Below are 142,434 nucleotides of genomic sequence, written 5' to 3'. Positions count from 1 at the left end.
GAAAAAAGGGCTCTTTAAGTATGTTCTTACATTTCAAGATTTTTCATTAGCTGCAAAGAGTGCTTGTGTGGGATCATCATTTAAAGAGGAGGCAACTGCAAGCAATTTCCATTAGATACCAAGAAACAGTAAACCTGAGTGAGGTGTTGGACATGTTCATTACATTTCCTATCTAATTGTATGATACTATCGAGCCCTTATCACTGGAAACCCAGACACTCTCATTATGTCCAGAATCATGGTGCTAAATAACAATGTGCTAAGATGAGAAGAGTCAATGCTTTAACTGTTTTGCAGCCCTTCACGTATGTTTGCACAGAAATAAGATGAAAGTTTCCAGGTCCTGCTTTGATAGATCACAGCTTATAATTATAGTCACGTTGCATGGGAACGTGGGCACGCTGCTGGCTAGATTAGAGACAGACAAAAGCAAAGCATCCCTCTTCTATTTTCTCAAGTGTTGCTATCTTGAGCCTATTTTAGAAATTTGGATGAAAATGTGTTCATACTTTTTCTCATTTCCTCATTTTTATAGCTCTGAAAGATCCAGTGGTTCTGCTTTGTTTCAGTTCTAGTAAATTCTTCTTTTGCTTGTCCTTTATTTATTTCCACTGTGATCATTTTACTGGACTGTATTCATTGTCCTCCTTTGCCTCAATCTGAGCTCTCCACCCCCTTCAATGCTGTCGCCACCTCCCTCCCTGGAGGCAGCCCCTGTCATTATCACCTCTCCTTCACTCCTCTCTTCCCTGACATAAGCGAGAAGCTCGATGACACACAGTTTCCTGCTTAAAAGCAGGCTGTTCATCACCAGCTTTTATTTACTTAATAGCCCTCTTTCACAACAGTGCTCCACAGCTTGTTGTTGAAGGTACGGGGAAGGAAATCAAAGAGGGGTTTGCAGAGCAGAGGGGCAGAGCTGTGGGTCTGCGCGGGCTCCTGCCCTGCGCTAGCAGACGCGGTGCTGCTTGCCCCTGCAAGGGCTCTGGGTCGCAGCCTAAAAAAGCACAGGGCCAGGCTTTTGAATGCCTTGCTCCCCACAAAATACTGCAGCTGCATACTGCACGACACTGATAGGCTGTACAGTCACTCCAGAAGCTGAGGGGTTCCCAAAAGGGGTGAAGTGCCTGTTGATGTGTCTCGTGAGACCAGCCTAGCTGCCCATTCTTTTCCAGTTTTCAGTGATCATTTATATTTAAGTGATACCAGAAAATAGGTGACTGTTTTGGGGCGGAAACTATGCATACTGAGGCACGTTTGTGGCCAAGATGTTTTCTTGTGAATTACTTCTTTCGGTTATGTGCTTAATTTGACCCAGAACATTGTTTAGTTACCTAATAGATTTACTTATTTAGGCATGATTATTAACGCGAAAGTAAGAACTGCATGGTTTACTTCTTACAGAGCTCTCTTACAGTACCTCCTTAGAGAGGTACCAGTTAATTTTAATTTCACAGTAGAACGCATTTTCTTTCCCAAATGTTGAACTCAGTTTTGAATCTGCCAGGCCTTTTCCAGATGAGAGGCAAATGCACCTAACAATGCAGATAACAATAATTACCCACAAAAAGACCAGCTAATATGCTGCCTCCCAGGTCATGTTTCTTTTATCCCAAACCTCCTCGGAGAGTGTGAGAAAGATTAAAACATACTGCAATTTCACCCAGGTGTCATAGTCCATACCTGATATTACCCAAGACAACAAGAAATGAGAGGTGGAAATGCTGAATATGCACTTCTGAGTGATGAATGCCCTGGAGCAACAGAAATGCAAGGCAGGTCCCCCAGGAGAAAGGTAGGATTAATGATCTTGATTGTTTTATAATGATCTCTGGTATGTTTTTCATGTCATAAGGGGGGAAAAAAGCTATTTGCTACACAAAAAAATATCTTGTAGAGCCTACCTAGTGCTAAAAGGCAAGGGCATGAATTATAAATAACTTAGGGAGAGAATGAGTATGGAAAGAGTCCTCCATAGTTTCATTCAGGAATGTGTTTGCGGTAGTTTAAGGAAAAAAAACCAAAAAAACCTCAAACAAATTCACATTTAATTTGACGGAACTCTCACATGTATTTCATTTCTGAAGTGCATAGACACTGTCTCCAGCTGAGAAATGAAAAGCAAACTAAAGAACTGAAAAAGTGTAGGAAGTAGCTTATGTTACCTTATAATAATGTATTTTCTTTCAGTAGAGAAACTGTGGTTGACACATTCTTCTCCAGAGTGGTTCATACTGCAGATGTATGAATCTTGTACAACTGTGGGCTCCCACCAAAGATGGCAGCCTTTCTGTCTTCATGTCCCCACTCCCATGTGTGTACCTGTCCTTTTCCTTGCATCACACCAGGGGATTATGCAACTTCAGGGTGAATCGGCTTCCCTGAGCCAACAGAAAATCAACAGGTTTTTGGTGGGGTGGTTTGCTTTGGGGTTGCCCAAGAGATCTGAGCTGGAGATAGGTGGGGAGGATGGGGAAGAAACTGGTGGGTGTGTGGGGGTGACCTCATTGCTTCCATCAGCTTTAGCTGGAGCAGCATTTCTGACTGCACTCTAAGGCAGCTTCAAAACTGGAAAAGCACACAGGGAGAGTTGTTCGCTATCAATATGCTGCTCTCTATCAATATACTGCTGGACCAGCAGTAAAGATTCGGGGGAGGAGGAGGTGACAATAAATGTGATGAAAGAGGCAGAATTCTGAGAGGTTTGAATGCTAAAGCATATGGGATATTTGGAGAATGGGAAACCACCGGCTCAGCTCTTTTTGAAGAACAGAGGGAACCAGGCTCATGCATCTTCCATTATCTAGTGACTGATGAGAGTTTTTACTGAAGAAATTAGAAACTCACTCAGCTTCAACCAAAAAATATTGTTTTCTCATTTGCTCCTGTTCAGATATTTGCTACTGATCACAATCTGGTGGGTGATGTGCTATGAAAGGTGGAGGCAGCATAAAATACCATGCTGAATAATTGATCACCACCCCTCCAGGCTACGTCTGTGGATGAATGCATATGCCAGTTAGGATGACTGTGTCCCTAGTTAATGCTCTTAATTGACAAACACTTGATCTGAATTAAAATAGTATTTTTACAGACAGAAGATCTTTCATACTTTAGTGTTTCTCTTTTGTGTGTGTTTTTCTGATTAAATGCAGGCACCTTTTGGCCCTTTAATTGTATGGACATTTAGAAATTATGTATTTTTTTTTAGAACAGTGGTGTAAATCTTGATCGCACGAAATCAGTGCAAACCTCCTGTTCACCTTCCCACTGTACTTCTTTGTCCACTGTTTGTTGCTACCAAGTAGTTATAACTCCCTCGTCTTCTTAATAGGAATTAGGTGACAAAATAAAAGCCAATATATTAAGCCCCTGTATCTCATTCACAAAGGCAACACAAAACAGTAAAGAGACAGAAGGGTAGACAACAGCATTGCAGAACTCAGTATGTGGCAGAGATTTCCCACCTTTAAGTCCATTCTAGAGATTTCTTGGCCTTTCACAAGAATCACAGGAGGATAAGAAATTTTATCTGAAAATAGCTCCAAGTCCTAAACAATTAAAAATTTTAATGCAGCTGATATTATGCATATGGTGCCTTCTGGAATTTACTTCAGACTCTGGAAGAAGGAAAAAAAGAAAACAAAGAAAAATCTAAACAGCAAACAAAGAAAACAACACCAACAACAAAACCCTGGAGGAGTTAAGAGAGTTGGAAAAAGGGCTGGATTAGTACCAAAAGATGCCATTGTATGTGAGCTCTTCCCTCAGCTTTTTGCATCATCTCAGCTTTCTCAGTGTTGCATCTTCTGAAATGCAGAGGGTCTGGCTCTTAGTGGCCTTAGGCCATTCTCTTATCTGTTCACCTTTGGACAATAATGGTTATTTGAAGGCAGCTGCCTAGGTTTTCTCCCCATGTGACTTTTCACACAGTCACATCCAAGCTTGGTTATGTTTGTTTTACATTTGCTATGATAAGTTGATTTACTATTTCCTATAGAAATTGTTTAAAATGACCTTGTAAGTGCAGAGTTAACATGAATTATAGAAAGAGATAAAGTCAAATTTCATCATTACTAATTTTTTTTCTGTCCTTTTCAAGACATTTTACTTTTCTTTCAGGTAAGGACTTTCTCCAAAGTATACATGTGTGTCCACACATGATGCATACTGCATGTTACCCTCTGCATTACAGGAATATTAATAAGGATATAAGGGCCAAGGTGAAGCTTTTGAATGTTACAAAGTAGGAAGTTTAAGATCCCCCTGTTAGTCTTTTTTCATCTGTATTCTCCACTGAACTACATGGAGATCCCATGGAGGAACAATACATGCTGATACTGCATAATGCACTTCCCACAGGGGATTGAGTCAAGGTCCTGTGGTCACCTGGCATCTTAATGCTTTTTGGGTGGCTGCCTTAGCTACCCACATAACAGTTTTTAGTCTATTTTTAGTAGGTTTCTTGATTCTTTTTTCTTTTTAAGAAATCAGTTTAAGGATGATACAACCATGTATGTGTGTCCCACATCATGGACAGGTGTCCTTTTGCAGATCCAGCTGTGCTGGGGTGAAGAGTTGTTCTCCCTGCAGTTCACAGTCACCCACCCCTTCTCCGGGAAATGTTTCTGTTCCCTGGTACCCACTGGCTGAGCCTGCCGTCCACCTCCAACGTGTGAATGAAGTCATTCCAGGTTAGACAGGATGAGCAGGAGGGTTCGTTCACCTGCTTCATTCAGATTGAAATGGTATGGGGAAAGTAAAGCTTCCCAGGGGGTTCATATCTCTCTCAGCAGACCCTAAGAGACGATACCCATGAACTGATTCCTCCTGACAGAGGAGGATAAAAGTGTGCCGGTGCACTGTTTGCAAAGAGGCATTTCCAGAGTGCTCTTCTGCTGACACCTGACCAGCCCAAACAGAAGGACAGTGAACATTTTGTTCTCTCCCTAAAGCTGTGTTAGAGCTCTTGTGACAGAGGAAAGGCCTTTCCCTGGAAAATACAACAAACTTTTATATAAATCGTGCATCTTTTCAAATGAAGAGAATGATTTTTGAGGGCAAAAAAAGAACAAAAACCTAAGCAAACCAGTCTGACTTCTCTGTTTTGATCAGGAGATTGGACCAGAGACCTCTTGAGATCCTTCTAACCTGAGTTAACCTGATCCTTCTATCCTGTGATTTATTTTCTTTTTTTTTTTTTTTAAGTAAAAAAAATAACCAGGTGTAGCTGGTTATAATTGTCACTAATGCTATTGCAAATAATTAGTGCTTTGGGGAGGGTTCCCATTACAGCTGAGACAATAGGATGCCTAGTTGGTCACAGAGTGATGGTTTCCCCTCTGCCAGTCTCTCTGGTTCTTGTAACTGTTCACATGGTCTCACAATTTTTGGGATCTGCTGGCTGAGCTGGTAGAAAACTACCTAGTGAGCTGACCTGGCTCACCCATGGATCAGACAGTGACAGAGGCAAAAAAAAAATGGGAAAAGATGGGGCCACACAGCCAGGAAAAACTCTGTGAAAGCAGGGCGTTAGCTTCTAGCATTAGCAAGCTGTGAGATAGTACAGTTTTGTTCTTGTAAGTTAATGTAGATGCGTCTAGTCACTGTCTGGGTCAGTTCTCCTATTATCATGTTTAATTATTTAATACGGCATCTGATCCTTTAGGACTGCAACTCTGTGATATAAGCTGGTCTCTGTGCCTCTGTCTTGCAATGTAAAGGCTGAGAGCTTAGGTTGTGAGTGCCAGGAATCAAGTCATGTCTCTGTGAAGTACCACTTATGTCTCTGCTATTAAATAAGTGATAAACTACAAAGAGCTTTTCATTTTTCAGTAAGTTGCCTGTTCAGAGGCTTTTCTGTCTTTTGATCATAGGTCAGATTCATCCTTTTCGTTGTTAGAACAATTTGGGGGTTTTTTGAGCGATTTTCAGTGCAACCTCCAGTGCTATCCTTTTGCTGAGGTTACCTATATTTATGTTGCTGACTTGTGTGCAATGAAGCCTGAGTCACCACAGCCCAGAAAGAACAGGCCAGCTTTCTCCTCCTTGCTTCTGGTTGCAAGCTCCTGCTGTTTCCTGTCAAATAGCTGCAGGCTGAGCTGGACTAGCTCACAGATCAGAGCAGAGAAAATGAACCCTGCAGAAAACCCAGCCAGAGTGGTTACAGTCAGCTTGGCAAGGTGCTCCAGCTCCCCATGCCCTGCCCTGTCCCTAAGGCAGCCAATGCACAAGGGAGACAGGAACAGACCACTGGGCAGGGAAAGGGAATGCTTCCTTGGGCGACAGCCTACAATTAGCTTGCATAAAGTGATTGTGAAATGGCATGATCAGTTACTGTCTGGTCTTCAGAAGTACTTGCATTAAAATTTTTCTTCAGGTGATTTTACACATAAAAAAATTCTATGAGAAATTCCCTGTGAAGCTGCAGAGCCAGTAAGAGACCTTATCATAACTTTTTCCTCAAACAAATGTAACAGGAAAGAATGATTCTTTAAAAATTTTATTTCATTTGCCAGAGAACAAGAGCAAGCCAGAGAATATTTTATACTTCATCAGTTAAATATTTACAATAGTAAAGTGAAGTGGTGGTTTTCTTTTCAGCTTTCAGCAACAAATGCAAAACCATGCAATGATTAGCTACACATGAAGTCAGTGTGAATGAATAACAGTATTTTTAAGAAGCTGTCAGAGGCTTATCTCACAGCTGGCATCTATTAATACAGTGAGTGATTTCTAACACAGATAGACTCCAAAATTAACGCTATCCATTTAGAAAGACTGCGGAGTGCTATAATTATGTTGGAATACTTTGGCTGTCAATAAAGTCACACTTAATGTGTGTATTCATATCCATTAACACCGGTTTCTAAACAGAGAAGCTGTAAATTTGGAGGGTTTTTATACAACTTAATCCATACATAATTTAACATAATCTAGAAAAATAACAATTTGTCTATTATTTCTACATCAGCAATTTTTGTGGAAACTGACCAGTTTGACGTGGTTAGTTTTTCTAGCAAAGTTTCCATGTTAATGTGTGCTTTCACCTAGCCTCCTCAGGCTTCTCAGAAGTGGCACAATTACTCCAGACTCAGCAGCAATAAATTCCAAATTATCCTCTAGCTTGTTTCTGCACACCCACAGAAAACAACTTCCCTGCGGTTATTCTCAGAAGACTTGAGATTCCATCTGCTTACTTTATTTCAGGTGGAAAAGGAAACCCAAACAAGATAAAACTGACAAGTCTGTATCTATTTAAACCTCTTCAAAATCCAGAGTGAATGCTTGGATTTAAGCACAGTCACTGAAGGTTTACAGTGGCAGGCAGACAAGAACCCAGAGAACCCCAGGGCTGAGTTAGAAATACATGTAAACAAGCTCAAAGCAAGTTTAAAGAAGAGTGAACTTGTGCCCGCTGTTTATTTCAGTGTAAACACATAATGCTATCTTGAAATAATGTCTGTGAACCAATTCAGGCAGTAAATTTGACCCTGTCAACTACCAAAAGAAGGATTCTCAGCTGGCTCACTGAAGGAGTATAGCAGACCATGGTCCAGTGATCAGCTCCTAGTTGAGTGTCAAACCAGGGTGGAGTAAAGGAGAATGTTGCTATGATTCGGTGAATTTATGGGTTGCAAGGACAGCCTACAAAAATTCAAACAACCTAGTGTATTACTACTTTTACAGCTGCTCTGATTCTTCCACCTCTATTTGATTTCAAACACAAAGAATGACTCTGAAATCACATTTGTCTGCTTAAAATATTTCATATGCAGCAGGAAAAAAGAGTTGCTACCCTCTGTATAATATTCTTTGTTTTGGTTATTTTTTTAAGTATCTACTAAAGGAACTTAGAAGCTGGTAATTTTTTCCAAGAAAATAAAAAACTAAACTGATATACTTCGTACATAAAGTATCTTGGATTATGGAAGACTCATGTAATCCCTAAATACGTAGGATGTCTGAAACTGAGGTCTCCAGTACTATAGGAGGCCAAGATTACAAACACAGGTGAAGTAAGCAGTGTTGGCACAGTGCTGGGCTCTCCTTGATATGCCTTTTCCACTCCCACTGGCCCAGGAGGTGACATGAACCCATAATTCTAAACCTAATGGAGACTTGGGGTTGAAACTGAGCCCCCCTGCACCATGGGTGGCCAACATAACAAAGATGTGGAGGGACAAATGTTGGTGCATTGCTGTGCTCCCCTTGCCACGCCTTTTCCAGCCCCAGTGTCCATGGAGCTGTAAACATTGTGGATCTCCGGAATGAAACCCTACCCCTTGACCTAATGGTGGTTTTTGGTATAGGCTGAGACCCCAAGTACTATCCATCACATGGATGACTGAGATAAGAAACATGTGGAAGCGCCAATGTTTGTGCAGTCTGGTGCTCTCCTTGGCATGCCTTTTCAAGCCTCAGTGTCCCTGTAGTGGTAGGCTTTGTGATTCCCTGAACCCTTATCCTAACTCTAATTGTGGCTTTTGGTTGAGACTGAGGTCTCGGATACTGTGAGTGGACTGGACCAGAAAGATACAGAGAGAGCATGTTCTTGCCGTGCCTTTTTCAGACCCAGGGTCCCTGTCGGGACTGTTTTCTTTGTGGTTCTCTGAACCCTACCCCTACCCCTTGACCCTAATGGCAGCTTGGGGTTGAGGCCAATGTCCCAGGTACTGTAAGTGGCCCAGATTAGAAAATGTGGAAGGAGCAGTATAGGTGCAGTGTCCTGCTTGCCACGGTATCCTTTTTCAAGCCCCAGTGTCTGTGGAGCTCTGTGCCTATTAGTTGTCTGAACCCCAATCCTAAACCTAATGGTTTAGATTGAATTTTGGATTAGGATGAAGGTTCCAGGTTCCATGGGTGGCCCAGATAAGAATGATGTGGAAAAAGGAATATTGCTGTAATTCTGTGTTCTCCTTGGCATGCCTTTTCCAGGCCCAATGTCCCTGGAGCTGGAGGCTTTAGGACTCTCTGAATCCTCTTCCTTGGTAATGAAAAATGAGACACCACACAGTAAAAGAAAAGTTTCACCCAGACCATCTTATGGAATTTACTGTCTCTTGCTATTAATTCCCTGGCTTTCCCACTGGCCAGGTACAGCTGTAACATGCTCGTATGATTACTGATGTTCCTGCTGTTCACCTTTATATGGGTAACATTAGCTTTACAATACTTCCCATCTTTGATAACACTGGAAACAGACATTTTAAGGTTGCTTCTGAACTCAGAGGTTTTGTATAGCAACACCATTCATCAGCACATCTAAGATGTGATTCAACTGGCCAGAAATAATTCTTCCAAGCTCTCTACTGAGGACTTCATACTGAAATGGCAGCATGCTGTTAGAGATCATCCTAACTATGCCTACTGTGGCAACCCTTTCTTACAACTTCTGAACATCAGAGAAAGCTTATATAATCTGTAAAATCATCACCGCAGGTGAATTACATTTTTTCCTCCTAGTTCCAGACTTACAATGTACTGTAAGGAACATAGAGTACTGGTGTGATTCTAGTATGTCTTCATATAGAGATCTGAGAGAATGATTCAAAACTTCTTTGCTTTGTACACATCAAAGTTCAAGATCCTTTTGTATGGATTGTAGGGCGCATCACCAAGGATGTGTCATAGGATGCACCACCTATGCTTCAAGTACAGCACTTTTTCTGACAATTTACTGATGAAATGTTTTAACTAATTTTTAACTTAGAAAACATAAAAACCAAAACCTGTTACCTCAGAAATTTGTCATTTGCCAGTCTTATATCCCACATCTCTGCTAGAATCATACAATCGTTAAGGTTGGACAAGACATCTAAGATCAAGTCCAACCATCAGCTAGCACCACAACAAATTCACCACCAACCCATATCCTCAAGAGCTGTATTCACATGGGCTTTTTGAAAATTCTCAGGGATGGTGATGCTACCACTTTCCTGGGCAGCCTGTACTAATGCTAAACAACCATTTCTATGAAGAAATTTTTCCTAATATCTAATCTAAACCTTCCCTGTTGCAACTTGAGGCCATTTCTTCTTGTTGTATTGCTTGTTATATGGGAGAAGAGGCTGAGCCCCACATTACTACAGTCTCCTTTCAGGCAGCTGTAGAGAGCCATAAGGTTTCCCCATAGCCTCCTTTTCTCCAGGCTAAACACCCCCAGCTCCCTCAGCAGCTCCTCATTTGAGTTGAGTTCCAGACTTTTCACCAGCACCATTGCCCTTCTCTGGACATGATCCAACACCTCAATGCCCTTCTTGTAGTGAGGGGCCCAGAACTGGACACAGGATTTAAGGTGTGTCTTCAGCAGTGCTGAGTACAGAAGGACAATCACTGCCCTGGTCCTGCTGGCCACACCATTGCTGATACAGGCCAGGTGCCATTGGCCTTCTTTGCCACCTGGGCATACACTGGCTCATGTTCAGCTGCTGTCAACCAGCACCCTCAGGTCCTTTTCCTGTGAGCAGCTTTCCATCCATTCTTCCCTCAGTTTGTAGCACTGCCTGGGGTTGTTGTGACCCAAGTGCCGGACCAAACCCTTTGCCTTGTTGAGTCTGATATGACTGGCCTTGGCCCATCGATCCAGCCTGTTCAGATCCTTCTGCAGGGCCTTCTTACCCTCCAGCAGATCAACACTCCCACCCATCTTTGTATCATCTGCAAACTGACTGAAAGTGCACTTGATCCCCTCGTTCAGATCATCAATGAAGACATTAAACAGGACTGGCCCCAACACTGAGTCCTGGGGAGCCCCACTGGTGACCAGCTGCCAACTGGATGTAACTCCGTTCACCACTCTCTGGGCCTGGCCATCCAGCCAGTTTTTTACCCAGCACTTATCCACACCATGGGAATCCAGTTTCTCCAGGAGAATGCTGTGGGAACTGGTGTCAAAGGCTTTACTAAAAGTTTAGGTAGACGACATCTGCAGCCTAAGACCTGGCTGCATGTTTTCGTGGAGCTCTGTCTGGGTTGCCACATCCTTTCTGGTGCATGCAGAGGATGCAACTTTTCTGTTCATTATTTTGTTCGATAATGTGAAAACAAAGGATTATTCAAACTTTCCTTAGTGTTAAATCTCCTGAAACGTCACATATAGGCTTCATATGGAGGACATACATTGATAGCATGGTATTAACGACTGCTATAAGCAATAAGCAGGTGCAGATCTATACCTTAGCTGTTACAGAGGGGATTACTGTAACAAGCATATATCAAACCAGGAGTCCCGGGGAAAAGAAGTATATATGGACAGATTCATGGTAGATGTTTCAGGGATGTTTATTTCTCTCGCTGCATGGCCGGGGCTCTGCTCAGGAACTCCTCAGTCACGGGACCCCAGGGTCCTTGGCCGCCCCGGGGAACACAAACCAACCAATGGGAACGAGGCCGAGCAGGGGCAGGGAAACCCCGTGTCTGTGCCCTCAGGGCCCCTCTCCCAGGGCTCCATGGCAGGGGGGAGGGACCCCAACACTTAGCATATATATCTATCTCTATATAGATGTATCTATACACCTACACCTGGAGATAACAGTCAAATGTCATGCTTCCTCACTCACTGATTTGCGTGATCAGCTCAGTTGGGCAAAAGCAACCGGGGACACTGGCCTCATCTGTCAATAGCTCCCCCTGGCAACACACACAATTACCACCTGGTCCCCAATGCCACTCTTGTAAAGCATGTCTGTGCCTGCCTGCTGGTCAATTGATGATCAGTCTCTGACTGGTATTAGTTCACCCAGTAATGCAAAGCAGCTGATCAGTAGACCTGGCCTAACTTGTATCTCCCTTTGCCTTGGTATGTAGCGGCACAAAGCAACCAGTGTCCACTGATGAGCCTGGCTCAAAACTTCAGGTGTTTTTCAGCTGAGCCAAGATTCCAAATTTATGTCATCAGGTTTTGTGAGGTATTATGGAACCTTTATTGTGTCTTCTTACTGGATTTCCTCACAGGCTTTCTGGTTAAATATTCACATGTAAAAACTTTTTGAAGTAATTCTCAGACAAAAATCAATGTTAAATTGGAGTAAATATTAAGAATTATATCATTAATTTAACTGAAAGTAATCCTGGAAAAGATACCAACTGCAGCTACAGATGGCTACTCTTATCAAAATCAGGCTCCACTTTTTCACAGGTTTGGTGGTATCTGCAACCAATGAACTGAATATCATCCTTAATGGACACCACCAGTGAGACTAAAAGTAAATGCATATTCTTGCACTGAAGTCTGTTAGATATTTTATTTTTGTTAGTAGATATCTCAAATGTAAGAATGCTTTGAATTATAAATGGAATAGTCTGTTTTGTTTCTATACTGTCCTTTGATCAATGGATTACAAAAATTGTTGAGAGATACAAATCTAGGCACAGAGACAAAACCTCTTAGATTGCGTTAGTCTTTTTTATTAGTCTTAATAAAGCAGGCAGTTTGTTGGCAATTACAAACTGTTTATTTTAACTAAGCCTATATTCAGTCATGCATGTCAAGGTAATCTGATGATTGAAGACTTCTGTATGTCCATCCCTTGTCCCAGTCAAGCCAACTGAAAAATCCCAGTGCTTTGTCCGTTACCAGCATGCTAAATTGAACTTCAGCCTATGCCATATTACTCTCTGAAGCTGTTATCACCCTTTGATTGCTACAGTGTCTAAAATGAAAATCGTAATGATGATACTTACTGTGGAACCCAACTAATTCTATAGCTGCAAAGATTATACATTATGTAGATTTGTTTTGGAAAATTGGCCTATCAGTAATGCTAGCATTAATGAAAATAGTACCCTTCTGCCTTATAATGGGCTTTCTTCAATGTCTAGTCTCTGCCCTTCTTCCTCATATCCAAGAAAAAGGCTCCAAACATCAAGAATTCCATATTCCAAATTCCATTTAAATAATTTATTATCAATGCTATTTTGAATGCTTATTTTTGAAGCATTCCACATTTTCTCTGCCTGGAGTGTTACAGTGTCCTTTATTCTTTTAGACTAGTCCAAAGAGCTCACTCAATATACTTGAGTGCTCTGCTTTGTCAGAATGATATCTCATCCTGGCAAATATCCAGCTGGTATTTCATTTAAATTTACACAACAGAAGCCATTACAATTTTGAACTCCCTTCACTCAATTCTCATCATGCAAACCCATGTTTGTACCCCAGTGCCAGTACACAACCTTCTCACAACACCGTTTGAAATTAAGGGATAGTTAGCTTCAGGACATGCCATCAAACTGTAATCTATCTTAAAGCTACAACTTGAATAAAGTTCAGTTTGGCAGGCCAGAGAGATTATGATTCATGCTTTAATTTTGCCTGTCAGGTGCTGTTGCAGTGCTATTCTGGCTAGTGTCCCAGGCAGACTCCTAAGAAGACAGAACAAATAGCTCTAGAATATGCACAATTTTTAGACTTTGAAGCTTCATGACTTCTCTTGTATTTGACCTCCAGAAGTTGCCAAATGAAGACAAAGTCAATCCATTTTTTCCTGACACTTTCTTGTGGAGCTGCTTCTTTCCTATGTCTGCTGTACAGTTAGTTATCTTCTAGTTATACAGAGACAGATTCTTACCTGGAGTTAAGAGCACAGTTCAAAAAACTCGCAGAAAGGTGTTATGGTTAACCCAGGCACAGTATCCAGTGCATTCTACTGCATGTTAATGAGAGACATGGCTAAAGAGTTTCAGATGCATGTCTCTCTTCTTAACTGCGCAGTAGCTTTTTTCCAACAAATAATTCAAATTCTACGATTTTTTTCTTTCAAACAATTCAACTACATCTGAAACTCCTGAATTTGTTTAAAATCTTCTTACATGTGCGGCTAACAAATATTCTGTTGTTAATATATGAGCTAGTATCTCACATTATTAATTACTTTATCTACTTAAGTACTTCCTCAAGGATAAGGGAAATGCCTTTACTATATCATAAAAAGCATATTCAACACTTCATTCTTAGCAATACTTATCAAGGTTTATATGAAAATGGTAGTAGCTATATAGATTTGGTAAGAACAAATTTGGACATTAGAGTTCTCTGGAATGCTACAGAATCTGCAATTAATTAAAAATAGAAGATTCCAGATAGTCTTTTCAAACATCCAGTCTTCAGGAAAGAGCAGTTCTTCTCTGAAATACATAATTTAATAACCTATGTATAAAGACTTTATTCTGGAAGAGATACATTAAGGCACTCCATGTCCGTATTTATTTTGCAAGTGGTAATGAACAAACTGAGACAGAGATCTGGTTGGTATGTTTGAAAGCATAAATCAGAAACTGTTACTCAAAGCTGACTTAAAGCTTGTGCTTACACTGCCTTGATCTCAGGGTTTCTTTGAAGATTTCTTTGTAGGGCTGTAAGAGAGCATTCTGAGGGTTAGTCAAGCATGTGTAACAGCTATAGATGATAACTCTGATGCAGAATTAATCATAGAATCATAGAATATGAGGAATTGTAAGGGACTCATCAGGGTGATTGAGTCCAACTCCTGGCCCTGCACAGGACCATCCCCAAGAGTCACACCATGTGCCTGAGAGCATTGTCCAAACACTTCTTGAACTCTGTCAGGCTGGTGCTATGACCACTTCCCTGGGGAGCCTGTGCCAGTGCCCAACCACCCTCTGGGTGAAGAACCATTTTCTAATATCCAACCTAAACCTCCCCTGACACAACTTCAGGCCATTCCCTCAGGTCCTGTCACTGCTCATGAGAGTGAAGAGATCAGTGCCTGCCCCTCCTCTTCCCTTCATGAAGAAGTTGCAGACTGCAAAGAGGTGTCCCCGCAGTCTCCTCTTCTCCAGGCTGAACAGGCCAAGTGACCACAGTCACTCTTCTCATGGCTTCCCCTCAAGGCCCATCACCATCTTTGCTGCTCTCCTTTGGACACTCTCAGATAGCTTTATATTTTCCTTACATTTTGGCTCCCAAAACTGCCCCCAGGACTCAACCCAGTGCAGAGCAGAGTGGGACAATCCCCTCCTTTGCAACTGGTGATGCTGTATCTGAGAACATGGTTGGCCCTCCTGGCTGCCAGGGCACTCTGTGTACTCATGTCCAACTTGTAACAAAAATTGTCATTTTTCAAACTCCCTTTTGTGTAATTACATGTCCTTTTCTTTTTTTTTCAATAGCCAGAGGGCAGCAGTTTAACTTGGGAGCGGAGCTTTAGCATCAATGGTGTGCCTTTGCAACATTAGCCATGCAGCCTCACAGTCATTTGCAGGCTTGACAGCCCCAGTCAAATCCCATGGAGTAGCTGCTTTGTGAGGAAGTCATCTGAGCTCAGTGTTCAACTACCAGTGATGGTGATCTGTGACGATCATCTTGATAATTGCAGTATTTTTTTCCATGGCACTTTTTTAAAGGTTTGAGTCATCTTAAAAGTAGCAGCACTGCAAGGTTCGATAGTCTTTTATTTTGATATGTTTTACTTGAATTCTGAACAATCTGAAGAATCTTCTACTTGGACAATTACCTAACAGGAGGAATCAACACTGATCCGGGTCAACTGGCAGGTTCCTCTGGGAGATTTCTGCTTCTTCCAGCCCTAGACCACCTGTCAGTGCAATAGGCTCACTGTATACAGTGCTCTAAACCTACAGGAAAAGCCTGAGGGTACACTCCACAGTAATTAAAGAACTTAGTTTTTTTTCTTTCTCTCATTTACATACTTATTTTGAAATTAATATGTCAAATTTATTTTGAAAAAGAAGCTCTGTAAAACACTTTTATGCAATATTGAGTCTACACAGTCCAGCCCTGCACACGGCAACGGTACAAGTCCAAGCAAAAGGATGGGAATAGAGACAAAAGGGTGTAAGATGCAGTGCATGGTTATTTAGGGATATTGGCATCACAATAACCTTAGCACTGTGGTAAGGAAATTGTCTTCTCCTCAGGGAAGAGGCTTCTTCACCTGGCCTTGATTCTGGATCCACACAGACATGTTCTATTGGCTGGATCTGATCCCTGTTCTTATTTTTCTTCCTTTCTGTTTTTTGGATCCTATATTTTGTATTAAAATTAATTAAAAGCAGGAGGAAAAAAACAAACAACAAAAAATGGAAATGTAACACTGGAGCTGGAGGCAGAAGATGCTGACACGGATTATGTCATGAAGAGTATAATCTTTGGCAAACTGAGACCAAGCAAATAATTCCAAGCCAAAATAGAAAAGTGAGATCTCTTACCAGCACTCCTGCATGCTGCACTTCTATTAAATTCATCATTATCTTCCTTACCTAGAATAATGTGGAAATTGACATAAAAGGTACTCATGAGATTTTTCTTGCCTCAGAATATTTCATAATGAAAATGTAGTGAGCTGATATGGAATACCTTTCAAGAAAAATTGGCAGTTCTTTCGAATGTTTAAGTACCCATGTCTCTGTGCTTGTATGTGTGTATATATAATAAGCAGTGAAATATGCTTTTTACTACACACAGAAAAGGTATTCTTCTCAAGGACTAATCATCCTTTTGTGGTTTTTTTCTGACAGAAGGTTGGTTTGTTCATTCATTACTTCTATTACATCTGAAAAAATCAGTACATCTGCAATATCCTTTTTTCCTACTGATCCAACAATGCAGATACATTCACCCTTTTCCCATCATTAGTCAAAGATAATGCCTGTAAGTCAAAGTCTGATCTCAGAGTAAATCTGAAGGAATTCATAAAAGAGATTTACAGTGAGAAAAATTGAACAGCACTTTTGATCCAAAGGCAGCTTATGGCACTTGTGAATCCGGCGATCGCAGCAGGTGTTTGTGTGCTGTCTTGAAAAGATGTTGGAGCACAGAACTAAGCATGGAACTTGCTTAGAGGCTTTAGTTCCAGTATTTCATTCTTTTCTCTGACAGCCTTTAAAAAATGCTACGTAGGACCAAGAAGCTATGTGACTTTCAGCCATGTTCCCTAATCAGATTCAGAATGCTTTAAATATTGCTGTAAACTGTGAAATCTCCTTTGGGCTGCTGTTCTTCCTTTGGCACTAGTTCTGTGGGAAGCCTGCCACCTGCATGACACAAAAATAGGAAACTCCACCTCTTGTCAAATTTTAACACTTTAAAACAACATCTAAAAGGGTGGGCTTCAGTGAAAGTGAAAATTAAGGAAGAGAAGAGTGAGACATGACAGAAAAGGAACTTGAAGGACAGAGCAGGCAGAATTAGTAATACAGAAGACCAGGAAGAAAGACAAATCTCAGACATAAAGACAAGGAGGAAAAGAAATCAGGAAGGAGAATGCAGGAATGCATAAAGAGGAGAAGAAAAAACACAACCAGCAAGATGACAAATAGCAAAAAAGGAATGAGGGAGCAGATTAGGAGGGATAAAGGCACATGATGAAATCAGGTAGCAGACACAAACCGGTTGCATTGAGAGTGGGGTTTTTCTTCCCTCCTATAGCCCCAAGGGAGCTTGGCTTGCTAATTGAGGTATTTATGTGTTCACCCCTGTAACCAGCCAGATCTTATACTGATGTCAGCAAGAAGTGGCAGCAGAGATTGTTTCTGTTTAAAGGAGCCTCAGAAATACCTATTCCTCCTCAGGAAGCTGTCTTTGCCCAGATAAATCCCCCCTTGGCAGAGGATGTACTGCACACTATCTTAATTCACCTTGATGGCAGCAGATAGGGAAAGATTTAGCCCCAAATTTAAATAGTTGATAAGGGCAGATTCACTTGAGTTTCTTTAACCCTGGAGATCCAAATTCACAGATGCTAGAGAGCCTTGTCTCTCTCTGCTTCCTTTATAAGTGAAATCCGGCTTAACCACTTTGAACTATTTGCCCTGGAGGAGCCAATCTTTCACCATTTGTTGAGTTGAAAACTTCCACCGGTTCCTCAAGTCCAGACAAAGAGTGTGAACGCCTTCCCAGTGTCTAAAGCAATCACCTGGCATACCTTTCACAGGCAGTTTTTTGTTGCTGTTGTACCGAGAAATGGCAAGAATCGTGACACAGATCCAAGGAGAATACTGAATGGAATGGGATTATTTTATTAATTACAAGCTAGGTTATATACCTTTGTACGTAAGGATGGCAGGAGGTCATTGGTCCTTTGTCCAGCCACCCCTAGAAGGATTGCCTGAGGTTCTCTAACACCCGTTCAAAATATTTTTTTCCGATATACCAAAACAAGACTAGTAAACAAATTGCAGGTAGAGATAGAGAATTAGTTTACAAAACCGTCTTCACTGTTTGTCAGAGCTGTATGAGAAAGGAAAAACTTCACAGAATTGTAGAGCAGCTGGAAAATTCCTCTGCTAGCTTTTTAGCATCCACAGTTTTTAGCAAACTTCTTCTGTAAGAGGTATGATAGAATTAAGTATTGGTATTATTTATTAATAATCTGACCAAAATTAATTATCTTCTTCAGTCTAAAAGACTGTGTGCCACCAAATCTCAGCAAGAGGACCAGAAATATTTAGTGAATGTTGAGAATGTTCTTTCATTCCTACCAGTGATCCTTCACATCTTAGATTACCTCAGGGAGAGGCCAAATGGCAAAGGTAGGGAAACTTCAAGAGTTTTCTTTGATGAAGCAGAGGATTTAAAGAAACTATAGATCTGAACAACTTTTAAATTCACTAGAAAATCTGAAAGGATAATGGCTGGCCCCAAACTGGGAGAGTGAATGACAAGTAAGCAGTCACTGAAATAATTACTTGATAATTACCGAGCATCAGAAGGTAAGTGATTTGATAATTTCGTTCCAGTTCACAGAGGACAAATATAAAAAAAACCAATTTTGATCAGATTTTTCTTGATCTTGCGCACTTAGCTACTGCTGCTGTGCTGTAACCTGCAAGAGTTCTGTGTACAATCCTCTGTATTATGAATTTGGAGCCAAATTTGCATAAAGATACAATCAAATTATGGCCCTAGAAAGACTCCTGGACTTATTTACCACCATGTTACTCAAGGTTCATGACTGCATATCCCTGCAGATGTCAAGGCCACTCTAACTGTGAAACCTGAAAGATATAGTGATGAAACAATTCTCATAAGTAGTATAGTTCCCTAAAAATTATACAATATGTTTAGGTCAGGCTTGTACATGCAAGGAAGTGAAAACTGTTTTAAAACGGCTTTTAGGCTCTCTGATGTTATGAAGTATTCTAGGTGTGGTCCCTCTCTCTTCTAGCCCTTTCTAAAGCAGAATTTCACTCTCCTGCCTCCACGCACTAGTAAGAGAAGCGTGAGCTGTCAGGAACCACTGGTATGTCTTTTGATAGCTTGGGCTGCCCCTGAGGCTGAGCAAACATAGGCTGGAAGGGCAGTGTTCACTGTCACCAGTCTTATTGTCTTTATTATAGAGTCTGCAAGCAGCTTTCCCTTTTCACTGTCTCTGATTTTAAATTTTTTTCCCCCACAGTATCACATAGAAGCTCAGGCAGGATTCAGGCCTTATTATACCTAACATGCTAAAAAACCCCTCACCAGTAAAATTCCCATTAATTGTATTAATTTTATCAGTGCAACCCAAGCAAAACAGATACACCGTGATGGAATAACATGCATTTGTTTTAGTACAATTTTGTACTTACACAGTATTCCTTTTCATGAATAGGGATTAAAATGTGGTTTATCTACAACATAATGATAATCATCTTTATGGAGAGTTTGTTAAGCTCGAGCAGTGACTAAGTGATTACTTAATTGCTCAAGATGCTGATAGTGCAGCAACTGGCATAGGTTTGATGTGCACAGCAATGGTTCAAGTATTGACTAAATGGCAAATCTTGGTATGTATTTACATGGCACCGGCCTGTTCTTAATAATCTCGTACGTGAGCACCTTTTTTCAGGAACAACTGTAATTTTCTCTGCAGCATGAGTTTTCACACAATAGGTACTTAAAAATTGCTACCATCCCTTTTCACATCCTCTTTATTATGAATAAACTTTTAACTGACAAGTCATGAATGCCAGAACATTTATACCATATATTGAAATACATAACTTCCACAAAGCTATCAGCATATATCATTTTCAATATCATAATCATACTGTGAGCATTTCCCTTGTACAACGCTACAAAAAAGGTCAATTTTAAGATAATAAGAGACTAAACACTAGCTAGAGAGTGAATACTTGATGTAAAAAGATACAATTATATTGCCCATCCCTTCTGTCTCACTTGAATTAAAACAGGGTGCAAATAATTGCTGTGGAACAACTGTTCTTCTAGACGAAGTGAAACTGCAATAAAGGGTATTCAAAATGATGGTTCATTCATCCCTTTTCTTTCCCAGAAACATTTTTTAAAAGACTGATAATACTGATGCCATCAATTTTGTCATTGAAACTTTCTAGATCTTGTGTCATTCAAATATTTAGCAAAGACAAATGAGTTTTCTGGGTTCACATGAATACCACTGGGTGACAAAATACCTGACTATAGAATTCTCAGCTTTTTCAGTTTGTATCAAAGTCCCCCTGAATCTCTTCAGCATCTGACTACTACACACACCTCTTTCATGTGCTTTCCAGCATTGGTGTTAAATAATGCCTTCCGTAACCATTTCAGTTGCAGAAATGACATGGGATGGCTCGATGCTTTCAGTGGTCTTCTCTTGTACTCCTGTTTGAGGACAGAACAAGGCTGCAAGGAAAATAGTCTTTTTTTCCTTTTCAACATTATTCAAGAATAAGACCCACCCTTGCAAAAACCCAGAAAGATTACTATTCTGTTAGGGATAACATCTATGGCTGCCAGTTGCATTTCCTCTTGATTAGAAATGGTCCTCTCCAAGAATGGTTCCTGAGGGATTACAACATATCTCAGCATTTTGTAACCATCAGTGGAAGTTCTGTTTCTCACAATCAGTATGGAGAAAGTAGGCCGTGACAGAGGAAAGGTCAAGAGCAAGCAGTTATTTCAAAATAATTGCTTTCCAAAAGTGGGGAAATAATGTTTATTTACACAGTAGAAAGAGTGTGCTGTGGAAAAGGGCACAAGGAGACAGGTTTCTCCACTGCTTCCCATCAAGAGATTTCTACATAAGGTCAGGTTCAAGCGCAGGTGAGACATCTCATATAATTCTGTAATTTTAAACATCCAATTATGGACTACTGGTGCAAAGCACTCTTTATAGTCAATGGAAAGAGATAGCCCCCATAAGTGAGAAAATTGTATTCCTGTCCTAGCATGAGATCAATCACCTTCAGCATGAGCTTGTTTCTCCTGCTGAGACCTGGGTCTGGGCTCCTAGTTCATGTAGATGTCTAACTAAATGCAAATGAACCCAGGCCAGCTGTCTGTGTGTGGCATGCCTCACCCTCAGATGTGCAATCCATACATGTTATTCATAATTTACAGAAGACTGCATGAGAAGCATAAAGAGAAAAGAAAGAACTGCAATAGAGAAAGAAAGGAAAATGTCAGGGAAATACACAAGGAGAACCATAAGGTGAGGGAAATTGCAATACTGGAAGCAGGATGTGAATGCAGAAGGAATTTAGGATAAATGGCAGCCACAAGTAAATCCCACACAGGTTTCCAATTGCTGACACACAGCATTCCTAGAGAGACACAGAAAACTGCGAGTCTTATAAAAATGTTAGTTCTTTTGCATAAATGTTACATTCCAGTTAAGGGGTCTTTAATTGCTTCCCTAAGATGTCAAGTACTTTACCTACATTTTCCCTCTCTTCATCATATCCCAGCATTTCTAGCTGAAATTTGTCTTGACAACTTTGCCTTCAGAATCAGAAAGTTTCTCCGTTGTCCACTTGCTTAATTTTTAAACACCTCTATGTCCTCACACACTTCAGTGAAACTCCCCTTGGGCATATTTTGGTCCCAAAATTCCATCATTTCTTGATAAAGACAATGCATCAGCAATAGCTTTGGCCACTGAGATGCTGACCAGTATAATTTCATTGTCTGCTTGCATTCTCCTGTCTACCTGTGTCTAACTGCTGTCTTTGTTATGTACTTAGGACATGTGCTCTTTGTTCTGTTTGCACAGCATCCTGCAAAATGGCATCCTAGTCTGTGACTGGGTTCGGGGGCACTCTGATAGTAGACGTGATAAACACCCCTGTCCTGTGTGAGGTTGCTATGATGCATGTGAACCACACTGTACTTGCAAGGTTTTAAGTGCAAAAGTACCACCCTGCGCACAGGTACAAGGTAACACCATTCTCTCCTGGTTTTGCGTTGGTACCCACGGTGTTCTCCCTTGGCCTCAGGCCAACGGGATGCTTTAGACCAAGACTTCTAAGCAGAACTTCATATTCAGCTTATTCCCGTTTGTTTCTTACTGTAAACCACGGCATGGAGCAATTTCCGTGGGAAGAAGCACAAAACAATCTGGATGCTAGAGCGAGCAACCCTGGGCGATAACAGAGGGGCGGCTCTAAGGCAAGAGCCGCGCAGGCCGGCTGCAGTCACTCGTACTCCCGGTCTGCCCGTTCTGCCCAGCACCGCCTCCCGCCTCCCCGCTGGGGCCGCCCCCGGCGCCGGCGCCGCCCCCGCTCCGCCCGCCGCCCCCAGCAGCCCCCGCGTTGCCCCGGCCCCGCCGCCGCCGCCGCTCGCAGCGCCCGAGCTGCCGGCGGAGGGAAGGTGCCGCCGTGCGCGGCCCGCCGGGCGCCGCGGCCTGCGGGCGCCGCTGGTTGGCGGCGGGGGGACACGTGAGCGGGAGGCGGCGGCAGCGGCGGCGGCGGCAGCAGCGGGAGTTTCCCCGACAGCTGGAGGTTGCGGCGGCGGCTCCTCCTCCCCGGGTCCCCGCTAGAGCACAGAGACCCCCCGCGCTCCTCCTTATTGACAAACGCACAAAGGGCCGCGCCGGGGCCGGGCCGGGGACGCGTCTGGAGCCGGCATGGGAGACAAGAAGAGCCCGACCAGGTAGGGGCAGCGGCGGCGCTTTCTCGTTCCCCCGGGCCCTCCGGGAGCGCGGGGCCGGCGGCGATGGCGGCGGGGGCGCCCCGGGGGCGGCGGGGGCGTCGCGGCCGGTGCTGCCCCTGGCGCGCGTGTGTCTCCGCAGGCCGAAGCGGCAGCCGAAACCCTCCTCGGACGAGGGGTACTGGGACTGCAGCGTCTGCACCTTCCGCAACAGCGCCGAGGCCTTCAAGTGCTTGATGTGCGACGTGAGGAAGGGCACCTCCACACGGTGGGTCGCTGGCGGAGGGGGAGCGGGGGCGGCGGGGGAGCGGCTGTGCGGCCGTGACAGGAATTGGGGCCGGGGGAGCCGCGGTGCATCCCCAGCGTGTGAGGAAGGGCGGCCGTGACAGGAATCGGGTCTCGTTTATCAGGGGTGGGGGCGGGAACATACAGCCTCCCTCAGCCCGGGGCTCCTCGGTGAACCTGACCCAGCGGTGCGCTGGCGTGTGTAGAAACAGAAATAAATACCAGGAAGGGCATAATTGCCTGCACAGCCTAACCCTGGAGAGACCGTGCCCCTCTCACGAAGAAGAGCTATCCCCTGGGGTGTGCCTGCTAAGACGCTCACCCTTTTAATATTTTTTTTAAATTTAAAATTATTTTTATATGAATTTAACTTTGCCTCATACATAACCCCTTTATCTGATTATTATTAGTGGTATTAGTATTATTTTAATTCGTTTTTCATCACAGAGCATCACCGTGCAGGTTTGCGGGGGCTACAGAGGGTGGATTATAACCCTTCAGTGTTTAGGGAGGAATTGTTAGCTGAATTGCGCTGTATGGAATTGCCTCCCGGTGTAACCGTGACTGCCCAGGAGAACCTTTTCTCTGTACACCAGTCACAAAGCTTGCGGTGGATTAACTGGTTCCTGTGGCTGCCGGTGGCCTGAACATGTGTGCTTGGGGAATGGAGGCTTTTTACAAACGAACTTGAGCGCACTTGTAGCCATGCATGCTAACGGAAGAGAACGGTGCTCAAGAATCCTTTCTTACGTTACCGTACCTATGAGTTAATCCCATCTGCAAGAGAAGTTTAAATGGCAATCAAATTGCAATCCTATCAAAACCCGCAATTACATTGTAGACATTGGTCAAAGCAGTGCTGAGTATGACTTGCAACAAATGTTACATGTTTGAAATTGTAAGTGGAAGGTTGGGTCTAATTGCTTGACAAAAATGATTACTCTCTATTTCTGGAGTTGGTTTCTCTGACTTCTGAAAAACAGAATGAATATTGTAAGGACTTCTCATAACTTCAGTTGTGAATATTAGTTGAATGTTTTGGGGTTTTTTTTTAACAAAGGAAATCAGTAAGGTAAATGTGCCAAGAGGGAATTGCATCTGTCACACATATTGTGGTTTCCAGTTATAACAATGACATTATGTTTATATCACAGAGAGATGTGTACAGATTGGCAATGTTCAGCAAAATAAGACTGCTGAATTAATGCAAAGTCTTTAAAAACAGCATGAAAAAAAGCCTCTTTAACATCCAGTCAGTTTGATAAGAAAAGTCCGTTTAAAATTACGTTTTGTTGCATTGGAAACTCAGCTGGATAAAAGCACTGAAACTGAACAAACAAACAAAAAATAGACCTCCTGAGAAACAAACATTTTCATTGCCTTCTGTTTTCCCTACTTGAATAGTTCATCTTTTAAATAATTTTGCAACAAAGTGTCTTTTTTTCCCCTTTGATTTCCACTTTCTCCCCAACAGTGACCTGACATGTGAACTGTGGTTGATTTTTGTTTTTCTACTTAAACTCTGTGACAATGTGTACCTGAGTACGTTTATGGGACTCTTTTTCCCATAAGGTTTAGATGGGTTGCATCTTCATATGTTTGCTAAGTCCAGGTTTTACACATGGCATGAGGTAGATAAAAGTTGAGGTTTTAGGCCAGGCAGCTTTTGTCTCCAATTCTGATATATGATTTGAGCTAGTAAGTAGACCTTTGTGTCCATGGAGAGAATCATTAGGGTGCCAAAGAAACACAAAAGGCCAGCTGGGTGGATTTTTTGATTTTTTTTTTTTTTTTTTAATCTTTCCCAAGGATCTGGAGTCCAAGTGACCAAATTATTACCTTGTTAAAGCATTTGTTGGTGTTGCCTATAGGACAAAATGGTTTTCATCAACATGGGGCAGGATAACAATACTACCATGTTTTGATGGCACTGAGAATGCATTATTTATTTATTTTAGTCTTCCATTTTGAAGTTTGATGTTAGATTAAGTTGATGCATCCGCATGGTTGTTGCTGTGCAATGGTTCTTACTTAAAAATTTCAACTGTGTTTTTTTTACTGATTGGCACTTTCTATAAGACACTGTAAAATGCAACTTATTTTTTTTTAATTCAGAGAAATCTCTTTCTTTGTGTTGAAATGTGTAATACCTGATTCTGAATGTTAAACTTCACTAAATGTGATCAGATTTGCACCTGGAAAAACAGGCAATCTTATTGAAGTTAAGTGGGTTTGAAGGCCACTGGAAATTAGGTACGAAGTTGATTAAAACATTTGATTATGCACATTTACCTTTATAGAAATATTTTCAGGAATGGGCAGGGTTTGTGGGAGTTTTGACTGTTGAATAATTTCTTCTCTCTGAAAGAGTTACCTTTTGTACCAGAGGCTAGATGTGGATTATGTTCTCTAGTAATTGATAGAATTTTTAAGATTATTTTTAAGTGCAAATAATTTTTACAATTTCTTTATTACATTTTATTTCTAGACTGAATTTTCAAAGCAGATTCGATCATGGAGTTAAATTAACTTTTTGTCTATGGCAGTATTGCATTGAATGGTTAAACTGGGCTGTGCTTGGAGGGGGATGTCCCAAGGGAAGTCCTGGATGCAGCAGGAAGTGGTGTAACTGATTCCCAAGCTGGCACTCTTTGGTTTAGTGCTAAAGCAGTGCCCCAGCATGGTGCCAGTTAAATGTGCCACAGGTCAGCTGTAAAACTAAGATCCTATCTGCCAGATGGAGATCCCTCTACCTTTTGCTCTACAATTGTTGCCAGACATTAATTTGGTAATGTCACTGAGGATCTAAACTCTCCCTGTAGACATGGCTTTAGTATTTACTTTCTAACATAAAAAAACATGTTCTGTTTTGTTGCTTGGGTACTGAGAAATTACTATGTTCCTCTTAAAAGGAGACTGCACTGAGTATAGTAATTTTCTACATGTGACCTTTAAAGCATTTTGAAATCTTTCTAGATGAAAGATGTTATATAAGGAACATAGGACTGTAATAATTATTCCTTTCTTGAACAAATCTCCTGCTGAAGTTCATTAGAAGCACAACTAAGGAATACTGAATAGAACCCTCATGTACTGTGTTATGGAAGGAACTGGTAGCAACCTCTATATTTAGGTTGCCTAGTAGTTGCCATTATAAAGAAATTGTATGACCTTTTTGAGAAACTTTGTTGTTTGCAAAAGCCATTGCAGATTGGCAAAAGGAAAAGTCCTTAGGCTAAATAAGTGGTCTGATTTCCCTGCCCCATGAAGTTGTTTAACTTTTGCTGAGACTATATCACTTGAAAATCATCATTCCCCTTCTGTCACTCATGTTGTACAGAAAAGTCTCTGCTAGAACACTGAAAAAGCCCAGACTGGAATTGTGTAAAAGCAACAGAGGCAATGACGGTATGCTGGAAACACGGAAGGGAATTATATGGCTCCTGGAGAAGTTATAATGGGGTTGCTGAATTTGGTTTGACTTTCACAATTACTGCTTTGTCAAAAGAAAGTTGCCTCCATTGGCAAGCTACCATTTCTTTTCTTTCTTTCCTTCTGTTCTTCATGGCACTCTCTGAATCAGGAGTGTACTAATACTGGTTGACCTTCAAGAATTGGGCTGGATCCTTGAACAGACCTTATTGCAGCATGTATTTGCTCCCAGTTTGTCTGTCCTTCAATAGATGTTTGGATTTTGCTTTCCTTGCCAGCTCACACCATTAGTCACTGTAATTCAGATGTGTTGTGAAGCTGAAGAGTTTGTGTTGCTGGGAAGAAGTACACAAAAGGATTGGCATTCCCTCTGAAGGAATGCACGTTTCCTACTCACTGCTGCCTTCTAGGGGGCTGCATTACTGCCCTGTTGTCATCTCTCTGCTTCAACGTCCTCAGAAGTGTTATTAATGCTCTTGTTATTCAGTTAGCAGTAGCATCCAGATTTATAATTACCTGTCCCTTTGCTTTCCTTCGTGTGGTTTTTACGCATGTGGTCTGATCTCTAGTTGCAAGATCCTATTCTTTTTTCCGTGCTATGACAAACCACTTCTCCTTTCAGTGTGAATGATGAGCATGCAGGCAGTATAGCGAGAGCTACAGAAGGAACTGCAAATACTGGCTTTTTAAGCTTTGAAGTACTTGGAATGATATTCTACTGTGTAAACAAAGGAAGAAAAGGTGCGGGGACATGCAATCAATTTCCCCTTTTCAGACTTGATAACATTCTGTGATTTTTAGATTAGGAAAAAGGGACGAATTCCAAAGGATATTTTCACTAATAGTGTTCCTTTAGCTAGTAATAGGGGAAGATTTGTTGTACAGAAGTGTATTTTATGATTGTTAGGGTTTTACTTTATTTTTTAGAACTACTTTCATTACTTGCTTTTGAATTCAGCAAAAACATAATCTTGCCTGTGAATCTGAGTTTTATGGGTTTTTTTGGTTGTTTGATTGTTTTTTGTTTTGTTTTGGTTTTTTGGTTGGTTTTTTTTTTTTTTGCTTAGGTTTAGGGTGGTTTTTGTTAAGGGATTCCTATTTGATACACATGTTGAGTAAGCTCTTATATCCAATATCATTTGTAAAATAGCCCCTGAAATTTGTAGCCAGAACAAGAAAGTCATGTTAAGTAAGGATGAATTTTTGTGGATTTGTGATCTATACCTCTTAACGTCCTTTGCTGCTGAAGTAGAGATAATATATAACCAGCCAAATGGGGGCATGGTGTCCATGTTCTATGATCATCGATCTTCATCACTGAATTGTTCCTTTTCTCACAGGCTAAGGTATGAAAAGCCAAATTTAAATCCCACCAGACAGAAGAGTATGAGATATAAGGAACTGGGATAGAATCTTTGTACATTTCCTTGGTGTTTGGTCTGTGCTCCTTGATTGTGCCTGAGAGTTTGGCCATCTAATATATGCATGTATTTTATAGTCGTATCTGGTGATCTCCTAAATATGAGGTCTCTACTTGGAGCTGTCATGAGTTTGTTTTGTGCTTCGAGACGCATAAATAAAATGTTTAATTTTTTAACTTGGATATCAAGGTCATTTTTCTTCAGAAAACATGTGCAATGTGTTTAGTCATGTACCATCTGGATGTTTATAAGCACAAATCAGTTACATTTAATCAAATCTGGTATTTGTATTTCTGTTGAAATGCAGTACTGCTGAGGACAGAGAGTTGGTACTTCTCTTGTATATCTGGTTTAACATGTCTGTTTCACAACAGCTTGTTAAGGACTCTTCTGCCTTCCAGAATGCAGCCTCTGTGTGTGCACATGCGCATGTGTGTCAGGGGAAAGGTTGGGAAGGAGAAAAAGAGGAAGAACTGCCTGTCATGCTGATTTTACAGATACATGACTGAATCAAACTCAACAGACTCAAGAGCTGTTCATTACGTGTGATAGTTTAGAGAAGGAAATATTTGCAAGAATGAAGTGAGTAGAAGAGTCATATAGAGCTTGGTGAAATATGGGTTATATATTACAAGTTTTATGGCTTAGTGTTAATATTAAATTATGAAGAGGAGCAAGAATAAATAGTTCTCTTTTGCTCTGTAGATAGCCATTGAGTAATCCAGTCATTCTAGACTTCCAGTCTTATTTTTAAAAAGAGTTTTTAAAAGTAACCTTTGAAATTGTTTAGGAATTTATTTAGGAATTGTTTTCCCTGAAAAATATAGTGAAACTTAAGAATTCTGCACACATCAATTTCAATGAAGTTATATAACAATGAATGAATTTTTATTGATTGGGTGGCTCTGTTAGATGCTCCTCCTGGGTGTAGCTTCTATGGGCAATAGGGAATGCAATGGGGAGCCAATCAAAAGAAAATCAAGTCTGTATTTTAGAAAGGAGTAGGGGGAGGGTTGTTGACTTTTTTTTTTAAGGTTAAGTCTCATGTTAAATCTTTGTCGTTTTGAACCTGACAGGTATTTTGTTACTCTAAGAAGCTCCTAAAAAAATATAATCTACTACTAATATAATCTACACTGCTACAGTCTGGTGTCCTTTTGTATCTTGCTGTTACTTAAACAGGGCTTTTGTTCATGCAGTTGTGGGGCCTGCTGTGCTTTGTGCTGTCTTTTTTGGAATGGATAATTTTCATTTTGAGTCACCTTCACTCAAGATTGTCTTGTCAGATAGTTCTCACCACCTCTCAGCTTGATTCTTGTTCTATTCCTTATACCTTTGTCCAAAGTATAATTAAAAATATCAAATAGTATGCATGTAAAACCCCACTATAAATGCTACCCTATAGATACATGTAAATATATCTACAGCTGGTTGTTGAGAACTATTAAACAAGCAAACCGAAATTTTGAACTTGGTTCTGTGCAACTTTGTCCTCATCATAGTTTAACTTAAGTGGGAGAATATATTTTTGACAGTGTTGCAAGTCAAGACTGGCAACATGTATTTCTTTTCTCCTAGTTAGTAGGACTACTAGTCCATTAAAGAAAGAGACTAGGCTGTCAAGCCAATTGGCTTTAGCCTTTAATGCTCCCTTTAATTCTTAAATAATTTTATTCTAGTATCTTTCTGAAATTTGGGTTAGGTTGAGTTTTCATTTGCCCATCTTGTGATTTCTCTTTTTTTCCCTTTTTTTTCTTCTGCAGTACTTGATGACTTCTTTCACCTTTCCTGTAGTTCTCTAAAGATTTTTTTTCTGAGGGTGAATTTCATTAGAGGCTGTTGACTGCCATAAAAAACATTCAGTGGACTGTTTCTTATTCTGACTTGAACTCATACTCCCTTGTTTAATTTGGTTCTATGGAATTAAACTTCTGTGTGGGTACTGAAGCAAAGAAGACTATGCCATCCAGTATTTGCTTTCTTTCCATGATTAAGTACTTTCCTTTGGGGCATAAGTAGTGTGTGTTTTGATATCTGTAGCTTTGCTTGCTGCTTTTTTTTTTTTTTTTTGGTGGAAATGTCATCTTTGTGTTTAGTGCCACCAGTGGTATTCTTATTCTATGCGTCTTTTCTAGGGAAAATTGTCTGTCCTAAACTAAAAGCTACTGGGATTTGAATAAACACCTCAAATAAGATGAAGTATGTTAAAAGAGAAGATTAGCTGGTAAAAAGGAAGCTCTTGTATCACCTGTAAAGTGATGAGAAGTTGCATTTTCTGCCCCTAACTTTTTATACCAACTTTTTCTTGATTGTTGTGACAGCCCACTATGCCTATTACTGTTTAAAACTTGATAGAAATGCCTGTACTTTTCATCTTGAAAGTCAGGTTAGGACAGTATGCTTTGGAAAACATTTCCTCGGAGGATCAAATGATGTCTTCTTGGCTCATACAGTCAGCTACGAGATACTTTTGAAGTAGGCTAGTTAGAACAAAATACTAAGTGTTCAGTTTTTATACTTTTATGCAGTGGCTTATCCTGGTTTAAGTAGGACAGAGAGATCCTGGGGATTGTCTGTTCTCTGAAGTGCATTCCACTGGTATGTGGTACACTGATGTAGAGCAGGCTTGAACTTGGAGAGTTCAGCTGCAGAATGCTGTTGGGAGGCTTTTGGCTGGCAAACTTTCCATCAGAAGTCAGATTGAAGACTAGAAGATATGACCTTGACATCTGCTACAAGTTTTTTCTTGTTTTCTTTGGAGTTGAGGGGTGGGGAGGAAACAAGCAATTGAAAGTTTTCCCATTCTAACTTACTGAAGATTTGGAACCTATCTTTAAACTTTTCCATGATGCTTGAATATACTTTCTCTGTACCATACAGCTCATATGACAGTGCCTAGTAGAAAAAAGGTGTGAAAGAGTAGGGGTTTGAAAATTCACTATGGAAATAGAGTTCCCAGCTTTAAAAGCTGAAAAAAGTTGGTTTGGCAGATGCTGTGAAAGGAAAGTTGTTTGTTATGGCTATCATTGAAATCTGTGATTAGGGTCATGCACTAGTAGTTCTGTGATTGAATAAGAAGGATAAAAGAGAAGGTGAGGACTCATTCTGTGGTATCTTTTTAGATTAATATACATCTTAATGAAAAATATTAGAGAGACTTGATTTTTTAGGGAAAGTGTGTAGCCTTTTCCCCTACTCAAGGTGGACATCTTTATGGTGGGGCTGGCTCTGAATGGAAGAAGTTTCTAGATTGCTGCAACCTTCTGGGAAGATGATACCTGCAATGCAGAACAAATAACATAGGTCAGAAGCAAGCTCCTTCTGGTTTGATCACAAAAATAGATGTACCAAGTACCGACCCTGCTCAGTGCAACAATGACTGTGCTGCTGCATTGGTGTGAACCTCATATTTTGCATGTTTTTCTGCATAGGTGCAAGAGGTTTCACAGTTTCTGCAGGAAAGGGGCAGAGGAGCAGCATGGTGGATCCAATCTTTTGTGAGATTGGCAGTTGGAAGAGGTCACTTCCCCATGAATCCCAAGGATCTAGGGGTCTAGGAGACTGTAACCACTCCTTTTTCTGTAAACTCCCCAATACTGCCTCCTCAGAGGATGCTGTTAGAGGAAATTGAGCTTCCTGACCCCTGCTTGTATATAGCAAGGTGTCATCTAGGAAACATAAATTAGTTCATACCTATATGTTTCTCAAGCACAGTATTTTCAGTATAGCTGTCACACTGAGCATTGGTGCACCACGGCCTGTGGCACATGGGGAAGAATTCTAACAACAGTATGCAAGAGGTTGGAGCCTTTAAACTGGTCGTTGAAGTAACGTCTGATGGCTGCTTTAAAAACTATCCATGAAGATGAACTTTGTCTTTCTAAAGGTTCTGATACAGATATTTCTTAGAGCAGGCTGTTGTGCACTGTACCAGTTGTCTTCAGGAGACTTGCTGGCCTCATCTGCTAAATGTCATCTGGAAAATAGGGCATTCCCTTTAAGGGAATGATTAAATAGGGACACTGCCTCAAGGGGTAGTTTTCTGCACATTTTCACAGTGACTGATAAAACCATATGGGTCTTGTGAGTCTATTCTAATTGAATCAGCTTTTATTGAAAGACAGAATTGCTAGAAATGCATTGAATGGATGAATTCCAAGTAAATTATTCACACTGTAAAACAGCTAGGGATATGAAAGCACAAATCAGAGCTGTCTGAAAGTTAGAATTCAAATATACATAGGATGTATAGAAATTGCATTGCTACTCTGCTATATGCACATGGATCTGTATCATGTTTTCTCATACAGACCACTAGCTCCATTGTTTGCACTGTCATAATTATTCAGTTGCATTATTTGCAGAGGTGGTGAAATGGACTGTTAATACTCTAGGATATGACAGAAGTAATGGTAATGAGAAAAAATAATTTTGAATAGCAAATTGTTGAAGATGTATTTAATCATGAACTGCTTCAATGTAGAAATAAAGACTAGTTTCTCACAAGATGGCTTTGTGTAGTGATTAGTGAGGGCATATTCATGTGACACAGCAAGCTAAATGTAGTTTAATCTGATAGTTTTTATTCTATGAATAGCTTAATAGAGTACTGATGACTGAGGGAGAGTAGCTCATTTGTGTCAGAACCAAAGACTGCTTCTCCTGGTAGTGATTCGATTTAATTTAATTGATAGCAACTTGTACTTGCGTTACAAGAACTGGTAGTAGGAAATATTTTTTACTTTTCATAGTAGGACTTAAGCTGCTAAAAATCAGGAGTGGCATCATTACATGAGCTACTTGCGTTACAAGAACTGGTAGTAGGAAATATTTTTTACTTTTCATAGTAGGACTTAAGCTGCTAAAAATCAGGAGTGGCATCATTACATGAGCTGCTTGCTTCTGTGTAGAACAGTTTACAAGATCTAGCCGGCCACAGCATTTGCAATACTGCTTACTATACACACTGTCCCTGATGATTTCCTGTTCACTTTAAATAATACCACTGATGTGCTTATACAGAATTTTTTTTTTTTTTTTTTTTTTTTATTAGGAGGTAAGTTGTGGCCTACTGGCACTTGATCTCAAAAACCAGCAATAGTAATGGAACATGTTTGTGCTAGGTTTATAGAGAAGTTGCAAAAGCAACTTCCATTGTTCTGGAATGTTGTTTGGCAGAACCTAAAAGGTCGTCTTGTACAAGATGCTGCAGAAAGAGATTGTGGAGTAGATATGATAGTCAATAAAAAGATAAATATAATTTTAGAAAGCAAATTTTGCTTATGTATCAAATCTGGAAGAAAATATTATTAGTTGAAAAATTGCCTGATAGAAGAAAATAAAATCTGAAAACGTTGTAGCTACTAGTCTGCAAATATATGGAAGGATATATTAAAAGCTGTTGCGCATTTTGTGTGTACAAATGCTTAACAATTCTCTAATTATTTGGGAATTAGTGTTTTACATTTGACAAAAACAGTCTTCCACTATTGAAGTTTAAAAAATATTTCATGCTTTTAAGTGTTTACTGTCAGGCTAACACTTGAAAATTTTGTTGTCTTGAAGCACAAAGAAAGATCAGTAAAAAAGATAGGGAATTTTCTGCTTGGTTTCTGTGCAGCCAGATTGCATATGCTTACACCTTAATGGTACAGTTTTAAGCATAAACTGGAATGAATGGCCCAATATGTAACAGTTAAACTTTTATCTTCTCACTTGGGAGTTTAATAAGAATCTGCCACTCTGTATGTGTCAAATTGGTTGTTGATTGTCAGCATTATTACATTAGGACAGCTACTGCAGTGATTTAATGCGTGTGTGTACGTCTTGGTTCTAGTTATTTCATTCTGTAATATAAAGAACTCAAGTAAAAATTTCATGACTTCTAGGAAATTCTTTTGCATTTTAAGGCATGATACGATTATGATGTGAAATTAAATTTGGTCCTGGTTTTTTTGTTTAACACTGTCAATACCATTTCAGTGTCTATACAAATGTAGGCCTCAATTGAAATTTTCCATGATTTCCTAGTCTTGAAAAGAAGACCAGTCTTTCTGAAGTTAAGCTCTTTGGAGGCAGAGGTTAGCTCAAAGCAAGGAAGACTCAGGTAGCTGTGTATGTGCTTAATTTTTAGGGGAATGCTTAAGTGAAGTTGCTTACATTTTTTGTTGTTAAAACCAGTTACATTGGGAGGGAAAAGAGACTCTGGAAGTGGCATTGATACAAAAATCACTAGTGTCTTTGATACCTGTTTTGCAGGAAGACTTCTGAAAAAGAAAACATGCCTGAGGAAATTACTTGCTATTTATACAGTAACTTGTTATCAGTATATGGGGGTGGGAGAAGGGAAGTAACCTTCAAAAAAACCTGGCCAATGGGTGGGAGGAAAGTTTATTCACTTCTTAGTAGTGTCTACTTCAAGGTAATGTGTTACTTGTTGCAGAAACTGAATTTGAACTATCTTTTTTTTTCCCCCCATTCTGACATTTAGAGCCATTTAGATGTTCTGCCATCTAGATCTACATCATCGATCCATCATGGAAAGTCACATTCCAAAGTTGCTGGTTGCAACCTGTTCTGTGATCTGCTGAGTGAAAAGCTGTCTAAGCTCTACTACAAAGTTAGAGTTAGATCATTGCATAATTAATGTCTTTTTGAAAATGCACAGGAAGCTTGTCATACTCTAATATTGCTACAATACTTAACTATAGCTGTGCCTTGTAGAAGTTACTGAAGTAAATGCTGTAAGAATTGCTCCAAACATTCATATCTATGTGAAGGTGTTCTCCTAATATGTGTTACAGGAGTATTCATTCCTTAAAAAATCTTCTACTTAAAACCACTTCTTCACATCTTTCAATTTGTTTGAAAAGCTGCTTACTGTAAAATCATGCCTCTTTCTGTTTGTGTCCCTGTATATACCTGCCTGCTTTCAAGATTAGGAACAACTTTTTATTTTTTAATTAATTGCTCTAGTTACTGCATCAAGATATATTTCAGAATGTGGACCTTAGTAGTTAGAGAAATGAGAACATGTAGTGGAGGAGATTTGACTAGAGACTAGCTAGAATATGATGACAAAGTAGAAAGTATGTGAAGATAAGCTTTTCTTGAGGTTCCAGTAATGACTGTGAACTAGAAAAATGGAGATTAGAGTATTACTGTGGGTATCAGATTTCTATTAGCTTCTTGAGACATTAATATTTAGGACAGATTTGAGTGGAAAATGATCTTCAGATAAATTATAAGATATTTAAAGCCTGTACATCTGTATTGCAAAATGACCCAGTGTAGTAATGAAAGGACAGAGTAGAATTTAAATGATTCAACTTCATTCTCAACAAGATTTTAATGCCCTTAACTGTATTCTGTTTAGACTTTAAAAAAGACGTGAATGAAAGAAACATCAGCAAATCAGGATTTTTATTAGGGTTTGGAATGTTAACAAGGCATGTCTGAAGTCACTGCTAGATGAGGGAGTAGCAAAAGCTGGTGTAGGAGGAATAGTAGTATATGAATGATGTTAGAATTCCATTTGAAAAAAGTATTGATTATCTTAGCTGAGTCAGCTCAGTTAAAAACACAGAAGCTGCACAGGAGCAGATAGAAAGGAGATCGACAAGTCTGCATGGCACGAATGAGAGAGGGATACAATCATCTGTTTACAGAAGGTTGCTTTTTAAGCAGTTGTCTTTCAAAAGTCTAAGTGAAGGGGAAGGTGGGTTTTAGGAAAACTTGAGTGGTTAGGTGGAGGACCTGACTGACTTTCTCTGAAGCCCAGTGAGTAGTTCTAGGTATTTTTTCCTACAAGCTGGTTGGCCTTGTTCTTTTATGCTTTGCACAAAGATACTTAATTGGGAATGCCCAACTTTGATTTTAGAGATTCTCCTATGTGAGTCAGAACTGTGACAAGTGTTCTGCGTTCAGTCCATAATGCATCAGCATACCCTGTGTTTACAGTGCAGCTTTTGGAACGATCTCCAAGACTTTCCCAAGGAGACACCTTAAAAAAACTCACATGTGGAAACTGTAAAGGCAAAAGCATTTCTTTTTTTGTACAGGTTCTATTCTTTAGCAGTCAGCTACATGAGTTTGACCAAAGATGACATATATAGATAGATTATTTACTACATGTGAGACCTTTTGACAATAGCAAGTCCTGTAAAAACCTGGAGAGTAAAATTCAGGGTGCTAATTGACTAGACTACAGGTTTCTGAGGAATGAGTCCTATCATGCCGTGCTGGTAGGACAGAAAGAAGCTGATGTTCAGAAACATGCTGAACTCATTACCTGAGCTGTGTGCAGTGAAGGCCTAAAAGTAGCAAGAAGTTGAGTAGAAGATGTGGGAACTTCCATTATCTTGGAAGCATTTATTCTGTCCTCCTGAATCACCTGAAAGGGAAGAATATTTTCTATTTAAAGAATAATGTGGATTTTTCATTTTTGAGGAAAGTATTCTGTGACCAAGGGTAAGATGAAACCAGTCATGTTTCTGTTCTAGATATTTCTAACTTGTCTTTCTTGAGGAATAAATCTGCTGTCTTGAGCAAAAAGTCAATGTCTCCCTGCAGGGAAGAGAAGTGTAGATAAATGGTACTGCTTAAGGATTAGGGGTGCCTTTGAATAAAACCTCTTTAAGTCTCTGAAGCCTGATTTGGTTTGGTGGTGGGGCTTTTTTTCTGAGAAGTGGAGAAAAGGATGCAATTCATTTGCAAAGTTGAAATTTTGAAATGTATGTGATACCATGTAGAGATTCTACATTTTAAAAGGTGAAAAATTATGAAGAAATACCACAGGCTTTGTTTTTCTCAGGAACTGTTTTTTTTTCTCGGAAGGAAAACATGGTAGGAGATAAGATATTGCTGATCAGTCTTGACCTGTTCTGGTGAACAGACAATTCCAGATATATAATAGTTGCCTCTTCTGTTTGATAGTATCATCGTGATCACAGAGATCTTTTCTAACCCAAATGATCCTTTGATTCCTTAATATTACCTGTTTCATTGAATCCTGCTGTCATTCACAAGGTAACTGCTTAGTATTTGGAAGAGAAACTTGAATCCATGAACCCAGAATCAATCAATACCACCTTGGGCAGCTAGGACTTAACATTCTTCTGTAGGAACAGGGTTTCACAGACAATTTCCTCCTGATTTTTAAGATGGGACAAGATCTAGTCCAGTAAAACCGGACTAGGTTTTTCTCTAGCTATTGGAGGAAACGTTTGGTAAGTATGCTGACCAGAGCTCAACAGCAGACTTAAGTATCAGGCCTAATGTGCTACTTCAAAAGTTTTTAGATAAGTCATGTGTGTCCATAGCTTTAGAAAAAAGATAATTTGCCACTTGAGACAGGATAAGCCTCTGGAAAGAGCTATTGGCCTGAATTGAAGCCAGGAGGTGGTTGGGCTTGAGAAGAGGAAAGGGAAGTAAAGGATCATGTTAAAATGGAAGCTCTGCTTGGCTGATATTCTGGATCCAGGTTTTCAGCTTGATTGAATGCTGAGGTGACAGCATTTCCTTAATCTAGACCCATTGTGTTTCAATTGGGAAATTGTAATTTTAATATTTCTGCTGTAGTAAAATATACAAAACAGAGGAGATGGAGCTTCAGGAAAGAGTGTGCCTTTGACTAACTTTCCCATTCTTCAGGATGTCTGAACCTTCTAAACTGCACATTACAGATGACAATACACTTCCCATAACAGGTTGAAAAAAGCACTGGGATTTAATTAGAGCATCAAGATTTCTGTATAGAAAAGCATAGGTTGTGTTCTGAGATCTGTGGATAATGGGAGGATATGGGTACTGCTTCTGTGTGGACCATTTTAAATCCAGGATGGCTTCCACTAAATCAAAGCTAATATGTTGGCTGCTCTGTTGGACTGTTAATGTCTCTGCACTGTGCTTCTCGGCAGTCTCGCTTGGCGCGCCATGTACTACTTGGCAGTCTTTTTTGGCTGGCTCTGGGCATCCAGGATATGTGGCACCAAATGGACAAATCTAATCCCAACTTTACATGCAGGGGTGCCTCATGCTAATGGACTCTCTTGAGATGTAGGTAGATTTGGAGTTGGTTCATGGAAAAACTGTCACAGTTGGCCCCATCATGCTCCTTGTTTCCAGACTGTAGCAGATGAACCCTAAAGCTGATTGACAGATAAGTAATTCAGGCCTGTCAGAATTGGAGCTTCTACTCTGGGTAGTGCAGGAGACATTAGATGCTTTATGGACTTGTGATGGCTACAGAAGCAGCATTGTGCAAATGTAGTTGTGCTCGATATAAATTAAATTCAGCTAAACCCCAAGATGCTTCAGCGTTAAGCCAGTTTGGTTGTCTGCATGTTTGATGCACAACTCAGGCAACTGAGAGTTTACTGTACTTCTGGTGCATGTGTTGGTCATTAGTACTGTACATAGATCTTTTGTTTTTGTTTTTTTTTGGTTCTCAAAATGGACCTGCTTTGCTGTAATGAGATCAAATTACTCACTGTATCAAATTAGTCAAAATACTATTAACATAGCTTATTGGTGAATACTAGGTGAGGGAAATCAAGGAAGCAGGTACTGCTGTGAGATGTCTAAAATTATTTACGTGCAGGAAGGTACTGTGTGTTGCAATAGGGATGTTGCAACACGTGTATTAGTCAACGAGGCCCGTGGAAAAGAAATACAAGGACAGATTCTTGGTAGATGTTTCAGAGGTGTTTATTTCTCCAGCCGCATGGCCGGGGCTCTGCCGAGGAACTGTTACAGTCATGGGACCCGAGGGTCCTTCCCCACGCAGGGGAACACAAACCAACCAGGCTGGCCAGGGAAACCCCGTGCCTCCCACCCAGGACCCCATGGCTGGGGGGAGGGACCCCAACAGCTGTGTTGAGCTCTGGGTCATGGAAATGACTCAAGGCAACTGTTCCAGATAACGTGTGGTCTTCTTGAGTATTTTTCATCTCTAGGCATGAAAATTGCTGTGCTGTGAAGAATTTTTTTAAGAGCGCCAACGACAAAAACTAGTCCGTCCTTTGCAGCATTAAATATTTTCTTCCTTTGAGAGCATCAGTACAGGATGAGTTTCCGCACACAAATCCTAAAGCAAGACAAGTCTCTGCAGCCTCTATAAATATGCTTTCTAAACCAGAAGCTAGATCAAACCCTGTAAAATAAAATGTAGTCACATCCTGCAACAAGAAGACTAGGGTAAAAATGATGACATCCTTGTTGTTGAGCATTTATGGGAATTTTAGGGAAGACAGAAACTTTACTCTTGTATGTTTGTATTAATGACTGTTGACTGTTTAAAAACCAAAAATGTTAGTTTTCCTAGTTTTTTTAAGGAAACGATGAAGTATTTACAATCTTGAAAACAACATTGGAATTAGATAATTAATAAAACTAATGGATGAGGTTGGAATAGAAGTGTAGGTAGAAGTATGGCTGATGTCAACTTAAAAGATAACACTGTCTGAAAGGGAAAACTAGGCAGTAGAGAAGGAGAGGTGCAATATTCAGAGAGGTGCAATATTTGGAGATGTGCAGTATTCAGAGATGTGATGTTTAGAGAGCTCTTGGAAGCTCAGTAAATAAGTTAGTTGATATGCCTACAATGCTTAAACCATAAAGTTCACCTCTGTTGGAATGAATTGATAGCTCTTATCTTCTGTAATAGCGTATGCCTTTCTTTCTTAGTGTTCTCCTTCAAATGACTGAAGTAGAATTACTAGGTAAAAATACAAAGCTTTTAGGGGCTGGCTAAATAACAGGTATTGTTTTTATGAACATTTCTGCTTGTAGTTCTGCGTTGTTCAGTTGTGGTGGTCCAATAGTGGTCCAGTGATAGAGGCAAAAATGCATGTAATCTTAATGCAGAAGATTATAGAGCTTCTTTCTAAACACCAGTTAGCTCAGGTGCTCTTGAATATTCTTAAAGAGAAAATTACCATAAATATAAACAAAAGACAGTGTTAACACTGTATCTACTTAATCTGTAGCAGTGTATTACAAGGAATCTTTAACTGGTTTTGAAAATGAGTACCTTAAAATGTTGTATTTTGGCAAATCATCAAAATAAATTTCCTGTTACAGGGATAGTTTCTCTTACTTTTATCTTCTCTGAAATAGCCTTTTATGCATGGATTTATTCATGCTTGAATGACATGATTCAGCTACCACTAAGCAGGAACAATTCTATCAGGTTCAAGCTTCATGACTGTAGTAGAGTTATCTCCTGACACCTGCATGGCTTGCAAAGTGCTTGGTTGCAGTTCATTAGCCCCTTTTGAGTACCTGGGAAAAAAAAATTGAGTGCTTGAAAGGTGTTCCTAGTGTTGGGAGATGAATTACTTTTTTTCTTGATTTTTTTAAGTATAGGGACATTGAATGTCTCATTTAATAAATTGGGATGTGACAAAGCAGATAATAAAATTGAGAACAGATATATAACTGATAGCTCCAGAAAAAATTGACAACAAAAAGATGGCTCTTTAATGGAAGGAATAAAATGGAGTGGAATCTCTTGTCACAGCAAAGCCACATAAGAGAACCTCTTGATTAATTTTTAGTGCACCCTCCAAAACGTGATTTCTCTGTGGGTTTTTTGTCTTTACTGACTTCTGTTCCTTGTTGACAGGATTTTTTTTTCAGTCTCGTTTGTTTCATGGTATTAGAAAAAATGTTCTAAGCCTAGGACTTAGTTCTAAGCTTAATTTCCCAGCTGTACTGTAATAGAAATTATCTAGTTTGCCCTCAGGAACTGAAATTTTTATAAAATGAGAACTTACTTGGCTAAGATTGTTTTTTTCCCCCTCCACCCCTTTTTAGCAAGTTTCCATATTCATGGTGTTTTCCATAGTCCTGGGAAACAATTCATTCTCTGTCAAGAAGTTCACTAGTGTCTTAGTTCATAAGTAGCATGTCAGATTATTCTCTCAGGTCACTATTTAGTAATGACGGGATTGTCACTTGACTGTCATGAGAAACTGTATCCCTATCTCCTGGAACAACCTTCAATTCAAGACAGATAATCAGTTTTCTTTGCATATCACAAGTGTTTTCTACCTGAAATTATAAGCTTGTGCATCAATTACACCTTTGTGGTTCTTGCTCTGTTGTGAACTATCATGACAAAAGGTCAAAACAATTCTGAAACAAATTTTCTTAAAAATGTCTTCTGTACTCTGTTAACCTACATATTTGTAGTCCATTGAGGTCGTTTGAGTTGTTCATTGTGGACTCAATACAGTGCGTGCTTTGCAAGGTCCTAGTGCTCTCCTGGAAAGCCTGTAGTCATATAGTTTTCAGTTGATATAAGCTGGGTAGTTTTCACTTAAGTGATTTGTTCCTGTCCTTCATCTCTCCAGAGTCAGCGTAGGCTTAGTTCATGAGTGGGTAAGGGGTAGTCTAGTTTTTATCCCGAAGTTCTATTGTGTTGACAAGTTATTGATAGTCTTTCTTTTAATTTATTTGAATTTGTTAAGAACTTACTGGGAAGAATCATGAAATCTCAGCTGATTTATATTAACTGCCTTTCCCACACTTTATAAATTCTTGTAATTTGGCTTTCACTCTAACTTGAAATATTGCAATCATTACTGAAATTACAACTTGTTAGTGGGAGCTGCCTTGATTTCCTGCATTTGTTATTTTTCTCATCTCTTTGCCCAAGCAAGAAATGCCAGTAGTGTGATCCTGTGGGCTGGGATAAATAAGTATGTGTGTGAGCTGATAGCTTCTGTTGCTTTAATAATGGTTTTGTATTTTCAGAGTATCACAGTGCATATAATTTGTGCTTTTTCTATTTTAAAAAACCTAACATCACAATCCAACTAACAAAACCCAAGAGCTTGGCAGGGCAAGCATTCTTTCGGAGAAGAAATTTACATCTTCAAAGTCTTAATAACAGAACCTTTTTTATATATCATGACTTGAAATTTCTTAATTTCAAAACTACAGAACAAGTAAATACACTTGCAATGGAATGAGTAAAATGTTTCATTTCAAACTAGGATCACTGTATTTCAATATGAAACAGAATTAAAAATTAATCAATTTCAAAATAATATTTTGGAAAATGTAAAAATAATAAACTGTTGAAATTCTTTAGCCTGCCATTGCTCTTCTCACACTGGTTTTTAGCTTGGATCAAAACTTGGAAATGAAACCTGCACTGTGTATACTGGTGGAATGCGGGCATATATTTCTGTTGCCAGCTTCCAAAGTATAGGTGTTCTTACAGCTATATCCTACTAATATTAATTAGCAGTGTATTTTGTTCCAGTGAACATGATAAAAATGATACACAACAGGATTTATTATTGCCTGCAATGAATTTGTTTGAGCTGAAAACACTTAAGTTTTATTCTATAAGGCAAACAATGGCTTTAGCTCTGGTACCTCAAAGGTCAGCTTTTTCCTTCTTGTGATATGGATTGTCTACTTCTGTATTGGAGTAGACTCAGAACAGACCATTTCATCATTTGAAGTGGCTGGGAGTGGGTGGTAAAGTAATTTCTGGAAGCATTGTCTTTTGGAGCTCACTCTGAGCTCTCTGTTTGGATATGACAGCTGGGAGAAGAGAGCACATTGCAAAGTATGGTCTCTAAATCCTGTAAAATAAAAAAAAGAAATCTCATTTGTTGATAATGCAAGTAAGTGAAACAAAAGGCTATAAAGGGTTTAAATTTTATATGCTATCTTAATGGAGTGTTAGCAGCAAGATTTGTTTAAACAATATTTCTTCTTACAGTGATAGTTAATGTTAATAACTGAAGTGTAGACAGTTTGAGACTTGCAAAGTCTAAGCATTATGCATGTCTATATATATGTGCACACAGGAAACCTCGACCTGTCTCTCAGCTGGTTGCACAACAGGTTCCTCAGCAATTTGTGCCCCCTACACAATCAAAGAAAGAGAAAAAAGACAAAGTAGAAAAGGAAAAAAGTGAAAAGGAAACAACAAGCAAAAAGAACAGTCATAAGAAAACCAGGTAAAGAATTTAGAAACTTTTGCAGTATTGGTAAAATGTAATTTACAAACAAAAATAAGAAAATGTTCTTTGATTTTACTGCTTTCTAAGTGCTATGGCAAACAGGTTATATATTGGTGTGGAGTTTCATTGGTTTAGGCTGTCTATAAAATGCGAAGATCTGCAGTGTGTAGTTGTGGCCAGAAGATGGAGATCAGCTGAATGAAGAAAGACTTTTTAAGGGTTATTAAGGATATTGTTTTAAGGGTTATAGAAGTATTTGTCACATCATACAGAACTGTTGATAGGCAAATTGATGATATTAATCTCTGGAAAAGAGAGGGGGTGGAAGTGACAGGTTTTCATGCAAAATAATAGTGGGAGGAGAGAGAACCAGTACCAGACTGCAGATTAGTAGGGAAAAGAACTTGGTTATTGATAGCCTTGTAGAACCCTTTAGCTTTGAAGGGCTGAACTAGGGCATAAATTAATGTGACAGGATAAGGTATGTGTATTACCTAGTGATAGAAGTCTCTATGCTACATCTGGGATGCTGAAAGACTCTTAGAACTGAAAACATGAAATACTGCAGTACAGACAAGCAGTTGTAAAAGCCTTGATCTTGCTGTGAGGAAGGAGGGTGCAAACTGCTAAACAAAAGCAGCAGGTTTAACCCCTAATTCATCATAATCTAAGCATAAAGTTATTGTGGCAAGAATGCTGTGCCAAAAAAGCTGAGAAATAGATAAGACATGAAGTCTAAGCAAATATGGGAGGAAGTATTGATTTTTTTTTTTTTTAATTTTTTTTTTTTTTTTACTTTGGAAGCAGTCCAAAATAGCCCAGCCAAGAAATATCCTTTGGGATTAGTTATGCAGAGAAGTAGCAGATGCTTCTGTTGTGCCTGAAATAGGATCATTAGGATCAGAACAAGGGAGAGACTGAGAGTCAAGAGAGAGCAGTTATTAGGAAAGTCATGGTTAGGATTAAGGACACTGAGGTGTTATTTCCTTTCCTTCTTTCATTTTTAAATACTCAAATTTACAAGCTTACCTCATGCAGCTGAAGTTCTTCAGTTATGAAGCATTTGACATTAGTATAGTGAGCCTTAGTTAAGCCAATTAAAAATTATAAATTGAAATATTAGTGGGTAAATTGCAGTAGTACAGTAAAAATGTACAGTAAAAAAGTGATATAGGGAAAGAGTAAAGAAATTTGAAAAATAACTAAAATAAAATCTTGTACCAAAATACCAGTATTACCTTGCATTAAGAATTGCTATTTTTTTTTAATGCTTCAAACAGTTAATTTTTCCAAGAATTTTTTCACTAGGTAGGATAGTAATTAAGAATGCTTGATTTGTTTAAGCAGATTTCTTTAGTATGCTTTGGGGAAAGGATATCCTTTTCTTTTTGCCTTAAAATGTGTCTATTATTACTGGAAACAACCATAAAAATCTTCATGCACATTTAATATAATTAATAAACTCCAGGTACACAGCACTTGCACAAGTTGATAATTCTGAAGTTTTCTCTCTATTCCAGTGATGCAGATCTGCAGTTTTTTCTGAGATGCTTCAGTCATGTTGTTTCAGCCTCAGGGGAGCACGATGTCAAAGCCTATCTCAGTTCTAGTGGAGGAAAGGCATGAGTTGTTTCAGCTGAAGTGAATGGGAACCAATTCTACTTCAAACAAATTCAGATGATAGCGTAAAGGTTAGGGCTTTGGTGCTATCACACCTGCGAACATGTGATGTCATTATTTCATTGCAGCTTGAGCCAGTGATAGCTGTGGAGTCAGTTAAATGCACTGACTAAATAAACTGTGCTGTTCATAACTGCTTGTATGTATTCAGCTGTCCGGTACCAGTTTTTCATGATGATCATGGGAAAGGACTAAATTGAAAGTACTTTATGCTTGTCACTAGCAAAAATATGATGGCAAAATGTAAGTAAAATTATTCTTTAGTTCTTTTTGTTGGGAAAAATCAAACAATTGAAAGATTAGATGATGTTACCCTATCAACACTGTATGTAACACTCATCTCTGCATAATTTAGAACAGAGCCTATGCGAGGAATACCAGAGTTATACTGTAAACACAAAGTCCAGTTCAAATAGTACACTAGTGATCCTAGTGAAGTTTCGAAATGAGGTAACACCTGCTGCAAGTTAACACTGTCTGTGCTGTTGAATTCAAAAGACAGACACCAACATCTTCATTACTGAGCATAATTTTCTACTTAGAATTGTTGCTTCAGTCTCCTGCAGAGATGGATGTTTCCTTGGATCAAATTTGTAACTTTGCATAGTCACAATAAAGACTTGGGTTTCAAAAGTAAAAACATTCACATACATATTGCTGCACAGTGACATTATTCATAATGTCAAGTTCTAAATAGTTTTAGAAGAAGGTAATGTGTTATATTCAACTATTTCAATGTAAAACATACTAGGAAACTACCATTAATACTTCTGGTACATTGTTTTCCTACATAATACATGTTGCAAAAAGAAATCTTATATACACGTTTGTTCTCCAGAGCTCCTAAAAAGTAGGAGGGAGACAAGATAATAAGATGGTGTGTGTGCTTTTAATATGATTATTTCCTTTATTTAGGCCAAGGTTGAAAAATGTGGATCGAAGTAGCGCTCAGCATTTGGAAGTTACCGTTGGAGATCTGACAGTCATTATTACAGACTTTAAGGAGAAAACTAAGTCGCCACCTGCTTCCAGTGCTACTTCTGCAGATCAACACAGTCAGAGCGGTTCTAGCTCTGACAACACAGAGAGGGGAATGTCCAGGTCATCTTCACCCAGAGGAGAAGCATCATCACTGAATGGGGAATCTCATTAAAGTTTATTTCCTCCAGTTTCTTTAGTCTTTTCAAAACATGCAAATACATAACTTCTGTCACCTGTTACCACATTTTCATGACAGATTAGTCATGCATAATTGATATGTTGAGTGGACATGATGCAGTTAAAAAAAAAAAAAAAGAAAAAAAGTGCAGTGGTAGAAACAATAACAGCATGAAGCTGAGTCAAGGGAGGTTTAGTTTAGATACCACAAAAGGTTTCTCACCCAGAGAGTGGTTGGGCACTGGCACAGGCTCTCCAGGGAAGTGGTCACAGCACCAAACTTGACAGAGTTCAAGAAGTGTTTGGACAATGCTCTCAGGTGCATGGTGTGACTCTGGGCCTGTCCTGTGCAGGGCCAGGAGTTGGACTCAATTATCCTTGTGGGTCCCTTCCAACTCAGCTTATTCTGTGATTCTATAGTAATTTAAATGCAACCTACAAATGGTTATGAAGCATCTTCAGACCAACTTTTTCATCTTCATGTGTAAGGGTGCCATGAAAATGTGGTTTGAATGTTCATTATGCAGTGTTATTGGTATGTCCATTTTCACTTTTAGTTTAGTGAATTCTAACACAACTCTTGGAGTCTCTACTATTGGCATGTACTGAATTTAAATTTTTATAACATAGTTCAAGCTGCCTAAATATGTATTATTTGAGAATTGTGAAACATAGTTATATGTATGCAAGTCAAAGATCAACTTAATCAATTATTGCTGCAACAGAATTTTCATAATAATTATCTTCTTAAAAACACCTGCTGGTACTTGGTGTGGTTAAATAGGAAAAATGTTATTAAAGAAAACATTTGTATGGATTTTTGCCAATGTTTGACACATTTTACTAGATTACTGTTACTGAATTATGTTGATGGTTTTACCAATATTTTTTGACACTTAAAACACTTATTGTAATGTTTACAAGCAAAATAGAAAACACATTCTAAGCATTGATTAGTTAACCTTGCAATTCAGGTAAAGTACTGCATTGTCGCTGTACACTGGTATTCTGTGTTGTGTAACAAATACTGAACCTCAGATGGTGATGCATTTGGCAAAAACTATTTGGAAATATGAAAGTTTAGAAAAGCTTTAAAAAGAACAGAACTGCAGTTTTCATTTCTGCTTAGTGCTGTTTCCTTGCCCCAGATTTTTCTAGTGTCACGTAGTCACTTATGATTTCAGTACAGGAATATATCTGATATTGCACAAGAATAAGGAAATAACAATTCTTTTTTTTTTTTTTTTGTTTCTGAATAAATTTCTTTAATATTAAATTGGCCTATTAGAATATATTATGTCATAAATAATTTGGAAAAGACTCAGTATCCTACTTTATGGCATAAACGGTCAACATTTACGCACTTAGCAATATACTGATACAGAGCAGAACTATTTACAATACCATCTGGTATTATGTAACATTACCAATAAAATATTTTTGTGAATACAGATTTTGCATTTTTGTTTACAACCAATAAGTGTTTTGATACATACATACAATTCATGTATAGATTTTAAATTATATATTCTGGTTCAGTACAAAAGTCCATTTAGCTCCTTTTAGTGAGGTAGTGCACTTACACTCCTGTGAGCCTTTTCTTTTTCATTCAAAGTAAATATATTTTTAAGCCCATGTGAAAGTTGGATGGACCTTCTTGGTATTGAATCCAGCCCCAAATTATTACCAACATATGATATGTCTTCTTAACAGCTTAAAACAATGGATTTTTGTAGCCCCTGACAATTGTGATGTTTGGTGGTTTCTTGTAGTAATGTATTTTTCTGTTTTTAATGCAGTACTTACAGGCACAATGGTACTGTTCTATTTTGTAAGATGCTAGTTGTGAAATACAGTTAGTTGCATAAAATGAGAGTCTGATGTGATATCTGAGAACATACATACCTCATCCCTTGGTGTTGCTGTTTAAACTTTTTAGACATCAAATGTTAATTATAGGCTATTTCAGATGGATAACTACTGACCTGTTTATTATGTATTCTGCTTTATCTTACTAAATAGGATGTCTGTTCATTGCTGTTACCTGGCCAAATTTAGTATCTGTAAAACAATGCTTTTTAAGGTTCTTAAATGTTTTTGGGGCCGGGCTAATGTTCAGAATAACATACACTAGTTTTTAAAAGAAAAATACATGCTTCTCAACTTTATTTTTTTATATTTTATTTTTAGGTGGGACTATTTGCAGAATATACTGATGTAATGGATTACAAAAGAACTGAAACTGCTTAAAGTAAGCAGTTTAAGGATAGTAAATCTCATTGCAAGAAGTTTTATGAAATGTGTTTCTAATTTAAAATGTAGTGAATGCTAACACATTTCAGAATTCCTTGCAAAGAAATAATAATCTATTACCAGTAATTCACTAAATGGGAAATGTATTTTTATTTAAGTTTATGTGAATAAACCACCCAGCACTGCCAACAAGAGGACTCTATCTTCAGAATTAAGTAGCCGTTTGGTTTGAAAGGAAGGATGGAGTGGATTTTACTATGAGTCAACTGTCTCTAGAGAATAATCTCAAAAATGTAGTACAAGTATGGTTATCAAAAGGAATGCAAAAAGTCTCACTGTTCTTTATGGAACAAGACACTGAAGAGCAATTTCTACTACAGGTGCAACAGAAGTCAGGATCTAAAAAGCTGAGGTGGTTTTAATTGAACTATTAGGTTGCCAGAGTTTCATTGCAATGATGCCTGTTTTAGCATTAAGCAAAGTTAGGTTTTTACCTGTTGGTGATTAAAGGGATATGATAATACTGACAGCAGAATAGACAAATTCTAAGCAAAATACTGCATTTGAATCTGTTCGTAATATAATTTAAGTGAACTTCACTTTCATAATTTCTAAATAATTTTGACTTGTAGTAATCCTAAGTCCTTTTTTCTAACTGTAAATATATTTAAAAGCATCTTTACTCCATTTATAAAAAGTGAAAATTTAATGTTGTAATGTGTTCTGATTAGCTAAGTTTCTCTGTGATTGCTCTCTGCATAAGAACTGTTATTTGTTAAATCTATATATGCACCAGTCTGCAACAGCCATACATCCTGGGATGTTAATGAAATGGTGGCCCAACAAAGACAAGTGTGATAGTGTTCCATGTAAATGAGTTCCTTTATGTGCTGATTGATTGTCTGGTTTCAGAAAGGAAAAGGGGGGAGAAATGGGGGAAAATTAAATATAAATAGTTCATTGATAAAGGGTACAGTAATTCAGTCTCTTATCTTCCTAACTTTGCCATTAATTATAGGTGGTATAAGAAAAAGAACAATATACAGTTGAGACTGATTTCTTCTTTTCATTAATTTAAATCTACATATTAGAGATAAACAAAAATTCTTCTCAGTAGCAGGTTGAATTATGCCATATAAAATCTTGATTCCAACAGAGGAGGTAGTAATAAATAAATTACATTTAAAAATTTAAAATTCTTGATATGAAGAGTCTTGATATTAAGAATATGACTGAAGTCTTAACCTATTATGTGTTTATCTAGATATTTGGTGTTTTGGGGCATAGATTGTAAAATCTCAAAAATGGTTTGATTTTATAATTTGTGCACTTTACTTTTTTTTGATATTATGAATAGCACATTTTCAAGTAGCCATGCAAGACAGAATACTTTCTAGAATTTGTTTCTATTGGTTCACTGTAGTGTTTAGGCAGTTCTTCTAAACTTCACATCTTGCAACTTAGATTCTTTACTTTTTTCTCTCCTGTCTCAAAAGCCTGACAGTTTCCTACATTTTGCTGATTGATTTTACTTTGTTATACAGGATTGATTTGGCATGGAACTGTGTTGTGTACTTTTTGTCCAGGGTTCTTTAACTGTATCTGTTTGGGGTTTTCTTTCTCTAACATGCCTTTATTTGGCTCTTCTCCCTACTAGGGAGTCTGGGTGTACTTCATTCAAAATCAGAAACTGTAGGGAAATAGAAAGGCATTTACATTTAATTTCTCCAAAGGCAACAGCAAGTGCTATACTTGTAAATTTAGCCTGTGCCTACTCAGGAATAAGATGGGTAAGATAAAAATTTAATGCTGGTTTTGGCTGGTGGACCAGTCAGTCAAATATGGCATTTTGCAAATGCATACTTCTATCTCAATGGTAAGATTTGGGTGTGCTGGAAATATAGTTTGAGTTTTCAGAGGTTTTCCTAACCTGAAATTATGCCCCAACTTATGTCAGAGCAGTCTCAGTTTGGAAGGTTGTAACTTCAAAGTAGCAAAAACTGTACAGTAAAATCATTCAAACTGTAGAAGCTCGGATGATTTTCTTTTGTGCTCTTAAAGTTTTAAACAGAGGAGAAACTGTTAAAAGAGACTTAGAAGACTTGTCTAAGACAACAATCATATATTGACTTTAGTTTGATATCTAAAGAACCCATGTTTTAACAAGAATTAACGGGGTTTAACCACTATATTAAATTTGGAAAGGTACTTCACAAGTTAATTACAAATCAGTACTCTATAGAAATTATTATAACTTCCTGCCTAGAATGGAGTAAATGGTACAACAGCAATGGAAAACTGCATGCTTGCTGGAAAATGCTATTATCCAACAGCAAGTGATGTTTACATGACCTTCCTAAGACATTGTGCCAAAAGATTGTGATGTCTGTTAATGAGGCCTAGGAGTCCAGGTGTGTTCCCCCTACCTAAACTGTACCATTGGATTCAAACAGTGAAAGAAAACGCAGTGAAAAAAAAAAATCAGTTTCAGGTTGTAGAGTTGTAGTAATGCAGGAGCTGATTACAACCTCTATTTAACTGTGTTGATGAAAATTAATAAAAACAAACCACAACTGAATCACTCTGATGTATCCAATCCTAATCTTGCTCCTTTTATTATGGGAGACAGATAAAAGTCATCAGAATGGACTTGCTCTGTCTTCTGATGGCAGATTTTAGGAGCAGACAGTTTAATGGGCACAGGAAGTTTTAGGTGTACTTTTAAGAAGTTAAACATGGAAGATGAAGGGCAAAAGCATATTCCATGGCTCCTAATGATTATTAATAAGAATGATCACAAGGGATTGCTGTCCCTTTTGGGGTTTTGTAAAAGACAAAATTGTAACCTTATCTAATCACTTCTTGTCCCATATGTTTAAAAAGAAAATTACCACCAGAAAAAATACTGTTCAGTAACAATATTCTAAAAAGTAGTTCCAAAATGTTAATTGTTTTGTAGAAAGTACGGCATATCTTGACAGAGGGAGGAATATTTGAGCAGGACTATGTTTTCAGGATCTAGGCCACCTGGAAAAGTGTAGTCTTTAATTACATAGTTTTCTGTCATGGTTTAACCCCAGCTGGCAAGTAAGTACCACACTGCCCTTTGCACATTCTCCCTCTGTGCAGTGGGTGAGAGAATTTGAAGAGTGAGAGTCGTGGGTTGGGATAAAGACAGTTTAACAGGTAAAGCAAAAGTTGCACATGCAAGCAAAGCAAAACATTCACCACTTCCCCTGGGCAGGCAGCTGTTCAGCCATCCCCAGGAGAGCAGAGCTCCATCACAGGTAGTGGTGACTGGGGCGGAAAAACAGCACTACTCCAAACATCGCACTCTTCCTTCTTGTTCCCTCAGCTCTATATGCTGAGCATGACACCACATGGTCTGAGATATTCCTGTGGTCAGTTGGGGTCAGCTGTCCCAGCTGTGTCTCCTCCCAGCTCCTTGTGCACCCCCAGCCTGCTCACTGCTGGGGTGGGGTGAGAAGCAGAAAAGGCGTTGACTTTGCGTAAGCTCAGCTCAGCAACAGCTGAACTATCCCTGTAGTACCAGCATGTTTCCAGCACAAATCCAAAATGCAAGCCCATGCTAGCTACTGTGAAGAAAATTAACGATCCCAGCCAAAACCAGCACATCTGTGTATAAATATTGATCTTGGTCAAAGCAAAGTGAATGTGCTTCCTCAAGCTTCTAAGATATGTAGCTGTAGACCAATGGACCTTTAATTTACAATGGAGTTACTGAGAAGATAGCTGAGGAAAAGAGCCTATTAATGTATTTTTTGATAACCTGCTACCCGCATGCATGTAATTTTCCTCTTCTGTGTGAAGAAGCAAAAGGATGCAGAAAAAGGAAATAAGCGTAACCCAGGCTAATGAAATGTGGCTCTTTACCCTCTTACCAAGATCACTAGAGTCTGCAAACTGCACATTCTGTTTGGTTCAAAGATAGTCCCAGTGATTTGTCACTAAAGAAGGATGGAGTTGTTAAATCACTTTGCATCTGTTAAGACAAGTGAGGGGTCAGGCCAATTCTACTTTCTGAATACCCACTTTGGGAACACAGAGATCTAATCGGCTGTTTGTAGGCATCTAATATATAACTGCCATCCATGAATAATCTATTTCAAACTGATCCTTCTTTGCACAGAATAAATAAAAGTGCTTCAGTGTCAAGCCCAGTTCCTGATGGCACAGGTCTCTGAGCAGGAAAATCTGGCATCTGACTGATCATCTTTTACTGTAACAGCCTTCAGCTATGAATTAATCTAGGCAAGGGAAATCTTCAGGTTTTATGTATTATCGTTACTCCCACCTCTGAAGGAAACACGTTCTAATTCCTGATTCCTTCTCCTTTTTTTTTTGTTTCTCTTAAGTACATCTTGAGGATGCAGTGAGTTTGAAGTAATTTATTATGCTTGCTTTTGTAAGTGAGGAATTTGACTGCTGTTCCCAGTTCTTCAATTATATTTTGGTAAGATCAACATGGTCTTTCAGAATAATGGTATGGGGAGCTTAGAGGTCAATATCAATTTTGTTTCTATATAATTGACTACCTGAACAGATTCTTGCTGAGCAAACTCAGTTACACTGATCCTGTACCATTCAAACGCTCTGAGGTACCTGGCATTCTGGGATGCCAATTATCTGCATTTCTGCAAGTGATCTTACTCTATGCAGGGAGGCTTCCATATGTCGCAAAATAAGCAAAATTCTTTCCAACTGATGGAGGCAGAATGTTGCCAAGTAAAATGCTCTTAGTCCCTGCTGGAGATGGAGATCTCAGGAGCATGCACAGATACTGAGTTCTTTCTTAGCTTTCCTACAGAAATTCTGAGTAGGCAGCTTCTGTTTCTAAAATGTGAAACACCTTCAAAAACCCCCAGTCCAACAAAAAGACAGAGGATAAGGAGGGGGGGGAAGGAAGAACAAAGAAAATGTCTTTCCAGAATAATCCCTAGAAGAGCCATATAATGGTTTCTTTGTCTTTTTTTGTCTGTTTAGTGTTCCTTTCTCTGTGTACTGTAGTGGAAGTAGGCAACATCACACTTCTTAGAGGTGTGTCTTGCTTTATAATTCTTGATACCTGTTGGTTCAGTGACCTTTGGCCTAATTATGAATTGAGTAGTAAATACCATGAACATTTCACTCTTGGATACAGGTTATTTATTGAAAGGGCAGAAGTTTTGATGAAAGAGTTAGGAACAAAATTAATTCCTCTCATACAATTAGCCACTACACAATTTTAAAGGGTCTAATTCCTGGACTGCTAAGAAAAGGATAGCTTTTTGTTGCAAGTGTAATAAGAACACAGACTAGAATGGATGTGGTTTCTGAAGAGTTTTGTGGCCAGTAATTCATATGGCTGTTTTCAGTGATTATTCCACACCTTATCTTGAAGGGTTGTTAGAGCATCCTCACAAACAAATCAAAACTACCAACAGTACTGTCAGATGCTCTTAAAATTTACTAAGTGCCTTACACAGAGCATCACTGAGGCAATGATTCAATTGCAAGGAAGTTTGATAAAAGATTTGCTCCTCTGGATGAAGTCACAGGTTATCAGTTGTAACCAAGGTGATGTTCCTGGTTATACACATTAGAATCTTACATTTTATTGCTGATACAAGTACCTAACAAAAAATAGTCCAGAAATTTTTGAGGCTTTCAATTTGTAAAACATCCATTCTTTGGAGGAGATTTTTTCTTCTAGTCAGCTGTGATGGTCTACTGGAATATCACAGAAGTGAATAAAACTTGTGAGTATTTCTGGATGCTTTCACATTTCTCAGTTTCTCAATCAATGACAGTATTATCTTTCTTGGAAAGGGGTACCTAAGTTGGTTTTGTTCATAGGGTTTATGTTTATCCAACTAGTTTTTTAAGGGTTTTATTATTAGAAAAAGGGCTTGTTATTTTGAAAATAAAAATCTTACCTGCCAGGTGTCTTCCCCAAAATGAGTAAGTGCCTTTTCTGTTCTGACTCTTAGAAGTATTTACTTTGTCAGATTGAATCTGAATGTCCTGGATAAACCAACTATTAAGTACTGAGAGCTACCAATGGCTTGAAATCCTTTCACTGAAACAACAAAAGACAGATTGTAAGCCACTTGAATTATTTTGAGACCTGATGTTATCAGAAGTTTTATAACTGCTACGAGTAGTATACTTCTAAGAACAATGTAACTTTTCAGGAACTTGATATTGATAGGAAATAAATATTTATTAAAAGAAGTATATTAAATAAATATTTATTTACCAATTTGAGTAAGAGAAAATGTTACACCATGGGGGCAACAGTCTTGCTGTTAGCAGTCCTGACTACTTAACAGAAAGTAAAACTGAGGCCCTGGACTCTAACTATAAAAAAAAGGGTGGTATTTGGTGAGAGATTGGGACTGTAAATCTTATGTCCATGTTCTAATAAAGTAATTTTTCCTACCTAAGTCTTTACCAATTCTCAAAGCAGAAAAGAAAGCATGAGCAGATATCAGTAAGAGGCCCTCTGGTTTAATTGGTGCTGCTTCCTATCTCTAGAGGATTTTTTTTAAAAATTTTTTTTTTAAACTTTGCTCAGGACTGGTACAGCTGAAAGTATATTTTCCCTTCATTCTTAAGCCTAGACTTTGAATGGAGTTTCTCTGAGACACTTTTGTAGTGAAATCGTATTCCCTACAAACATTGAAGACAAAAATAAACATCTCTGTGAATGAAAGATTTTGTGTGGTTGTAATTTTTTAATATATGCAAATTTCATTTAAAAAAAGTCTAAAGGTACTCTAGGAAAACCATAGTATATTGATCTATTTAAAAGGTCTCTGTGTAGCAGTCAGAAAGTACAACTTGCATCATGAGATGCTACAAATTTTCTGTCTGATAAACTATGTTCAATTCCAGTTAAGCACTCCTTTAAATATTAAAGATGGCAATACTTTGCATTTAGCCTAGTGTATAGTAACCCATTGGGATACTGCCTCCAACTGACCTCTTCCTGACCTCAGTTCAAAGACTATATTGAACAATTTAAAATTCTGAAAGCTTGGCAGGAAAGCTGGGGGGAAGTATCTGGAAAGAAAGAAACAGTAGGAATCACAGTGCAAAGACTATTGTTTTTCTATGATAAATGCTACACAGTTAATGATAATGAAATTGTTTAAAAATTTATGCCCCTATAGTTATTTCACATCGATGACATATTGTTGGTTTCAGAGGAGCATAAATAGATGGTTTTGATGCCTAGAATAGTGACACACATTGAAATGCCTTTCCCAGGAATAAATAAATACTTCTTGCCTGTGAGCAATCTGACAAGAAAGTATTTTTGGTGAAAACAAATGTAAGTGCACTACAATCTTGATTGGCAGTGGTGATGCTTAGGGTGTCTTATGATAAAATGGTAAATAAAATTATTAAATTGTTCAGAACCTCTCTCTGAATGTATTTGTACTGTCTAGGAGAAAGTGCAAGAAATACAAGTGGGCAATTTGGAGATAAACAGCAGACAGTGGGAATTTGATCGCAAAGTGCCAAGAGGACTCTGCTAATTTACTGCAGAGATGATTCATTACTGCTTTTGGTTATGATGGAAGTTGAGATATTCCTGGGAGTACTGCTTCTGAAGCAAGAAACTATGAAAGCATCTGTGCTTGCAAATTAAAGTAACAAAGGAGGTAAGAAACTTGAGAAGGGGGCTTTGTCTAAGGCTTCATGTCATTGTATATAAAAACTGTTCTTTGCTACTGAAGCAGGTTATAAAACAGTGGTCTATGTGGGTTCTCTCAATTTGTCTTCAATTCTACAGTTCCCATGTTCAGTTGTCTGAATTGTTTGTTGTTTGTGTTGCTTTGCAGCATGAGGCAGGGGTCCTGCAAGGCGTTCTTGAAAGAAGCTGATTCTCTTGTAAAGACTGTCGGAGTTTCCCATTTGTGTAGCAGGTAACTGAAGTGTCGGCCATGAGTATGGGACCTCCACTCCAAGGAGGCAGCATGGAAGACTGATGCCTCCTTGGGTACAGAATGCTTTAAATGCCACGCTGTCATTGTTGGGCACAGATCCCCAAGTGCAGGCAGCAAGTGTTGGGAAACTGTTGATGTAACTACCAAATTGGATACTAGCAGAAATACTGACTAAATTGGCATCAGATACCAGAATAGGGCTATTGTCACTAATTAAAGGAGTCTAACTTAGTCTTACTTACTCATCTATTTTGCAAGAACAGAAGGGATTCAAAAGAGGAGAGCAAGTTGTAAAGCTCTCCTATCACCCTTTTATTAATTTCTTTCCACTATTGACTGTTCAGTAAGACTGCTACACAATTATGGGTCTGAAGATCAAAACAAATTTCTTAAATTCCACACAAATGTTTTGGCAGCCATGGGAGATCACAGCATTCCCCTGCAGATATGGGCCTGGTGCCTGGAGATAGTTTAGGACAGTGTCCAATTTTTTTTTACCCTTTCTTGTCCTGGAAAAAAAAAAAGAGTAAAAACTAAATTAGTAAAGTTACAGGTTAAAGATAGGCAAAGGAAGGCTGAGTTATGCGTAAGTACAATCCTGAGCTAGCAGAACTTCAAATTATTCTGGGTGTTTCCGGCTCAAAGTTCAGCACTGCACGATATCCCAACTACTCGCTGGCTCTGCTGCCGCTTGTGCAGCGGGATGGTCTGAGAACAATCCAATTGACACCACAGCTAAGGCAGTGTAATGTCTGCACTCTCCAGGGCATGCACTGGGCAGCGCAGGGCAGGCTGACTGCTCACAGTAGGTGCTTCTGTGAGCTTCAGGCATGACCAAGGCTGTCACCAAGTGTGAGGGTGCTGGGTGCCTTAGGCACTTGTCTGTGATGTGGCTGTTCTATTCAGTGTTAAAAGAAGCGGTCAGCAAAAGAGGGCAATATTAGTGTCTTATCTGATTATTCAAGTACTAAATGCTTTAAACAACTACCACATTTGACTGTTTTGATGTAGTCATGGTTTTCAGTTTGTATTTATAGAAATTAAGCAACCCTTAGAGAAAAAGAGAGACAAACAGTAGGATTTCTCTATCTCTGACATTGTCTCTACATTGGTTGACATGTTAAATTCTACTTGAAGGGGGAATAAAACCAGGGTACAGATGAACAAAAGAAAAAGGTAAATAAATTGGCAAAGTCAGTCAACACTTTACCTGGTTTGACTGACAGACCACTTTCCAAAACACCTCCTTACTGAATGACCATCTGTTGTCACTTCCATTCGAAATAGGAGCTACTGGCTCCAGTGTATCATCTGGCTTGCACTGCTGAATGGCTCTTAAGGACCTGACAACTCTCCTAGACCTGTATTTCCACTTATAAGGACAGCTGGCAGTTGTAATTTAATTTTTTTTTTCCATTTTAGCTGTTTGCTAGATGCAGTTTTGCTTTCCAAGACATGCAGCCTTTTTCTGATAGGAAAAAATAAATACATAAAAGGCATAAAATTTTTACATCAAACGTGAAAAAAGAAACCCTCAAATAAAAGCAGTGGTTTTCTGTTTATGGTCTGAAGATTTCCTGAGCAAATGCATTCATTTTAAGGATCTTCAAAAAGTGAAAAGAATAAAATACTTAGTACAAATAGTATAAATTCACTGTGTGGAATCTGCACTGTTGCTGTGAAATGGAAAAGGTAAAAAGTAGTTACCTTGGGTAACTACTTTCAGATTATTTGATATATTTCATCTTAAAAATTGAACTTTCAAGGCATAGTGCAAAGTTACTATTGCACATGTTTACTACTAGTAAATATTTTTCCTATTAGAGGAAAAAATATATTGTAGAAATTAAAAAACCCTGATCTGGGTGTTGCCACTCAAAACACTTGATGCTGTAGCAAACAACAGCAGGACACAATAAGGATTTTTAAACTTGTGTAGTTATATGTAAACAAAAAACCAAGCAAAACCCAGCCCTGCTTGCCTTATTTCTATATTTTTTTGTATATGGTATGTATTTGTGTAAGTAAGTAAGTTTGCTTTGACTCTTCACCGAAGTACTTAAACACAAATCATAGAATCACAGAATGGTTTGGGTTGGAAAGGACCTTAAAGGTCATCTAATTCCAACCCCCCTGCCATGGGCAGGGACACCTTCCACTAAACCAGGTTGCTCAAAGCCCCATCCAACCTGGCTTCGAACATTTCTAGGGATGGGGCGTCCACAGCTTCTCTGGGTAGCTTGTTCTGGTGTTCCCCATCTTCATAGTGAGTTTTTTCTTTCTTGTATCTGACCTAAACCTACCTTCTTTCAGATTAAGGCCATTCCCCCTTGTCTTACCAATTACATGCCCTTGTAAGAAGTCCCTCTCCAGCTCTCTTGTTGGCCCCTTCAGGTACTGGGAGGCTGCAGTAAGGTCTCCCCAGAGCCTTCTCTTCTCCAGGCTGAGCAACCCCAGCTCTCTCAGCCTTTTTTCATAGGAGAGGTCCTCTAGCCCTCTGGTCATCTTCATGGCCCTCCTCTGGACTCTCTCAACAGGTCCATGTCCTTCTTATGTTGGGGACCCCAGAGCTGGATGTAGTACTACAGGTGGGGTCTAGTGAGAGTGGAGTAGAGGGGCAGAATCCCGTCCCTCGTCCTGCTGCCCACGCTGCCTTCATGCAGCCCAGGACATGTTTGGCTTTCTGGGCTGTGAGCACACATTGCCAGGTCATGTTGAGCTTCTCATCAGCCACTGAGTTAGAGACAAAGACGTCACGTAGGACAGCTTCAAATGTTTTGCACAAGTGCAGGTATGTGACATCTGTGCACTTCCCTCATCCACCAACACTCTGAGCCCACTGCAGAAGGTCACTGAATTTGTCAGGCATGATTTGCCCTTAGTAAAGCCATGTTGGCTGTCACCTGTCACCTCTTTATTATACCCATGCCAGGTAGTCTTTGGAAAATTTTAGATTATGCAAAGAAACAAAAGCCCAACATTTATAATCCCTTCTGGACTGATATTCTGGAGCTTTATATGTAGAAATCTTTACAGAAAAGAAAGGACTTGACACACAAAAATTGAAAAAAAGATTAAAAGAAAATTCTCTTTGTGCTCCTAGAGAGTATTCATTCTGCTTTTTTAATATAGTAAACTACTAAATACTGTGCAAGTCTACATATATAGATGCTTATTTATTTACTTAGGGCATGAAAGTTGAATTTTCTTAAGAGGAATGATACAAATATTTTGACTAATGTTTATTAACTTGCAACTGTTCACAAAGCATCTATTAAATAAATTTTGAAATATACTATTGATGAAGAAATAATTTATTCAAATTAGAAGAAACTAGGAAATTTGCAAAGTATCACACCACTTCCTGAACTGCTTACAATGCAGTTTACTTAATTTTGTGCAGTATTGTCCTAGATGTTTTTTCTATTTCTATTGCCCTGGGGTGTTATCATGGTTATCAACAATAATTGTAAAATATTTTAGGCTCTTGCTTGAAGTAGGTTGAACACACAACAATGCTAAACAATGAGAGCTAAATAGGAAAGGAATGGGGGAAGGTAATAATATTGTGGTCATCAATAAAAGTTGATTTTGAGAATTTTTGTTAATACTTTTATACGTGAGGAAATTTGAAGGGTTAGGTTCAATAAGAGTGGAAAGTAGTTGTACCAAACTAAGTATTTTTCTTAAAAGATAACAGGAAGGGAAAAAAGTGGTATCTGGCAGCAAGAGAAAAGTATCATTACCCCAAGAAGTCTGATGATACCATATGTACAACACATGGCAGCAAAGCTGTTTCTTCCTGCTTCCCCAACCTTGCAATCTATCATAGCCAAGTGCTGACACTGCAGCTTGTATGAAGGGGCATGTGAACATCAAGGAAGTGTCTTTGCCTTTGAAAAACCCTTTACTGGTCTACATACAGGGCAGCATTGACACAAATCTATCAGCACAAAATCTTATTGCTTTACCAACTTAATGGTTTAATTTTGTGAAAGAACAAAACCAGGGGGAATGATACAAATGCATCTGATTAGGACTATTTTTTTTTTTTATTTAAGTTGATCTGATTTATCTCATGATCTAATGAATTGCTAGAATGTTGGTTTCCTGTTCTGGCTCACAGTGACTGCTCTTATGACCCTTGAACACACTTGCAGAAGTATCAGATGCTGATTCTTTCAAAAAAATTGATTGTCTTAACTACTTATTTAACACCCATAGTTTATGAAGATAGCTTTTTTCTGGATTTGGGCTATTTTCTGGACATAGTAAATAGAATTGAATCCTAAAGATACAAAAGTTACCGTGGCTAAATAACTAAATTCTAGTCAAGAAAAGGATTTAAAGATTTAGACTCATTAATAAAAGGAGAGAATCTTGTGTCTAATTGTAACTCTTCATGTTTTGAGTTAATTAAAGACTGGCAGACCTTGTAGCCTAAAATGTTACATATTTTTCATTAACTATTCATGGTTAGTAATAAAGATACATAATTATTAATCTTTAAAGACTTTATAAACTGAACTGGGTAATTAGATACTGTCTGATAATGTTTTTTTTTCTCAGTGATACAATTCGGGTGTGGCATTTCAGTAACTTTTGCTTATCTTTCTTGCTCACAAGGCCAAGTTTGTAGTAAGAAGCATTTTATCTTTTATCAGACCAATTGATAGATTAAATGGACAGATTTTGCAGTGTGAAAAAAAGCCTTGTGTAAGTTTAGCTGCTTTGGCCCCCAATAGCATCAGAGAGCTTAACAAAGATGCTTTCTTTCTGCCCTTGCCTTAGTTATATTCTTAGAGCACTGCAGATACATTCTCATTCATTAATTATTCACATATTATTGAACAGCACTGAATGAAGAGAATCCTTAAAATTCGTATTTGGGTAATGACATGATCGATAATAATAATAAAAAAATCTCCCTATGTCACCTCTCTTTAGCACTCCTTATTTATTCTTTTCTCCTCTAAGAATATAGTTTCTTCTTCTGAAGGAGGAGACCTTTATTACTGGCCATCTGCCACATTCATTCTTGGTGCCACTATAACACACTTCGGACCTCATTTTCCCTGGCTGGAACACTCTTCCATATAAAAGACAAGTGTCCCACCTCAGCAGGGATTGAGTGGTCTCTGCTTTTAAGCTTGCTGTCAGTAAATACTCCATTGTATCTCTCTACTCTGACTCTCATATTGCTGTGTTACTCATTCCCTGCTATATGGACTTGACAGTGTGTGTAAGGGGCTGTGAAGTGGGAGAGTGCAGGAATTCATGGCACAGGTCAGCAGGTAGGTATGCGATGAGAGCAGTGGACCCGATTTTGAGCAGAAACACAAAATCAGGGAAGCTGAATGGCAGGGTGTGGCAGAAAGCACTGAGGAACAAAGAACACGGGGGCAGAAAGCCCAGCTAAGACTTTGAGTGGTGCTTTCAGAGCTAGTTCTTTCTGCAATGCAAGCCAGTGATATCTTTCCAAGTTCTTTTTACAAATCCTCTACCATTTAATCTATGACTCTCCCATCATCACCCTGCCATATTTGGCCTGATTTCTCATCATCCTCCCTAGTTCCTTACTTCTCTTGAAATCTACTTTTTTTTTTTCCCCTCAGCCCCAATTTCCCTGTTTGTACCTCTTAGTAATCATCCCAGTATCTCCACTGCAAACAGAGTTGAGTATCCCATATTTTCTGAGGGCCACCTTTTCTCCTCATTTCTTCTTTTATTTTGAGGAAGAGGTGATGAACAATTTTGGCGTTATTTCTCTTCCAACTACCAGAGTTGCCAGCTGGCATCCTGCTTTCCCCCTTCTTTTAAGCACAGCCAAGAATAGCAGTAAGCTATGGCTCAGATTTTATGGGCATTCATGTATAACATACATCCTTAGGCTGCAAAAGCTGTAACAGCTATTTTTTTATGCTTTATTGTAAATCATATTGGCATTTTTCTTGAAATGCAGGGTCCTGAGTGGGGTTATTATCACTTATTTTAAAAAAGGATGTTTCCAGTCCATAGAGAAAATGTGAGCCGAATGCACTGTAAGGACAAAGAAGTAAGCAGAATTATTCCAAACTTGGTTTGTTTTTTTAAAAAAATCAGCATCAGAAGCTGAGGGAGCAGCACTGAATGATGACTTTAAAATACTTACCTTGGCAACAGTATAGGTTAGTTAAGCTGTTAGGCTGTTGCTCAGTGGTCTGGGCTAGAGAGAGGGGATGCACTACTGTATTGGATTCAACTGAAACCCAACCAATATTCCCCCCATCTAGAGAGATCTACAGCTGTTATTTCTTCTGCCACTTCCCAGGCCTACATTTTGTTGTCCAGAAGCATGACATGGTGAGCTAAAATAGCCCTATCTTTGCTAGTGACCGCAGACAAATCCTTCAGGCTCAGTTCTCCAAACTTGCCTGGCCCAGCAGCACCCACCTGCTCCTCGAGCCAGGGTACTGTGCAGTCACCTGTGTGCCAAGGCCAGAGGAGGGAAGGGGGCTGGAGTCCAAAGTGATTTGCATGCTCAGATTGTGTCAGCACAAGGAGAAAGAATGAACACCTGTGTAATTTCAGGTGCCTAGGGCATGAGTGGGAAAATCAAAAAATGGGTAAGGGTTGAAAGGGACCACAGTGGGTCATCTGGTCCAAACCTCCCTGCTCAAGCAGGGTTGTCCTAGAACACACTGCACAGAATTGTGTCCATATGGTTCTGGAATATCTCCAGTGACAGAGACTCCACAACCTCTCTGGGAAATCTGTTCCAGTGCTCAGTCACCTGCACAGTAAAAAAGTTTTTCCTTATATTCAGGTGGAACTTCCTGTGTACTAGCTTCTTCTGTTGCCTCTTATTGCTTGGCACCACCGAGAAGAGTTTGTCTCCATCCTCTTGGCACCCTCCTTTTAGATATTTATACGTATAGAGCATCCTTGTGCAGAGGCAGCTGTGAAGATTTACACAGGAAAATCGAAGTTAGTGCAACAGAAACATTGAAAGTGTGGAAGGAGTGTCATTTTGAGGCTTTAGCCCCACTTTTGCCCTTAATGAAGACACGCACTCTGTAACAGCTTTATATTCTTCTTATATTGAGGTTCCCAAGAATGCACACAGGATTCAAGGTGAGGCTCCGCACCAGCGTGGAGCGGACCGGGACATTTCGTCTCTCGACTTCTCCCAGGGACCCATGTTCGGGAGGCTCGGGGACGAGACCACGCTGAGCACAGGGCCGCGATGGAGGGATGCATCGGGAAAAGGGGGCGTGCGGCTTTTTTCACTTTTGGGGCAAATAAACAGTGGGCGCCAGTGCGGCCCCGCCCTGCGGCCCGGCCCCGGCCCCGGTCCCGCCCCTGCCCGCCCCGCCCCGCCCCTCGCACGCCGGGATCGCGCTGGGCATCGCGCCGCTGCCGCGCCCGTCGTGCTCCCGCTGCCGCTGGAGCCGCGGGCCCGCCCGGCTGTGCCGGCGCCGGGCGGGAGGATGCGGCGGTTCGCGCGGGTGGCGCTGCTGTGCCTGGGCTGCGGCGTCTGCTCGCTGCTCTACGGCCTCAGCCAGCTGGCCCTCTCCCTGGAGCAGGGGCCCGGCGGCGGCGGCCGGGAGAGGCAGGCCCGAGATCCCGCCGCGCCCGGCGCCCGGCGGCCGGCAGGGAGCGCGGGCCGAGGCGAGGCGGGGACCGGCAGGTACGCGGCGCGGGGGCCGGGGCCGGGCGCGGGCGGCGGTTCCCGCCGCATTCCTGCGGGGAGGGGCGGGAGCGCGCCAGTCTCCGTCCCGGCCGCGGGCGGAGCGGGGCGCGGGGGCCGCGGGCGCCCCCGGCTGCGCGGTGCCGGCCGGGCGGCGGCGCCGAGGCCTGGAAGGCGCTTTCGGGGGCAGCGGGTGGTGATGTCTGTGCGCTCCCTCCCGGCGTCCCGCGGGCCGAGTCCCGGGAAACGGCGGCTGGGGAAGCCTTAAACAAACAAGGAAAACTTTCAGGAGTGGCGTTGCCGGCGACCGAGGCCGCCCCCGTGCGCGTCCCCGCGGCTCTAAGCCCGTCCCTGGTTGCTGCTTGGTGGGATAGGACGGGTGAAGCGAGGAGGGTGCGTTTCCTTCTTCCAAGCAGAGAAAATTTCACGGTGCTCCTTCAGGTCTGAAACCTAATAACTTTATGATTATCAAATATAACTTCATTGAAGCACAACTGTTTATTATGGGGTACCTTAATACAGCCAGTCTTCTCACAGAAACTAGTGAGTTCAGTTCTATAATTAAAGGGGCGTATGTCCGAGCATCTCACACTCTGCAGACCTGCATAGTTCTGTTGCCTTCTGTCAGCAGAAATTTTAATGTGGCCAAGTGATGAATGAGATTATGGAATGGAAATTCCTAGTTTTCCTTTAGATTATAGTTTCATAATCCTGTTCACCTGTGGCTACCGGAAGCCTAACGCCAGGAAAAGAGGCGTGACAAGAGATGTGTTACTGAAAATGGAGGAGAAATTAGGACCAGACCATTCTGGGTCAGCCTAGCTCTAACTCTGCTTAGATTCTACAGGAGTTTAAAGCAAAGTGAGTTTATTGGTTTGGCGATGATCACTGCTTCCCAGCGCTGTACAAGCTCTGGCGCCCCCCAGTCCTTGCGCTGCTTGTGCTCCTCTGAGCACACGAGTGAGTTGGTGTAGTGACCTGCTTGAAAACTACCTAGTTTTTGGCCAGCTCAGCGCTCTGTATTGCCTCATCCTGTAATTATGAAAGTGTCGATGCTGGTGCAAAGGACTTACGGAGGATGGCAGGATGACAAGCTCTGATTTAATAATCTTAAAACACCATGAAACAGCATTCTGAGTTACTAGGGGTGGAGTCAGCTGAAATGTGAAATCCAGCTTTTGACTGGTGTAACTACTTAAAAGAATTTTTTACCCCATGTTTTTGGTTTAGTTCAAGTTAGTACAGATTAGAATGTGAAAAAATGTGAGGATGATTGTTCCTCACTTCTAGTTCATGATTAAAAACTTGTGAGTGGCTGAAATCTACTAGTTCTAAATAAAAATAGGATGAAGAAAATCATATGTATGATATTTGCTTTACTAAAGAAAACACGAAGTTTAAGTAAGGCAAACTTTTGTTGGGTAGAAGATGATAATCTAAATAAATGATTTGTTTTATTAAACACTGAAATGACTTTAACATGTATCATACTACTGGTAAGCAAAAGAAGATCCAAGTTTATTTTAAAAGCTATACTGTTTTAGTAGTTGTACTAAAAGTTTAGTTTTTAAATTAAATACATGGAGAAGAATCTCAGCAAGGTGCAAGAAGCTTCTTGCTGCAATGACATCAGATGAGATATAAATCTGCCCTGTGTTGTGAAGTAGAAAAGTTTTACTAACTGAGAAAGTTTTTTCCTAAAGGTCTCAAGTGCCACAAATAATTCCACTGTATACAGTTTTGTGGGGGCATAGCTCCTTGCAAAAACAGTGTCTGTTGTCACCTATGTGGGAATTTTTTACCTATAAACTGCTGTCAAGCTGAAGGCTCAGGATAAACATTCCCTGTTGTAAGTTATTGAAACATGCTGTTTGTGCAAGCAGTGTGTGCAAAACTTATTTGTGAGTCAGACTCTTAGAAAAGTCCCTAAAAGGCTTTTGTTTAAGGAAAAACTCTGTCCTGTGGCAGTCAAGAAATGTTCCACTGAATGTTCCTTTAGATGCATTTTTCAATTATTCTTGAGTATTAAACTGTGTTACATTGACTTTTGTAAGTGATACACACATCTTGTTGAAGGTCTTGGTGTTTTTCAGTTTTTATACATCAGCTGCTTCTTCAGTGGAGACTGAGCACAATGGCCACATGTCTGTTTTATGCCCAATTCTGACTGTCTTGTGATCATGTAATATCCTGAAGGGTTCATAACCTTACAGAGTAAATTGCATTTAGATCACCTTCTAATCCTTGAAGTTTAACATTTTGTATGCATTAATAGTAACTTTCCATAAATGGGTTGCTTCAGCTGTTTTCAGTGATAGCTTTAAAATACATTTCAGCAAAGCAAATCTAACTATCATCTGAAGGCACTCATGTACTCAGCAATGTTCTTGTTTTTTCTTTCACCACGAAGTGTTTTCTTTGCCTGAATAGTCTAGTTTGGTATATGCCACAAGGGCAGGGAAAGCTTGACCATGCTCTGGGAGAGGGGCAGGAGATGTTGAATTTGCTGTTAGTTTTTGGAAACATGCAAACATGAAAACTGCAAACCTTGAATAAGTCTTTGGAATACTACACCTAGAAGAATTTAGCAATGATGATGACATGTTTAAGAAGAAAATAATTTAAAAGGAAGTAACATATTGAAACTAGAATTACAAGTTGAGGCAAGAGCCTCCAATAAACATAATAATTCAGGGGAACTTATTGGGTAATCAGTTTGGTAAGGAGTTGTTTGTTTCAAAGGCTACTCTAGCCTGAGGAACAAGAGAACTGGAGACTAAAGGCTTGTATCTTGAGACTTGATATAAACAGCTGAAGAACACTTTAAGAATTTAATAGCTAAACATCTTCATAAATTACTTGGACGCAGGACTGGAAGTGATACTAAGCAAGTTTGCAGATGGTACAAAACTGGGAGGAGCTGTTGACTCCCTCTAAGGCAGGGAGGCCCTGCACGGAGACCCTGACAAATGAGAGGGCTGGGCAATGACCAACCATATGAAGTTCAACAAGGGAAAGTGCCAGATTCTGCACCTGGGGTAGGGCAGCCCTGTATGTAGGTACAGACTGGGGAATGAGATGCTGGAAAGGGTGTTTGGGTGCTGGAATAGGGTCCCCAGGGAAGTGGTCACAGCACCAAGGGACCTGGGGGTCCTGGTCAGTCAGTGGCAAGTTGAATATGAATCAGCAGTGCCCTGGCAGCCAGGAGGGCCACCCGTGTCCTGGGGTGCATCAGGCACAGCATCACCAGCCGGGCAAGGGAGGGGATTGTTCCGCTCTGCTCTGCACTGGGGCAGCCTCACCTCGAGTTCTGGGGGCAGTTTTGGGCACCACAATGTAAGAAAGATACTAAACTGTTAGAGTGTGTCTAAGGGAGGGCAGCAAAGATGGTGAAGGGCCTTGAGGGGAAACTGTATGAGGAGCAGCTGAGGTCACTTGGCCTGTTCAGCCTGGAAAAGAGAAGACTGAGGGGAGACCTCATTCCAGTCTGCAACTTCCTTGTGAGAAAAAGAGGAGGGACAGGCACTGATCTCTGCTCTGTGGTGACAAGTGACAGGACCTGAGGGAATGGCCTGAGTCAGGGGAGGTTGACATTGAATGTTAAGAAAAGGTTCTTCCCCTAGAGAGTGGTTGGGCACTGGCACAGGCTCCCCAGGGAAGTGGTCACAGGACCAGGAGTTCAAGAAGTGTTTGGACAACAGCCTAAGGTGCATGATATGACTCTTGGGGATGGTCTTGTGCAGTGCTAAGAGCTGGACTTGATGAACCTTGTGAGTCCCAACTCAGCATATTCTGTGATTCTGTAAATCTGAAGGTTGGGTTTTAGCTCTGAAGAAAGATTAACACTGGTGGTAAATTGTCCTACTGATTATTCATTCCAGTGAGTGAAGTAGTAATGAATAGTTGTTACTACCGTATATAACAGCTAAATGAACAATGGTTCTGAACTTGAAAAAATGAAAACATTGGCATCTCTACTTCCAGAAAATACAAAATCAGTCAAAAGGTAGTACATATAGTCAGCCTATTTTCCTTTGCTAGGATTATTTATGGGTGGAGAAGGTGACTCAGAAAAAAATGAGACATAAACCAAAAAAACCCCCAAACAGCGCATAAATGTATATTTACTACACGTCATTAAATAGTGCTGTAATCTGCTGTCTGTGGAGTGTCATTTCAAGTCAGTCTTTTTCCACATGCTTTCAGATTAGCTAATTAGCAGACTGTTTCGGAAGTGAATCTTCAGTTAATTTTGTCAATATTGCCACTTCAGTTAGGCAGATAATTGTTCATCTTTCTATTCAGGTCCAAAAAAGTGCTATTCTAATGGCAATTTTGAGATATACAGAAGGAATCAGTCTGTTGTCAATTCTGTGAATTTAATGAGGTCAATGAATTTGACCCTATTAAAATGGAACATTTTTCCCTTACACTGTAGTTTAGCATTTTTGTGCTGCCAGCCATACCGTTACGCTATGTGTGACAATGATATCCAGTTGTATCGGTCTCTTGTTCTCTCACTGTTCTGGCAAAGGGAGATTATAGTGCATGGAAAAGGGTAGAAAGTATATCCACAAGTTTAGCCGAGGAGGGTGGTTGTGACAGTTAACTGGTTCTTTCCTTGGCCTGTACACAGCTGTTTTCATCAGTATCAGAGCTTAACCAGCAGTTTCACCAGTTTGCTTCTCAGCTATTCTTATTTTAAGAAATCGATGCAGAACCTGTCAAAGAATTTCAAAATACGAGTTAAACTTAAAGGATGAAATGTTGAATGATTTGAAGGTGAAACTTCATTTAAAAACTGCTGAATTGGAGAAGCAGTTGACTACCAAATGTTATTTTGCATAGAAATGTTGTGAGGCAATGAAATGTTATAAGGATTTTTCCAGTTAAAAAGTTTATGTATCAGACATCTAACATTGCATCTACTATCTCCTATCTAATAAAGCCATTGCCTCTATGACAAAATAGGTCATAACGAATTTGTATATTGCTGCAAATATTCAGAAAAAGCTATTGAGAAGAATTAGAAATTCTTAGTGCATTTGGGAGTTGAATAGAGCATCTTATCATCCCAATTTTTTACTCCTGTGTGATTATGAGCAGGAAGGAAATTCATTCTTCCTGTTTTGCTGCTCTTGTGGGCTGTGCTGTAGGAGAGACATGAATCTGTCTATTGGTTGATTCATGTAGTTGATAAAACTTAGGTTGTTAATGAGAGGAATTATGACAGGAACGTAGTCATCAGGGCTTGAAACCCTCACCGTTTAGACATTCTACTAAGTTTGCTGTGAAGTTACAGTAGTACAAAAGATGCCACTTGGATTGAGAAGTATTCCTGAAAACTGTGATCTCCATTAACAAAAGGAGGTTACCACTGATTGTTGTGGGATTTCTTATGGTTAAAACTTGACTTGCCTGAGCACAGGGCCTCAGTCTTCATGGCTGCAACTTATGCACTGCTGTGTATTTTGCACACTAATTTGAAATTGTCCTTTCATCTGAAAAGTTTGCTTTTCAGGTCACAATATAGACACTTTTTCTGTGTCTGCAATACTAAAATTTCTACTCCCCTTTTTGAAGCTAAATTACCTGATAAATGTAGTTAAGAAGTGGCTGGTTGCTTAAATGTAATTAAGAAGTTGCTGGTTGCTTGAGAATGCTTGCCTAAGACACCAGTGATTTTTGAAACTTCATATTTCCTCATTTTTATATTTTTGACAGTGGTAGGTGTTAGGAGTTGTCCAACCCAGTAGTGTGGTGGAGGCAAGGCTGCTGCATTTCTGTGTTCCTGGGTCCAGCCAGTAGCAAAGCTGAGCATTTATTCCAATGGGAGCATAGACTCGTAGTGCATACACACATGGCTGGCCACAGAGATCAGCACATAGGAAACAGTGCTTGTACAACCACAAACAAGTGTCCTGATCCTGTTCCCTTCTGTGACTGATCAGGGTGAAAGGTTTTAGTGAAAAATACATCAGTATTGTGGATCCCTCTAGTAACTGGCCTTAGACACTTGGTCCATCCAGGAATGGGCTCCTGATCCTCTGGTCTCTGCTGTTGCTGACCTGAGTGTGCGAACCCTCGAAGCCTGCAGCCCCAGTTCAGTTTCTGGTACTCACACCCTCTTGGATGTGCACACACATGTACAGGTGAATGTGCTGGATCTTTCCAGTTACTGGCCTTAGCCTTGTGGCAGCTGGCCACAGGATTGCTTCATGAAAGGGAGTTTTTCGGATAGCTGGTCCTGACCTATAGCCTTAAACATTAGCCACTCCTCAAAACCCAGGTGGCCAGCTCAGACTTTCTGGTGCTTCCAGTTGCCACCCCTCAGACCCTAGTCTCTTGTGGCTATGTAAGAGAGAGGTTCTTTCAGTAGCTCAGACTCTGTGTTCTCTGCATGTCTTGCCTAATCTTACGGCCTATCTGACGCCTGGTTCCCAAGCCTCTTGCTCTACTTGGGGCGAGTCCAGTTGCTGGTGGTTAGGTGCACCAACATGCACACACCTGCGTGCCATGTGACACGTTTCTCCAGTCCCTGAGCCTGCAGGCTTATGGGCCCCTAGGATCTGTGGCCGTCTTCTCGTTTGTGGGCACTTTGACCTCTGTATGTGCACATGGAATGGAGCCACTGCTGTCACCCAGGAAATTAGAAATCTTCACATGTGACTGGACCCTCTTATCTTTAGTCTGTTTTTTGCATTCTTGTTCCCCCCCAGTCCACCTTGATCCCACAATGAGTCCTACACCCTTGCAGGCAGTAACTCCACTAGGCAGTAGGTAAACTGGCCTGGAAAGTTTCTCCTGTTACCTAGTCTGGTGAAGCATCTGCCTGGTTCATGGGCTCTCTGCCCTTGTGAATTGGGGCTGTGTTAGGGTGTTCAGAGTGCCTGGGTTAGATTGTTGTGTTTGTTTCACCTGACATTATTTTCTGCTTTCCATTTGTGGGGACTGGCCTTGAATCACATAACATTAATTCATGTGAGCAAAATATCCCTCCCTAGTACTGAAGGTGACTACGCCTGTCTGACTAGTAACTTCTCTGAGGTAACAATGACTGTGCCTGTTTGTGAACAGGTAAGATGCATCTCCCTAGCTTTGTAAAGCAATTGTTTGTAGTCCAAGCTTTCCTCAAATTTTATTTCAAGTAAAAAAATACCTTCATGAGTGGCATTTTAAATGATCTTATTGCGAATGACAAGAAGAAAATGTTGTCCAATTATCCAGTCTCTTAATCCTTTATATGAAAAACTTTGGGGAATATGGTAGCATGTGGTCAGTTGAGAGGGACTTTCTGTTGACAGGAGAATGTCTTGAGCTAACATTGGGTAAATTGCATACATATGTATCCTAGTAACACTTTTGTTTTAAACATGAAATTTATGAATCAAACCCAAGGTGGATAATCTTGTGCTAAATGGAATGTTGGAAAGGCTTAATATGTCAGAGAAATGACTTAGGCATTACTTCAAATTTGCCTCTTGCCCTGGTAGTTTGGGTAGGGTAATACTCAATACAGCTAAGAAAACTTGTTGACAGCTGGAAGAGGAGTCCCCTGTAATAATAGCATAGTGATCTTCCAAACCAGACAACCCTTTTTGAGAAGTTGTCTATTAATTTATCCTAAAAGCAATGAGAAACAGTTACTCATTAACTCATAACAGTTACTAGAGAAAAGCTACTAGTTTTTCTCTAGTGGAGATCATAAAGGTTGTTCTTCAGACAAGTGCAAGACCTTATGTGCCTTGAAGTTTTTATAAAACTTTGAAAGCCACAAAAAATAATGTAAGAAAGAATCTGGCATAGAGAACTCATGATTTTATACCATTTACTTTGGTAAAGAGTAGTGCAAATATCCGTGAAATAGAGTTGCAGTCTCTATTTTCATTTTTTGTACCTGGGTATTTATTTGTGGAGAGCATTCTTAAGTCGTGAAATAAAGTTACTTAAAAATTCTTGCAGACATTTATCTACAGAATACAAGGATTTCCTGTGATCTACCAAAGAACTGCATCACCCCCCACAGCACTTAAATGAGGCTTTGTGAAACACTATGTGTTTATCAGGTCATTTTTCTCAAGTGTTACAGAAAGCAGAAATTGCACAGCTTGACATTTTTTGATGCTACACTAAGCTATTGTTGTCTGGTATTTGCAAAACATTGGCCTTTACAGATTTCATATTACACTACCAAGATGGTACTGATTAATTTCAAACTTGCGAAGCCAGCTTTCAGTAGAGTTCTGAGCTATAGTCCTTAGATACCTTTTCATCAGCAGCTTTTGTGTCGGTTTTCTTCTTATGCATGTGTTTCATTCACAGATACCACCTTTCAAAGGACAATAAACACTACTGGCTTTATATCACTATGGTAGGGAGCAGAGGAGGTCACTCAAGAATATCTCTTGCTTTACAATATTCTGCTTACTCATTTCAGATTGTAAATGATGTTGATTTTCTCACCAGACCCTTTGAAAATACACTTTTGTTTCTATTTTAGATTATTTCCTGTATTGCTGTTGCATAAAATGTAGTGATGAATTAATAAACTCTGCTTTTTAAGCTGCTAGTGTAGCAGAAGTCAATAAATTATTTGTCTTGCTATTAGTATGAAGAAAGAAAACTTGTGAAATGTTGTGATTATTTCTGTATTGCATTAACCATTTGTTATGAAACAGTGGAATTCCTTGGTGCTACTAAGTCTTGTTTCTCATTAAAAATCAGATTTGCACATTTACACTGACTAGAGTAATGGATGAATAGGAATTGTGTTAAATGGACAATGTAACCTCAAAAATTAAAAGTTACAGTTGTCCCTCTGCTTTGAGTGGACAAAGGTATTGAAAAGGTGAAGTTCTTTCCAGTAGTAAGTGTTGCCATTCAGTCATTACCTGTGGGTTTAATTTAAGCCTAGAACATAGAAAGATCTTCAAAAATCCCAGCCCCTTTGTTTTTCTCATTCTGAAAATATATGAAGAGGAAAGGCTAGAGGATGGGACCATTCTACCTTTAGAAAATTATGATTGGCATCTAATACCTTTTGTATTCAAGTTGCATTACATAGCCAGTTTTCTGCCAACTAATTAACTGTTCAAGTTATGCTTGAGCTAGAAGACAATCCATTTAACTTTGCCATATAATCAGTAACATTTATATAGGTTATTTTTGTCTTATTCTGTTAGGTGTAAGAATTTGTCTGTATCTTTCTGGAATTCCTATTGGATGCTGCCCTCTGATGTTTGTGGAATGAACTGCTTTTGGGAAGCTGCTTTTAGGTAGGATGTTATTAAATAGTACTTTATTATTTGATTGCAGACAGATGTAGCTGATGTTTTTTGGCTCTTTAGCAAGGTGACAAAACAAAATATCTTCATTACTTCACATGCATTTCACCTTCTTACATTATGGTTGCCTTTAGCTGGGCTTTTTCCTGTTACATTATATTCTGGAATCGTAGGCTCAAGTGTTACTACCAAGAGTAGATTTTTTCAATTATATTGCTTTGTTAAATAGATACTTGATAACATCTGTTAAGAGTCTGTCTGAATATAGTTGGAAAAGTTAATGATAAATTCTTTTCCTAAAATAAAACTTGCTGCACAGTAATACCCATGATATAACTTTCAATAAAAACTGTCAGATATGCTTAGTAGTTACATGTGGATTTTTTAAATTCAAGTTACATGTTTTATAGAATTTAAGGAGGGCACTTCATCCAAAAGCACAGAAGAAACCGTTTTGAATGTTCTTTAACATATAGTATGTTAAAGCATAGACTGTCTCCTTAATGTTGCATCTTTAACAACAAGTTTAAATGTTTTGACATTTGTGGTGGCTCAGATGCTTTAGGCTGTCAGATTACACAGGTAGCTTGAAAAGAAGTAAGCTACTTGTCAGGTTCTCTAACCTGTGTGGTTCTCTTCAGTATATAACTAAAGTTGTAAATCAATTTTTCTTATATTTAAAATTTTGCTGATCATTCTTTGATATGGTTATCTTTTCCTGTTAGTATGAAGCTTGAATATTTCTGGGAAAGCAAAGGGGAAAAGAAGTTTAGCTTCACAAGTCTTAATGCTTTTTTGAAAATTATGGTTGTGGGAAAGGCTTTAGATCCCTTATTCCTCTCTGCTTGTGTGTTGTCAGTGTTTTTTAAGCTATTCAGTTGTCAAGAAGTTTCTTACAGAGGTGTCTTAGATTGGTTTTTATTATGTTAATGAACTTCAGCTGCAATTTGGGGCTGCTGAGTTTTTCTCGCTGCCATTGGTACCAATCCGTAGTGTGTCAATCCATAAGGATTCACCTGACTTTGTTAGGCAGATTTAGCTATCTGAATGGACAGAAATAACTTTTTTTTCCTTATAGGTTAGCTTTTGGGAGTTTAGCTTTATGAAGTTTAGTGCAGTGGGGTAAATCTCAAATGCTGTTGTGAAGAGGGCGTAGGGGCTTATTTTATGCTAAGTGGAGGGACAGGATGTGATTGTAAGCTTCATTTAATCCTTGGATATCTGGGCCAATCTAACACTTGTAGTGCTGAGAGAGGAGAGGGTCTTGCTGTTTTCTGACCCCAGTAAGCATGATGAAGTCCATCACAGTACAAAGTAATGCATGAAAATAGCAGAAAACTTCCTTTCTGGATATTCTGTCAGGCTTGAGGCAAGAGGAACCTTGAAACCAGAAATGGACAAATCCCATGCAGTTTATTTGCCTACACCTTAAGCTGTAACTTGTATTACTCTATTAAGAAAGCCATATGTGGCTGTGAAGATAATTCTGTTGAAGTATGCATTGTTTATGACTTTACTGGATGTGTCCACTTCCATGATGAAACAGTAGTCATGGTGAACCCCTAATGATTGCGGAATTTCATGTTTATACATTTTAAAATGGAAAAAAAAAAAAGCTGCTTAAATGACTAAAGGGCATGCGGTGTTCAGATTAAGCATTTCACATTAATTAAGTTGGATTATTTTATCAATATATTACTATTAAATTAATCCCCATATGTTGTGCTGACTTCAGTGCTTGTTGAATTCCTCAGTGAGATGCTCTAACTTAGTGGGCCACTATGTTTCTCCCAAACTTTACTTACTCTTATTCTGTTTAATCAGTTTAGTTGGTGTCGGAGAGGTGCAGTGTGTTTGTGTAAGAGAAGAGGAGGGGAAGATGGTAGAGAAAAGGACAAAGTGTGCTCTCCTTGGATAGTACAGGCACTTCCAGTGGCGCAACATCTGAGCCTCTGGCCCTAAGCCTCATTTGGGCTGGAATAACAAAGAAGATAATTGCAGTTTGGTTTGGATATGAGTTATAATTTTGTTTAACTCTCAAACAAAGTGTGTGCATTGTGCTAGGTGCCCTGAAAAGCTGAAGGCTGCTTCAAATATGATACTTACTAGTTGTTCTCAGGTTTACAGTAGGATTTTTGGAGGAAGAAGAATGAATTTAATTGCATGCAAGGTTATTAACCACTGCAAGTGAAGTCTATCATTCTTGTTTTCTGAGATAGTATCTATAGGGTCATTTCAAGATTCTTCATGAAGATAGTCTCTTGAAAACTTTTTCCATAAAGAGGCAACATTGTGATTCTAAGTTGGGTATCTTCTGAAATGGGAAGGAATGATTGTTCTACCATAATAATGTCTTATTCCAAGTAATTTCATCCTGGATTGACTAAACCTTTGTGTTCATCATAGGTGTGATTGTTGTAGTGAGGTATAGAATAAAGCTGGACTATGGAGAGACTAGGATAGGGAGAGGGATATAAGGAGAACGTAAGAGTTACATATCTAATTGAAATCTGATGATAGCTAACTCCAGTGCTTAAACGGTGGCAACAAAATAATAGAATTCCCAATGAATTTTAATAGAGGTGACAGAGTCTGGTTATTGAAATGCACTAATACAAATCTTGAATCTATTTGGCCTGATTTAATCTGTGAGAGCAGCACTGTTTAATCAGATCATAAATCAGCTTGTGAACGGAATGTCTAATGTTCTGTTCTTGCTGTTTCAATAAACTAACCAAATGAGTTTGTTTAGAAGAGCAGATCATACAGCTGGGATATCTTTGCCCATAATACAGTCCTAAAATTTATCTCAGGGTTAGAATGTCTCCTTTCCATTTTCCACCGAAGTTTTTAAAACATTGGGAGCTTTTGGATTTTTAAGTGTTTTTGTTGAAAAAACTAAGTGCTTGTTATCTCTGTGTTTCTAACTTGAAATTTCAGTTACCTTTTTCCTCCTGGATATCAGAACCACAGGGATTTGTTTACCCATGAGAGAACTTGTCATAGACATTTTTGAAAGGCAGCTTGCTACGTATTTCCTCTAAGTAGCCTTAAGTGTATAAAGTGAAAACCAATGTTGTATGTATTTTTAAGATTCAAGTGTTTATGATAGAAGTGTTGGAGATGTGTAGAGGAATCTGGAAAGTTTTTAGGAGAGAGGTGTGTATCTAGACTTCAGTATGAGTCATGCAATAGTTGAAGATCATTTGAAATTGATGAGCTCTGAACAGGTGCCGATTCTAATAATGAGTAATAAGGATCTTTAGGTTAATCAGTGTAAGATCAATTGCTTATGCTGTGTGTGGGAAGGATTTTGTAGCTGTTCTGCACCCACATTTTTTCTCCACTATTCTGATTATCAACTTTATTGAGAATGTCATGTGTTGTGCTTCTGGCACAGACTATTTGTTAGCTTTCACATTGACAGAGGAAGCATGAGATTGCTTTTACGTACAATGGTATAGATTTTATCAAAATTAACAAATGCTGATAAAGATAACATGGGGCTCAGGTTTTGTATGGTCTAGATGATGCTTTTCTAGTACACTTTCAAAGTGCTCAGTGTGGTTTAGCTGGTATGACTGCTTATTTCCTACTGGGACTGACTAAGAAAAAATTCCTAGGGATCCTTATTATGGCTATCTGACCAGGATGATTTCAGTTGTTGGATGTTACAACTAAGTGGGTTTTAACTTGTGTTGCTTGCTAAAGTGGAAAGTTTCACTAAGTTTTGGGGTATATTGAGCTTCATGTGGTATGGTTATATTGAGATGAATTGTGATACTCCTGAAACACGGAATTTCTCTAAACTATCTGGCTCATTGGAGAACGGGACTTCATATTTTTATAGTCAATTTAAAATTACTAATATATTGTAACACTCAAACCTGATCTACTAATTGAGTTGGCATTGAGTAGATTACATTTGGACATCATATGCAGTGATATCATTAGCATAGTTCTACAAAATAAACTCTGATTATGACATGTTTTTCATTCAGTGCTGTAGTAGAACGTTAAGCTAAATAAAAATTAGAATTTTCATCACTTTCAAATCCAGATAATGTCTGTAGTTACCTTGATCCTACTTGTAATAAGTGTAGGAGTGATTCAACAGCTGCATTTTAATCAGTGTAGCTTTGCTGCCTTCTTACTTTGCCTATTTGCTTTATTTTTTCTGGTGGCTAAAGGCTTCTGGGTTGGGCTTCTTAGTGGTTGATTGATTAGATCAAACAGGGCATTAAAGGAAAAAGGATGCAATAAGTAAGCCATCTATATTGTACTTACATATCTACAATTTGATTTTCTGAGGTACATTGTAGTGCCAGATTTGAAATAATACAGTTTGATTATGTGAAAATACTTTCCCAGCATTGTTTAATGAATATAATTAGCATTTTCCATGCTAATTATAAAAGCCACTTCTATTACACCAAATTAGATGGAACACTATACAGGATGTTCCTGAGGTTTTGGTACCCTCTCACTCCATGTATTATGTGAGGAGAACCCTACCTTAAACAAATAGAGGTGACCTCTACTGCAGTTCCTTGTGTCAAGTCTAAAGGACAGAGCTAAGTGTTTTGTGGAGTTGGTGGGTGTTTAGTGCCAATAAAATTTGTTGTTTTTTTTTTTTTTTTCCCAGGAAGTGCATCTGGGATGCCATGAAGGTTCTAGAAAAGTAAACCTGTCAAAACATACCTCTGTAGTGTACTACTGAATTACAGCTTTATAATTGTAATTGACCTAGAAATGCTAATTTAATATACAATGCATCATGGTAAACATGCTTAAATATAAGGCAGTGTCTTGACAGACAGGCTCTGGAAAACCTTGTTGTAGCAGATTCACTGAAGATATCCACCTATGTTCCTCTCTCAGAGGTTATTAGCAGCAGAATTAATCAGTACAGAATGAAGGTCTACACTTGACACAGAAATACTTCAGGGCAAGGCTTGTACCTGGCCTTATGCTGCTGCTGAGAAGTATGTTTTAAAATACATGTGTTTTACTCACATTGTCAAAAGTGGACTGTTTTAAATGTGTTTCCTAGACTCATGGGAGTATGTGTGGAGCTCTGTCTCAAGTGTTTTGTTTATTCTTACTGTCCCTACCCCTCAAGTGTAATTAGTGTCTTCACAAAAATGAAGTTCTCTTATTTCTCCCTAGAGACTCAAATCCTGTCATGGCATTCTGCTCAGTATCTTCTACTGGGTTACAGGTGCCGCCTTTCTCTTCCATTTTAGTTACCAGAGGTTTTTCTTTCCCTACAGGAGCTAGGGCTCCCACGTTACTGGAGATTTTCTTTTTCTTTAGAAATTAGGTCTGTCAAGTTTTCTTTGTTACTCTATCCAAAATCCTTACTAAAATACAGTTTGTATTTCACTCTATTGTTGCTTGTTTCCCAGCTTTTCCACTAGGTTCTCCCACACCAAAAGATCAAGCTATTAGTAATTAGAAATGTGCATATAAAAATATACATTTGTATTTTTGTGTTTTCATGTTGCCTCTCAACAATTTTTTTAAAAGCATCTCCTCGCTTTTGAAAGCATCTTAACCCTTTCAGAACCTGTATTTGAGTTTCAATAAAGGTTCATACCAGAGCTGTGGTACTCTTGATACCAAAACTGCTCAGCTTCAGACAAGTTACTGTTCTTGTAGAATAAATTTTATTTTGCTCGTTGTCAACTCATCAACTGAACTGCTAAAAAAATGTATTGCCAAAAGATCTTATATCACTTGGTCATAACAGATACTGGGCCAGTTATCTAAATGAACATGCTTTTCCTTTCCCTGGCTTCTGGTGAGGTAGCTGCATGCCTAACTTCAGTGGAGAAAGATGGGGAGAAGGGTTACAGAGGTGCGAAAAGAAGGGAGCAGTTGAGGGCAGATAATTTGGGAAGAAATTAGTGGGAAAACTAAAGCCATGTAGACATAATATTGAAGAAGGGAATGAGACAAGTAGTGGAAAAGGTAATTGGCTCTGTCGGTAGAAGTGTTCACATGGAAGATGAGACTGCAGAGCTCAAGCTGATAAGCTCTGCTGAACAATTTACATTTTATGCTGCCTCTCGCATCAGGAAGAGGAAAAAGCGATGAAAGACGCTGGCAGCTGAGGGCTATCAGTAAATATGTTCCTGGATGAAGATGGGGATAGGACTTCTCCCTGGCAGTGGAGAGAGGTGTACATGAAAGGGAGAGGAGCAGCACTGAGCCCCGGTTGCTAAAAAGGGGGCTGTGGTTCTCAGTGGTCTGTATGCAGGGAAGTCAAATGCAGCTTATAATCACTAAAGGATGTCTTTTCCTGGAGTCTGGAGTAAGGACCACAATTCCGAAGTCTCATAACTTCTGCCTTAATAAATTTTTGAGATCTAATATGTCTCATTCCCTTTGTAGTGGATAGTCCACAGAGGGAATGGTGGCCTGTTCTTTCCAACAGCTTCTTGCTCTACCTGCTTCAGGGATAAAGCTTTATGCTGTGATTTTATGGATCTGAGTCCAGCTGTTTCCTATATGATATGAAATTCAGTTTTTGTTAGCTCTTTCTAAATTTTTTTTTTGCCTTTAAAAGAATAATTTTTAAGCACAGGTTTAAAAAATTGAACTCAATAAGTCTGAAACTTAGAGAACAGAGATTGTGTGAACAAAGTGACTGTAAAAGCATTGTAACATGATCAGTCAGTTTTTTGTTGTGTGGCTTGAAATATTCTTTTATTTGCAGATGTCACTAGATGTAGAAATAATAGAATACAGTCTTTGAATCTCAGTGCATTTTAGAGTTTCTTTGGCATAATTTTTGTCATACTTTATTCATGGAAAGGTGTGTGTTACATGTGGCTCAGGAGGTTGGCTTTCAGCTATGCAGTTTGTGTAGGTTTTGCCCTTATTTATCACATGACTTTGTAATATCACTGTAGGCTCTCATGACTTCGGGGCTTAATTATTGTAATTCCCTTTTCAGTGGATTAGTGATGAGGCTAATCTGTTGCTTGCAGCTTGTTCACACTGTAGCAGTGTACTTATTTCTGGGTTTCAACTACCCTCATCATATTCAGCTTGCATTGTGTTTTTTACATTACTACTTACTACAGGGTGTAATGTTTAAATTAGCTGTATGTGTAAAGGTCTGAATGGGCATGTCTTGATTATATTTTAAGATTCTTTTTTTTGTGAGTGTGTGTGTTAACCTGAACTAAGTTTCAGATTTTGCTTCAAGATTTATAAAAGGTTTCAGTCTGCAGATTAAATCATCTGAATATAGATGTCTGCATATTGGTGTCTATGCCAGGTAGGTCTTAAACAGTCACTAAAATTGAAAGGGCATAGAGGATGATCCAGGTGACCAGCCATTTAGTTGCTGAGAAGTAAATAGTTGGTGTTAATCACGAAGCACCTGGGTACCCTAGACATCTTTTTAGGACTAGTAGACACAAAATGATCTTTGAAATACCCAGTCTTTTTGGACTGGCATCTGGAGATCAGGTGGGATATTCTAGAACTTATTAAATGGCACTTATACCTATGTTAAAAATCGATTCAAGCCTTAGGTGTTTACTTTGAAATAAGATTAATTGCTCTCGATACTCCAAAGCCTGCTCACTAGATCTCTATTGGCTTTAATGAGACATTGGACACAATCTTGTAGGTTAGCATCTTCATTTAGGTGCCCTATTTTGGATCTAAATCTGACCTATGAGGTCTTTCATCCATGTGATTTTTAATAATGCCCTGAACCTTGACTTAAGACTGGCTGCATAATCTAATCTAAATTTTATTAATCATAAATCCCTGAATTTAAGATTAAAAAAAAAAAAGGACTTTTTCAGTTCCAGGGTATTAAGTTCTTTCAAAACTGAGAATGTTTTTTAAATGCTGCAATTATTTATGGCATTAAAATTCAGCAGTTTTACAGTGATAGCTTTGCTTATATTTTGCCTTGTGGAACTGAAAATAATGTGTGTAGCTCTTCTGTGCCTTAAAGAAAAGAGGCATATTTGCATATTATGTATTGCCAGCTTAAAGGAAAACTTTTATGTGTTTACATAGTTGCATAAATTGGGTGGAGATTATGTGCTAAGAATCACATCTGGTAATTCCCATTTTGAAGTGTCTCTCTTCGACAAGTTTCTAAGAATGGGTGATTTGTCAAGCACTTCTCTACTGTTACTAGTTTGGTAAAGTCTTTTCTAACTTCAGAATTGGTTTTGTCTGCATAATTTGGCATTAAACTGGTAATTTAAACCTTCAGATACTTTTGGTTCTATTAGCCCCTTTCCTCCCATAGTCTGTCCAAAGAGCTCAAGTGCATAATATTGTTTTGAAGATGGGCTCTGAGTTGATGTGTGTTTAAAAGCTTTGAAAGCTTTTGTGACTAAATATATGAAATCCAGGAGATTTTTAGTATACCCACTGTGTTTGCCACCAAGCTAATGGTATTTCCTGACAACAATTTTAGTCTATTATATAAAAATAATGAAATAACTTTTAAATGTACGCTGTATGATACATTCCAGGCACTTCTCAGCATAACTGTTGCACAGGTGTCTTCATGAATAAAGGATTTCCCAGTCCCCACAACTTGCAATGATTTAGCCTCAAGGACATGAACAGTGTGTGTGGTCAGTGTGCCTGAGGGATTTTCCAGAACCACTGGGAGCACCAGGGCATCCCACAAGGCCATCTGAGCTATTAGTTTCCCCCCTCTTCCAGCCCAGGTTGTACTCCTGCAAGACGGAAGGATAGGAGAAAACTTTCTGTGTTTTGAGTGCTTGGGTGAAGTGCTGAAGCGTGTACTTGACCAAAAAGGACTTACTGGAGCAGAAAATGGACAAAACCTAGATCAGTCAAAAATGTTCTTAAGAGAACTTCTTGAAAGTAGGGGTTATCTCACTTTTGTTGTTGAGTTCAACTCTGCTGCATTTGTCATTTTTTCCTATGTCTGTATTTAGTCCAGGGAAAGGGGAAAAAATTTCTGTATAGACGTAATGTGCTGTCAGCCTATGACATTTTGATGTAACTTAATGTAGTTTTTCTTTCAGCATAGCTATTTTGATGAATTTCCTTGCTAGTAATGAATAGTAGGATTGTAAAGAATAAATGTTTGTGTATAGAACTTCTAGACCTTTTTTTTCCCCTGTAGGCTGGGATGGTGGGAGTGATCATGAGAATGATTCAGGTTAAATGTAAGCATACATACGAGGTGTAATGCTGTAGTTTGCATGCTCTGTTGAGTTATACTTTGCTGGTTTAAGTATGATAAAGGGTATTTTGTTAAGTTACTTGCTGCAGTAAATAGTAGAGTTTTTCTTTAAGCCTGTGCTAGAAATAATGTCAAATGAAAAAATATTTTTGTATCAGATATGATTATATGAAAACACATCCTTCTGAGAAAATGCATCTAGCAGTGGTGGCCTGTGGTGAAAGACTGGAGGAGACTGTTACTATGTTGAGATCAGCCATTATTTTCAGCATCAAACCTCTCCATTTTCATATTTTTGCTGAGGACCAATTGCATGAGAGTTTCAAAGACATAGTAAGTATTAAAAAAATGTATTCAATCAATTTGTAGCACAATTTGAGTAATATACAGCAAATCTTCTACTTCTTGGATAGTTGTTTGGTAGAATGGCAGAAATGCAGGAGCCTAAAAATAAGGTAATGAGACATTCATAGTGTTGGATGAGGATCTTTGAAATTTTTTCCTGTGGAAGAATGCCAGCTGCTGATACCAGAGTTTCTTCTAGAGTCAGAAAAAAACTTCCTGTTTTGTCATCTTGAATCTGTGAAATACAAGCCTGATGTTCTGAATGCAAACCAAGTTACCTTGTGTGAGCTTTTTTAGAGTTGGGTTTAGAAGAAAAAATTAGAGATCTGTCCTTTTTTTGTCCCTGTGCTTACAGCATGAGTCAGTCTTACATTGTTCAGAGAAAGTGAAACACCAATTTTTGAATGTGGTAGATATGGTTATGTCTAATTTTAGTAAATTTCAGTTAATGAAAATTACATTATGACTGGAGTAGCAGTTTTAGAAGCTGACTAGGCTATCACTATGGAGGGTTTTACTATTTTTCCGCTTAAAATGTCACATTAACTGTGACATTAGTATGTTACACATGCTAATTTATATACACTTACGCAAACAGAATCTGTGGCAAAAATGGAGTAAGATTACTTTAAATTTTGGAAGATTTCAGTGGTATTTGTTATGTGGTAACTAGTTAAGAGAGGAAGAGTTTTAATTCATGTACTTACTTTTTGTAAATACTAATTTATTTTACTTTCTCTTCCTTTTGCATGTGATCTGACATGATGTGTTTTCTTCATAGTAGCCTGCAGGTGCCACTTTTTGTTCAAGTCTTTTGATTAGTTGACAAATTCTTGTATTTCTGTTATGGCAAAGAGGCATTGCACTTGTGTGCAAGTATCAATTTGAATGGTGAAATTGATTTATTTTTTGTAATAGAATTGAAGTAATTTTTGTGATTTCTTATTTTCACATAGCTTGATGAATTCCCATATGAAGGAAAAGTTAATTACACGTTATATCCAATAACATTTCCATCTGAGAGTGCAGCAGAATGGAAGAAATTGTTTAAACCATGTGCTTCACAAAGGCTATTTTTGCCAGTAAGTTACTTTGTAATAAGACGATCTAGAAGTCTGTTTATGAAGCATCAAACTGTCCTTGTTACTCTGATTTTTGTTTGATTTTAAATGAAGTACTACTACTACTCCTGAAAGTTACTTTTATGACATCCTAAAAAGCCCTCTGAGTTTAATGTTCTGCTGTTATACCCTATGGTATAGAAGTTCTTTTCTCACCTGATGCATTATGGCACAATATCCTCAGAAAGAGGTAATAGGTCATGTCATCTTCTCAGAGATAAGATGGATTTATCACACCTCATCTCCTCATTCAGTTTGAAAGCCTGCATGCGTGGGTCTGAGAAGTGTTAGAGAAAAGGAAACAAGAAATGGGCTATTGTTGCCAGTGTTTTGTGCATCTGCTCATCTAAGACACTTCAGAAAACATACTTCAGGCTTGGTGAATTAGAGCTGTGGCAGCTGTGTCCCAAATACTGTCTCTTTTGGGGCTCTTGACACTTGTCTGATTAGCTGCATGGGGAAGCAAGGGAACAAGAGCAAGACAGGAGCTCCTGTTGGAGTAACATTACACCTGGTCTCTACTTACTCCTAAGGAGCTCTGATACATAAAGTGTGGAATGAGTGCCTTTGCATTGCTGTTCTATATAAAATTTAGTTCCCTCTACAAAAATTCTTTAAAATGTGAGAAAAAGGAATGATGACAAATTTATTGGCTGCGAACTGTCAGCCTGAAGTGAATATATTTGCATATGACAAAAATTTGTTAAACTTTATTGTATTTTATGAAGAGAAGTTCAATAAAACTTAAAATTCTGGTTTTAAATTTCTTTCCCTCACAGTTAATCCTCAAAAATGTGGATTCACTACTGTATGTTGATACTGACATCCTGTTTTTGAGGCCTGTTGATGATATTTGGTCTTTTCTGGGAAAGTTCAACTCCACACAAATTGCTGCAATGGCACCGGAACATGAAGAACCTCGTATTGGGTGGTATAATCGTTTTGCTAGACATCCCTATTATGGAGTAACTGGAATTAATTCTGGAGTCATGCTAATGAATATGACACGTATCAGAAGAAAATATTTCAAGGTATGTGTATTGCCTCTATTGCATTTTCTGTGCATTTCCGTCTTTTAATTCTATTACTGTTTCATATTCATGTGTATTTTTCAAAATGTTTTTTCTGTAATTCTAATAATGCTCTCAAAGTATACTGTGTTTAAAATAGTATCTATTTTTTAAATGACATTTACTGTAAGAGTTGGAATTCTTGAACTTCAAGTGTGCTTGATTGTTTTAATTTTTCTTAGTTCTGAGAGAGCTTGTGACTTGATACAATTTGCTGTAAATTACATTTGCTAACAGGCATGCCTACATTATTTCTTCACTACAGGCATCCCAGAAACCTATTATTGTAAACTTGTAAAATGTGTGTAGTTGTATGACCAGGAGGTGGTGCTAAAACATTTAGTAAGTTCTTGAAAACGAAGGTTTCCAAATTTTGCTCTTTTACATTGTAGCCAGGTGATTATCACCCTAAGTATCTTTTTATTTGCTTTGAAGTCCTAGTTTTTTCCTTTGTGCATGGAAGCAATGCACACAGCAGTAGAAATGGTCATTGCTTCTGAGACTTGAAGTTTTTTCTTATGTACTTGAAACACAAGTACAATAGCAGTGCTATGTGATTATGCTTGAGGGAAAAGTACATCTCTGTTTAAGAGAAGTTTGATTAGGGAAAAATAATCATGCAGCCAAAAACTTTTGGAAGATGCATCCATGAGAGGGGCAATACTTGCAGTAGACATTAATTCTCCCCCATTTCCAGTTTAATAAACAGCCTTCGTCCTAGCATTCTTGCTCTGTATTTTTCTTTAAGGAAATTCAGAGAATTTAAGAGAACTGGAGAATGGATTGTCTCAGTTGTAAAGTAGAAAGTTATAGTAGCTGTAGTATATATGGCTGTAGTTTCTCCAAGAAAACGTCTCTATCATTGTTATATATATCATCAATGAAATCTTGCATTGTCTACTTAAATTGTTTGTTTTACTGATTATAGCATATGGAGAAATGAAAATACTGAAAAGTATAATGAGAAAAACATGGGATTGAACACGCATATATCTTATCCTCTGACAGTGCATTTCTGTATAGTGATTTATTTTGAGTGTGGTAAACACTAAGATAAAGTTGGTCTTTCATTCATACTATGCCAGAATTCTGGTTTGACTTCTCAGTACAACTTAGGTTATAAATTCATTGGAAACTTTATGCATTTTTGGTAAAATTGGAGTTAAAATTTTCAAAAGTATACAGATTATGTAGGATACTAAAATTGTCAATAAAACGAACTGTAGTTTTCTAGAGGACAACATGAAGTCCTTTCTCCTTAACACCTAAAACTGGTGTTTTCTTTAAATTTAAGTATGTATACATATACTTAAAATATAAGATTTAATTAGGTGAAATAATTCATGATTATTTTGAAATTCAAAATGAAACACTGCCCTTTCCCTTGATTCTAGAGGGCTAGGATATTTTTTTCTGTGATTCTGTGAGATCTGGGCTAAGACAGCACTGAGCGGGGGAGCCATTTAGTTTATTCTCCCTTAGTACCTGGAGTGTGGTCCCAACAAGCATGCAGAGCATCCCAGTGCCCTCAGATGCACAAGCTTTATTACAAAAACTGTTCATGGAAACTTGCAGAGACTTTGTTCTCATCTTCAGGTTCCTTGAATGTCTTATTATAAAGAGAATTGGTTAATAAGAAAAAAATTGCAGACATAAAAGCAAAACTTGGAAAAGGATTTAGTGTAGCTGAGTCTTTACACAGTGGGCCTGAGAGTGTATGACTTTGCTTGTGACTGATAGCAAAGGAGCTACTATTCTCACACCTTTGGAAAAGAGGTAAACCAAATTCAGGGGTAGGGACTATCCTAGTACCCCTTGCCAGTGACACTGCAGATGCTTTTGGACCTTAGACGTAACAGTTCCATCTTGTGTCCCATTAATTTTTCCAGTGAAATATAGTAGAATTAGAAAATGCTTCACTGTTTTATAGGAAGGTGTGAATTTGTTTATATTCTTTCGGGAGGCTCAGCAAATTCTTCAAGGAGTATATAAGTTCTGGGAATTTTTGTATCTTTTTAAAGATGCCTGTAGACCTTTTTGCAAGATACTGTAGTGCTAGAGCATTTATCTGAAGTGAAAGTTTTGGATCAGGATGTTCCTCCAGTGCTATGGGTTTAAAACTCTGGGTTCTTTGTCTGTTGTAGCCCAAATTACAAGCTGAGCTGCTTGAGGCCTTTAAGCATCTTTCTTCTGTTGTCACATTGATTTGTGTCAGGATTATCCAGAAGATAGATTAAAAAAAGCAGAACCAGAGACTTTAGCCAATGGTTATAATGTTCATCTGGGTAGCAATAACCTATAGTTCCATGTACTGCTCCAGGATTAAGTCATCTTTTATCCATTTACTTATTTAGTCTCAATCTTCTCAGGACTGTCAGGTCAGGCCATTTCAGACAAGCATCCTAGCTCCTTGGCTGTTGGTGTTGCATAATGGATGTTGTTACTCCGGGTCCTGTCTTATTTGTCTTGTGTGTTGTGAGTCTCTGTGTATATGTACAGCACAAATACATGCACTAAATACACACATGTGTATGCTGGTATACAGATACATGTGCATGCACAGATGTGTTACTGAATATAGTGTGGTCATTACACTGCATAACTGGACGTGAGACTAGAATTCATAATGAAGCTTCTGATGGTTAGTGCCTACATGTTGTCTCTGCTAAGCAGCACTTAGAAAACGGGAATGTAAAGCATTCAAGACTGTTTAGGATATGGAAGATGTAATAGTAGGTGACTTCTTTTGTATTTGTATACATATAGATGTAGATTTTTTTTTTTAAACTGGAAGAAATATAGCAATTGCTACAGGTATGGTGCTTTTTAACAAAAAGACCAATGAGGCAATGTGACTAGAGAGGAATGACTTCTATCACATTTATTAAGAAGGTTAGTTGTGATGCCTGAGATGCAGTCAAGGAAGGGAACAAGCTCTTAGAAAATCAAACAAGCCCCAAACAAATTAACTTCAAATAGAGTGTGCAAAATAGAGGTTCATGGGTATGCTTTAGAAAAAAACCCCAAAGTTCAGAGAGCTTCTATGACCTATACCATTATAACCTTTTTCTACCATTCAGTGTTGCTTAGGGCTGTACTTTCAAGAAATATGGTGAGCCTGCACAAAACCAGATTGCTTCTAAAAGGAAGGTTGCTGTCTCTTACCAGCTGCTTTTCCCTGCTTTTCTTATTTACTTGGTCGTAGCCTTTGGTGTTTGGTGCTTTATGTGATTCAATTCAACTTGCTAACAGTAGAAAAAAAAAAATCCTTCTGCTGGGTTATTGAAGTACATCAGCTTACAAAAGCATGCAGTAAGTGTTAGCACTACACTGCTGGTGCAAGAGCAGGGTAGAATCATGTAACCAGAAAGAAGAGGGCTGGCTCTCCCTTGGCATTAAGGAAATTTAAGTTGGTCAGCTGTTTGTGCGACACAACTGCAACTAGTTTAGATATTGCTGTGTGATTTGAGAACTTTTCCTCAGCTTTAATATTTTCTTCCTAGAATTTAGAAAAAGGTAATACGAGGCTAAATGTGATAGCTTTTTTAAGTCTGACTTCAGTCTTGGCCAGGCAGAAGTTTTCTGGTACAGAAATGAGTAATGACCAAGCTAAACAAACAAAAAACCAACCCAAAGTGTCAGAAAATACTTTGATGTCCCTGCATATATTTTGTTCTTACACATTTTCTTCTGCTCAAGTAAACTAGAATTTTGAGAGTTCTTAAGAGCCTGTCTGTATCAGTTTGATGGCATCACAGAAATGCCTATTATCATTTGGGGTCTTTTTCTCAAATCTGTAACATTCTTTGCATGTTGTGGAATACTGGAGAGAAGGCTTATATTCTGGAAATTCTAAAATTATTGTAGAGTTTTTTCTTGGAGTTTTTTTTACTTGAGTAAATTCTGAAAAGCAGTTCTATCACCATCGTACTTCTCAGGCTGTTTCACCTCACTGCAAGTTACATAGAATATTTGGAAGAAGGAAAACAAGGAATTATTCAAGTAGTTTCTCTTGCTCCTACATTGGTGTCATTATATATCACTGCTATTTTATTAATATATAGCTCTTTCCTATTTATGCAAAGGTTATGGAAATATTACAATTTCCAGTTCTTAAATCTGACAGCACTATTTGCCAAGTAGTAGTGCTTCTAGACATCTGGCTATATGATTTATGTTGTTACCTGCTTTGCATCTTCTTGGGATATCCTCTGGATTTCTCTGCTATTAAAACTGTACAAGTGAAAAGAAAATTCTGTTAAATAATGACTTTTAACAATTTAAACTTCTATTTCTGTGGGTTGCTCTAAAACTTTATTTGCTACTGTATATTCTCTTACCATTATTATCCTGGTATGAAATGAGATAATTTAATTCTGTTTTTAATTCTTAGCATTTTGTCTAAATTTAAACCTTAGGTCAATATTCTGTGAATTGCAAAGTTCAGGTGAGGGAGTAATCCTTACCGACTGTGAGTCAGTCTGATTTATTTGCTTTTTTTTGGAAGGTTTTAGCTTAGTGTTAAAGCCTGTGTTTTATTTCATTTAATCACATTATATTGAGTCCAATGATAATTCTTACTAGAGAACAATTTTCTTGTGCATTTCTTATGCCAGTGCTCATCGAATACTTGCAGGCAATCTAAGTCATAAATTTTTTAGGAGAGAAGGAACTGTAATATTCTGTTTGGCTTCTTACATAATATAAGCTGTAGATCTTTTTTTGTATTAATTCTTGTCTGAAATCTTGTAGTATTTCTCGGTTTAGTCTTCAGTTCTGAAAGCTCTTCATATTTGATGGCTGAAATGATTTGAGGAAAGAGTAAAAACTGAACTGCTGATTTGTGCACTTTGTCAGTGTAAAGCTCAGAGAAGGAATTCTTTGATACTGTAAATCTCAAACTGAGTATTTTGCTCCTGGTAATCTGTCTCTTAACATGATATTCCTGTATGCAAATCCCAAACTATACTGGAGTTCTAATAAAAATTTCTTTTTGGCAACTTGGTTAAAAAGAAGCAAGAGTACAATGCTTGTACTTGTTCAGGAATTATCTCTCTGTGGGACTTACTGTTATTCCATCCTTACTCTCAAAACTGTGAAGTACAGGGTACAAAGTGAGCAGCCTTGTTCCTTTCCTGTTCTAGTTGAGTTTAAGTAAAGGTAAGAGATTAGCTGTAGAATATGTAACCATTTAAACTGCAGATTTTAATCCCTTTGGTAACATGGTATTCAGTGTAGGCCAATTTACTCCAAGTAGCAGCTCCTCAACCAGAACCTTAGAAGAACTTTTCTTTTGAAGTGATTCTGCTAAATCAAGAATTTGGGAATTCAGTAACAGCTGTTGTTTTGGTTCTTTCTGACTTTTGCTAGTGAAAAGTTGTCCCATTGATGTGGAAATTCAAGTTCAGTAACTAAAAAAAATAAGTTCAACTTGATGAAAATGCTTCTGAAAACCTTTGAAGGATTTCTGTATTTTTGTACACTGCTTTGTAGCCAGTATTTATTATCTGTATGTGTTTGGAACTATTTAAGAATTAATTTTATATTGAACTGGTTTGAATTTTTCCAGTTAGCATTAGAACTTGTGTATATTATCACTCAGTGATAAAGAGAGAAATTGCATAAAGTGTGGATATTTAAATACTTCCCATCTACTTGCTGCATGACTTAAATGCAGTTTTGGTGTTAGATCCTACTGCTGTATAAAAAAACTCCTTGCTATTTCTTAGAATTCTTGGTTTAAGATGTTAGAGGGAAATTTTCCTGGTAAGTTAATAACTGAGAAATAAAATATACTGGAAGTGTCCATAACTGTTTTCCTTAGATAGACTTGCTGGTTTAAAAGGAAGGAGTCATCTATACATTTGAGATTTGTAACTTTGAAGTGCAAGTTACTGCGATTCTGTAAGGCATTTCCTTCCCTATAGGTATAACTGTCCTGAATGTGTGTTGTTTTGCTTTGTTTTGTTAAATAGAATGACATGACACCAGTCCGGTTACAATGGGGAGAAATTCTTATGCCATTACTGAAGAAATACAAGTTGAACATAACATGGGGTGATCAGGATCTATTGAACATTATGTTTTTTCACAATCCAGGTAAATCTGCATTGATTTTAAGTCTCACACTGTAAAGTTATCTTTTCCATGGTGTTCAAAAACCCAGGAAAATATTCTATTAGCAGGCTTTTGGGCAAAAGCAGTCATGGGATTATTCTTTAATTCTTTGAAAGCAATTGAGAGACAGTGATGGAGCTTGTTAGAGTGTAGTTCACTGTGAGACTTCAAAACAACTGTACAGAAATTTATAAAGCAGTCCTAAATAAATAAATAAAGAGAAGATTGGTTTATTTTCTGAAACAATTTTGCTACTTAACCCAGAGCTTTCATTTTTCTGCACAGAAAGTCTTTATGTCTTTCCTTGCCAATGGAATTACCGGCCTGACCACTGCATCTATGGAAGCAATTGTAGGACAGCTGAAGAGGAAGGTATATTTATTCTTCATGGAAACAGAGGTGTTTACCACGATGATAAACAGCCGACTTTTAGGGCTGTCTATGAAGCAATAAAAAATGTAAGTGTTTTTTGCATTGTACTAGTTATTCTTTTATGTATGTTTATCTATAGTGGTACATGTGTTTTGTGGGTAAGTTGATATTCATCTTGATTGCAACAAAGTAATTTTTTTCTCTTTTAAGTAGTGTCAGGTGTTTCACCAGTTTCTTCTTTATTGTTTGGATGGAGTTCCAGTATATTCCTGTTTTGAAGAGCATCTTCTGAAACAGAGTGTAGGCTATGTCTAGGTTAGGATTCTAAAACAGTGCCTGCAGTTGTCAGTGTTTATTTAAAAGGCTTTATTCTTGTTTATTTAATAAATCACCCAGTAAACTGTTTCCATAAGCATTTGGAGATCTTAGAATATCTGAATAGGAAGGGCCTACAAGGATGATTGAAATCCAAATACCTGGCCCTGCACAGGACCATCCCCAAGAGTCACACCATGTGCTTGAGAGCATTGTCCAAACATTGTGCCAGGCTTGCTGCTGTGACCACTTCCCTGGGGAGCCTGTTCCAGTGCCCAACCACCCTCTGGGGGAAGAACCTTTTCCTAATATCCAACCTAAACCTCCCCTGACACAGCTTCAGGCCATTCCCTCGGGGCCTGTCGCTGGGCACCAGAGAGCAGAGATCAGTGCCTGCTCCTCCTCTTCCCCTCAAGAGGAAGTTGTAACTGCAATGAGGTCTCCCCTCAGTCTCGTCCAGGCTCAACAGACCAAGTGACCTCAGCCGCTCCTCATAATGCTTCCCCTCAAGGCCCTTCACCACTTCCTTCCTTTGGACACTCTCTAATAGCTTTATATCCTTCTTATGTTGTGGCTTCCAAAACGGCACACATTACTCAAGGTGAGGCCACACCAGTGCAGAGGAGAGAGGGACAGTCTTTTTCTCCAGGCTGAACAAGCTATCACCAGAAGCTTCATTCTTCTGGAGATTTTAAAGTGCAGGAAAAATCCCTTCTTCCTGAAGTTTGTATGTATTTTCTGCAACATTTTAATACTTAATTGTGTCTAGATTCAGATTGTAAAAAAATTTTTTACATACTGTATTTTGACCTTTTCCAGAAATTCAGTATATTAATACATTGCTGTTCCTTTAAATACTAAGCACAGTGAGTTATTTCATTCTGCAAATAAGTCATCTAATAAACTATTTATCATTACATCAGTGTACTCACTGAAGAGCTGTAAAATTTAGCACTGATGCATTTTAATGTAGCACGGTACTGTGTGTGTATAACCTACAAAAATCAATAGTATATTTTAATGTTGCTTTATTACACATTGTCATATAGATATAAAAATGAAGAGAAGTACTTTTGGGGGTCTGAGAATACATTGCAGGGAAAGTGATTGTATTTCCATAAAAATATGATTTCTTTGTTTCCTTTGAGCATTGTCAAAAATAGAAGAAAAAATTATTTCCTTATATTTATGATCCCATTTTGTATATGAACATGCCAGAGAAAGTACGTAAACCACTACTGATTCAATGGTAATAAGATGAACAAAATTACATTACTTGAAAACACTGTTTTAACTTATCATATGTTTATAAAAAACATTGTGCTGTTGATTTAATGACAACTTTATTTCATGCCCATGTTAAACATAGTATGTGTTTGACCATCATTCAGTTTAATGAAACTTCAGTACCACTTTTTATACTGCTGTTTCATTATAATTTGGTAAGAATTGTATTACTTAAAGGTTATATGTCATTTGAGAAAGTTACCATACAACAACAACAAAAAAATCCAGACACCATTTTAGATTTGTAAATTTTTAATTGGGTAAGGTAATTTAAAATTTCCTCCTTGCCTGTCTGAATACATTCATTTGCTTAACATTTAAAAAAAAATCTTTCTTGTTAGGTTTATTGAAAGCATGAGAGTGTATTTCTGTAATTTAGAGGTGTTTTAAATTACTGCATTCAGAAGCACTTGTCAGTTCTTGAAAACATTTAATAAGCTTATAGACAGCAAATACGATGCTAAAAATAATTTTTATAAAACTCTAATACCTCTGAGTAATGACAATCTTCCATATTAACCTTAAATTTTCTTAACCTCTTTACAGTATTCATTTGGAGATGACCTGGTTCATTCGCTTTTGCAGCCCCTAGAACGGGAATTACAGAAAACCACGCATACATATTGTGGAAGAGTATACAAAGTATTCATAAAGCAGCTAACAAAAAGCATAAGAGACTTGTATGCCAGAAGATCAAAGGGAAGGTGATTTCTGACTCCCAGTTGAAGGAGATTGAATTAATGGAACTGGTCAAAAGGTGCAAGAATTCTATTACAGCTTGAATGGGCTCTTAGTGTGCCCAGAAAAAAGTTTACTAGCATACATAAAAATGAAGAAAATATTCATGTAATGAAGAACAGGAACTTTTTTCTGTAAAGGTGACTTTTTGGTCTTTAGAAGTTTAATCAGTGCTAATGTTTATCTCGCATCTGATGATTTGGGTGTTTCTGGCTTCTATGGCCAGTAGTTTTAGTCTGCATAATTCAGTTATCTAATGATAAATGAACAAGGAAGAAATGAAGATGGCTCTGTTTGGGAGTGTACCTCATATATTGTCTAAAATTCTCTTAAACTGTGAATGTAGCAATAACTGAGTCAGCAGCACTAACCTCACTTTAAAGGTGTGAGCCTTTATGTAAACAAAGTTGTTTACAAGTGCAGAAAATACTCTCTTGTCAAAGAAATGTGTTGTAATCATTGACAATCTGTATGTGCCTTTATATGTTCATCTCTTACATGTTGAAGTACTGTTTTGACAATCGTGTTTTGTTTATCTCAGATGTAAACTGCACACTATACGATTTTCTGAGAAATTAATAACTAGTATGTGATACTAGTTTTCTCTGTTAGTAAATACAGAGACTTTATGTTAAAAATTATTTGTTTCAACATTGTAGAGCCATTAGTATCAAAAGGTAGAGCAGAACTGAGGGGTTTTTAAGTAAAAATCCAGTTTGAAATTGCTTGTCTCACAATACTTTTTAAAAATGTCATGGTTTTGCAGCTTTATAGGACATTTTGGAAGTAGAAAAAAAGCCCAGTGGTGGAAAGCTGTTGCTGTTGTATTTCCATACTAGGAATTATTACTTGATTATTGTTATAGAGTATGTAGTACCAAAAAGTGAAGAGCTGTAGTAAGAGTTCTGATGCCTCATCAGACTGTGTAGTAGATGGGTTTCTTAGAGAATATATCCTGTTATATTTTTTTTAATAAATGGCTTTAAAATAGTTTTGGGGCAGACCCTCAACTACATTAGTGCATTACTGTCAATAGTGATAGTGATTTGCAACAGGTGAGGATTAGGTTTTCTCCAATTATGTTAGTGACAAAAGAAAAACTTCTGTTTAAGTAATACAAACTTTTTCTCCAGAGGAAAACATGAAGAAAAGGGCTGAATTCTAGTGTTACAGTAAAATATTTAAACTTGCATGGTATGAAATGTATTTGTAAAGTATATTTGAACTTGGATAATCTGAGATGAAGTCTTCGTAAAGTGAGCTTTTGGATTCCAGGAAAGTTCCTGTGTGTTGAACATGGAGGATCCACTCACTGACTTGCACCTTCGTCCCAACCCCATTTTAGAAGCTTGATTTTTGTGCCTGTTTCCTTGTCAGAGATACACTGGCTCTGACTTCCAGATCCATGTGAGCTGGATAAATGGTTTAGCAGTACAAAAACACACTCCACTGTCAGCAGTGTTTGTATCCTGCTTCTAATTTCCCTGCGGGCTCAGGGTATACATTCTTGGGATGGAGTCTAGGAAGCAGTCTGCCTCTCATGTAGGTCTCTTTTCCTTGCTGTGTAACCTTTTGAAGCCTGAAAATGTAGAAATCTGTGTGAAGGTGAATACTGTAACTGACTGATTTTACAATATGCAGTGCATTATTTTTTTACATAAATACTGATTTTTATATCAATTTGTCTTCAGCTTTCCTTTTTACTGGTACTGTGTGTATTTAAAAAAATCTTTTGACCTGTTTTTTGTGTTTGTCTTTGCAGAAACTTCCAGTTTTGAAATTATTTTTAGTATGTTGTAGACACGTCAAGATACTCTTAAAACCTAATGGGCCGTTTAAGAAAAAAAAAGGGGAATGTGGACATTAGCAGCAGTCTTTCCACTTAAATTTCAAATTTTGTGAGGGAGGAGAACAAAAAGAATTAATATTGATGCTTATTGTAGAACAAAAATTCTTACTTTGTGCCTATGTCTAGGAATGTTTACTTAGCATATTACAAATAGAATATGGCCTTAAGCCATAGGTTTTGATTAATTTTTTTAATATAAATGAAAACTGCTCACCTCAGGTTACCTGCAGGTAACACTCATGAACACTTTAAAAAACTTTAAAAATAGCAAGTAGCTTCCATTAAGTAATTCTCCAGAGTATTTGTCTGTTTCAAATACATTTTTAGTTCTCTAATCCCTGTTTTAAATTTAGAAAAACAACATACCTTTACAAACAAAAACCAAAATCTGGCTTACAAGGGAAACATTTGGAGACACTTAAAAGATTGGGAATTCAGGCAATGTGATAGAAACCAGTTATGGTCCCAAATATTTCAATACCTGATTTGTAAGGTTAGATGCTTAGAAGTGTAGGAGCTTACATCTAGCTTGGGAATCCTTATTATATACAAGGATATACTGCTGTCTAGTTTTAGATACATTGCTTTTTCTACAAACATTGTAAGTAACCAAAAAAATATGACCTAACAAATTACAGACCTCTAGGAATCCCATTTTTAATGATTTATTTGTTTATTATAAAGGTATTATAAAGTGTAAAGTTTGATAGAAAAATGTAAACATCAGGAAATGTACATTCAGGTTAACTGAAGATAAATCTGTCTTCCTCGTGCTTGATTTGTCTCTATGTCACGGTACCATTATTCTGTCTCTTTTAAAGGGATCACAGCTTCACGGTCAAGAGATCTCTGTGAAGATGATGTTACCTTGTTTGGATGAACTTCTGTCACTCTTTGTAGACAGTATGAAAAGCAAGCTATCCCTTAATGGGACTGAAACATCCTTATGCATGGTGCTTGTGCCACTGCTGGTTAATAAGGCTGTATAAGCCTTATGGAAATGTCTGTCCAGTTATTTGTAGTTTTGCTGAAATTTAGACTGAGGTGACCTTTAATGCCAGTTGAATTGGTTTTGCTAAGCTTTTGGTTTAAGTTTAGAAAGGCTAAGAAAAGAGGTTTAGAGGGGGAAAAAATATTTTTCGTTATTCTTGTTTTAAACATATTTTGAAAGAGTATGGAGTTGTCTTGTGCTGGTTTTGACCTAAATTTGGTCAAGTTGTAAACTCTGGCAAAATGCTGTTTTGAAGACTGAACTGTCAACATATTTCTTAATTTGTGCCAGATACTTGTCCATACCAGACATACTCCAACCATGCAGTCTTTCCACACTTCCATCTGTACACTTTACATAACAGGATGACTGAGAAACCAGCTGCCTTTCTTTTCCTCCTCCCAAATTATACTTCCCATCTACACAGCACGGAAAAGGAAATAGCTACAGTCTAGTGGTGGGATATGGTCTGTGTCTGCTTGGAAGGTTTAGAAGTAGAACCATGTAAGAGGTATAGCTGAAGGTGTAATGTGTTAGCTGTATATGCATTATTGGGCTCTTTTTTTGAGTGGAAATAGCAATGTAGTGCTGCTGCTTATTAACTTATGTATGGCTGTGATGGTGTTTGTGGCAGATTAAATGGGGTGAAACTGAGCAGTAAGGTACTTTAGCTTGTCTGTAGGAAAACACTAGATTTCTGGTTTCTTCTGCCTTGTTTATAAAGGTGTCTCCAAATGTATAGACACATATAGAGTTTCCACTCCCTGTCTCAAGTTATTTTTCATTGTCTGTTTTCTGGTTGAAATTGAAAATATTTCAGCTGTCAAAACAGGTTTAACAATATCCATTTACTGACAGTATGATTTATTTTTTTTACTTGATTAAGTGGAATACTCATGTATAATTTAAATGAATGTATAGGGTTTTTGTCCAGAATTTTTAGTAAATTATCCGCTTTTGAATAGTTAATGTTTTAAACTTCTGTCTCACCGTATCTAATGTGTTTATGATAGTTATTGTGGCTTTCCTGCCCACTTCACCACTTTGGATGGCATTTGAAACAGCTCCAGTGATTTTGTGTGTTAAAATAAGTTGCAGGGAACTGTAATGAGAATGTATGACTTTTATTAGCAGAAAGTGGATTCTTCTGTAGCAGAGACAGTAGAAGTGTGAAGTAATGGCTTCCTACTTCTCATCACCATGGATCTTGCAAAAGATCTTGTATCTGTCTTATGTCTCACAGTCTAATGTTACTGTCAATCTGAGCATTTTTCTATGCACAGGAACTTAGAAGTGATTTTTCTGTTTTATTTCTAATCTCTTTTGAATATCTTCTGTTTCTCTTTGGAAGTTCAGTTTTGTCCAGCTGCATTTTTCTGTATATTTGAGAAGAATAACTGAAATTCCTACAGAGTTTTGCACAAATCACAGCCAAGTTATTTGCTCACGTTGTCCAAATGGGCAAAGCATGAACCCAGCAAGTAAAAAATAACTAAACATGAGTGTATGCACCCTAGGTTCCCTTAGGAAAACAAAAAAATGTTGTTTGATCTGTTTAACACTACAGAGAAACATTTAACAACTTGCTTTCTGTATTCAACTGCCAAATCTTAAGTTAATCTCCTATAGAAATGCAGGTTGCTTCACAGTTGCATTGTAGTCCTAGTAGAGTACTTGAAACTATTATTCAGGTTTCAAACCAGAAGATGTTTGCAGAAGTAATAGTGAATTTTCCACTTCAGGAAGTGAGGAGGAAATCTCATTTTAAAGTAGTTCTCAAAATCTCTTGTAACCATTTAGTGGATCTATATAAGAACAGCTTGTCCTCCCAAGCTGTCATGAAATTTAAGATATGTTGGCCTCCAGTGCCTTTTCAAGCCTTTGTGGGCCTATTAAAATTTTAAGTTTCTTGAAGGAATATTAAGTAATTGGAAATTCTTGTGTTAAAGTTCAGTTGTGTCTCTTCAGTTTTCTGGTTGCTTTATGCACAGCCGCAGTCAGTTCTTGAGAGAGTCCTCATTTAAACTTATGAATGTGCATCTTCTGTATATTTTCTGCCTTTTCCCTGCACTGCTTTTAAAAGATAATCATTACACTAAGCTCTTCTTTCATTTGAATGGTTATAAAAATTGCAGGAGTGTTGGGTTCCCCCCCCTGCCATGGAGCCCTGGCAGAGGGGCCCTGAGGGCACAGACACGGGGTTTCCCTGCCCCTGCTCAGCCTCGTTCCCATTGGTTGGTTTGTGTTCCCTGCGCGGGCAGAAGGACCCTTGGTGCCGTGACTGGAACAGTTCCTCAGCAGAGCTCCGGCCATGCGGCTGGAGAAATAAACATCTCTGAAACAGCTGTCAAGAATCTGTCCATATATACTTATTTTCCATGGGACTCCTGGTTTGATATATGCGTGTTACAGTATCCCCACTGTAACACAGGAGGTATTATTACAGGTGTCTTTACAGAAACCTGTAATTAAAGGAGGATCTGTATTCCTGCTGTGGTTGGGTTTTATTTTTCCTTTTCCTTCAGACTGCTATTTGATGATGTTCAGGTAGAAGGAATTTTGCAGCTATTAGTAAAGTCATTATGTTCCTTGAGTGATCATCTGGTAGTTTCTTCCCTGAATATCTGTTCTCTTATGACAGGTGCATGGCTGCTGCCTGCCTACTTGATCTATGTGATTGCAAGTTTCGTTAATCAAAGCAATGACTATCAGTTCTTTCAAATTTGGATTTTAAATGCTTATCCTGTATGTGGGTGCCACCTTAGTTGCACAAACCAGGGACCCAGTCTATTTCCACTTGCAGATCATAGAATCATAGAATGGTTTGGGTTGGAAGGGACCTTAAAGCTCATCCAGTTCCAGCCCCTTCTCATGGGCAGGGACACCTCCCACTAGACCAGGTTGTTCAAAGCCCCATCCAGCCTGGCCTTGAACATTTTCAGGGATGGGGCATCCACAGCTGCTCTGGACAACCTGTTCCAGTATCTCACCATCTTCACAGTATTTTTTCCCTGCCCTCTTCCAGTTTAAAGTCATTCCCTTATCCTGTCACTAATGCCTTTGTAAAAAGTCCCCCTCCAGCTCTCTTGTAGGTCCCTGTCAGGTACTGGAAGGCTGCTCTAAGGTGTCCCATTTTTTATTTAATTTCCTTATTTTAATTTCCAGCTAATCCATAGGAATAAAATAGTGAGATAACAAGGAATGAACCATTTTTCACAACAGAAGCTAGAGAGCTCCAGATTTCTGAGATACAGTTAACAATTTTGAAATAGTTCTCTATCCTTGAATCTAATTTCTGATTTGGTGGATGTAAGAATTAGTGTCCTCGGTTTGTCAAATCATTTGACTTTTCCTGTGTCAGCCCCTTATGTGGAGGGATGGGCAGATAACTCTTATAAGACTGATTCCTTGTTTACTGTAAATTCCAAGGAAAAGAACTGTAACTTGTCACTGTAGATCCTTAGTAGCACCCTATCTAAACTCTTTGAAACTAGAATAACTACTCCCTTGCTGCTGTATTGTACTGGTTTTACTTGTTTCTTAATGGTCATGCTAAAAGGGGAAGGGAAATGATGCAGTTATTTGCGTTTTCTTGTAAGTTCTTGGCCTGCTATCTTTAGAATTCCACATGACCCTTGAAAACCAACAACCAAAACCCAATTTCAGAGTGTCTCGGTTTTGGAGACAAAACTTCAGGAGGAAACACTCCAGAATAAGTGTCTCCTCCAAAGGGAAAAGGGCCTCCCTTTCCTCCACCAATAAGACAAGTGGGTGACAGCAAGTGAAAGTGGAAAAAACAAACTGTTTATTAACACCAAACAAAACAGGGTAGAGCAGGGAAAAAACCCCCTCAAAATACAACAATTTCCCAGAGAGGGAACAGACACACGGGCTTGGACCAGCCGGGGCCACCCACAGGCTCCCCGGACTGGCGAGGAGGGAAGGGAGGCAGTGAGGCAAGGGGAAGGAAAGGGAAAAAAGAACAAGAAAAAAACCCAACAGAACCTTTTCCCAGCTAGCTGGAACACAAAGGAAACCCAAAAAGCAGCACAGTGCTCCCGGCGCACTCCCTCCCCAGCCCTGCCCAGAGCCTGGAGCCCTTGGGCTGAGCCGTTCACCTGCCCCCTCCGGTCCCTGGCTCCGCCCCTGGGTCCCTCTTACAGGCACAGCGTCCTCGGGCATTGAGCGGATGGGTGAGGAATAAAGCGGCTTCATAATGTCAGCCCAGGGCAGAGAGTCTGGGTCAAAACCAGAGATTAGCACACTAACTCTCTCATTTAGGAATATGGGTCATGGGTCTTACTCATAGATTAGAAATTAGGACAATTTCCTTGCATTATTTTACCAGAACAGGCTTTCTAAAGCAGGACTTCTCAAGTCTGATACAGTTTGTTGCTGTTTTAAGAGTGCCAAACTTGTAAAATACAGGCATGTTACATTCCCAGAGTAAGTCTGTTAGAAACCTTTAAGCATATAATCTAAACCTGTAGTCTTTAAGTGTTACGACTGCTTTTCAAAGTATCTTTTGAACTAATACTCTCACTCAAATTCCCCTTCCTTTCCTTGTGCTCTTTTCCACAGATAATTTATTGATTTGTCTCCTTAGAGAAAAGCAAAAGTTTGGGAATTTGCTTTAATAAATGTTCACTTGAAACCAAACAGAATTTTGCAAGGGGAGAAAAGAGACTGTGAAGTTTGTTTGCTAGGGATTGTTTCTGCACTTCAGACCTCTCTAAAGCCACAGAGTGCAAACTTGGGGCTTACCTATGGCTTTCTCACCACTTGGAGAAGTGCTAGATGGTGCTGTCTTTAATTTTCTCATTACTAGCATTGAACACAGATAGCTAAAAATGCTTTTTGTGCCTTCCTAAGTGGCCTTTCTATTTTATGCAGCTTGTATTAAATTATTAAACTGAGATGAGCAATTTATTAGCATTTTCTACTGCCTTCACTTTTCCTCCTGTTCTTCCTTTGGGTCATTTAATATCATGCCCTCATTTTCAGAGTTATAATCTGGGTACAACAGATCTGTTTTTCTTCTATGTCTTATGAATGTTAATGTACTGCCAGTCATTTCTGTACACATTTTACTAGAGTAATTCACATTAAATCAGTCTGTAATATTTATAAGACTAGCTTTGGAATACAAAAGTAGATGTAGAAGTTATCCTAAACTGCAAATCTTTGTGGTTGAATTAATTAGTATTTAGGGTATGTTTTTTTAGGCTTCAAAGAAAATGAAAGCAATATAATCAGTTTTAACTCATGGTTTAAGACTAGGAAATCAAATTTAATTAAAGCTGATGTTTTAGCCTTATAATGCTGACCTACTGTGTCTCACTGGTGTCTAGGAAACTCTGGTTGCCTATTGGATATAACTTCTGTCAAGTGTTCAATGCAGTTCTGACTAGTCACTGGTATTGCTATTTTTTTCATTTTAAAATATTTTGCTATGTTTTACTTTAGTCTTTTGTTTTACATTTTTATGCCATGGATATGGCATATCCAAGGTGATATTCACCTTATTCAAGGTGAATTTGGATTGCAGATCTAAGCCCAAGAAATAAAAAAAAAAAATTTGCTACCGAAAGTGTGTTATATATGTTTGTCTTTTGATATTCATCATTGTGGGTAAAATTGATGTATTGGGGGTTTACTGCCTGTTTTCCTTTCTGCTTGCTGTTCCTGGCTTGTCTCCTTTCTTCACTAGCCCTCCAGTCTACTTGCTGCCTGTCTTCTCCAGGAGTTGGTGTCACTCTACCTTTCTGATCTTTCTGGATCTCACTGGCTGTTGAATGTCTTCTGCCACCAGGTCTGTGCTTTCAGGACTGCTTGATGGAATGAGGTAACAGTACTGGTTCAAGACAGAAGGCTTCCCAGGAGTGATTAGGCATGCTGCTTTCTCCACAGAGCTCTTGCTTGAGATGTGTCTGGGCATCTAAGCGTGTTCTTGACCCATTGTAGTTCATAAGCAGTGCTGTGTGTTTCTTGACTGTAACTTGGGGAATAAATTTAGTTTCCCTTTCAGCTTTGTATAGACTATTACAAAATTTTAACCATCTTTATTTTTCTGTAGAGATAAAGGCTTTTTACTAGAGGCATGCTTTCAGGAAGAAAGCTTGGCTGTTGAAGCCATTACAATTAAAAGGAGGTGATCTGAGCCATTCTGCTTGCCTGAGGCAGACAGGCTCAGCAGGGCTTCGGAGAACAGGGTGAGCACCTGGCTGCCAGGGCACCTGGTGTACAGAGAAGGGCCTGGTCTCTGCCCTGTTCTTGTAGGTGCTGTACAACCTCTAAGGAAGAAGCAATCTTCAATCAGCTCTTCTTTCTGTGAAGGTACAAAGAGAGAAAATTGATTTATGACTTCAAAAGGCCCAAACAAAGTTTAGAGGGATTGCAGAATGCAATAGAGCGCACAGTATGTAAAATTGTTCTGGCTGAAAAATTAACAGCTGCAAATAGCCCATTGAAACACAGGATTTTGAGAAGTACCTTCTTCACTGGTCCATAAAAACAATGAATAAACTGAGCAAAAAATAGTGATGATAGGATACTGCTTAAAAACTAGATCAATATCTTATTTTTGCAGTAATCCTATTTTGCCTGTTTTGATTATTCTTTGCCCAGAAGGATAGCGTATAATTAATGAAAATTGATTTAACTTGAAGAATAAAGTATTAACAGTTTGCTATTGTAAGAAGAATGGAGTGGCTAGCAAATTTGCTGTATTTTTTATGTGCTAGACCTCAAGCAGTCTCTAAATTAATTAGAAGTCACTTTTATTAGTGTACATTTGTCAAAGAATACACTGGAAAGTTTCATGTATTTGTATAAAAAATACTTAAGTATTTTTATAAATTTTAGAGTCCAAATTTCAATTAATATCTTTTTGCAAAATACAAATATTTTGAGGACCCCACATCCTGTGCCCAAACTTTATAACTGTTAGATATGAAAGTGCTTGTTCTTGGCATAGAATAGTATTGTGTCTGTGAAAAGGTGTAATTTTTAAGGAGTAGATTGTGGTGCCTTGTGCATACTAGCACTCTTCATTTTCATCTAAATTATGACTCTCTGAGGATGCAATTTTTTTCGTGTGTCAGTAAAGCAAGTCCATTACCCTAAATAGCACTGGAAATTGCAGAGTTTTGTCATGATACCCACTGACACCTTGGCCGGCATTAGAGGAGACAAACTGAACTGAGTTTCTTAAATGGAACCATTTAGCAGTACTGTGCCTGACTGAAATTACTGGCTCACTGCTTCAAAATACTCTATAAGCACAAAGGAAATACAGTAATATGCTGCCTTTAACAGGAAGGATAAATACAGACCTTCTGACCTCTTCAGAAATCCTCCCCTAATTAGTTTTACTTCTGAAAGTAGACGTTTCAGAAGCTCCTTGAAGTCCATTAAGAATTTTGATATTGATTTAATATGAAAGTGGTCAGATACCCCAGCAGTGGATGGCCACATAAAGCACTGATAAGTCAATTAATAAAGTTTGGCCTTAGCGGGGAGGATGTTAGTTCATCTAGTCTCATCAGTCATATATCACAAGCTGTCAGATTTCTTCCTGTTACAGCTGTAATGAACCCAATAATTTATTTCACCAAAGCATAACTTTTGTCCAGCTAGCCCATGCCTTCGGAGAGATGTCCATTCCTGGTCTGAGTGCAAGAAGAAAGAAAATGCTTCCCTTTGCCTGTTTGTTGCAATGGACTTGTTCTCACAGAGATGTGGGTGCCTCGTGTCTCATTTGCATTTTTTCTGGTATTAGGTTTCAGCCGTGGATTCTTTTAATGCTTCTCCCCACTAGGGTGAAGAGGTCCTTAATAGCCTGCAGTTTCTCCTTGTGGCGATACTTAAATGTAGTGACCAGATCACTGCTCAGTTTTGTTTTGAGTAAGTCAAACAAATTGAGTTCATGAACTTTTACTCAAACACATCTCTTAGGTTTTGTGGCTCTTCATCAGTTTTCCAGACCTTCATCAGTTTTCCAGAAGCCTCCTTAAAATCTGGGCACAGCATAAAATATGGTATACAGGATTTCAGTATAGTTAAGAATTTGGTAATTTTAATACATAGATGAAATTTTCCTAGTAATTTCTGAATTTGTACATTGAGTGCTCATGTTAGCATACTTTCCATTCCTGGGCTTAGATCTTCATTCCTTGCTGTGGGAAGCATTTGTCTTTGTTAAAATGAGCTCAGCCTAATGCCATTTCATCACAGTAATGCAGATTCAGTTGTGGAATTGCTGCTGTTATCACTGTTTATCATCTTACCAGGTATTGTTATCTGCAAACTTCAGCAGCCATAGTTTTATATTTACTTCCAAATTACCAGTGAAAGCTTTTAATAATGTTATCCTTTATAACATCACTGGAAACAGCTCTTTGATAACGATTTTCTATCAAATCTTATTTGTTGAGAGTGGCCAGTTAATCTTGCAGGTTTTTTGTGTTTCTGTTTTTTCTCTGCATAGTATAATTTCAACTTCACGGAACAAAAAAATATATTCAGGAGTAAACGTAAAATTTTTTTGACAAGCTTTATTTTCCTGGAAAGCACATTGATTACTTCTGGTTGTAGTATTTTCTTTTAGTTTCTTTCCAGATAATTGTATTGCAACTTTTTAAATTTTTTTTTTTTTGGTGTGACAATAGTCTCATAGTAGTCTTAACTAAAAGTTACTCAGTATTTTAAATAATATTAAAATTATTTAGGTTGTTTTGTGGAGTTTTCTGGGAATTCTAAGATTTATTGAGCATATTAACAGCAGCATTCTTCCAGAAATTCTTTCGTGGTTTCCTACTGTAAATTTTCTAGATCTGCTAATTTTGAAATGTTTATACTTGGTCAATGTTTGTTTAACTTTCTTATGGTTTCCTAATGGACAAGAAAGTATTTCAACAGTCTCATGTGATGCAAACATTTTATTTCTGAATACAGAAGACTTACTTGAATGCCTTCACATTATCAACAACGTTTTAATTAGTAATGAGCACAGTTTTAATTTCTTTTGTTCTTAATTTACTCCCAAAATTACAGCATTGTATCCCCCTTAATTGGGAAGGGAGGTGGTGGGAAGAAGTGTTGCTTTTCAAATCAGTTCACTGGTAAGCACAAATACCATATCATTTTAGAGCTGGTATCTTGGAGATTGGAGTGTTGGAGTGATGTCTTGCCAAGAAAAAGGAGATGCACCAGACATTTATTCGCTTTGGGGTCATGCTACAAGGTTCAGAGAGGCTGTAATATAGTATTGAGTCAAACAAAAAATCAATACCCCTACCCCCATCTCTCTTTCTCTTTGTTCTGTGCACCAAGTTGCCTGTACATGTGTAGTACAAAGACACGGGGAAGAACATTCCTTCCCCCATCTTCTAGTTTTTTAATACCCAGATTCAACATAGAAATGAAAAAGTAACTTCTGAGGCTTGAATGATGGATGTTGCACCCTCTTTTCATGGATGTAAAATAGCTGGTAAACTGAGTAAGAAGTACCTTTCAGAGCATAAGCAGCAGAACTAGTAGAGTAGCTCCTAGAACTTCTAAAAACATCTTAGAATCACAGAAGGATTGAGGTAGGAAGGGACCTCCAACCCCTTTGCCTAGGCAGGGCTACATAGAACTGTTTGCTCAGGACTCTGTCCAGTTGGCTTCTGAATATCTCCAAGGACAGAGACTCTACAACCTGCATGGGCAACCTTTCCCAGAGCTTGGTCACTCTCACAGTAAAAAAAAATGTTTCCTGATGTTTAGAGGGAACCTTCTGCATGTCAGTTTGTGCCTGTTTTTGTTGTTAAAATTGTTGAAAATCAAACTCTTCAGGGAACGTACATAATGCCCATTCTCTTCAGACAGCAACAAAGAGGAACCTTGCTGGCCAGGCTAGTACCTGGTTCAGAACAGAGTTTGTGTCTTGTTTATTTTCTCCTTAAAGTTAACAGTCTGGTTATATCATCTTAGCGTATTACCAGGAAATAAATAGAATGTGAACTTTGAAGGAATGGAGATGTTTTGCCATGCAAACATTTCTGCTAGTAATAGTACATTCAGTTTATTTCCATCAGAGTGCTCTAGCTTTTGTCTCTGGTGTCCTTGAACTGGCCTGTAAGTTACTTTTTATACAGCAATCCTTTGAGTTGCAAACTTGTATTGATACAAAATTATGTAGTTATTGTTAATGGTCTTATGCATAGCTATGTTGGATAACAGTTCTGAAGTAGCTCATAGTTATTTCTGTTACATTCAGAAAACTTAGGTGCAACTCAGTTCTTTTTTCTCACTGTAATAATATTGAACCTCATATATATGTATATATACAATATACCTGGTACTACTTTTCAAATGTTCTTTGGTGCTACCTGCTAGGACCCACCCCTGAGGCTGATGAGAGCACAGCATCCTGCTGCTTTTGCAATTGTTTGAGTCATTAACCTTTAACATTTCAGTCTCTCACACTGCCTGATGAGGGACTCGTGCATCAGGAAATTTATATCTCCTTTACTGAAATCATGTGTTGGATTCATAACATCAAACTTCTCTGAAATAATTGTTCTAGACCACCATTTAAAGGGAATTCTGTAACTTGATTCGTCTCATCCTAAGGTGAACATATAATGTGAGTCAAAGAAATTTTACTGTAATAGCAGTTGTTTTTTCCCTCCTGATAGAGACTAGGAAGTTAGCTTAGAAGCAAGTGCCACAATGCAGATTCCTAATGTGAGCTAAGGTGAATCCCAGCCATAGCCGGATCCATTTAAGATTTATTCCTTGCCATTCCCAGTATTTGTGAATATGTCCAGGAAAGAATTTTTTTCCCTGAAACACTTTTTGAAATTATTTAAATGCTAAGTGTTGGTCTGTGGTTAGAGAAATCAGTAGATAGTAGGTAGTACATGTTCCATTTCCTGGCAGGAAAGCATCCTGTGTCAGGGTTTCTGATGCAAATACAAGTGTAATTCTTCTTTTTTTTTTTTGTTTTCTCCTAGCAAATATATCTGAAAAATCCACTCTGTGTTACTCTTGTTAGTTACTCTTGTTAGTGACCTCTAAGGTGATCTAACAACAATCAGTGAAGTTCAGATTGGGCATTAGAAAAAGGTTCTTCACTGATCGGTCACTGGAACAGGCTCCCCAGGGAAGTGGTCACAGCCCCAAGCCTGCCAGAGCTCAAGGAACATATGGACAATGCTCTTAGCCATTTGGTTTAGTTAGTCCTGTGAGGAGGAGAGAGTTGAGCACAATTATCCTTATGGGTCTTTTACAGCTTGAGATATTCAGTGATTCTAAAGCAAATTAACTTCAGGTGAACCAATGGTTGCAGCATCTACACATTACATCTATAGACTATTGCTGATCTGAGAGTTTTGGCTGATACGTGCGGTATGGTATCCTCTACATCTGCTCCTCAGTCAGCATTTCTAATTCTGGCTGCTGGTTTGTTTCACAAAGTCCTTTTGATCACAAAAGAAGACCTTAGTGTAGGTAGTGCATAATTAAAAAATACTGAACTTCAGAGACTGATCGAAGGCCCTTCTGCCTTTCAGTTCTGGGAAGTAATCCATCTGTGCCAACAAAGCTAATTAGGAAGTTTCCACAAGTTACTGTGTTTTCATTTGTGCTCTGTGTGTGCTCATAAGTACTGGCTAGACAGCAGCTTGAACATGCTTCTGCCAAATACTCACATTTGAGATCTGCATTCATTTTCAGTATTGTGGAAACAATATTCACTACCTCCCTCTTACTGTGTTACAGGGTTGAATAGACATAGAAGGCCAAGTAACTAAATTTCTGGCCAAAGGTAACTGCTGAGGTATCTCCAGGGAACTACAAGCCTTCAGCCTGACCTTGGTGCCAGGGAAGGTCATGGAGCAGAGCATCTTGAGTGCTGTCATGCAACACATACAGGAAAACCAGGGAATCAGGCCCAGCCAACAGGGCTTAAGGAAAGGAAGGTCCTGCTTGAGCAACCTGAGCTCCTTTGTGACAAGGTCATCCACTTAGTGGATGGGGGAAAGGCTGTGGATATCATTTACCTGGACTTCAGTAAAGCCTTTGATACTGCCTCCCGTGGCGTTCTCCTGAAAGAAACTGGCTTCCCATGGCTTGGACAGCTGCAGTCTTCAGTGGGTTAAAAACTGTCTCAATGGCCAGGCCCAGAGAGGGGTGGTGAATGGAGTTACATGCAGCTGGCGGCCAGGCATCAGTGGGGCTCTCCAGGGCTCAGTATTGGGGCCAGTCCTGTTTAATATCTTCATCAATGATTTGAACAAGGGAATTGAGTGCACCTTCAGTAAGTTTGCAGATGACATCAAGTTCGGAGGGAATGTTGATCTGCAGAGGGATCTCAACAGTCTGGATTGATGGGCTGAGTCTGATGGTATCAAAGTTCAACAAGACCCAGGGCTGAGTCCTCCACATGGATCACAACAACCCCACACAATGCTACAGACTGAGGGGAGAGTGGCTGGAAAGCGGCCTGGTGGAAGAGGACCTGGGGGTGCTGGTTGACAGCAGCTGAACATGAGCCAGTGTGTGTGTCCAGGTGGCCAAGGGCCAGTGGCATCCTGGCTTGTATCAGGAGTATGTGGCCAGCAGGACCAGGGCAGTGATTGTCCCTCTGTACTCAGCACTGGTGAGGCTGCACCTTGAGTGCTGTGTCCAGTTCCCCCTGAGAAGGAAGGAGCAGCAGAGACATGCGAGGAACTGACTGCGGCCCCTGTTCCTCATCCCCCCTGTACAGGGGCAGAGGAAAGGGAGAAACCAGGGGTGACCTTGAGCCTAGGAAGAAGGGAGGGGTTGGGGGAAGGTGTTTTTAAGATTTGATTTTACTTCTCACTGCCCTACTCCGATTTCATTGGTAATAAATTAAAGTTTTCCCATGTTGAGTCTGTTTTGCCCATGACAGTAGTTGGTCAGTGATCTCTCCCTGTCTTTATCCTGACCTACAAGCATTTTGTGCTATTTTCTCTCCCTTGTCCAGCTGAGGAGGGGAGTGATAGAATGGCTTTTGGTGTGTACCTGCTGTCCAGCCAGGATCATCCTACCACGTTGTTAATGAAAAACAAGGTCTAGTGACAGTAGCCCTTCCTCACTATTTCCAGTCCTGAGTTTTATAAGGAGATTGTGGGAGTGGTTTATGAGTAGATTAAATATTGTTTTTCCTTTGATACTGTCAGGCATTTTGTTTTGCCTGGAGCCAGCTCCACTGAATTCAGAGCTTCTGCCCCATGGCCATGGCTCTCCATGCGGCTCTGCACACCCAACACACCTTGTGCCCCACTCCTCTCCCCATTATATGTGGGGTGAACCTGCAGCATCCCCCAGCCCACCTGGCTCTGACAGCAGTGCCCGGTGTGGGCCACAGTCATGCTGGAGTGAGGCAGGGTGTCAGCACCAGCCCTGGATTCAGGCATGAAACCCCTGCAAATCATGGCTGTGGGTACTGAGGCTCTCTGGCTCCTAGCAACCTTGGGAAGAGGCAGTAATGCCCACCAGATTTCCTCCTCATGGTCCTGTTTATCTGGTCATCATATGCTTGAGGGCATCTTTGTGGGATCTCACAGGGCAACAGAGTTTTATCCTCTGCTGTTCCTTTTTCATTTGGAGATTACAATGAAACACCAAGGATTTTTTTTCATCTGAAAGATGTAGCATTTATGTTTTGTCACTGAAACAGTCATTATCAATGCCTATTTGGGTCTCTTTCTGCTAGTCTGTTGGGTGTCAAACCAGCTTGCTTTGTAACAGCTTCTGCATTGCTATCTTGCTGCTTTGAATAGCAGGGTTTATTTGCTTTGCATTTTTCAATAATGAGGTAGCTGAAAGTCACCCTCAGTACAGTCCTTAAAAGTAACTAATCTTTTGATACCTTAGGGCTTTGAATCAAGGGGTTTAAATAAACATTTTCTCTATAAAGTTACTGTTTTTCATCACCCTGCACTCTATGGACTGAAAATCAGTGGGGTACATTTGGGAATTGTAGAGAACAAGGGATAGGCAAAGAATTATGTGTTCTGTTCTTTTGGGAAATGCATGAAATTATGGAAATTAAGTGGTACTCTTCTCAATAAAACCTTTAGTATTATCGTTGTTTTCATGCAATTTTGTTCTTAAATATCTCCTGGGCACTAATTGAAAAGGAAACAGAATTTTATTTTTCAGGATGCAGTGAAATCTCAAACAGCAATTAAAACACAGAATGGTTTGGCAGTCTTTAATAATGTAATTGGTTCCGTGGACAGGAAGAGTTCACAAACTGCTTTGCATTTCTTTCACATTTGGTCTTAATTTTAAGAGACCATTACTGCTTGCAGTCATTTAAGAGCCCTAGATTCAGCAGAATCTCAGGAGAAAGGGAGTACAACAGTGCAACTCTAATAGCATCAGATGTGTATTTATCTCAAGCTTTTTAGTTAGCTTTCCAAATTTGTTATATTAAGAGTACTACTACAAGCTGTGTTCTTTGAACTTCTTAATATATATATTTTTGAGAGAAGTTACTTGGTGCAAAACTGAGTTTTCTAAGAAAGCACATATTAATTTAACATAATAGTTCCTTTTTCTGTGTGTGTGAATTCAAAACATTCCTGTGGTCTGGAGTAAAACAGAAAGAACATGGCCATATTTTGATGCCCAAAGCCCTCATTTTGTTAAAGAAGGTTTTCATGATGTTTTTTTCTTCTGAAAACCATTGGTATAATCCTGTAGACTTTCAACTGCTCACTCACTCCAGTGAAGTCACACAAACAAAGAGAAATGAAAAAACACCTCCAATTCAATTCAATAGCTATGAGAAATAAGATGTTTCTAAACTTCTTTAGCCTCTATAGCTACAGAATAAACTGAATGATACTATTTTGATTTTGTTACTTCATCAGAAGGAAAAAAAAATAGTTTTCATCCAGATGTTTTCATCCCAGACTGGTGTGGAAGATCACAGTACTGCATTTCTCCAAGGAAGGATGGCTTTTCCTATATTCTTTCTTGGACTTAATGAACCCTGTGAATGTGCGTAGTGAAGGGGAGAGACAGAAGGGTGCTGAAATGTTCTGCTTCCTTTATATGTTGGGGTCTCAGTTTTAGGGTGAAATTAAACACAGGATTCATGGTGTGGCCTCACCACACATGGTGTAGAGGCTTGAGGAGAAGCATTATGAGGAGTGGCTGAGGTCACATGGCCTGTTCAGCCCGGAAAAGAGGAGACTGAGGGGAGACCTCATTGCAGTTACAACTTCCTCGTGAAGGGAAGAGGAGGAGCAGGCACTGATCTCTTCTCTGTGGTGACCAGTGACAGGACCCAGGGGAACGGCCTGAAGCTGTGTCAGGGGAGGTTTAGGTTGGATATTAGAAAATGGTTCTTCCCCCAGAGGGTGGTTGGGCACTGGAACAGGCTCCCCAGGGAAGTGGTCACAGCACCAGCCTGACAGAGTTCAGGAAGTGTTTGGACAATGCTCTCAGGCACTTGGTGTGACTCTTGGGGATGGTCCTGTGCAGGGCCAGGAGCTGGACTTGATTATATTTTTGGGTCCCTTCCAACTCAGCATATTCTGTGATTCTGTGATTATTGCTCATTTGTATTGCCCATTATTTAGTGGGCAATTTAGAAGATCCACAGTGACTCTTCTGAGCAACTGATAAAGGGAGATGATGTGTATCTTGGGATGTCAGGCTTACGGAGAGTCCCTCATTCTCTTCAGGACTGGAAAGGGGCTGTTACACACCTTATGTGCTCTTTCAGTTGGTGGCTATGAAGTCTATAGTCTTTAAAAGAGGTAGCTTTTCCTCATCTTCCAGGGGTGATGGTCTTGATGTTGATTTGGGCATTTTGAAGTCTGAAATGTGAAGTTTCTATTCATAGGACAGAAATCAATCACTTTCCATCACTCTTGTACTGATCAATGGTTCATGTTGGATGTGTTGAAGACAGATTACCCTCAGGCTTGCTGGGTGCTTCAGGAGTCCCTGGCATCACTTTTCCTAACTCTCGGATCCTCTGCAGTCTGTGACAGGCATGCCTAGGCTTGATCTGCTTTTTGAGATTCTCCCAAAGAACTCTCGCAAATAAAGGCCCTTCAAAGGCTCATCTTCAAATGGCTACTGACTGTGAGGAGGATTTGCACAGAGATGAGGCCCCTGAGCATCTTAATTTTCCTTTTCCTGAGGTGTAGGCATACTAGCACAACTTCCGAGTGGTTTATCACAACAGTGTTTTAGCCTGAGCTGGGGGGTCTGCCAAATGACATGTCAATATAGTAGCATATAGATATACATATATAGGCTGTCAAATTCTGTACTTTTAAAAATCACAGCCATGCTAGTCTCTCCAAAGAAACAACAGTCCATGCTTTGTTTTCTCCCTGTAGCTTTTGACAACTTACTCTGAACTCTGGGTCTTCATGTGTCTCTAATTTTTGACTCTGTCTATCTAAAGCTCGTGGTCATGCATTTTTGGATGACAGTGACCTTCCATAAATCCTAACTATTTGGAAAGCTTAAGGTAAAGACAGTTTTCTTGCAGCTTTTGTTCTGAAACATTTGCAGGGCTGTACAGCAGATGGTGCTCTGTTTCCCTTTCTTCTGCAGGCTGTTGTCATCAGCTAAACTTTTCAAACCAAGGCTGGAGGTTATTAATAATGTTTTCTGCACTGGCTGAGCAATTGGAGCCACATATTTTCAGAGACGGTTTACTTAGCCATGTGCTGGTTTTGTTTTAAGGAGCAAGAGAGCATAAAGTCTGTATGTGGGTTAATTTACAACAGTAATCTATCTTTCCAGTGCAGTTAGAGCAGAGAAGTGACTCACATTTATTAAGGTATTCTTTTCATGTTTGCAAAACCAGTACTTGTTTTAAATGGGTAATTCTTCACTAAAATGAATGAATCACAAAGGAAAATACAGGTTGAGTTTAAACAATGAATCTCTAAATCCAGCAAAGAGTTTCACAGCTTAATTAACCAAAATGTTTATCCAGGTACCTGAAGTTGGGTGAAATAAAAATGTGTTCTCTGTTCTTATGCTGAATAGTTGAATTCCTGCCCTAGCTCTTTCAGCAGAGTAAATGTTGCTTTCTGACACTCAGCACAGTTGGCCCAGGCTTTCAGGGGCTTGTTTCACAAGTGATAGCTCTTAGATGACCAGAAGTGGTGTGGAAAGTCAAATCCTTTTTGAGGATTTGGTGAGATACAGCACCATAATCTTTGAAATATTGCAGGCTGCAGTAATACCATAGTAATCTTCAACAGCATTAACAGCTTAAACAGACAAGCCTATATAAATTGGTTTAAAATCAATCAGGTAGAGAACTTCACTAGTTCAAATTAATAACTCTATAGGCTGTACTGTGAATTATCAGATTTTGCAAATTAGGAAGTAAAAGCATGATGCAAGGCTCATGAAAATCAAAGTAAATACTTTCATTAGCATTACTGTGCCTATATTATCCCCTTACCTGGATTTCCGTAACAAAGACACCAAGAATACTGAAACACAATAGGTAACTTGCTCATATGGACAGTTTTGCTCTATTTGCTATCATTTTATGATATTACCTATTTCACTCTGTGACAATGTACTCGATAAAAAATGTATTGCTCTTTATGTGGTATTAGAGCTGAGAACACCACTCGTTCACCTGAGCCAATGGTAGATGCTGTATAAACACAAACTGAAAGGACAGTGCCTGCCTGACCTTACTGCCCAGCATTTTGCCACTGGGAGGCTGTCTTGTGAACAGTCTATCGACTGAGGAAATTTTTCTCTGAAGTTCTGTGATTCTATATGTACTATTTCAGATAGGGATCGCTAAATTTTTAATTCAATCAGAAAGAAAAGCCTTATAAATTTATTAATGATTTTCTTCATTCAGAATCTTGAAGTCAATCTACCTATGAAAAGATAAAGCAAAATTCTATTTCTGTTAGTTGATATCCTCATTAGTAGAGTGTATATCTCTTAAATAAATCCAAAGTGTCTTTTTCCCATAGAAGATTTTTTTTTGTAAAAAGAAACAATTTTTTTTTTTAGCTGTGAGGAAGGGTGTTATGAAGATCATCAATGAGAAAGGGATCAAAATCTGTATTTGTCTTTTCAAGACTATAAAAAAATTGCTGAATTTGTTTTTCTGTCTTGGGCAACATTTCCCCAAGCTATTACCTAAGAAACCTGCCTTCAGATTGATGGAAGGTGAACTGTTAAATGTGTTGCATCATATGGTTTATCCCTGAATTAGAGATACAAGGAACAAGACATACAGAACAAAAATAAAGAGATAAATTTCTTCTCCATTTTAACATGGTTTCATGTAGACCTATAATTATGAGGTGATGTGTTACACCAGTGTATAATTTCCACACTCTGGGGAGCCAGAACAGCTGACTCACACCACTCAGGTTAAGGTAAGATCTGGATTTGCAACAGATGGAACATGGGGAAGGAAAGATGGCCTTTCAGAGTGCAGGAGGTGGCAGAAATTAATCAGGCATTGATCTCACTGCATAGGGTTTAAGAATGTGACTGAAGTGGCCTGGATTCTCCCTAATGCTCAGCCTTCATTGAAACCAGCTGAAATACAGTAAAAGTTACATATCTCATATACAAGCTGTACCACGGCCCTCAAAGAAAGTACTAAATGGATAGATTGCCTCTGTCACCCACAAAGGAAATTTTGTGGATGTAGAGAAGGGAAATCTGATTCTCTTTGAGGCCCCTTGAATTCAATGCCAATATGTTTTAATCCAGCAGAAAATGCTGATAACTCTATTTCTCCTTCCCCAGTTGATGAAAATTAACTTTCAACATTCACAGCTGATCAAATTACAAGCTAAAATTATGTGCAAGCATGAAAAAGATGACGCCTTATTCCATAAATACATACTTGGCTGTAACTTTCAAATTATGTTAACAGAGTTCACACAGTATTAGTCAAATCCCTGTCATTAAGAAATGGTATTTCATAAGAAAGCTGATAATAGGATACGAAGATCCTAAAATGATTAGATGATGACTTGTTAATGGGAATTCCTTTTTGTCATAACCAGTGATTTTCAGTTTCCTCTTACAAAGATGATCTCTCTGATGGGAGATGGTAGTATAATAAAAATCTGGAAACTGTGTAAAGAAAATAAACTAGAGATTAAATAATAGATTCAATGATTTTGTAGAACCAGGATGATTCAATTTTAAAGACATTGTTGGGGAAAATAAGGTAATTCTCAGGCAGAGCCTGTGCCACTGCACACTGCCTATCTGTTAAAGCCCCTCTCCTACTCTTTTCTCCTGTGGGCATGCAGTATCTCTCTTTCAAAGCATCACTAAAATCCAAACAAGGCTCTGTACAGGAAGCTTTCTGCCCCCTCTGGAGCAAGAGGTCTGGCTGGCAGTCTGACCACACTTCAGGCAATGGCAAAGGTCTCAGAGAAAGTTCTCTTACAATTGATGAGAAAACTATTGAAGTATTAAGACATTTTCCAGGGATTAAAAGACCATTTTTCACCAAGTCAAATTATTTGAGCTGACCAATATATCAGCATACCTCTCTCATCAACATTTTAATTTTAGCTTTGTAAGTGTAGGTCAGAATTTCTGGGTCTTGCCTTTCTTTGTTTTGGGTATACTACATTAACTAAATATCAAAAGGTCAGGTTTCATGGACAATTTTCATGTATATTGTGCACTGGTAGCACAACTAATGTTTGTGAGGGCAAAAGAAATGTACCTTCAGATTGCCATAGGAATGTCCCATTGCAGCACCTACTTGGGCTCAAGCTATGGGTTAAGGAAGGGCTTTTTCTTTATAGCCTGCACACACAAATAGTGTTGGTACATCTGTCTTCCTCAATGGAAGTTACCCACACCCCTTTCATTAATTGGCTTTAAGGTAGGAGAAGGAATGTCATCTAAATGATTTTAGCTCCTGGGTGAAAACCTATATGATTTTTGAAAGAAAAACACTGTAGTCACTGAATGTCAAAGCTGTGATTAAAAAGCAAAAAGCTGACACGCTGACATGGATACCACTGTAATAGGGTATGTCTCAGTGGGAACCCACTGCCACCATCAGCTTTTTACGGTTTTTGTGTTGCTAATATGAAACGAAATGCACCACTAGGAATACTGTTGCATATCAGACTATCTTATTTCATAAATTATTACTATATTACCCTTTAAATGTCCCAGTGAGTATAGCAGCATCAAAATATGATGTAAAAACAATAAAACCAAGCAAACAGCTATTACTGAACAGTTAGATATGTACAGCAGTTTTTAAATTGCTTTCTCTTTGTTTTTATCCTGAAAAAATTAACAGTTTGCAACAGTTAGGGTCATTCAACCACCTCTCTGATACCCTTGTTTCTGAATTGGAACAGGGTAGCTAATTACTACTGGGAATGTGTTGTGACAGGCTTTAAGAGTGGGTAAACTGGAGAATGACTTTTGATATTCAAATTTCCTCTCATTTCCATATTCTGCTGCTGGCACTTACAAAGGAAGATATATGATGTGTCTCATCATGCACTTGGAAGGGCTGAGAACTCACACATCTTCTCCCTTCTCAGCCCTCCATCTACAAGCCAGTTGGAGCAAACTATATGCAGGAAAGATGAAAAAAAAGTGTATATGAAAAGTCATATTTTCTCATTTTCAGGAAATCATGGAGGATGGTTATTCAGGAGCTGTAATCTCAGTGGGAAAAAAGTTCATCAGTCAGTGCTTGTGTCCTTAGCCTGACTGAGTCTGTGGCCTCATAAAACCTACCTATTCTGTTTCATGGGAAACTCTGCAATTTAAAACAAATTCCTATTCTGAGCAAATACATCAAAATTAATTATATTAAAATAAAAATTCTGGATAATTTATTGTTGAACTGTTTCTTCCATAATTTTCCTTAATGCTGGGTTAATAAGTAATTTTAAATATTTGTAAAGAAGATAATTAAAAAAAAATTCTCCTTCAAAAAATTGAGTATGTTCTGTTGTTCCTTATCAGAAAGTATGTTCAAGGGAAATTAGAGTCAGGTATTGTTGAAATAATAAATTACACCATTTACCAATCAGCATTTTCCAATGGAGAAATACTATATCATAAGATCTGTGAGTATATCATTCATTCAGAATAATTTCAATAAAAACAGGAAGGTTGAGATTTATATGATTTGTCTGAAGGTGAGAAGTTCTATTTAAAACTGTGTCAAAGCTCATTTGGGAGATACTGTCTGATCTTTACAGATAGGCTAAAATATAAATAATGTCCTGGCAAACAGTATTAATAATGTCTTTGACAGAGATATCATTAATAATCATAGTTTATATGGCTACAACTCCAAAATAAAAGGTTATCATGATGCAATAAACCAAAGAAGTAAACTCAACTAGTTTATGACTTCATTAAAGTGGTGAGCTGTAATCGCTACCTTGCAATCAGCAAATGCAAATGCTCTATTTGTAGTGCTGTCAGTTTTATTTAATGTGTAACTTTCTCTTCAGAGAAGGGAAGCTTATCCTATTTTTCTTGGATTTCAATGCACTGAAAGTTTATTCTTTGGAAATATACCAATAACACAGAAATGGAATTGGGATTATGAAGTATCTGATGCCCTTTTTGTACATTTATGATGTGCTTCAAGCAATAGCATGGCTCGTAAAATACAAAAGGGCTAAAAAGAATGTAGTTATCATGACAGTATATGTGTCCAGATTGCAAGCCAGAGAACTGTCACTGATAGTTGGGATATAATTGACTGCAGTGTATGATAAGCACATTATTGATTGATTAATGTGACCTAGTTGTATTTGAAATGTCAAAAGGAAAATTGAGTTGTCATTTTATATCATGTTCTTTTTTGAGTACCAGATAAATACTGTAATTAATGACTTTTCACGAAGGTTATCTAAAAAATTTAGGGAATATTAAACATCACATTATTCACAGTCACTGTAGGTGAATTTACTATTGATGAATATTGATAAATCTTTGGTTATATGAAACAGGCAGCAAAAGAAGTTCATATACTTTAAAACTGCTTTTTAATAAGACATCTCTTCTGATTACATTTTAAAAATCATTTAACTAGGTGAATTGACTCAATTCACCAAATTACTTTTGCGATTTAGTAAGGTTTTTTTTGTCTGTGGCAAACTGGAATAATGAATTAGAAGGTTTAAGTTTGCTTCTGTTGAAGTCAGTTGTGAAACTGTTGCTGTCTAGAAAAGGATTGAGGGCTGACACATGCCTTGATACCTTTTTTCACTATTTACACAAAAGAGCCTTGAATTTTCTCAGGTAGTTGAAAAAAAGTGCTTCAGCAAATGAATTTACAAAAAATGTTCTCAGCCTTGAAGCAGATCTCAAAGAATCTTTCAAGTTATTACGGATAGAAAAAAGCCAAAATGTATCTGCAGCAAGACACTGAAATTTTATCACTCACCATTTGCCTAAAGTATACCTGTGAGGGGAACTCCCTGTCACTAGGGGACTTCTTTGCCAGAAAATGCAAAGTCTCCAGCATTTGAAGGAAAAGGAAAATATTCAAGAGTAAAAAGTTTAACTGAATTGTTTCAACCTTCATATTTAATTTTGGCAAATTTGGATTTGTGTCATGTCTTTCAGGTCTGATATTGTTTGGACTTCATAGTAACATAATAAATTAAGTTGATGGTGATACCTTATGATGTTCTGTTAAGTCCCTGAGTGTCCAAAGTTCTTTCAGTGTTTTGATTTCTTGATATCAGTTCAGCTGTGTAAATGCAGGATTCTTGTGCAAGTGCCCCAGTCATGGATGTGGGGTTACAGTTGTGACAGCTGAACCCTGGGAGATATGCACCCTCCAGCATCAACACCCAAAAGGCAGATGGGATCCCCAGAGCTCCTCAGGTACCTCTGAGCACCTGCATTCAGGTACAGAGCTGAGCTCTAGAGTGTCCATAGTACAGTGGGCTTTTCTCATGTGAGTGTATTGACTAAAATTGCAGAGATAAAATGGAAGTTTGGCCACCCAGTTCAGACATAAATTTGTATATGCAGGCATCCAGATTCTCATGTTTTAATCTGGGGCTGAATTCCAACCTTTGTTATGTGGGCAAACATTTTTCAGACTTATATGAATCACTGGAAGAGTGTTCTGGTTTTTCTGGGATAATGTTAAAAATATGGGGCGATATTGTCTCCTTTGGCAGTATCCTTGGGAAAGAAGTGGGCTTCATCAGAAGAGTGAGCACATTACAGAATAAGCCAAATTTACCACAATATATTTTAAATTTTCTTAGATTATCCATTTCCCAGAGCAAAAAATACCAGGTAGAGGCTTGCTAACTTGTTCTCTAAAAAACAAAGCCCAATCAGTCTGCCTTCTCAAATCCTTTCAGAGTTTTGTCATGCTAGGTCACTCCATCCTCAAGTTCAGTATTACACAATTGACACAGTCTTGAGTTGTGGATCTGGGAGAAGCTTCATTTTTCACCTGGCACTAAATGAGGAAGGACTGAGCAAAACCTTAGCCTCTCTCAACTAGTGCAGCAAACATGGTACACAGGGCCATGCAGTAAGCAGGAATCAGCTGACAGTGAAATAATTGCTTTATCCCCCACCAGGCTGGGACAAAAGTACTGAAGGCATCATTATGGTCCAGGAGTTATGTTGTCTGGTAGGATAGGGCCTTTCCTTATCAAAGCGATGCCTAAAATGTAGCCTAGCCTACAGGTTAAGGTGAAGACTGTGAGGATCACAGATACTGCTGCACTGGAGTAGAAGTGCCACTGACATAAACCAGGGAAAAGCACAAGGGCCAGGTCTGTTTCTCTTAACCCTGAATCACCTCATCATCACCCCTCAATCATTTGCAGCAAAGTCAAAGGAATTGTCCCAGGATATTCTCCAAAATAGCTGATTGCATTTTTACTTCTCTGTTTTTGCCAATAGCGGGATGTTTCCATGCAACCACATGTGCAGGAGTGGTCAGCAAATGGAGCACAGGACTCCATGGGTGGGAAGGAACATCAGAGGGACACCACATGCAGCCTCCTCCCAGGTGAGCTGGTGAAAAGACTGGTGAGAGCAAACAAGTGCTGATTCTGCCTCTGAACTCGATAATCAGGAGCCAACCTGCCATAAAGCCTCCTAATCTTCCACAGAGTTGGAAAACAAAATCATATCTTTCTAAAGGACAACCAGTTGTTTGACACAGTTATACACTTCGGGTAATGTTTTGAGCAAATGTTTAATTACAAAAGGATGGTGCCTGAATTGCCATAATTAATCTGAACTTGTGCTAGAGTTCACAGCATCCAAGACTTTTTACACTGGCGAATCACTCTCATTGAAATACTCTGTGCTTAAATAGCAGGAAAAGCTGCTATTAGAAATCTCTGTAATAGCTTTTATGAAAGCTATGGCTAATTTAGAGCCCAATTAAACCCAGAAATCCAATTATTTCTGAATAACATAATTGCAAAAAAGTAACTAGCATGGTAAGTATGCACTAGCTATTATGGAAGATGCTTTAATAAAAGAAAATCAGCTCTGAGCCACTGAAAAGATATGTTCTTATCATAAGGATGGTCTGCAAATTCCAAAGTTCTTCAATTTTCACTGCTTTGTATTGAAGGTATGTAAACCTTGGTGCTCTGTAACTGCTGTTACATGCATTTTATGAGTCCAATTGGAGAGCAGGTAAGAGATGCTAGAGCAGAGCCATTTATATGGGTGCTTGAACAATCTCTGTTGAATGAGACAGATTATTAATTAGCTGTGGGTGTGACTGTGAGTTTGGCCACCTACACACATAGAAAGGTTAGAGAAAATAAGGCAGACCAAGCCCTTGCCACAGACTGACAGTTTTGCTCCTGATGGGAAAGAGAATTGCTTTTAGGCTGCCCTTGGCTTTGCTGCTGTCCCAGTGGGCAGTGGTGGAAACCCACCAAAACCCCCCCACTGAACTGGTGCCCCTGTAGCCTTTGGCTGCAGTTGGTGAACTCATGGGGCCACTGATCTTGTAGCATGTTTGCCTCAGCTCTGCAGTACCTTAGCAAGGGTAGTATGGTAACATCCTGCTGCTCCTCAAAAGCCCTCATAGGCAGGCAGAATGGAGAATTCTGCTTTCTCAACATTGTAGGAGACACTACCCACAGTTTTGTGCAGTCAGGACTTTGCATGGATTAGAGGCACGAATGAGTGAGGAGGAATTATGATGGCATTTTAAAATACTCCATAAACTCAGGGACAGACTTTTGCTTTGGCATTTCCATGGATGTAAGTGAAGCAGAGATTCACTTCACCTAACTTAGCTATTTGCAGTAACTGTACATTTTTTTACCCCCAAAGTGATAGTTCAACTTTCAATTACTATTTAGGAGAAATTTCCCTCTTGAATCAACTGGAGTTTTGCTGGAGTGAATGTTTTCCTTGTTAAAATTTAGCTTACTGATTTCACTGCAATCTGTGTTGTGAAAGACAACATGAATAAAGTGCTGACCCTAAAGGAAGGCAGAAGGAGGAGAAAGAATAGCCTGCTGAAGGAGTAAGGATTTTCAAATTGCTATATATGTTAATCATCTCATCTGCTCAGTTGTACGCAAGGAAAAAAATATTTCATGAAATGATTGAGTTCCATTACACAAATACTTGTTAAAGAAACAAAGAACTTCAAATGAGTAGAGGGCTGGTGCAACAAGGTTATCAGCTCAACACTGTACATAAAGCTTTGCACACAGTATCTCCCAATTTGATGAAGCTCAAGGTCATTCAAGATAAAATATTTAGTTTTTTTAAAGACATCTGAGTTATGAGCACTTAAAAAGCTATCTGAACAGACTTGACAGAAGGAATTTATTATTTCAATTCTGGAAACACAATAAAAGAAATGGAATAAACTCTAACTCCAAAGTGTAAGTTAAGAAAAAAAAGTGCTCATTTTCCGTATAAGCTCCGGTCTATTTGGCATGCTTAGACACAGTAACTTTGTTTAATATGTGTTGGAAAATAATTGCCCTGAAGAGAATCAGGTATATAAAATGTAAGACACTGTTTTACATTTTGATTTTAGAAGGTTAGTAGATGTTTCGTATTGAAAAAAACAACTTACTGTGTACTATTTAAGAACAGAGCTCATGATCCCAATTTGAGACCATTTTGGTGCTAGAAAAATATGTTTTTGTTAATGATGCTTTTAGCATGAGGGAATCTTTGAAAACTGCATTTGCAATTATCAAGGTTAGATGAAGGATTTCTTCAAAACTTGTCAAATTGGTGATCAGGAAAAGATTGCGCAAAGAGAGTGCATTAACATTGTCACCTTGTAAAATCAACTAAAGAAATCACCTCAGAGAAATGGAATGATTCTGCTACTGCAAAGCATAATGATTTGTGTGGTTGGAGGAACTCAGCCAGAATCCAGTTTGAGTGAATTACAGGTCTTTATAACCAAGTACTTTGCTAATTTTTTTTTAATTTGGTTTTGCCATCATGTCAAATTTACATGTTTGAGGTATAATTAGCCAGTCTGATTACAAAAAAAAATGACTATAATTTAAAAATATAAATTAACATAAAATGACAAGCATTAAAAGTTAATATCAACTCAATGTTCATTCTTTTGCATTCAAATGAGTCTTATTAAGTTATTATGTCCGTCTAAATATCAGTATAATTTTCAAGTAATACACAATGTGTTCCATAATCTGCCTCTCTCCCTAGTCCTCCATTAACTCTATTGTTTCTCTACAGTTTGTTACTCCAACAAACCATTTCAGAATTACATTATTTCGTTTTTCACATAAAGTGCATAACAATTTTGATGTGCCCTAGACCCTCAGTGACCATGTGTTGACTCTAAATATATTGGTACAGCCCATGGCCTTTCTTTGAAATGCACATAAAGAAGCAATAACTGAATTTCAACAAGCAAATCAACCCAATTGGTTTAGAATTATGATGCTTGGCTTTCTAATGCATATTCAGAGTGGTAGAAAAGAAAGTATGAAATTTAATTGTACCATAAAACTGTCATGAGAAAATATATACTGAATATCAAGCAGGATTACATTTCTTCAGTAGTGATCATCTGTGGAAAACTTTATTTAAAGAACTGCTGAATTTCTAATGGCTGTATTTCTGGTCAGAGAACAGTTCTAAGAGCTTCATCACTGAAAAAAGTGGCAAAATATGATGCATTTGGTTCATCCTCTAGACTTGAATGTTTCTGCACAAACTCTGGTACTAATGTCTGTTTAGTACAAAAAGCAGAATAGTGAAAAAAGTAAAGCAACTCCCAGAGTGTTTTCTGTTTTTACAACCATTGCACAAGCCCAATAGCAGTCTGGAAGCTAAAAAACCAGAGAAGTATTGCCTAATATCTGCAAGGGCCCTTTGGACAATTTGTATTATTTATTTGCCAGACAGCAAAATCATAAAATTTATACTCTACTCAATTACATGTGGAAACACACCTTATCATAATTTCTATTACACTGCCAGCAATTCATTTTATGCACACACATGAATTCAGCCACTGGAACTATTTTTTATATTTACACCTCTTTAAGAAAGTAAAATGAATGGCTGATATATACAAAATAGAATTACTGCATACAACATGGCATGTGTACACATATGTATCCACCAAGACATCTCTGAAAAATGAGTTTTCATAGTTTAGTAAAGTGTTTTTATATCTGTCAATGGACACACTGCATGAAACTGACTCAAATGTCTTGGAGTCCAAATAAAAAATCCTGAGCTAACTTGGATGGTCTTTAAACTGAGTGCTGCCTGTTACTCCTGATTTCACCAAGCTGAAGATAGAGATGAGCCCTTTAGGGAATCAGTAAGTTAAATTTACTGATCATGCTTCCAGTTATATACACTTAATTGCATAACTAGTTAGTGCAAATATACTATGATGACAACTAATGAACCAAAACCATTAAAGAAAAATAATATTAATGATATTGTGCCTTGTCACTGCACCAGGACTAAGTTTAAAGAAGTGAAGATACTGTTCTCCTCATTATTTCTCTAGGTATTTTTTTATCAAGCAAGAAACTCTGTTGTGAAGTCAGAATTTGTAGGCTACTTGTTCTTTTTTATTTCTCTTTTCTTAAGAGACAGATATCATTCCTGTACAATTTTTGTGTATGACAGTATTGAGAAGATGTTCTTTACTGCCAGTGCCTTAATCTCAAAAGCACAGGATTCAGTTTGAAAATCTGCCCAAGTAACCTTTCGTTATGTGATACCTTCCTCCTCTTCCCAGTATGGAGAGATGGCAGTGGAGAAGTTGTGTTTGTTGTGTCCAACTCTGCTTCCAGAGCTGATTGAAAATAGGAGGTGCAGGGGTGCATAAAAGCATTCTCCCTGCTGTTCACAAGGAAGTAAAACCTGTATTGAAGTCTTTGGTCCAGCTGGTGCTGACACAGTGAAGTTTTTATCAGGCAGAAACAAAAATCCCTCATGAAAAAGATTGTTACATGAATTTGAATGAATGAATACAGGAAGACACTTATGAGGAACTCTGGCATCTGTCTCCAGCTGAGAAGTCTTCTCATCACCCGCCAGTGACCTTGTTGATGACCTCTGTGAGCTGTGGGAGATATAGTGAATACCCTGATAAGCAAAACTGGCTGACCAATAGAAAAAGAACAATTTAGTCTGTGATGATCTTGACATCACAGACAGAGATCAGTATGTTCGTAATAAATGACTTAACTAGTTTGCATAACTTTCTCCTTGCAGTGATTTGTATAACTTGAACTTGAAGGCTGGCCATGCCTAATCAGGTGCCTTGGGTCTTTAGACCCCTGTGGGAGGTGTTCACTGGTGAAACTTCTCATACGGTCTTTGCTTTTCAGTATGCCAGAACAGAGAGCAGTCTCCCTGTCAAATCAATGAAAAATAATGCCTAATACTAGGAGACATGGGTGCTTCTACCCTCAGGCAAATCGAGCACACAGTGTCCAGTCCTATTCTGCTACAAAGACTGTTACCAAGTGACAGGCATCTGGTGGCCTGGTTTCACTGAGCAAGTTGTATTGGCCCTTTCCTAGGGACAAGGTGCTTTCATGGCTGCTGACATCCCCTTCTCACAGCAGAAATACAGAGTACCTGAGGGACTCCAGAGAGTAAATTGCCATTTCAACCCTGAAGCAAGTCCTTCCACAGCATGTTTTGTTTGAGGCACAAGCCTGTGTGCCCCAGTCTTGGTTATCTTATGCCTTTCCTGAAGGACAATAGGACTCTCAACAGGGCATTTTGTGACAACACTGAATAGATTTTGAAAGAAAATCCTTCCACTTTTCCAACACATACTAAGGAAATGGTATCATATTATGTCTGTGCAATTCACCATTTATATTTCTGATATCTTTTTGCCGATGTGAAGTCTTAGGGGTTTTGAGAAGACCTGTGGTCTCCTCCAAGAAGGTGAGAATCTGAGAGGAGCAATTGGCACTGAGAGAGAGACAAGGAGAGCTGGGAGCTGCGGCAAGACCAAAGTGAAATAATCAAGTTGCAGTAAGTTGTGTTCTGATCATATGTCCTGGTTCCTATTGTGAACATGGTTTTGGGTTTTTTTCCTTGAACATATAGACCATTAGCAAAAGTTTCTCTCATCTGACAGGTGAAGGCTGAGCCAAGGAGATTGGGGAAGGGGATATATAGAAAAAAGGTTGCAATTACATTGTGTGATGTAGGAACATAGAGAACATGTGTGCTAAGAGAGGTGTTGGAGAACTTGCCTAGTACTTCCCCAAAGAAATCCATTCTTGCACACTACTTTCAGACATTCCTCCACTCCCCACCTCTGTGAGAGAGGACACACACAAATACTCATTTTTCTTCCCATAGTTGGACTAGGATGCCTTTTTTTTTGAGCAAGTCTTCACCGTGAGTTTCAGCCGACTCACTGGCAGATTCAGGACAACGTGGTGTGCTAGTGAGCCAACATACTTGTTAGTTGGGAAAAGACTCCCCTTAAGAGCTTCCTTGAGAGCAAACCACAGACCATTACCAGCACAATAGTGTTACAGAAACTGCCTTAGTTGTTAAAAGTGTGGTAGTGTGCTTGATTACATTTACATTCATAGTTAATTGCTGTCACTGCTGAACATATGAAAAGATAATTATGACAATGGTGCTGGTTATTTTTAAATGGCTATATGAATATACAGTTTTTAAATGACAATGTTAAGTGCATGTCTTTATCAAATGAAAAATGTATGTCTGCTATTCATTCATTAGCGAAAAATTTGCATCCACAGTAAAATATTTAGCTTTGACTGAAAGAAGGTTCATTATGCTTCTGAAGAAAAAGTGCAGAATGAAGTGGAAAAATACTCTCTGAGTTTTTGTTGGCAGTGTGCTGAAACAGTGAGTAACACAGCTGGGAGTGCTGAGGACCCCGAAGATTCCTAGTGCTTACAACCCAGATGTTGTTCATGCCTCTGCTACTCCCATTAGCAGAAGGCAAATGCGTTTGTGTAAGGAAAGGGCAAACAGACCACTCTGTGTGTACTGAATTTTTAAAAATATATAATTGAAAATATACACTGAGACTGGTTTCAAAGCATACTAGCAGGGCACTGAAAGTTGTGTTCTGAGACTCTCTTAAGCACCATACTTCTTAATCTGCTGTCAGAAAGGTTGCTGACTGTCCCTTCAGTGCAATGCAAGTGTTAGAAGGTTGAGTGATAAGAGTTCTGATCTCTCTGTCACAGATACAGACACTGACCCAAAGGTGAAATGTGTGTGAGTACTTAGCTCAGGAAAAGAACTTCATTGTCCAGCAAGAAGAAATGAAGAAATCTGTGAATATGTATGCTTCAAAGAGTGTAATTGAATTTTTTGTGACTCTCAGGCAGGCAAATTAGCAAAATAGAAGAGATGAACAGTAAGTGTGTAGGGTGGAAGACGTGATGGAAAGGATCTCCAGCAGTGTGATCTCTATTTGCAATGCTAATTTCCTAGTCTGGAGCCTCCGAGCAGCAGTAACTCTAAAAATGTTCTTCAAAAATCTCTTTCTTCATGTACACTGAACTGACATGGAGCAGGGAAAGTGAAAAACAGTTGCCCTTACACACTTATGGCCAGCATGCAATGCACTAGCACTGTCCAAGAACACATGCCCTTCAAGCCTTCAGTAATTTGAGTAATTCTATTAAAAATTGTATGCTGGGGGGACTTTTGGCAAATTCCAATTAAATATTTTTAAATTTAAATATTCCAATTAAATATTTTTCTTTGTGATTTCTTTCCAGTCAGTCCTGTGATGTACTTGGTGAGGCAGCAAGACCCCAACATTGAAAATGTGGGTTTAATTAGTAACGGTGAATTTCTCCTACAAGCTGTCACTAAGCTCTCTCTATGGTGCTTTACTGGTGGTAGGACTGCTTTTATCACCAAAAGGATATGTGCAAAGCCCATTGAAGTCAGGGCACATTAACAGGCACAGTGAAGGCAAAAATGACATCCCTTGAAATGGGAGCTAGTAAGACACTTCTGAAGCTGTCATTCTGTGTTATTTGCTGAGAGCTGGAACTTCTTCAGACTAGGTGACAGTCCAGAGGAAACACATCCTTTTCAAAAAGTTCTTCAAAATTCATTTCTGTATCGTGTAATAATAACAATAACAACCTTCCAGGGTATTCTGGCTTACAAGTCACTTGCAGTTTTGCTAGTGACATTCAGTGGCAATTGGATCAGATTCACAGTGAAGGAAACCTTACAAAAGCAGCTGAGGGAAATAAGAAGAATGAACACTTCTGGTCCCTAAAGACTTTAAATCCTCCAAACATTTGCTTTATCCTTGTTCTCTTTTGGAGGTGAGTGGAATTCATCCTTGTTCCTGGACTTACAATAGAGCTCTGCTGCCTGGGTGACTGCACAAGGGATTTGGAGATCAATCAGGATCCAAACCAAGCTTCAGCATCTCAGTTCCTTCCTGCAGTAAGTGATTCTTTTATATGAAAAAACAGAAATCCATACTGTTGAAAACAATGACAAAACTCCTGCTGCCTTCATAGAGGCTGATTTTCATTCTAAAAAGAAATGGTATGTTCAGTGCTACTAAACAAAAAGGTTCAGTAGGACTCTCCTAAACTACGTGTTGTTGATCCTGGACTCCATCTTGAATAAAAACATTTAATGATTCAGATCACAAAGAAAATCAGGTGAGCTTAAAGATCCTGGGAACTGTAAAAGTAAATAAATGCATGCCCTAAAAGCAGTCATCTGGCACTCAAGCTATTCAGACTCACATAGCTACCTGCTGAGAATGCCCCCCTCACTCAAGAGCACTATAAACTTGCTTATCCTACAGAAATAAGGAGTTTACTTTTGAGCAACAGCATGAAGAAGTAACACTCTTAAACAAGTGGTAAAATCATGATGGCTGGCAGGTCACGAACCTACAGGTAAATAATTTAACATGTGCTTTCAGTTGTGTTCCTGAGCACAGGAAGGGGAGTAGAAGCACTGTGTCTCTGCTCCCAGTGCTGATGCTTGGCTCTGGGTAGGAGGAGAACTATGGGGTAGGATGGTGGGAACCAGGTCCCTCATGAGGAGCAGATCCTGGGACAAAGTACCTGGACATGCAGGATGTGCACACGAGATCCTGAAGGGCAAGGAAGACAGTGAATAAGTGTAAGCTAGAGCACGTGGATATTAGCAGGAAAATGACATCTGTGTGAGGGTTTGGGGAAGCAGGGCCTGGAAATAGATGGGGCCAAGCCCCTACTCTGAATATTACGGGACAACAAACACACAGATTCCAAACTCACCAGCTAAATGTGTGCTTCGGTAGACACAAGGGCTGCTGGGGGAAGGAGACAATCTAGCTGTGAAAGGAAGTACACTTGCTGATGATTGCACATTCAAATCCACCTGAAATGTGAGAGGCAGGGCTTTTGACACAAGCTGTGTTCCACTCAACACACTGCCTGTGCACACACTGGAATGCGCTGTGGGCTGACCCTGGCCTGCAGCAAAGCACCCACACAGCTGCTCACCCACCCTCCTCTCCCAACAGGGCAGGGGAGAGAACCGGAAGAGAAAAAGCAAGGAAACTCATAGATCAAGATAAAGACATTTAGTAAGTGAAAAAACCCAGGCAAAACCAAGTGATGCAAAGGCAATAATCACTCATCATCTCCCACCAGCAGACTGATGCCCAGCCAGCCTCTGAGTAACATCAGCCTTGGAAGCCAAAGCCCCTCCATCTCTTTTGTCCTCTAACCCATTGCTAATCATGACATTATATGGCATGGAGTATCCCTTTGGCCAGTTTGGGTCAGCTGTCACAGCCATGTCCCTTCCCAACTTCCTGCCCATCCCCAGCCTACCCACTGCAAGGTAATGAGAAGGCAGAGCAGGAAAGTGAGAAGGCCTTGATGCTGTGCAAGCACTCCTCAGTAACAGTCTAAACATTGGTGAGTTCTTGTCATTTTTCAGTTACAAATCCAATGCTTAGCACCATACAGGCTAAGAAGAAAATTAACTTCCCTTGGGGCAGACCTGTTACAGTATGACATAATGTTTAATTGTATTATGCTGGCAGTGAGAAAAGCCTCACTGAAGCCTTATTAATTCAGAAAAAAATAGAAAAATTGATCTGTTCCTTTGTGGTATAAATACAGGAGAGAGTACTCTTGTACCCCAGAGCTCAATGCTACCTTCAAATCTGGCAGACATTGAGCCAGAGGATCTCAAGTGTGGCTGCTGTGTGTCTGAGGGATTTCATGGACTAAATCTGTGCATTGCTCCTCTGACGCTTTCAGTTCACATCATACCTACTGTATGTACATGAACCATCTGTGTACCACACGTCATTAATTTGGTAGACCCTGGGGCTGCCAGATTTCTGGCTAGTCAGATGAAGCTACTGTGCAGCTTCATAAAAGCATATGGTATTCCCATAAGTTGCCACATGTCTGCAAGTCCAGTAGATGCAACAACCTCTTTCCTTCCTCAAACTCTTCCCAGCTAATATTTCCAGAAAATAAGCAAATACAGCCAACAATCTGATATACAGTAGCCATGCTTTCAAGAGCATTTTCTGTTTTACAGTTTACCATTTCAGGGGAAGTGATTTATGAGAGAAAGTCAGTAAAGCACTACATGACTCTGGTATAAAATTAGCAGTGATATTTAGGGAACACATTGCAGAGTGGAAAGAGGGCTGGAGTATACATTTGATCATGCATGTATTCATAGAAATAGAACAAAAGTCTTGTTTTTTTCCTGTTAGAGCAACTTAGACAGACAAATATCTGTCTCCGTCTTTAATTTCTTCTGCTCCTAAGAGAAACAATCCACCAAACCCTTGACAATTTGCTAACAGCTCAGGCTAGCAATAACACAGCCAGAGGCAGGATTTTTTTTCCAGAAGGCCCCGAATCCATGCAGTGCAGAGGATAATAGTGAATCAAGGCAAGAAAGAATATACGTTTTGCTTGAAAGGGTTGTAATTCATTCATTAGTCTGGTCATGCTAGACATCCTGTGATGCAGGTATGATCCTTACCATCTTCAACACCTTGTCTGCACTCACTTCTTGATTGATCTGTAAAACCCTTCCTCTTGGCTTCTAGGAGTTGGAGGGGGTTTGTAAAAAATCATAGAGCAAGGTCTTGCAATTGAAGCTTGCAGCATGAGACACAGGCAGAAGGAAGGATAAACTGAGGTTGCAGAGAAGTATCACAAATCTCTTGTTTTCTAATTTCTACAATTTTTTTTTTGTTAGCATTTTTGTAATGTTTTAACACCACTAAGGGAATGGTAGAGAAGGGGAGAAATGATAGACTAAGAGTATCCAAAAGTTTGGAAAAGTAATTTAGGAAAATTTTCCAAACAGAGTTTAACATCACTGGTGGCAGGTTGAGGGGCAGCAGTTGACAGCATTTTTCTTTGTGTATGAAAGTCAGTAAACACTGCTCATACAGCAAACCAGTGCTTTACTAGATGTCTGTATCTTTGTTTGCATGCATTTTTCATACTGCTCATGAAGGTTCCATTTGAAACCACTTTTCAAAAGGATAAAATTTCGTGGCCATGGATTACTACTGTTTCATACGCAGTGAGACAGTGTTATTGATTCATAAAATTAGGGCTTTTGATTTCATTGAATGTGAATGTGTGTTGATTAATATTTACACACTCCTCTGAGGTGCATGGTGCTGTGCACACTGCAGAGATTACAAGGTCCCTGCCCTAGGATGCTTAAAAAACAGACAACACAATGAATTACATTGGCTAAGAAAGGTCACAGTGGGGTGAAAGAGGAAAGGAAACAACAGAAAGCAAAAGAAAGGGAATTTGTTTCATGAAAGACTTATTATTTACAAAGCATGGCCATCAGGTAATTTGATTCCCTTTGGCTTTTATTTTGGTTTTGTTTTTCGCTTTATTTTATTAGGTTTAATGATCAGGCATGGGTGAGATAGTGTATAACACTGGAGCTGAGATTAATGATGAAAGGCCAAGAGAAAGCTGTGGCTCTTGAGGAGGGATTTCAGAAAGAAAAGCATTTGGTTTTTCACTCATTAGAAGCAGGCAGGCTCAGGCACAGAAGAGTTTCACACTTGCATGAAACTTTAAATTAACCACATGTGTAAGTCTTTGTGGGAATAGGGGACTAATTGGGTAGATTAGAATACAATTAACTGTGAAGTCTGGCTAGCACTAACTGACAGGGTTTAAAGAGTGGAAAAGCTGATAAAATCCTGCCTAGTTAAAAAAATAGCTATGAAGACATCTGGGAAGGGAAGGCAGCCCTTTGCCATTACAGGATGAGTGCCAGCCACAGAAGTACAGATGAACTTGATGCTCTTCATTGTTGCTATAGCCTTACTCAGATACACTGGTTTTTCTTCCAAGATCCTTTTCAGTTATATCATGTTAACTAAGCCCACTGCTGACCTATAGAAACCTTCATCATCCTCAGACTTCACAAATAGGAAGATCCTGTGCTGCTGCCCCAGAGCTGGCAGGGGAGGGATGGCTCATAAACACCTTCTCCAAAATCTAGCACCGCTTCATCACAATGTCTCCTGAAAGGTACTAAATGCTTTTAACTACTACTACTTTAGGATGTGATCACAGTTATCCAACTGTTAAAACTTTGTGGGTATATTTCCTGAGCATTCAGTCATCTAATGAAATACAGATAAGAAGTCCTGCCAGAACTTTCTAAGAGATAGCAGGTAGTTTATTTGATTCACACATTAAAATTTAGTGGTACATTAAAGAGGAGTCTCTTTCCAAAGTACACATATACCACCGGCCAAAAATGTAAAAACCCTTCATATTTTTGAATTGGCTCAAATTTTATTAATTCTTAAATGAAAGGTTGTCTTTCCTACGGTTATCCATCAGATAATACGATTTATAAATACAGTTTATATGCCTGGTATCTGCAGAAACCTGGGCTTCATGCTACTAAGTCTTACGTAATTTGCAAAACAGTAGTGAAAAGTGTTTAAACATTTTACCTTTTGGAAGGATAGCACAGAAGAATTGGACCCTGTATTTGAATATGTTTGACCTTCCGTGGTTAATTGCCCTTCACAATGCAGTGTGTGAAGCCCTTTGTGTCTAAATGGGATCTCTGACTGAAGGAGTTTTGGGTTTGCATAGCCAGGTTTTGATGCGTGTGTGTGTGTGGGCATGGGGTGGCTGCTGTGAGAGGCTGCCAGAAGCTTCCCCCATGTTGGAGAGAGCCAAGAGCAGTCGGGTCCAAATGGATCCACTGATAACCAAGACTGAGTCTATCAGCCATGGTGGTAGTGCCACTGGGATAACAGATTTAGGAAGGGGAGAAAGTTCCTGCACAAGAGTAATTGCACCCAAAGAGAGTACAGAGAATATTGCAGAAAAACAAGTGTGCAGACACCAAGGTCAGTGGAGAAGGAGGGGGAGGAGATGCTCCAGGTGCCAGAGCAGAGATTCCCCTGCAGCCCATGGTGAAGACCATGGTGAGCCAGGCTGTCTGTTCTGCAGCACATGGAGGCCCATGGGAGAGTAGTGATCCACCTGCAGCCCCTGGGAGGCCCCAGACTGGAGCAGGTGGATGCCCAGCAGAGGTTGTGACCCCATGGGAAGCCCACATAGGAGCAGGCTCCTGTCAGGACCTGTGGCTGTGTGGAGAGAGAAGCCTATGCTGAAGCAAGTTTTCTGGCAGGATTTGTGATCCAGTTAGGGATCCATGCTGGAGCAGCCTGTTCCTGAAAGACTGCACTTCATAGAAGGGACCCACAATGGAGCAATTAATGAAGAACTGCAGCCCGTAGGAAGCGTTCATTTTGGAGAAGTTTGTGGAAGACTATCTCCTGTGGGAGGGACCCCATGCTGAAGCAGGGAGCGTGAGAAGTCCTCCCCCTGGGGAGGAGGGAGCAGCAGAGACAACGTGTGATGAACTGACCTCAGCTCTCATTCCCTGTCCCCTTATGCCACTGAGGAGAGAAGGGAGAGAATTTGGGAGAATTTTGAGAAGATGAAGGGTGTGGTGTGGGGGAGATGTTTTAATAATTGTTTTTATTTCTCATTATCCTACTCTGATTTGATGGGCAATTAGTCTCCCGAAGTCAAGTTTCTTTTATCTGCAATGGTAATTGCTGAGTGATTCCTCCATTTCCTCTGTGGCAGTGCAGGTGGCAATGGCCACTGCAGCAGAGCATTCAAAGGACTAGTGAACAGTCCTCCACAGCACAGAAGTCTGATTCCCACCTGCGGTTAAGGCGAGTTCCCATCTTCCTAGTGGTTCTTAGTTTACATGTTTAAGTTTATTGGTTCAGGAGTTCTCCACCCAGTTTTATGTATAAGTTCATGTTTATGCATTTCCCTCAATTGCCTATGTATTAGCTCTGGAAAGTTCTCCCTTCTTCGATGCCCCATTGGTTGGTTCATGTAACTCCCTCCCTTAAGTTATCCCTATTGGATATTCCTCTGTTATCTCCTCCTTCTCAATCAATCCCCATTGGTTGTTTCAACTTGTTCCACCCTTGTATAAAATACTGCGGTCTGTGTCACTCCTTTATCTTTGTCCCTGGACCTTCCACCGGGAGTAAACCAGCTGGAACCTACACAGAGTCTCCTCTCTCATCCTTTGCCTCTGCTGATGCTTTTACACCACCTTTGTTTGGGGCTCGCTCCTTGCGAAGGAGCCAGCTTTCCCTCCAAGCTGCAGCTGACCCCTGCCTGCTGCAGCAGAAGCCAAGGACATCTGCAGCTGGGTGCTGTGCTACGTCGGGCAGCCCCAACAGTGTCATTCCTTATCCTGACCCATGAACCTTTCATTCTATTTTCTCTCCCCTGTCTAGCTGAGGAGGGGAGTGATAGAGCACTTTCAGCAGGCACTTTGCACCCAGCCAGTGTCAGCCCATCACAAGGAGGAAGGGAAATGCTGCAATGCCTCCAATGGTGGCGGTGCTTGAATTGAGAAACTTGTCAATTCAATACTAATTTTAGATGCTTGGAGTTGAAAAAGAATAGCCTGTGTGGAAGTTACTTTGAGCACTGTATGTTAATGGCAATTTAGGTATTATTTCCAAGGTAACAAAAATAAAGTAGTGCATATAAATGTCTGATCAATACAACTCTTGTGCTTCTTACAGATAAATAATTAACCCTGATTTCTGTTTTGCCTCTCTTCCTAAATATGCATTCAGCAGCATATATGACCTTACAGATGGTCACATACACAAGTGTGTACAGATATGATCAAAGACCACCATCTTCCATTCTTACATCCCAAGTCAAGTTCAGAACTATAATGGATCTAAAGAGAGGACTATATGTCCCTGCATAAAATTTAGATCCTCTTGAAAACAATAGTTATGACATGTTTTAATAAAGCACAACAATTGCCCTGAGATACAGGGTCAAAATTACTTCTGTTGTCTCTTCTAATGTCACTGGAAAACTGACCAATCCATACAGGTATTTGAAAATTAGTCACTCCAGTTTTGCTGGGGGTGTTAGAAAAATAATTTGAAAAAATATTCCCAACGGGGTTTCTATTGTTTGTGAAGATTTTTTGTTGAGAGCTAAAAATTTGGCTTTGTCAAACTCCTCATTGGACAACAAAACCTTTTGTAAAAGTGGAGCCCTGAACGTAATGTATTAATGGTGCTTCACCCTGACCTCATTGCATGCTGTCAGATGAAGGGCCAATTTCAAGAACTTCTTTGCCCTGTCAAGTACTTACCCATCTAAGAAATGTAAGTGAAACCAGGGTGCTTTCTGCTTCAATACAGGCTGAGCCATAAAGACAAGAGCTCCATGATCTACTCCTGAAGACTAGTTAAGAAACAGAGAGGAAACAAAGTTTTCTTCTGTGTTATCTGAATTTTATGATGGTTAAAATTCACTTCACGAGAGTCACTTCTGATTTTTATGTACAAGATACAAAGAAATGTAACAATATGATTATGTTTGTATAACATAATATAAACACATTCATGAATGCAATATCCATGGATGTAAGCTGCTGTTGAAGTAAATGCTCTTATTTTAGTATATTTCTGTTGCTGTGTGCTTTCTGTTTCCTTATTCCCATTTCAGCCTGCCAGTCTCCATTCTCTATACTTTCCAAATTAAAGTAACTTCTTTTTTTGCCAGAATCTTGATCATCAGTCTACTTGGTCTTACATAGCTTTAAAAAAGCTCATGCAAAAGATTAATCTGATATGACTTTGAATTATACTAATGACCACAAAAGACCTGAATATATTGTGTATGCTGTAGAATATAAATCCCTATGTGTAAATACTTCACCACTGGATTCAGCTATGGTAACTTACATACAACCTGGGTGCGTTGTCACTTTAAGCACAAGTTTTCCTTTGCTGTCAACAAAGGGCAAGACATTTACAGTTGGAGTAAAATTCTTGTCCCTCAATTTTTCATTCATTTAAAATATACGGAAATAATTTTTTTTAAAATATGCCTTTCACAATAGACATTAAGGAAATCCCCAACCTCTGACAGTCTTAAATAGGACTTTTTTTCTTTTTGCTGACATAAACATCAGTTCTTAATGTGGATTCAAGCATTTGACTAATTTAAAATTTATTTTTAAACTGCTGTGAGGTTTATATTTGAAAACATCTGCTGAGCTGCTGGCCCTGTAGCTACCTTTAGCAATGTTTTATTATGTTGACTAAGCTTATAATGGTGATTCTCTGCTCTACCGCTGACATCTTAATTGCTGCCTCACCAATACTGATGTTGTAGGAGGTATGTGGGACTGACTTTTACATCTATAATGATATGGTAATGTGAATCATTACACTGTCAGTAGTGGTTTATTGGCATTATGGTTTAAGATTATGAGCGTATTACAGTGTCAGTGCAAACAAATACTGCTGCTTTTAAAGTAAGCAGATGAAAGACAGAAAAGTGCTAAAATAGTTATAATATTAAATTCACAATAGCAAGATAGTGTTTGCTTAAGGCAGCCCCTGCCCTAAATTCATATGTTATCTGCATAATTCAGCAATGCATACTGTGCAGTCATCTCCTGGAGATTCCACAGCATCAGGCAGAAATAACAAATGACCTAGGGTAAATATGTTGGCCCATTTCACCCTAATTTTAGACCCTATCAATTGGAAGATCAGAGCCTGCAGTCAGAAACTGTCTGGTACTGGGGAGAATGCCTCTGATTTTCCAAAGCCAACAGTGTATAAAACAAAATTGTCTTTTTTTGTTGTTGTTGTTCTTCACTTTTCAGTTCCGAAAGGAGGATGGGTAGAAGCAGAAATAGGAAACAGCAGAAATCAGACAACACCATCTGACAAGAACTTTTGTAGATGTAAACATCAGATCTGTGAACATGAACTCTGGTAAGACTGCATACTGATCTGAAATTCCTATATTGAGGTTTCCAGGGGAAGGTTTTGAAATGCATTTGAGAAAAGTCTGTTCCCATGGATTCCCTATTTGCATGCTCCATCAGGCTTTCTTATCTAAACTCTTCCCACAAAATAAAATGAAAAAGAGCAATTTTCAATAGACTTTATAGTAAGTACTTTGATAACACTTGCCAGGAAATTTGTAGTAAGCATAGTACAAAACTGCTAAGAAAGGACTAAAAAAAAATCAGTTTTACATAGATTTTTTTGTTCTGAGGGACATGGTAATTTCTATCTGATAAGAATAAGCAGGTTCATCTACATAAGCAATACAGTGGTGCAACAGGAATAGATCTACAAAGCAAATCAGTTGGTGCCGTGGATCCAGCAGTCCAGCCCCATTCTTCCCATTTTGGAGATGTGCTGCAAATTAGTTTGTACCAGGCTCTTCTGGTCTCAAGGACTCAGCAGCAGTTACTATGGGAGAGGATCCATGTACATCTAAATTGCATCCTCTGGTTTAGTTTTATTGGAAATGAATCCAGTTCATGCTTGTATAGCTCGGCACACAGTCAAACACTTCTACATTGGTGCAACCAGGAGGTTCACTTCATAGATGTGTTACTGGTCTGTGCTAAAGGCTAATAGAGATGACAAAATCACAGAAGATTCTGAGCTGGAAGGGATCCACAAGAATCATCAAGTCCTACTCTTCAGTGAATGGCCCATGCAGAGATCAAACCACAACCTTGGTGTTATCGACGTCATGCTCTGACAAACTGAGCTAGTATCAGAGGATATGCACCAAGTGAGTTCCATGCTCCTGATCCAGTCCTACCAATGTTAATTTTTTTTGTGGCTCTTATGATTCTTTTTCTCAGTGTCCTCGTATCTCCAGTGGAAGGTGTTGTGGAAAATGAGAGCTGATGAAATGATGTCAGCCCTGAATTGGAGGACAGGATTTCTTCTGCATAATGCTCCATGTGCAACAGGAGGCAGCAACCGTAAGTATGTATGGTGATGTATAGACCTAGGGGTAGAGGATACAGATGAACATTTGGTGTTGAGCCTAATCCCCTGTTACCACTGACCCTACAAAGCTCTGAATAATCCTGCTGTAGAACTGATCGTTGCATCTTAAAAATAACAGAGGTGTTTATTATTTCCTCTTCTTTCATTCAGAGATACCAGAAATCTTCTTTCATTCTGATACCAAAAATCCACTCCTCTCACACTTAGAAGCCTTTTAATTTCTGCATGAAATTTGTTCAGGTAAGTATATACCCATTTAATCCTAGGTCAGCCTTTTGTCTGTAGAAAATAGTCTGGCAATGGTAAGTCCATCAGAATGAATTTTCCTTACTGGAGCTTGACTCTGCTGGAAATACTGGTACACACTCAGATTCCTCTGGGGTCTTTTGATTGCCATAGTATGCTGGCACTTCAGAGTCACCAGGTACTCACCTAGTATATCCAAGTATATCTTTTTTCTTACTTCTAATAGGGACGATCCCAGCTATTAACAAAAACATTTTCTGTAGAATATCTTTACAGGCATGACCTTTTATGTCTTCTATTAAATTCCCTCTATTACTTCAATCTTCAAGGTTACACAGTCCCTACATAAGACACTCCACTCTGGACCTTTTCTGCAAAGAATGCCTGAGCAAATTTTAGCAGTGTACCTTTTTTTTTGCCCCATGCCTTGTTCATGCATAAAATTCCCTCCAGCGCAGGATTTAATTTTTCCATTATGAACAGGATCATCTCTCCTTCAGCTAGTTAGCTATGCAATATAGAAATCTCATATTAATGTCCATCTTTTACTCTTTAATAAATAATTTCTCATTTGACAATGAAGCTTATAATTTCTGGATACTTTCTGAATAGCTCTGTCTTGAAAGATCTGTCTTGAAAATACATATAATATCTAACAGTTTAACATGTAAACTGCTAAGCAGATGGTATTAACAAGTTAAGCCACTTTCAGTCAAGCAAAAACATGAGGCCTGTGCATAAATCACCAGTTCTAGCCATGTATCTGTTAGGAAATACGTAGTCTTCCACTTAATCAAGGCAACAGTGGACATTTTACCACTGAAATGTTTTTGGGTGCCCAGAAAGTTTGAAGAATCTGCAGTCCCCCAAAACCAGAAGCACTTTGTGGGCAGTTTGGTCTGAGGATGAAGGAGATGATGAAGTTTTTGTATCATTCACCTGTATTGTCAGGGTCATTTCAGGTTCTGCTTATCTACACTAGATATCCAATTTCCAGTTTTTAGGTATTTCCACATGACTTGTTACAGGACAGTAACAACAGCAACAACAACAAGATCCCCAAAGAATTCGTAACATTAATATTATATTAAGCTCACTGTTCTTATATTAAATGTGGAACTGTTCTTTCAAGATTCAGAGTAATCATATGGTAAATAACTGCAGAATTTCAGGACTTCTCTTTACCCTGAAGAACAGAACAGTTCAGCAGCTCCTTGTTGATCACTGTTGATGCACTCAGCAGTTGCTTATTTGCAGGTAACTGTCTTCAGAAATAGTTTGCCACCATCAGAAAGGTTTTGTTAGTAAAGAATCAGCACTAGTGTTCAGTGTAGGCTTTGCTCAAAGGCGAGTTAACTTGAGTGTATTGACTGAGTTGATGGCTTGAGTGATATCTGAGGATGGTGGCTGCAGGATTGCTCTGCAGATTCTCTGGTTTGGTCATTGCAGTCATATTAAAAAGGAGTTAAATGGAAATGGTGGAAATCTGTGAGATGGCACTGATTAGTTAACTTTCATTGTTAAATCCTGGATGGACTAGGATTGAAAATTAATCCTTGACACTGGAAATATGGAAAAGGTCTGTGAAAAGGCATCTTTAGCACGTCGTGGTTTTCCTTTTGTCTCCTGTGGTAGTTCTCAACTCTTCAGAGGTGCAGAGCAACTAGATGTGTGAACCTCTGTAGACATTTCACATATACAGCATGTAGAGCCCCTTCTACAGTATGAGGAGTTTTGCTTTTCTTAGTCACCTTTTGCAAACTCTTTGGAAGCTGGGCACAAACTCCTAGGGTCTCCTGGGGGTCACTCACTGGCTGAGCTAACTGTGTTTGGGAATGAAGGTATTTTAAGTTAAGGGATCCTGCTTTTCATCTTGGAAGGTAATCCCATCATAGGCTGAATATTTCTGTAGTATAGATAATAATGAGGATTGTGGTAGGAAAGAGAGACTGTTTGTGTTACTGCTCTGGAGGCAGGAAAAGCCAGAATCTGTGAGGCCAGTGAAACTGCTCTCTGAGGATGGCAGAAATGCTGTTACAGTTACCATGAATCCAAGGAAGGAAAGTTCAGGGCAAGAGCAAATTATGGAAAGTAAAATTGTAGTTATTGGGAGGAATTAGACTAAAGGAGGAATGCGGAGAGGAGCAAATGTAGAGAGTGCATCCTTTTACAGAAATGTGGGAATCCAAGGGTCTTCTAGTCAAGAGGTAGAAAACATACCTGTAACAAAGCAGCTTTGTAATATTTGATTAGCAATTAGATGATTTTTAACAACTCGTTTGTGAAAACATTTATACAGCAAACCTCCAGGCGAGATCTATGGAAGCAACAGAGGCAGATGCCAGCAAAATGGAAAAGAGAGGTTCAGAGGCTAGAGTAGGAAACCTACTGAGTGGTATAATATGCCTGGCATGTAGATACATATGTATAGCTCATCAGGTCTTCCTCTTTGTCTCAGTGAGGGGTAGCTAGTTATCTCACCCACTGACCTGTGTCTGTCAGCAGGCTGCTCGGCACAGGCAGCCAGGAAACTAAATCTTCTCTGCAATGGCAGAGGTGGGAATGCTATGAGGGACTGCATGACACAGTCAAATAAAATGCACAAGCAGAGTAAGAGCCTGTCTGCAATGCCTACAAAAATCTTCACCATTTTCTTCAGCCACTGTATCCAGCTGAGAGCAAACAGCCTGAGCTCTGTCAGTGGGGGGCAGTGGGCAGCAGAAACTGCCGCATAAAGTGCAAGGGACAAGGAGGAGGGCACCAGCGGGCTTTAATGTGCCATGTGCTTCTGGGGTGCCAGAACACTGACCTCCTACTTATTTCTCAGAGAAACAAACTCTGAGCTTGGTAGCTTACAGTGTCCTTTCAAAACCCCAAGTTGTCCCTAGCATGCAAACACAGGTTTGCAGCATCACTTGCATCTGGAAGCATTGCTCTGCAAACCCATTGACATGATACTGCAGCTAGCTTTAGGAGAAAATTAATTTCCCTGAAAGACCCAGCTATCATATCTTTTTTTACAGAGTGAGTTGAAGGAGACATTAGTAATTTTCAGACCTCTGCTGACTCTGAGCAGGTCAGACTGACAAAGGGATCTACAACCCTCACCAACAGGATCTAGCCTGGGGAACCATCAGGTCATTCCACATACCAGGAGGCTACAGTAAAGCCATTGCACACAAACAGTTTTCAGTACCTAATAAAATGGATTATATTCCAACTACTGAACTTAAGTTCAAATGCTTTGGCACTCCTCAAGATCACCCTTGCTCTTGTTGCTCTGGTGGACATTCTATGCATAATCATATTCTCATATGGATAAGCATGCACAAATAGGTCAAGTGCTAAAAGTACAGGGTCACCATCCTGCTTCATCCAGAAGATGAAGCATCCCTCCATCCCTCATCTGCCTGACCCTAACTCAACCCAAGGAGAGATGCAGAGGTCTGGCTGTGATGGTACCTGATTTTCTTGGGCATATTGGTTAAAGAGGGGGCCGAGGATTTTCAGTGTAAATCTTTCAAAGCCTTCCAGAGGGTAGGGTGCCTAATTCTATATAATTCTAATAAGGAGTGACTTTCCAAATCCCTCAAGATTACAATGTTCCTAAACTTCAAAGGAAAATCCATTTATAGCTTACTCCTGAAAGCTGTTGAGAGGAAATTTTGACGTGGAGTTGTCATTAGGTTAAGAGCATTTTTAAAGAAAAATATTTACCAATTTCATTGTAATACCAAGCAATTTGTCTTGCTTATGTTTTGTACACTGTTCTACTCACTATCTCCAGTCTACTCCACAGGATTATTAGAGGCTTCCATTTGGGACTTTGGATATTTTTATCAGAGATCTCCCCTTGTATTTACCTTTGGTGCATTCATATACCTCTGATCTTTTAGTCTTTAGTTGGACTACAAAGTTTTAGTTTGACACAGAGTG

At 39.0% G+C, this 142,434-nt stretch overlaps 2 protein-coding genes and 1 long non-coding RNA gene across 7 annotated transcripts; all 3 read left to right on the top strand.

The window, feature by feature from the left end:
- The first annotated feature begins 22,610 nt into the window (after positions 1 to 22,610).
- YAF2 (YY1 associated factor 2) lies at positions 22,611 to 54,780 on the top strand. The gene is made up of 4 exons (XM_039571334.1): positions 22,611 to 22,855; positions 22,995 to 23,120; positions 42,819 to 42,971; positions 45,570 to 54,780. Exons 1-4 carry the CDS (start codon positions 22,830 to 22,832, stop codon positions 45,805 to 45,807), a joined length of 543 nt encoding a protein of 180 aa, XP_039427268.1. The 5' UTR covers positions 22,611 to 22,829; the 3' UTR covers positions 45,808 to 54,780.
- A 94-nt stretch (positions 54,781 to 54,874) lies between these two features.
- Positions 54,875 to 95,217, top strand: GXYLT1 (glucoside xylosyltransferase 1). 5 transcript variants are annotated; one of them, XM_010413590.4, is made up of 9 exons: positions 54,875 to 55,735; positions 55,916 to 55,999; positions 72,872 to 72,964; positions 82,331 to 82,505; positions 83,474 to 83,599; positions 84,418 to 84,669; positions 90,684 to 90,807; positions 91,111 to 91,283; positions 93,346 to 95,217. In XM_010413590.4, exons 2-9 carry the CDS (start codon positions 55,917 to 55,919, stop codon positions 93,505 to 93,507), a joined length of 1,188 nt encoding a protein of 395 aa, XP_010411892.1. In that variant the 5' UTR covers positions 54,875 to 55,735; position 55,916; the 3' UTR covers positions 93,508 to 95,217. The 5 variants fall into 5 exon arrangements, with proteins under 5 accessions (XP_010411892.1, XP_039427266.1, XP_010411893.2 ...); XM_039571332.1 differs by lacking the exon at positions 54,875 to 55,735 and having other exon boundaries at positions 55,872 to 55,999; XM_039571331.1 differs by lacking the exons at positions 54,875 to 55,735; positions 55,916 to 55,999 and adding an exon at positions 63,457 to 63,689.
- Positions 95,218 to 120,318: 25,101 nt separating this feature from the next.
- Positions 120,319 to 138,492, top strand: LOC109143227. The gene is made up of 6 exons (XR_002043249.2): positions 120,319 to 120,411; positions 125,758 to 125,888; positions 128,195 to 128,318; positions 137,100 to 137,211; positions 138,102 to 138,224; positions 138,403 to 138,492. It is a non-coding gene; the product is annotated as an uncharacterized LOC109143227 (long non-coding RNA).
- Positions 138,493 to 142,434: the final 3,942 nt, after the last annotated feature.

The sequence above is a fragment of the Corvus cornix genome, chromosome 1A (genome assembly GCF_000738735.6).
Source record: "Corvus cornix cornix isolate S_Up_H32 chromosome 1A, ASM73873v5, whole genome shotgun sequence".
NCBI lineage: Eukaryota > Metazoa > Chordata > Aves > Passeriformes > Corvidae > Corvus > Corvus cornix.
This window is presented reverse-complemented; position numbering and strand designations above follow the sequence as displayed.

What these genes read in the sequence shown, in the direction of transcription:
- YAF2 (XM_039571334.1), top strand. Translation starts at nt 22,830, where the DNA reads ATGGGAGACAAGAAGAGCCCGACCAG. An exon ending in GACAAGAAGAGCCCGACCAG is followed by an intron (nt 22,856 to 22,994) that starts GTAGGGGCAGCG and finishes GTGTCTCCGCAG; the next exon opens with GCCGAAGCGGCAGCCGAAAC. An exon ending in AGGAAGGGCACCTCCACACG is followed by an intron (nt 23,121 to 42,818) that starts GTGGGTCGCTGG and finishes ATGTGCACACAG; the next exon opens with GAAACCTCGACCTGTCTCTC.
- GXYLT1 (XM_039571331.1), top strand. Translation starts at nt 63,490, where the DNA reads ATGCGGCGGTTCGCGCGGGTGGCGCTGCTGTGCCTGGGCTGCGGCGTC. An exon ending in GGCGAGGCGGGGACCGGCAG is followed by an intron (nt 63,690 to 72,871) that starts GTACGCGGCGCG and finishes TTATTCTGTTAG; the next exon opens with GTGTAAGAATTTGTCTGTAT. An exon ending in TTTTGGGAAGCTGCTTTTAG is followed by an intron (nt 72,965 to 82,330) that starts GTAGGATGTTAT and finishes TTTTTGTATCAG; the next exon opens with ATATGATTATATGAAAACAC.